Here is a 131,254-nt window from a genome sequence, read left to right on the forward strand (position 1 = left end):
ATCACACATACACCAAACGTTAACAACGTCAACACACATACTAGACAACGCGTGTTAACAAACTGCATCACACAGACACCAACGTTAATAACGTAACCGCTCGTAACACCAGCGTCTGCACGGTCCAACACACTACTTAGACCAAGGTTAACAATACATCACACATACACCAACGTGTAGACGCTTTACAACGTCAACACACATACAGGCCAACGTTAGGCAATCTTGTCAAACTGATACCACAATAAACGGTGTGAAATAACGTTCATAACACAGTGAGACAACACCAAACGTTTGAACAAATGCAACACACCCTCCATACACACTACACCCAAACGTTAAAGAACAACGTCAACACACTACCAGCGTAACTTTAACGGAACGTCAACAAACACATACACTACTATAACTTGAACAAATTCCAGCACATACAGGTCAACACACAGTTACCAAGCGTCACAACAGCACATACAACCAAACGTTTAACACGTCAACCACATTACACAACCGTAACAACGGTCAGGAACCACGATACACCAACGTACGTAACAACGTCAACCAACACATTACACATTCACACATAACGTTAACTACATGACAGTATACATACACCAACGTTAAACAACGTCAACAACCATACATCCGCAAGCAAGTACACCAACGTTACAACAACGTACGCACACAACCGTTACCAAACGTTCAACAACACACATACACCATAAACGTGTTAAACAGCGTCAAACACTAATACACACGTTACGACGTAAACATCAACAACACCAGGAGAACGTTGAACACATCACAGCTATTACCACAACGTGTTTAACACGTCAAGCCACAGTACACCCAACGTTTACCGTAGAGAAACGTCACGACATCGACACAACCAACGGTGATTAACAACGTCAACACACACACAACGAGCATAAGACAACGTTAACACGATCATACACCCGTTTCAGACTGGTTAAACCACAAGGTCAACACAATACACCAACGTTCGAAACAAAATCACACATTGGCACAAGCGTTCATACAATCAACACACACACAAAAGCTCAACGTTAAACACACATAACCACCGATACGTGTACATATCACCCTATACACCGACACAATTACAACGCTGAAACACACAACATACACCAAACGTTAACATCACACATACACCAGACGTTAACAAACGTTCAACACAACCATGAACATCAATCAAAACACCAACGTTAACAACATCAACATCACATACACCAACGTTTACAACGTCAACACACATACCACCAACGTTACACAACATCACACATACACCAACGTTAACAACGTCAACACCACATACGCAGCACCAACGTTAACAACCTCAACAGCTCTGACTCACCAACGAAAGCAACATCACACATACACCAACGTTAAACAACGTCAACACACATACACAATGCGTTAACAACACAAACACACAACATCCCGAGCGACGTTACACTATACACCTACATACACCAACGTTAACAACGTCAACACACATACACAACGTTAACACTCAAACACACATACACCAACGTTAACAACATCACAACATACACCAACGTTTACAACGGGTGTCAACACTAGACACCACACCACTATGTACGTATAACAACAGATCACACACATACACCAACGTTAACAAACGTCAACCACATACACCAACGTTAACAACCGTCAACACACATACACCAACGTTAACACGTACTCACACATACACCAACGTTAACAACGTCAACACAACCGTGAACAAACCAACACACTACACCAACGTTACAAACGTCAACACACATACACGCAACGGTTAACATAACGATCACACTACCAACACCAACGAACAACCCGTCAACACGCGCAATACAGCCATCAGCCCAACGTTTAACAACGTCAACAACCACATACCACCAGACGTACACTCCAACACACAAACACCAACCAAACGTTAACTGAAACGCAAACACACATACACCAACCGTAACAGCTACGTCATCACACCATACGCAACGTTGAACCAACTGGAACGTCAACCACTTTATTACATACACAAACGAGATAACAGCATACACACTCACACCGACGTTTCACACATGACACCAAAGTTACACCAACACGGTTAACAACGATAACACAGCAACAACCAACACACAATAAACAATCACACGTATAACAACACAATCACACACAATATTATTTCAACGTTAACACGTCAATCACACAAATACACAAACAGTTAACAACGTCACATACATAACACAACATAACCAACGTTTAACACGTCACATACACAGAACGTACAACATACACATACAACGTTTAACAAACAACACACATACACACAACGTTAACAACGTCATAGCACCACCACGACGTACACACACCAACACATGACAATAACACGTAATATCATCATACACCAACGTTAACAACAACACACATACCACACCAACGTTAACAACGTCAACACACATACACCAACGTTCAAACGTCACACAATACGTTAACCAACAACGTTCACACATACACCAACGTTAACAACACACACTAACGTTAACAACATCAATCACATACACCAACGTTAACAACGTCAACACACAGTACACCTTAAACGTCAAAACAACGTAAACACACATACACCACACAGTTACACCAACATCAACGTTAACAACGTCATACACAACGTACACACAACGTTTAACAACGTAACACACATACATCCACAAACACACCGTTACGTTTAACAGCGTCACAACACACCAACGTTAACAACGTCATTCACATCAACTTACATCCCGGAACGTTGACAACATCACACACAGCATACACCAACAACGTTAACAACGTCAACACACTAGACTTACCCACACCAACGCATAGCCACGTTAAAAGAACAACGTAACAACACATCACACACGTAGATCACACATCAACACCAACGTTAACAACGTCAACCACACATACACCAACGTTACCCAAACGCTTAACGTCAACACACATACACCAACGTTCGACACATAACACACATTTAACAAGCGTCACATACACCACAACGTTAACAACGTCAATCACACATATAACCACAACATCACCGTTAACACGTTACAACACCACGTAATCACACTAACAACGTCACACACATACACACCAACGTCTAACAACCAACACACATACACCAACGTTAACAACGTCAACACACATACACCACACAACGTCAATACCACACCAACGCAACCACGTTAACATACACCAACGTTAACAAGTCAACACACATACACCAACGTTAACAACGTCAACACACATACACCAACGTTAAACAACGTCACCATACACCAACGTTAACAACGTCAACACACATACACCAACGTCAACACCGTCACCACATAACACCAACCGTTAAACGTTCAACACACATATACACCAACGTTTAACAACGTTCAAATACACACATACACCAACTAACAACGTCAACACACACTACACCAACGTTAACAACGTCAACACACACCAACGTTAACACGTCAAACACACTCACATTTTTACGTTAAACAACGTCACAACAACACACATACCACATAACAACGTTTAACAACGTATCAATTCATAAAGTTAATTCACACATACACCACGTTACAACGTCACACACACATTACACCAACGTCAAACACGTCCATTGTCCACGTTAACACATCGTAACAACGTACACAAGTTAACAACTCGACACCAACGTTACACAACGTCAAACACACCAACGTTAACAACGTGTCAACACACAACACCAACGTTCCACATACACACGTTTACTTACGTTCAACGGTCACACATACACCAACGTTACACAACACACACATACACCAACGTTAACAAGTACAACACATACACAAACCAACGCCAACACTTACCATCCAACGTTCAAGACACACATACACAACGTTACCAACTCAACACACATACACCTAACGTTAACAAGTCACACATAGGCACCAACGTTATACACATCACACACTACACTGTTAAACGTTACGGTGCACCAACGTAACACACATACACACGTAACGACAATACACTCAACACAACGCTCACATACTACAACCAAAGTTAACAACAACACACAATTCTTACAACTACTAACCAACGTTAATAACACACAAGCATCAATACTCAAGCCACACATATGTTAACAATGCTACCGTACGTAAGGGAATACATAGTTGAGGATCATTTGAATCTCTGTCTTATTCATGTACTGTTCATGTGAAAAAGGTTGAAGTTTATAGTAGAATGTTGCGTTTAAGAAGAGAAATTACACGGACTCTTTCGTTGCTTGACGGAACTCTCGTTCTCGGTCACGTGACCTTATGACGTTTCAGTAGGATTGTTTACATGTGAGACCGACCATGCCTGCACCGATTGCCACGAAAAAAATGGGAAAAAGATTCGACATTGTCATCATTTTCCGAAAGACAGATCGAGCCTCTTACAAAAAGAGTTGTGTCATACAATAAAAGGCTCGGAATGCCACACGTTGGTAGCCCAGAGAGTGGGGAGGTGTTGTGCAAGCATTTTGTTGACGATCAGTGCTTTACTAGCCGGACTCGAAATGTCCCGAACAGTTAGATTGGGCCTTCAAGGCACAGCTTCTGCAGATGCAATTCCGACATTTTTCAACACAATGAAATTTCTCGAAAAAGAATGAAGGATCTATCTGACAGACGAGTTTCACTTGCCAAACGACTACAGCATAAACAGGTCAGTGTCAGTTGCTATGTACTGTTACCTGTGTTTACAAAATGCACTTTTCATTATTGCAGATAACATTACAATATACATATATCAAAGACTTGTACATATTCTATAAAACAATAAACGTGTTATGTGGTTACTTATAATAAGCGGGTTTCAATAGGTAAAAATTCATAGTACATGCATAATAAATGAAAAATGTCAGCATCAAACTGAAAGTGTAAAAGAAATGATTGTTGAAATCTGCCACTTGTTACATTATTTTTTTTAAAAATCATTGTTTGCTTTATTAAATGAAATATTTTTAAATTCATATTTTGAAAAAGACAGCCTATTGTTTATGAAAATCTAAAAAGAAATAAAATTCATGTGAAAGGTATTTCCTACATAAATGAGCTTATCAACAATGTAGTGAAATCTATGTGCAGTACACTGCGGAAGTTAGACTTGATATTTCAACATTTGAAAATTAGAGTAATATAAATGATTGTGTTTTATGTTGGATACTGTAAAGAATTAAAAATAATAATAGCTTGATCACATGGTATAATCATACATGTTTTATTATTGTTTTAATGTTTGTGGAATGATTACTTTATAAAACTTTAATGTTCAGACTATAACAGTCAGTCACAACAAACAGTTCAACTGTGCTTAAATAAAAGGTCCAGACCCAGATCTCAGCTCCAATCCTGAAAAGATAATGGGCCACTTTTTAGTTTCTTTTCTCTATTACACATCTCTTTATCTAAAATTGGCATGAATTCCAAACTGCATGCCAGATATTTTCTTCTTATAAGGATATTCAAGGCCAAAATATGTGCAGTTTTAAACACTTAGATAAAAAATAATTTTATATGGCTTTGTAAAATTTTTATGTGGATAAATTTTTTTCATAATGAAATGAAAAGAAGGAAATTGTGTCTATAAATGTCTGCTAGGTGTGATCCTGATATTGATATGGGAGTCAGAAAATGAAAATGACACTCAGAGTGGAATAATTCAGCAGTCGAGGAGCACCAGTAAACAAAATTTATATTGCAGTTACTAACAAACAGTCAGTTACTTGATATTATATCAGAGAACATGCTAGCACAAGAATTTAAAGCTGATATTTAGCTATAAAATGATTTATTGGCTTTAACTATGATTTTAGTCTCGATATTTGTCTCTAGGTTCTCAGAAAGATGAACTGGCACAATCCCTCCTGGAAAGAAAATTTATCCATTCACGAAAAGAAGTTAGAGCTGCTGGAGTGTCTGCAGGCAGTGTAGCAACCCTCTATCACAACTATATATGAGAGTCACATAGAAGTCAAATTTTATAACCATATCCAGATGGCTCCTGTGGCCATCATTACTCTGGACATCACAGCCACACTCTTTTAGGCTTCCTATAATGTTAACCTTTTGACAAGTACACAAACACACATGTGTCTCAAATTGTCCACTTGGTTTATTGGAATCCATAACTGTGCAAGAATTAAGAAAATTATGACAAAATACATTGTTAAACTGTTTTAAATGCTTACAGAGCAATCAAATGAAAAATTCACATGAGTGGAACTTGAGGAAATAAAAAGATTAAGCCAGAGAAGTGTCTGTATATTATGTGAAAGAAAGAAATCAGTGGTCTCAACAGTTTTCCTTGCATTATTATTAGTTTGTAAGAAAATTAAAGAATGAAAGGTAAATTCAGCACCAAGTATTTCAGAAATGATGTTTGTAAAATAAAAATGCCAGATGCATGCAAGATTTGTTTTGGACATAAAGATAAAGTGTGTCCCATACCTGAGTTTGAACAAATAAAGAAATAAATGTTAACAAAGGGAAGATTTTATTTACAATTCATGTCAGATACATGAAGTATTTTATGCATCTGATATGAAATGTGTCCAATAACTGGATTTGGATAAATGTAACAATTTTCATGATGTATATGGGAAATTTTCTCCAATTCACTTTAAAGCTTTTACTCTACATTTTTTTATGCTTCAACATTTGTTGTGGCCATTCCTCACAATGCTCACAAATGCACCAGTCTGAAACTGTGATAAATGAATCTATGTGTAAATACACATTTAAACAACAAACATATAAGTTCAAAAGCACAGGCATATAAACATATAAAGCAAACGTCTCTGCTTGAATTCTATCCCATCGTTGTTATAAAGTAATCATTAGTGTAATTATTCAAACTATATCCCCAAAAAGCTGCAAATAGTATTATATTAAAGTCTGTTTAAAATATTTAAATACCGATATTCAAACTATTAATTTTTAAACTATCCTTAGGAAGTTCACTTAAAACCCAAATTATCATATAACAATGTGAATATTCGGTGTGTGAGAGAAATAATTAGCATAACCAAATGTAATTTTATTTTTTTTAAATACACTACGAAGTGAATTCGTCAACAACAATGCCAGTGTAAAGAGTTTGAGTGAGCATTATGTTTATTTAAAGTGCTTGAAGGTAAAGCATGCGTTCACTTTCTGATTTTCCCGTGCACACAGTATGACTTACTTTCTATAGTCCTACCAGAATCTGTCCCTACAGATCTCTCGTTCTACCTGCTTTGTGCTCGACTGCTGCAACATTTTTCCTCGTCTCCGAGGTATGTGCAGTCGATTGTGAGCTGATGCAAGTGGTTCAAATTGGTAAAAAGTTGAACATTATTGATGGCCATCTCGATAGTTAATGACTTTGGAGATCACAAATCCAACTAAGAGACACCACCGATCACTATCCTAGCAATGACCACAGACACTTCCTGTCCTCTTGTGACGTCACAAAAGACTCGTCTGCTTGACTCATCTCGGGAAGCTATCGTAGTTACTCGGCGGAAGGACACAAGGGTCGATTTCACTGGATTTTTTCGATTTTTATGAACATCGGCAACCGACATAGTGCTAATAAGTGGTAATTAAGTGAGAAACGAATCCTTTATGTCTCCTGTATTGCTCTCGTGCTCTGTAATAGTAACTAAATATAGTTTTGAAACGTTTGACCGTCGCCACAGCCTTATCACTACCCTTTAGTATCCCTTTAACAACGTCAACACACATACACCAACGTTAACAACGTCAACACACATACACCAACGTTAACAACGTCAACACACATACACCAACGTTAACAACATCACACATACACCAACGTTAACAACGTCAACACACATACACCAACGTTAACAACGTCAACACACATACACCAACGTTAACAACGTCAACACACATACACCAACGTTAACAACGTCAACACACATACACCAACGTTAACAACATCACACATACACCAACGTTAACAACGTCAACACACATACACCAACGTTAACAACGTCAACACACATACACCAACGTTAACAACGTCAACACACATACACCAACGTTAACAACGTCAACACACATACACCAACGTTAACAACGTCAACACACATACACCAACGTTAACAACGTCAACACACATACACCAACGTTAACAACGTCAACACACATACACCAACGTTAACAACGTCAGCAAACATACCTACGTTAACAATCACAAAATCAACATCAAGACTATGATGTTCAAAACAATCTTTATATTCTTCACTGCAGTTGACATTGATATCCATAATTTTTGTAATACAAAACTACTTTTCAGACATTGGTATACAATGAAACATCTACAAGGGTTAGATTAGGATAACACAATAACAATGTTTAATACCGCTATAGCATTCTTGCCATAGTTTTAATGATTATGATTTTTTTCTACCATTCATCGTATACTCTCTCTCTCTCTCGCTCTCTCTCACACACACACACACACGTACTTTGCATTAATTAAACGTAGTGTAATGGATCGTCACTGATGATAACTTTACCGAACACAGGTTTTGTGAATGTGAAGTCTTTTATCTGATGCTGAGGCCTTCCTAGTCACCGCGCATGCGCTGACTTTCATAGTTTCTCGGAGAAGAAAAGAACGAGAACTCACGGTTTATCGCCGATATTCAACGTAAGCTGGCGATGCGTCGTTGCACTGACCTCTGACACCAGGGCAAGCGACTGTACAGGTGACAGCAGGCACAGGTCACCTCGTGTCCTTGTCAACCTGCTCACCTGTCTGCACTCTTGCCTCAACGTTCACTGTTGCACACCAGAGTGAGCGAAACCTTTCCACACGTGATGAATCCACACCACGGTGCTGATCTCCCTTGTCTCCCGGACGTTGACGTGAGAACTACGTTCCAGTGACGTTTCCCTTTCTGGAGGTCAGAGCGATGGCTTTGGGCAGTGACGACCACTCTGGACTTGCTGTCACTGCCAGCAGCAGTTCCAGTCCACTGTGTTCTTGCTGACGATCCTCCCTGCACCCTGGCATTGTCACTACACCAGACTGTGTACAAAGGTCAAGGTCTGCAGGTGGAAAAGATCTTGGCCTTTGTGTTGTAACCTTCCGCGCTTTGAGTTTACACAGCTTAAACTCATCCACATTCGTCCACATTTCATACTGTATGCCATTGGCTACCACACAATCTACACACATACTACCACACAATCATTCTCGCCAGAGTGACAAGAGCAAGTCCTACCCAGCAATGTTGAAGTGAACAGTATATACATATCACTCTCCTACATATTGTGTGTGTGTGTTTGTGTGTGTGTGTGTGTGTGTGTGTGTGTGTGTGTGTGTGTGTGTGTGTGTGTGTGTGTGTGTGTGTGTGTGTGTGTGTGTGTGTTTGTGTGTGTGTTTTCTGTGTATAACGGTTGGGGTTGTGGCCATAGGGCTGACCACAACTAACTGCTTGGCTAGGGAAGGGATTAAAGGATTTTCTAAGTTAAAGGGCTGTGTAAGTTAGGAGTGTTGTTTTACTGACCGTGAGAATGCTGTGTCTGTTCTCCTTCTGTCCTTCTCTCTACTTCAACAGTGTTAGAAGAGATGGATTGTGTAATATTGTTAGATGTTTCTTTGGTGTCTTGTAAATATGCGTTTATAGGACCTTTATTGGGCGTGTGATAGCTGGGTAGTTATAAACCTACAGTTCTTATTTCAGTTCTATTGTTGTTATTAGTAGTGATGGTGGTGACGAGGTGAGTAGGGATTGCTGTGGCTGTGTGTCAGTGCTCGCCCAAGCATCACTGCCCATGTTTTCTGTGCACCACCCTCTGGGCCTGACGGTGTCACGTGACAGCTGTTGCTTTAACAGGCGTCCCACGGATTTCAGTGACAGGTTCTTAAACCTTTCCCATCATCTTCTTCTATTGCGACACATTTTTCACTGTTAGTCAGGTCTGGCTGGCATGCATCTCTAGGCATGTCGATACCTGACTGAAAATTTATCAATCAGAACTGTTTGAGTCCCTGTAGCGCGACTTTGAAGAAATTACGAAATGGCGGCGTTAGACTTCGACCCTGACAACAAAATTAATAAATTACAAATGCTTGGGTCTACAAAACGTCTCTTAAAATCGTGCGCGAGAGACGGATGGGGGTAAATTTTAAAAAAAAGTGTTTTAAATTGAGCTCTGCATACGATTTCAAAGGAAAAAGACAAGAAAATTTAAAATCCTGAACAGTGTGCTTGGGTGAGTGAGTTTGGAGGAGGTGTGGGGCCGTGGTCGTTGAGCTTCCGTATTTTTCGTGACACCTGAGGGAACAGTTGTACTGACAACACCTGTAATCCCGAGCTGCTTGTGAAGTTTCTAGAGCTGCGGGTCAAAGGCGAGGATGCCGTCACGTGATCAGAAAGCTGACGGCGACCTTTGAACTCTCGTGCGTTTCTCCGCCATCGACGTCGACAGGCAGTGAGACGAAGGCTGTGAAGACATGGACTTCACTGACAATCCTAACGAGGAAGATTCCGGAAAACCAACCAGTCCGCCAGCAGAAACAGCAAAACTAGAAGCACCGGCCTCTGCAGGCAGTCCGTAAGTACAGTATAGTCAAGTGTAGTCGTGTGTAGCCATGTGTAGCCATTTAGTGAGTAAACGTTTAGAAAGCCAGTAGTCATTTTTTTTAATCCTTTCAGTGAGCTCAGAGTTCAGACATTTGATTGCCTAATAAAAAAAAGTGTACAAAGATATTTAGCTTTACTTTCAGTTGATTATTAACAAGTGCCCCGAGTCGCGACATGCGACCTGTGGGTCAGAGTACACTCTCAAGCCAGAGTCCGGTCCTTGTAATGTTAAGACCGTTAACATGTCTTCAGATCGTGCTGCGATCATGAAAATGTGAGAACTGTTTGCAAGTGTAAGACCATGTTAAAGTGCTTTAAACAGAGGTAATGTAGAAAATATGTTTTCTACTTTTTGTGTATTTAGTATATTTGGTAGGTTATTCGGTTGGGGTAATGTTTGGCTTGCGAGGACAACTTTGACCAGTCAGGAGAAAACGAGCCAGAAAGTTAAGTTGTGAAATAAGATATACCTGTAACTATTCCTTAATGTGTGTGGGCGCATGCTGGACGAGTGCATGCGAGTGAAGTGAACCATTGCGAGCAGGACCCACATGGCAGTCCATTACAGGTAACGAGTGTAATCCTCGAGAACATAGGAAAGGAGTGCAGGTTATTTATTTATTTATTTATTTATTTATTTATTTTCTACAGGTTTTTCTTGGTGAACCTGATAATATACGGGCGTCATCGCATTGTTGGTGTTGATCTTCTGTGTAAAGATGCCCTGCAGCCAAAGACAATGTCAGGGCAATTAAAGTCGGTCGTCACGTGAGGGACCTATGTACCTTTAGTTACCAGCTCTTCATTACAGAGTGAGAACTCATCACTGCTCGAGCAAGATGAGCAACCCAGGACTGCCAAGACCCGCAAGAACGTTCAAGGTTACCGCAAGCACAGAGAGGAGCTCAAGAGGAGCACAGGGAGGAGCTCAAGAGGGAGGCACAGGAGGGGCTGAGGCTCTGGTGCAGACACAAGAACCTGGCGACGGTGATGTGACAAGCGACCTGGAGCCGGCACGTCCCGTGCAATGGATTCTGTCGTGTTGGGTGCTCAGTGAATGTGATTATGCGGGTGATTGTGTTAACGTGAATGAGCCTGGAGAAGAAATGAGAGATAAGGAAGCTCGCTGGACCATCTGCAGACAACGAAGAGAGTCTGTCGACCAAGATGATGCGCCAAGAATGATCAGGCAGCCTGCAGCAGCGGAGAAGACACCAAAACAGACAGACGATGACAGGACAAAGGGGGCCACCAGCTCGCCTAGTACACCACCCAGTGCCCCACCCCAACGTTGAAAAGGACAATATGACTCTTGTTTATCTTAGTATTCACTCCTTGAAAAAGTGGAGGAGGTGCTAAGGCTCGGGTGCGTTGGGGCGAACAGCCATTCGAAGTCTGGCCAGTTGAGAAAGACATGAAAAGACATCTAGGCATGTAAAAACCAGTTTGTTTGTGCCTCTTGTGTGACAAAGTCAGTCAGTTCTCATGTCAAGATACAGTTACTTTTACTGACATTTGCCTCGGGTAGAAGCACCACATATCGCTGTTTATCTGTGTTCTAGAAAACATTAAGTTATTTGTTTACGAATTGTAGCCCGAACGTATTCTTGATTGTGCGAGATACTTCTCAACATATGGGTTCCGAGACCGAATTTAATGGCTTTAAATGTAGATAGTTAAAAGAAATAATTCAAGAAAATTTGATTTGAAGAAGTGCCTTCATTTTTTCTTGAGTAAGCGTGTGATGGTGTCAATGGGCGCGTGCGTCTCGTGTCTCGTGACCCATGGTGTCCGTTGCTGGACTGGTCATCTTGGCAGTGAGACCTCGTCATGGTCTTGATGAAGTACATGTCCTCAAAACAGTTGGAACAAACTAGTTTCAAGCTTATTACGATGCAGAACGTGTACGCAGCCACAAGCATACTTGGCAGAATCCAGTAAATACTGATTTCATGTTAATTTAAGTAAAAAGTTTAGTAAACGAATAAACTGGCTCGTTGGTAAACTTTCGTTCGGTGTAATTTAAATGTCTCAATGCCAGCTAAAAAGCAGATATCTGAAGAGTTGATCAGGTTAGTCCTTTTGTTCCCTGATGATAAATGTGTTAGAAACATCAACGAGAGGTGGCACGTCGCTAAGAGTATCAAAGCTGGGATGAAAAAACTTGTTGGATGGATGTATTACACATTTCCAAAACATCCATGACAAGTGTAACCAAGGCTCACCTTGCAGGCAATCGCTCTATATACCATCTCTAATAGTGCTGACTGATCCTGCTGCTGTCAAGCTGCTGAGCGACTTTCTACACGGCCATGTCCTGTATAAACATCCTGAGGATTACGTGCTGTCTAGGGACACATTTTATGTTGAAAGTGTTAATAATATATGTCTGATGTATCTGCCTAAGCGTGTTCATATAAAAAGCCCGATGCACTATGACATGCGCATGGGTCTCGACTGGAATGAACATGTTGATAGACTCTACTTCAAATTACAACAAAGCAAGTGTACAGCACAGCCGGAGACAACTTGGACAACGCACTTTAAAAAAGAAAACTTATAATTTAGTAGAGGATATCTGGAGATGTTTCGTTGAGCAATACAAATTTGATTCCAAACATGAGGAAAATATGTTGACTGAAACAGACAGTAGTTCTGATGAAGATTTGGAAATGAATATAATTTAAATAACAAATTCCAACCATTATTGATAAATGAGATAATAATTTACCATCAATGTTTGCACTTTCAAAACTGAAACTGTTCTAACCACTGCACATCTCCACACGGACAAATGTATGATTTCTATAGACATGTTCATTCCAGTCTAAAACTGCAAGACCCACTCGTATGTTATAACGGATTTTTATCTTGTTCACTTTACATATTTGTTTTTCTGTGATATCAACTGTAGAATAAGCAGCAGTGTTAAATTGTTGTGCTGGTGATTCTGTTTTATTATATATCAATCTGTATGACAGCGCCTCCAGCCACTACTTTTGGCAACTAACGTACAGCGGTGTATACACGTAAGTGTAGAGTGTGGTAAGAAAATGGTGTAGTAGAAAGGACACGGAATTCATGAGATGGACACGACTTTCATTTTCCAGATTCAGAGTGTAAGAAACAAAGTATACATGGCAACTGGAAAATAAAATAGCAATACTACAGTTGCGCTGTTCATTCTTCTCTCCTTTATCAGTGGCGTAGGAACCAGGGGGGCAGCGGGGGCAGCAGGAATATGCTTTTGCCCCCACAATATGAAGAAAGGTAGGGGAACGTAGAGAGGAGACGGTCATCACCGTCACAAAAGCGGGCCCTGAGGCAAGTGGAGGCTCTAACACCTCTGACGATCAGATCGGGGACAGTCCGTTATTGTTTGCCAGCTAATTGCAGGCTGTGTTGAAGCCTGAGCGAAGAAAGCAGCCGGACAGTACATCGGTACATCGAGTGTGGTCTCCCTCCCCAGTGCGGCGCCTTTTCTTTGGCGGTTTTCGTTTGACCAACATAAACATTCCCCACCCACTCGCTGTCACCCTAAAATTATCTGCTATCGCTTACAACCAAAGGGGCCGCACTGGCCATCGGGAACACACAAAAAGCCAGTAACAAATTAGTTGCATACCAATACCCCAGTGAGTCTTGCCAGGAACCCTTACACTTTGTGAAAAGCTAGCGAAGCACGAGGACTTCCATCTTACTAGACACCAACGGTTTAGTGCGAATTGACGGCTTTGACTTCACCTAAGTAAGGCAAAGACTCTGAGTCCCTATATTGGTAGTTTTCTTTAGAGACAGAAAGACTGGTATTATTGCAATCTACGACTCAGGGGGAAGTGCATAAGTAATATTTCTAAAACTACACAAGGGCACTCTTTTATCATCAACGACTGTGGCTGGTACTCAACATAAGTTATCTGTGTTATACTGTTTGGTTTGTATATATGTGTCCGTGTTTTGGTAGATGGCCATAGAACGTGTCGCACCGCTGGCTCAGCACCGTCGGGTAGCGGAGCAAGGAAGGGGTGGCCCTGCGGTCATTCCCACCCTAGTTTCGTCCCCTGGCCACGGTGGTCTGGCCAGTTTATGGCCCTTAATTATAGGGTAGCCTTGCGTCCCTTCCTCTCTGGTCTCTTTGGTTCTCTTTGGGGTGGATGGCTATTTTTCCCACGGTGTGCGGACACCGAGTTCAGGTATAGGCTGTGTCTCTTTGTAACGTGGATTATCTCGCGGACGCTGGGCCCTGTGGGTAGGGAAAGAGCCTATAGAAGAGTTTTTGCGTGGTGGAGAGACCTGTGCCCGTCTCTGGGAGTAGTCGGGGACGGGTCACGTGCTGTGTGTATTGTCGCTGGAACTGGCGTGGTGTCTAGAAGAGGGTTCCAGCAACCAGCGTATTTTCCCCGCGTTTGTTGTGAGATAGAACAAAGCGTGTCACGAGCCGTTGGGTGAGTAGGCTTAATTAATCTTTACCTTTGTTTTACCACCCGATGGCTACCCTGGCCAGTATGCAGAACGCAGTTTTTTCTGCCTTAAAACGAACAAAAACATACCTGAGAAGCTCCATGACACAAACGCGCTTGAATAACTGTCTCATTATGCATGTATTTAAAGAGGGGGTTGGTCTGCTTAATCTGGACGAGATTGCAATGGAGTTCATTAATAGAAATCACCGAAGACGCAGTTTTTTTGGCACACTGACTTGCCAACCTTGATTAATATGATTAAATGATTTATATGATTATAACGTTTATCACATTTCTTGTGAATGCGTTAGCCTGGGAGTCATTCTTTAATTTGTTTTTTCTTATTTAATGCTGCTTTGCCTTTTAACAATAAAGCAGCGTGTTGTGATGCTACCACTGTGTACGTGCGTGCGTGCAGTACCCCCCCCCCCATCCTTTTTTACGTAATGTGCGAGCGCGAACGCCGTTCACTGTCAGCAGGGAGTTTGACCCCCCAACGCCGAACATCTTCCTACGCCACTGCTTTATATATTCTAGTTTTGTTTGTGGAGTCCTAACCCTGACAGTGTGTTCAGGCAGAAGTCGTTTCGCCTCAGCGCTCAGACCCTAAGGCAAGTACAATGGTCAGGGGAGGAAGACGTTTTATGGCCAGGCTACTCGGCGGTGCATGTGGTGCCCACCCCGCCTTTTGTCCGGGTAGTAATTGGAGACGACTGGCCGATGGCAGTCCGCACCGCGTGTACTCCTACCTGTATTCATACCTTCCCTCGCACGGGCGATACCACTCACTTCACTCAGGAGGGAAGATATCGGCCTTTAATAATAAATGACAAAAATGTTGACTCATGACCCGCTGGCGACTCACGGTGTAGGTGACCAGGTGACCAGGGACACAGTCGGTCCTTCAGGGAGAAGACGCCCCGTAATAACGACAACACTGACACGGTACAGTTACACCACAGACAGTGTGCATTGGGTTGTGGTGCTGCACTAGAAAAGTGTGTTGTTGTTAAGGGACATTTATGATGTACTTGTGGTCTTGATTTGTGATTGGCTACTTTTTGATATTATGAAGAGAACTATCAAGAAGCTATCAGAATCTGCCTGAGACTAACAGAAACGTCGGAGGTTGAGAGTGATGACACACTGCAACAAAAAGGACACGGATAACTCCAATTAGATGTCGGTCTGTGTTCATTTTCTCTGCCATGTTTTAGGGATCTTTTTTGTGGACACCCTCTAATGACACAAGGCTGTCACCTTCCTGGTGATATAGTGTACTTGCAGTGATAAACAAAGTTTGTCCAATAACAATACAATGTTCTCTTAAAAAAATAAAGGTTTTAAACAACAGCGTCTAGTTTTAAATTTACTGAGCTGAATAAGTTTATTCAAATTTGACACGGGTTCACAGCCAACAGACGGTGAAGGGGAAAATGAGGCCGATGAATCAAGATGTAATGACTATTCAGCTGTGCAGAAGTTTCAACCACTATTGCCATACTCTTTGATGCCAGTAGTTGTGAGCCCTAGTGTAGCCCTAGGGTAGCAGTGTCCATTGCCATACTCTTTGCTGCCAGTTGTGAGCCCTAGGGTGTCTGAAAGTAGCAGCTGTCGGCAAAGCAGCGTTTGACCTTTGCACTCACGCCTCCAGCGCCCCTTGTCTGGTGTTCGTCCTGCCACCACAGGGACCCACAACCCCTTGGAAGGTAATTTGAAGTCATTTTGTTTATAATCATTTTAACATTTTGTTTGTTCTTTCCCTCGGTCAAGACTTTTGAACAGGGTTTTTGTGAAATACAACCAGAAGTGCACAATCCCAGGCTTCCTCCTCGAATTCAAAGATAGCGAGACGCCTTCCTCAGTCAAAATAGGGTATCAAACATACAGAGTAGAACAGTTTAATCAGACCGAACAACAATGTTACAACTGTAACGGGTTTGGACATGTCGCATTCAACTGCAAACTCAAGGCTGTCTGTGGGCGATGCGGTGAGGACATGATACTAGATCATGTACAATCCAAGACAACAAGGAATTTGCCTGTGTAAATTGTGGCACCACCGGACACAGCGCTCGGTATGGAGGCTGCCCCTGCAGGGTCATCCATAGACAAGCCAGCCAGATCAGCGCAACTGAGATGTCGTACAGAGACGCTCTGAACTCGTCCAAAGAAAGGTACTGGACCAGAAAGGCCTCAGCAGTAGTATAGGTATGTTGAATCCATGTTTTTGTAAGCAGACAGCAAGCTTTTTTTAAAAAACACTGTAATAACGGAAACAAGACACCGTACAAATCTGGGAAAAGCTAGTGAAAATAAAGCAATGTTTAAAAACAAAAATTTTTACTTGTGGTTATAACGCGTGTGCGTGTGTGTGTATGTGTGTACGTACAAGTTTAAACGTTGTTTTCAAAAAGGGCGTACCTCTCTAGCATATTTGAGAGACCAGGTAAGTGTATGCATCACAAGGTGATGGTTGACTATAAGCGCTATCGTGTTTGATTAGCCAGGCAGGTGTATCAAAAGGTGGTTGTTGAGAATAAGCGCTATCGCGTTTGCCCTTGACCATTGTTGGCTAAATGACCCCTTGACCTAACGTAGACAATGACACAAGACAATGGCGCAGACCATCTCGTGACAGGCGGTTCTTAGCAAAAATCTGATCGTGGGTCTGTACACGTTGCATTTACACACCACTCCCACCCTTTCACCTTCTTCATCCTTATACCACGTGTCCATACCCCTTCACATCTGTAAGAGCGCTATAAAGACTAGCCGCAGGCCTAGGTAGACTCACATTTCGACATTTGTACACGCAACATGACTTGTACCTTCATGGACATCCTCAGGTAAGAACTGCTAGCGCACAGGAAAAAAAAAACTGCAACGGGTGTCTCATTGATCACCCATCACAGTTGCAGCACCCAAGCCTCACCATAACCTTCGATGAAGCGGTAGAGCTGTACTTAGAGGACGTTTTAAAAGCGCAGGAACACAATTATTTGGTCGAGAATTTGCTTCCCATTGTAAAGGAAAAAACGTTGGAAGAGCCGACAACACCAACCCAAGAGCAAAACATCTCATCGCCGGTGTGGGTATCCTTTGTCTCATCTTCGGCTTCCACCTCTAAAGACGAACCTCTACCCTCGACGTCAAAGTGGGCAACTCCTGCGGACCCGTGGGTGTCGTCACCTTTTGCGTGTTCGCAGTGGTCTGACAGCGACGACGACGACACCTCCCATGATGATGAGCCTAAGCCTTTGTTAAAATGGTATCTTGAAAATGGGCTCAAAGTCACCGCCGTTTATCTCGTGGTTGAATACGAACCCAAACCTTGCTTTAAGGCTTTTGTGAACATGGTCACCAGCGCGCGACGACAAGGGGACGCTGATCCGGCCAAAAACATCTTAAGCGAAACTTTTAAGCTATTAGGCAACAGTGCGTACGGCAAGACGCTCACCAACATCGCCAGGCACTGCGACATTTACTACGCCGGTATTTCTGACTGTCAAAAACTTAAAAACGACAGACGGTTTACAAAAATGACGGAACTGACGGAAGACTTGTACGAGTTAGAGATGGCCAAAAAAGAAATCAACTGAGGCCTCCCCTTGCAAATTGGTTATTTCGTCTACCAGTACGCCAAACTGAGAATGTTTCAGTTTTACTACGACTGCGTGGACAAGTACGTGGACCGCAGCAACTTTCAGCTGTGCGAGATGGACACGGATTCGCTCTACATGGCTTTGGCTGCACCTCGCTTCGAAGACGCCGTTCGTCCAGAGTTAAAAAGAGACTTTTATGAAAAATACACTCTGTGGTTCCCAGGGCAAGCATGCGACAAACACCAACGAGACTTTCTTTACACCAAAGCAAGCGACCAGCCCTGGGATCCTTCTCTCTGTCCCGACTGTCTACAACGCATGAGCGACGACAAGCACACGCCGGGCTTGTTTAAAACAGAGACACAGGCGATGGCATCGTAGCTCTCTGCAGTAAGACTTACATTTGTTTCGGCAACACAATCAAACTTTCCACCAAAGGGCTAAACAAACATCAAAACCAACTCGATCAACACGATTTTAAAAATGTTTTGAGCACGCAACAAGCCAGCGGTGGCTACAACACCGGATTTAAAACCGATGGAAAATCCACGTTCACTTACACGCAACATCGAAATTCCTTATTGTACACCAAGCGAAAGGTCCTCGCTGATGGGGTGACAACAGTTCCCTTAGATATTTAAAAAAAAAAAAATAATAAAATTGACTGCTTATGCTCCATGTCGGACTGCGATACAGCTTTTCTTCTTTTTCGGCCGTTTTGGGTTTAAAAGTTTTCGTTTTTCTTTTTTCTTCTTTCTACACGTGCCAACCCTATTTTTGCTATTGTATTGTTGTCTTGATTTGTGATTGGCTACTTTTTGTCACCTTCCTGGTGATATAGTGTACTTGCAGTGATAAACAAAGTTTGTCCAATAACAATACAATGTTCTCTTAAAAAATAAAGGTTTTAAACAACAGCTTCTAGTTTTAAATTTACTGAGCTGAATAAGTTTATGCAAATTTATTCATTTGACACGGGTTCACAGCCAACAGACAGTGAAGGGGAAAATGAGGCCGATGAATCACAACGTGATGACTATTCAGCTGTGCAGCAGTTTCAACCACCATTGCCATACTGCCCTAGTGTAGCCCTAGTGTAGCAGTGTCCATTGCCATACTCTTTGCTGCCAGTTGTGAGCCCTAGTGTAGCAGTGTCCATTGCCATACTCTTTGCTGCCAGTGGTTGTGAGCCCCAGGGTGTCTGAAAGTAGCAACTATCGGCAAAGCAGCGTTTGACCTTTGCACTCACGCCTCCAGCGCACCTTGTCTGGTGTTCGTCCTGCCACCTAAGGGACCCACAACCCCTTGGAAGGTAATTTGAAGTCATTTTGTTTATAATCATTTTAACATTTTGTTTGTCCTTACCCTCGGTCAAGACTTTTGAACAGGGTTTTTGTGAAATATAACCAGAAGTGCACAATCCCAGGCTTCTTTTGCCATAGGGGAAAAATTGAAATAAATATGGATCACTATTTTACACGTTTCCTGCTATTGCGTTCGTTGGTTCCAGGTAAACACGATAAACTAGGGAAAGCTGTACAGCACATACAGTCTCTTGATGAAAACTGATGTGAAAGATGTAAAAAATAGGTTTGCGCGGATGGAGCGCCAAACCCAAGAAAAGGAGGTGACACGGGGGACTGCCACAGGGGCTACAGTTCCCTTAAGCCTCAGAGGATGTTGAAAGTCTCGAGCATGATTTACAGACAGACCCTGGAAAACGGGCTTGGTGTGTGTTTTGTTCTGAGTTGTTAGGAGGAGTCAAGTGTACATTGTAAAATAGTTATTTTGGTTGATACAGACCAGTGTCCAATTAAAACGAAATGCAGTATTTTGATTAAAGAAATTTTGATTTAGAAAAGACGTTTCGTTTCTTAAAACTTCTTATATATTCTTTTCCTATTTATTTGCCAAGTTTTTTAATGTAAAAGATGTACCACGTCATTGAGCTATTGGAAAATAGAAGGGAGACTAAAGCCATTGTGCCCGATGAATGGCTAATACCAGAAAGCTGAAATAAATATATCAATATAAATATAAATAGCTCCAATGCAGACTCCATGTATGTCAGAAACAGGAAGAAGCCAGACCAGAACTGGAACGTTTTTTTCATGTACCAGCGGATAATTAAACTCCTTGATTGTTAAAGTTTTAAAATTTCTTCTGTAACACCTATGACATTTAGGAAAACAAAAATGTCAATAGTCATTTACATAAGTGTATTTACATAATTATTAAGAGTTCTAGTTTTGAATGTCAACTCTCGCGGTCGCGAGAGCTTGACCTGTATAAGGGACTTCCGGTCTGGGGAAAACTTTCTTCATTCGACACTTTCGAGCCATTCGACATCTGAGATTTCAGCTAGTCGGACGTCTGATCCAGAAGCACGTGGTCGGCTCCAAGGCACAGTCGGGTGGTGGAGAAGACCGGTGAGTGACCTCTACTGTTGCCCTAGCCCTAGCATTACTATTTCTTACTTCTTATTAAAAATTATATATTATTGCATAAATAGTGAATAGGTAAATTAACAAGTAAATTTCAGAGACCAATTAACTTCTGAAAGTACAATCAAATTTCAAGCATAGTACTCCCTAAAAGGTCAGCTGGTTTTATATATATAAAACATAAAAGTACATAATGTGACCTGTCCTAAATATTAAATTTCAGAACCAAAGACAACAAAACTATCCCAAGTAAGGCGATCCTCCTCGAATTCAAAGATAGCGAGACGCCTTCCTCAGTCAAAATAGGGTATCAAACATACAGAGTAGAACAGTTTAATCAGACCGAACGACAATGTTACAACTGTAACGGGTTTGGACATGTCGCATTCAACTGCAAACTCAAGGCTGTCTGTGGGCGATGCGGTGAGGACATGATACTAGATCATGTACAATCCAAGACAACAAGGAATTTGCCTGTGTAAATTGTGGCACCACCGGACACAGCGCTCGGTATGGAGGCTGCCCCTGCAGGGTCATCCATAGACAAGCCAGACAGATCAGCGCAACTGAGATGTCGTACAGAGACGCTCTGAACTCGTCCAAAGAAAGGTACTGGACCAGAAAGGCCTCAGCAGTAGTATAGGTATGTTGAATCCATGTTTTTGTAAGCAGACAGCAAGCTTTTTTTTTTTAACGCTGTAATAACGGAAACAAGACACCGTACAAATCTGGGAAAAGCTAGTGAAAATAAAGCAATGTTTAAAAACAAAATTTTTACTTGTGGTTATAACGCGCGCGCGCGCGCGCGTGCGTGCGTGTGTGTGTGCGTGTGTGTGTGCGTGCGTGTGTTGTGTGTGTGTGTGTGTGTGTGTGTGTGTGTGTGTGTGTGTGTGTGTGTGCACGTTTAAACGTTGTTTTCAAAAAGGGCGTACCTCTCTGACATATTTGAGAGACCAGGTAAGTGTATGCATCACAAGGTGATGGTTGACTATAAGCGCTATCGTGTTTGATTAGCCAGACAGGTGTATCAAAAGGTGGTTGTTGAGAATGAGCGCTATCGCGTTTGCCCTTGACCATTGTTGGCTAAATGACCCCTTGACCTAACGTAGACAATGACACAAGACAATGGCGCAGACCATCTCGTGACAGGCGGTTCTTAGCAAAATCTGATCGTGGGTCTGAACACGTTGCATTTACACACCACTCCCACCACTTCCCACCCTTTCACCTTCGTCATCCTTATACCACGTGTCCATACCCCTTCACGCCCGTAAGAGCGCTATAAAGACTAGCCGCAGGCCTAGGTAGACTCACATTGCGACATTTGTACACGTAACATGGCTTGTACCTTCATGGACATCCTCAGGCAAGAAGTGGCAGCGCACATGAAAAAAAAACTGCAACGGGTGTCTCATTGATCACCATCACAGTCGCAGCACCCATGCCTCACCATAACTTTCGATGAAGCGGTAGAGCTGTACTTAGAGGACGTTTTAAAAGCGCCGGAACACAATTATTTCGTCGAGAATTTGCTTCCCATGGTAAAGGAAAAAATGTAGGAAGAGCCGACAACACCAACCCAAGAGCAAAACATCTCATCGCCATGCTAGTCGGCAGTGCCTGTGATGTCCACCCCACCTTTTGTCCGGGTAGTAATTGAATACGACTGGCCGATGGCAGTCCGCACCACGTGTACTCCTACCTGTATTCATACCTTCCCTCGCACGGGCGATACCAACTCACTTCACCCCGGTGGGAAAACTTCGGCCTTTAATAATATAACACTTAATACAAGTCTATTGTACTGTATATATGTGGGTAATCCTGTGCTGGAAAGTTATTATGTATATTTTTCTCGGTTGACTGTGGGAGCTCCCAGCAACAAAGGAAAATTTCTAAATCTGTTTTGACCAGACATAGACAATAAAGATGTATTGTAAAACTTCTTTTACCACATTTCCAGACTGACTTCATGAAGCAGCTTGGCTGGTCGTTTTTTTATAAAATAACGACCGAAAGCAGCATCCTGGAGTCTCCAGGAGGCCAAGCTGCTTCCTTGCAACAAAACCCAACACCACCAACACGTATCCCAAGGCCACCAAAAGGGGCGAAGGAGGAGGAAAGGGCCAACCTGCGGCGGGAGGTTCAAAACCTCTTCAATGAATTGTATTGTGAGTTTGCAGTATTACTGTATTAACTGCTTGTTTTCAGGCCAAGCCACTGGAATTATGGGAAATTTCCCATATAAAAAAAAAAAGATCAGTCCAGTGCTGGCTGTGACAGGTCTGTCTGAGGGTGTTCCTTTCAATGAACCCTTCAGCTATGGCTTGCCAGCATTGAGAGCCATAATTGCCGAAAAACATAAAATACAAATGCACCTAATTCAGGCAAGGTAATTCACTATTTGTTTTTGTTGTTATTGTTGCTAGAATATTAAATTTCCAAGATCATTACAATTTTTTTTTGCCTAACCAGAAGCCCTGAATTAATATATCCAACATTTGTTACAGTGCTAGAAAAAAATTAAAAATAACATGTTGTGCACATAGATATTCTTAGTGTATGAAGGTATTTGTTGTGAAATCTGGTAAAAAGATCTGCAGTGTCATCACAGAGGAATGGCAATGTCTCTGTTGTTGCGTATGTATTGTAGATATCACAAAACATTTCTATATTGTGACTAAGAATGCACTGAAGACTTTAGCAAAATGTTAAGTGATGAAAATGGCATTTGGATCATATGAATTACATTATAGGATTAAGAACAACTAATCTGCCTGTAACATCAAGTATCACAACTCTAGAAGATGTCTAGGAAGTGGTAAAACTGTTTGTAGGGGTGAAGGACAGCAACTGGTTGATTGTCATGCTGGCAGCACCCAGAGGTCAATGTCCAAATAAAAACTGAACCGAATGAAAATTTATTATCAGTTGTGAAGAGCTGAGATTGTTGTAGAAGTTTGGCATGTGTAGCAAACTCATTGTGTGCTGTGATCAGGCAGCTTGTCTGCTGCAATCTAGAATAATAGTGCAACTGCTTTCTGTGCAGTATCATGTTGAATTAAATGGCATGCAGCATTGCACAATGTGTGTGTGTGTTGCACAAAAACAAAATCCTTGTGCAGACCTATAAATCATCATCTATTTTATATTTCTGCTCATTGAGGTAACACACTTGGATGCTATCTCCCCAGGAACAGAAGAAAGTGTTGCACCAACCCTCCATGAGAGTACACATGCTCCTGGAAATAAATTGTTCGCGATATATTGAATATCATTACGCTGATGCACAAGGCCGGGTGCAAACACGGGTACCTAGCAAGAGTAATGTGACAAAGCGACCTGGAGTCAAGCTCGTCACTTGGAGTGTTGTTCATGTGACCTGTGACCTCATTTTAACGTTTCCGTGGAACACACGACAAAATTCGGATATTCGTCTCTGTGGCCTAGAGAAATGTTTACCTCGTGGATCCTTGTCCTCCCAGAGTGAGGACCAACCACTTCAGGTACAGCCAGCGCAAGACTCGCAAGTTCAAGGGTTACCGGAAGCACAGGGCCTGCTGCAGGCAGAGACGTCACGCGACAGTAACGTGAGTAGTATAGGTATGTTGAATAAGTTTGAAGATATTTGTAGCCACTCTGCTATGTAGATATGTATATATGTACATCTTTTCTTTGATTATATTCTTATTCATGTTGAAATCTGTATTTTGAGGAGTGTTTTGGAGTGAGCGTGTGGACGCATGCTGGACGGGTGCATGCGAGTGGAAATTAATCCTTGCGCGCAGGACCCACACGTGGCCGTCCATTACAGAGACCAGAGCTGTACTTAGAGGACGTTTTAAAAGCGCAGGAACACAATTATTTGGTCGAGAATTTGCTTCCCTTGGTAAAGGAAAAAAATGTTGGAAGAGCCGACAACACCAACCCAAGAGCAAAACATCTCATCGCCGGTGTGGGTCTCCTCTGGCTCATCTTCGGCTTCCACCTCAAAAGACGAACCTCTACCCTCGAGGTCAAAGTGGGCAACTCCTGCGGACCCGTGGGTGTCGTCACCTTTTGCGTGTTCGCAGTGGTCTGACAGCGACGACGACGACACCTCCCATGATGATGATGAGCCCAAGCCATCGATGACGACGGCGGTAGCGGCAGCGCCTACTGACCCTCTTGTGCGTCGTCGCCTTTTTGTTTTTTCGGAAGATGACGACAACACTATCGACGGGTTGGCTCGACGCGTTGGTGCACGCTCAAAATGAACGCCCCGACGCTAAATATGAGGTGGTAGCCATCATGGCCACCTCGTTTTACGTCTACCCCCTCAATGACTTTCCGACCGGTTGCTGTACGGACGAACCATTACCAGATTATCTCCAAAACAACCCGCACATCAACAAGTTGCAAAAGTTCCACGGTCACCTTTATACAGACAATCAATATGAGCTGAAAGTATCCGTATCAACGGTGCGAAGAAGCTTTCGCAGAACTCTGGATGTACTTGTGGGACTTTTGTGTTTTGTGTTACAAAAATAGGCAATATCCCAAGTACAAATTCATGTTGAGATACCTGTTGGCTCTGTTTGCAGAACATTGGGCATTTGGGAGTGTCAGGTGTCTATTGCTGTGATTGAGACGAATCTAGTTCATGTTTCATGATTCATGTTTCTTTTTAACTTTCCCTGTGGTCAGGGGAAGAGCAGTCGCGCGAGCGCTGACGTGGCTCTGCGTGACGATTCTTTTGCGTCATATAGTGAATGACGTCAATGAACTGAGCACAGCGTAACTACGGCGATGGCTGCATTCTCATTTGGTACCGTGTTCAGGATGGGTATTGTTGCGAGAGGTTTTTATTTCGCGCGTACTGTAGAACGTGCCTCCATTCGCCTTCTTCTACTTCTTTTCTCATGATTTCTTTCTGCTTTTCCCAACTTCTTTTTGGGTCCTCCACGCGAGTATTTTCCCCTGCCATTAGCGTTAACAGCGAATGCAATTCCAAGAGGATGGGTGCATTGTCATTGCAGGTACGGTTATCGGGCTGGGTACTGTTGTTTTTTAGAGCCCTCGCATTACATCGCGGCGCCAATGTACACGCGTTACAAAAACCGACGCGAGAGCTGTTAAAGCAATGGCTGCACAACAACTCAAAGACCGTCTCTGCTTCTTCTTTTTCGGACTTTCCGTGAGTAACCCTGCGAAAGCTCCCGACCTTAGAAGACACTTTTAACGTTAATATCGAGGTTTTTGAATTTGACGAGACTGAGTCCCCCAACCACCCCGTTCTTGTCCCACTACATCGCAGCGCATACAAACACCCAAAAGTTCTCTGTCTGTTACTTTACAAACAACACTTTATGCACATCATCGACATTGACAAGCTCAGACACGCCTTTTGATGTGGAAACAGCGCTGGCTTATGGAGCGACATTGGAAAACGTGTCAGGTCGATAAAGTTCAACAAAAGTATCAAGGTGGTGTGTATCAGGGTACACCGTACAAAAGTATCAAGGTGGTGTGTATCAGGGTACACCGTCCGTCATGGAAAGTTTAGCGACGTATGGATTTCCTGTCGATACGTCGTTCGTTTTTCCATACCGAGCGACTTTTGATTTCGAAGTGTACTTTGAGCACGCTAATCCACCCCAACCAAAAACACTACACAACAACAACAACAACAACACACGGTACACAGCACACCTCGTTCCATTGTCCGTGTCAATCGCGAGTAATGTACCTGACTTTAAATCCCCGGTTTGTTTTGTCACCGACGGCGACTCGCAAGACTTGGTCGATCGCATGGTCGATCACCTTAAAAAAATTTCGGACCAAAGTTATCTTGATTTAAGAGACGTGTTTAGCGACGTGTTTTCACTCTTAGACTCGACTTGACTCGACTTGCGACAACAAAATCCATGTTCACTTACACGCAACATCAAAATTCCTTATCGTACTTGTACACCAAGCAAAAGGTCCTCGCTGATGGGGTTACAACAGTTCCCTTAGATATTTAAAAAATAATAATCGTATGTGTAGCACTCTAGAAGTGTACGATGAAATTGTTTAGTGTAAGGTTCGCGTCGAGTGATGCTGTCCTATTTCCCACGCTGGCTGCGTCTGTAGGTAGCCAACCTTGAACTGTCCACCCGCGACCACCGGCCCTATTTCCCACGCTGGCTGAGTTTGACCCTGAACTACCGACCCCGGCCACTGGTCTTATTGTTACACCCGCCTGAGAACTTGGGTGGAAACAATAACCCGACAGGGCGAGTGGGGCAGGGGATGGGGGGATCGGGATTGGAGAATATTCCGAGGGTAGGGGAATAAGTAGCGTGGTGGACAGTGGCTTGGATGCTGTTGAGATTTGAGAGAGAGAGAGAGAGGGGGGGGGGCAGGCCAGCAACCGAGAATTGAATAAAGAAACTTCAACGTGAGAAATCCATCTTGTGTTTTCCTGTACAACGTAGCCCAACCCTACGTAGCCATTTGACGTATTGGTTACATATTAAAAATTAAAAAAAAACATGGCTGTGATTGACTGCTTATGCTCCATGTCAGACTGCGATACAGCTTTTCTTCTTTTTGGGCCGTTTTGGGTTTAAAAGTTTTCGTTTTTCTTTTTTCTTTACGTGCCAACCCTATTTTTGCCAGTCAAACAGAGCTCTGCCTCCTCGTGGCGACTGGTGGACAAAGTTTATTAAGGTACGACATAGACCATGGCGCTCATTTACGCGCTTTTGATCATGTTAGTACTTTTCTAAGCTTTGACGAAACGCGCTCTTTGTAATTTACATATATATAAATTAACGGTATTCTTGTTGTTGCTGTTGCAGATGATCCGAGGCACCACGTGACCGGAAGGGGTGGACCCCCCGCGTGACTGGAAGGGGCGGATCCCCACGTGACGGCACCCTCTTCTGGTGCACCCCATGAGGGATGGATTCAACATACCTATACTACTCACGTGACAAGGCGACGTCGAACCAAGCACGTCACCTGGAATGCTTCTGAAAGACCTATTATAAATTAATGCAATATTTATATTAAAAATACTTATTGAGTACGATCCTATAAAGCATATTAAAGGAAACCACGTTTCATTTTTTGTTTGTTTGTTTATTTATTTTTGACTCACTGGTTTTTTTTGTGGTCTGCAAGGTGTCACAACACACGTGGAGCACGCCGAATGTGCAGTTGTGGAAATAAGGACACACATGGTCCCAAAGGACATCAACATCAATGATTCCCCAGTTGGAAAACTATCCATGTGTAGCACTCTAGAAGTGTACTATGTAATTGTTTGTTGTCGAACGACGCTGCCCCCTTTCCCACGCTGGCTGAGTTCGTGGTAGCCGACCCTGAACTGTCCACCCCGGCCACTGGTCTATTGTTACACCCGCCTGAGAACTTGGGTGGAAACAATGGCCAGACAGGGCGAGGGGGCGGGGGATGGAGGGATCTAGAATGTAGAATGTTCGAGGGTACGCAAATAAGGGGCGGACAGTGGCGTGGGACCTGTTGAAAAGAAAATGACGACGTCAGGTTCCTTTGGGTCCCCTCCCATATTGGGATAATAGGAAACGAGGAAGTCGAGAGACTAGCCAAACTGGCAGTAAAACAAACTAGCAATTAAACAATCACCACCCTAAACGTCGCTATTTCACCAGCAGAGAGAAGAATAGCAAAAAAAAAAAAAAACAGCAATAAACATAATGTGGCAAGAGAAATACAAAAGTGAAGGTTAAGGAGCTAGGAGACTGCTAGATGAACAACCCAGTAATACTCTACTTTTCTTTGGTACAAATAGGCCCCACCAATCCAAGATAGCTAGAATGAGGCTTAGCGGAGAATATCTAACTACATATAAAGACCCTCCGAAATGCACATGTGGAGGCAGGCTTAGCACCCCACATGTGCTTTTGGAGTGTCATGAAAACAAAGAAGAAAGAGATGTCTTGTCAGGTCTTAAATAAACACAGGCTGGCCTTAAACATTACGAACTGTCTTAACCCACCAAAAGACATGACACTCCATACTGACATTAGTAGTAACAGCGGTGGTTAGCCACCCGCATACTAAACTCATATAAACAGGTAAAAAGACAAAGCCTAACCCTGCATAAGTTTCTATATACATAGTGAAATATACATAGGGAAAAAAATCATAAAAAAAGGAAAAAAAAACCAACGGGTGAATAACCACCAGTACTGGGAAAAAAAGAAAAAGCGGGCAGCATAAGCAAATGCAATACCTCAAATCAAAGCCTAGGATATAGAAATGGGGCAACAAAAAAGATGTGGCAACTGGATAGTACACCACCATCTTGTTTTGTCTCTGGTAAGACTAGCCACTGAGGCCCACCTGCGTCGTTCACAAGGTACGAACACTGGACCCAATCCACATGCAGTGCCTATGTCGGTCACCAGTGGGAATGAAAAAAACTAAACGAGAGGAATAATAACCAAGTTGCCTTTTTGTTTGTCATTTGGGTTGTTTGTGTAGAAAATCTATTTTTCTACTTTTAGTATGTTTAGTGTATTTAGTTATCCTGTTAGGGTAGAGTTTTGAGTAGGGCCGTAGGATAGGGTCAAGAAGTCATGAACGGGTCAAGCTGGCAGCACATCAGCCCGACTGGCACGTCACCCGTCTGGCTCCCCATTCAGCAACCGGTGGCCAGTCGGGGTTAACAACAACAACATCCATGTAAGCGGCCGCGAATAATGTACGGCCAGGGGAGATAACTGTGTACCGGCCACGGGAGATAACTGTGTACCCATTATCTCACAAGGGAGAACACACCAACAAAACCACGGATGCTAAACTGGTCCTAATTAACCCTTTTGATTGTACAGAACTGTACTGCCGAGCAAGATAGTTTATCAAAGAAAAGTAACTCTGGACTGTAACCTCAATAAAGGTTTCTCTAATGGAATTACACTTTGGACGAGGAAAGGAAATTATTGAAGTAATGTGGCGAACACGTGGTTCTCAAGAGAGAGAACAATGACACTTGCCTGCATTTTGTGTGATTGTCGGTCTGTCTTACTCGTGTGGGGAGAACATCAGAAGGCAAGGAATATTAATTACATAAGCTGGATAATGTGACCTGCCACTTAGTTACAGTTACAGCTATGTCACTAAGTGCTGCTAATGAAGGCAAGATGGTCACTTGCTGGGTGGTCGGTCCTGTCACTGCTGGCCTTACAATAATGGCGAGACTACAGCAACTACAGCCACGACAACAGCCACAGAGTAATACAACCACACACACACGTCACTCACTAGGTGTGGCAAATAACATGTGCATGCGAGGTATGTCTCGTGCATTCTCACAAAATGTAGCCAATGGCAAAGACAACAGCAGTGAGTGATGAAAGTAAGACATCTCGACCACCTACATTGTGGACGAACTGGTTGAGAGAAAGTGAAATTAGAAATTTACATTTTATACGAATTTATACTGTGTTTGAGGTATTTCTCATACTTTCCTGTGAAAACTAGTCTTACTGAATTACTTTCATCACTCACTGCGCTGACATTAACATTTTTACAATTCATCGCATTCACTCTCGCACCTCTCGTTACTCAAAGCGGAAGTTACCGTTGATGATGACTTCACTGCGCAGGCGCTTGATAAATGAACGTCTCTGTCTCTCTGCCATGGAGGTTGCCCCAGCCCCAGGGGAGTCGGCTGGACAGGTGTCGCCACATCGTTGTCCTCAGAGAACAAAGAAGGAATGTGTTGTCGTCGGTGGTGTCGTCCACGCTGGTGGTACACGATTTCATAAACATCTGGCTGCTGCGGGTCTTTAAGTCCAGAGAATAAATAATTTCTCACAGACCATTCCAACAATACAGGATGAAGTCCACCATGTGTTGACCTCAGTTTGCGTCGGCGTGAGCAAAGCTTTTGCAGGAAATGAGTCTGAATCTCGACTGAGAATTTCGATTTTTTTTTTTTTTCTTTTTTCTTGCACAACAAAGCGACTTTTCTGTCATACCGAGGTTATAAAAACTGTCATCACTGTCAGACTGCAGCAGCCACAGAACACTTCTGGATGTTTGGCAAACTACCGAAAAGCTCCACAGGTTTTATCACTGTCCAGGCTATCGTGGCTCCCACGTGGTGACGACGAGAGTCCAGAACATTCCGCCTGCTAGCGGCAGTGAGGTGGCCGTCGGAAATGAAACTTCTCACTGACCTCCTGACCTTTTATCTTGGTCAGCCATCACAGACACTCACATGACCGTGTGCCATTGGCTAATTGCTTCCGCACCAATAGAATTCACTTTAGCTGAGTTGAGCTGCCATGTAAGTGGGATAAGCCCCGCCTCCACTCATGACGTCAGGTGTCGTCCACCTTGTGGCGGTTGCTGACGACTGGAAACCCCTCCAGCACTAATTACATGAGTAGAGGATCAGTACCTGTAGCTATTGCGTAGTAGCACTTAGCCACATGCCACCAGACTACACACCTGGCTAGCCTCCCCTCGGGGGTCAGCTTGCGTAACGAGCTTGACCCCGTGGTCAGTGAGCCACTGGTCTCCGCTGGAGTCATTACGTGGTCATTACGTGGTCGGACTGTCCTCAGTCTTATCTTACGTACTAGCAATGGTGGCCGGAGTGGCTCGGGATGAATAATCCCATACACTTCATAATCTGTGAGTTGTCAGCTCTGCCTCGACCTCTTTAGTCGAGTGGTAAAGTGTGACGTGACTACCTGGACGTGAGGAGTGCTTTGAACATCGACATCTGTGCAAGATTCCACCTAAGGGCTGTTTGGCCCTGTAGGGTGGAGGATGAGATCTGCGATGGGGATTACGATGTATTGATGTCGTTTGTCTGGAGACCTTACGTCACACACAGCGCCACAACTGAGGTTCCAGTACTAATAGGCTCCTCCCTGTCCCTGACACTAATCCTAAATAAATGAGGCTCAGAACAACCGAGACAATGTCAAACTGAAAGTAGGTTACATTAGGTTACATGGCCGGCAACGTGTCTGTGTAGTGGTTACCAACAAACTCTAGTTCACATGTGGTGCGCACCCAACTTTAGCCGAGAGCAATGATGTCATCTAGCTGTGTAGTCTCATCCACAGACACCCAATCTTTACTATATTTACACTTGTAACTTCCCCCAATCTTTCCACAACAACCAAACACAACATGTTCGTGGGTTCTCATCTCTTTACTCCAATGTCAGTCGATGCTGGCTGTGGCGAAACTACACAAGACACTCGACACTCGCGATCTGAGGAATGTGCTCCCCCCTCTGCCTGTCTCCTCACCTTCTCACCACTGACCTCTTCACCCGACCTTCACGCTCCACTCCCCCAAACACACCCGCGCACCTCATCCTGTCGCTAGTCGTCCCCCTCCCGCTCTCCTCCGGTCACGGGGTCGTCACCCGGCCAGTGATTACCCCCCATTCCCACCCTGTACCTCCCTGTATGTGTGCCATCTTCCCTCCTACTGCTATCCGATGTCCCACGCTACCCACACGACCATACACTGATATCGAAATGTACATAGTCTAGACTCACAGATGTTTACCATTGTGTCAGTACAGTAATAATAATTATTGCTTTTGAAAGATCACACTTTGATTTTGATGTGTATTCTGTCCTCAGTACCACCCACCCCCAGCCACAGCGAGAGTACGTGGCTTTACACACCTTACTGAAGTCATCTGTGTCCTGAGTCATTCCAAACGATCGAGCTTGTATCAGCGAGGGGCATAGGTCAAGTGGTCGGGTTAGATAAGAAGAGAAAAGACCGTGGGGGCACTATATTGCAGTCGTGAATTTGTAAAAGTTCAAACATTGCACTCAAACCGAGGTGTACTTTAGGTCAGTCATCAGGAGGAATGAATGAAAATATTAAATATTATTATCCCCTCTTATGAGTAAAGAAAGATGTAAGGAAAGACAGTATGTTCAGACAGAAGCCGTTTCGCCTCACTTTTTCTTAGACCCTACAGCAAGTACTAGTCGGCTGAGAAAGGCGTTTTATTGCTAAATATAGTTTGCAACTGAAACTCGTTTAATTTATTTGCACAGTTTCAAACACCTTCGATCCCCCTTCATCTCATGATTTATGTAACATTCAGAATCCACTGAATGTCACTGAGCTGTGGGCGTCACGTCTTGCCGAGGTTCGCTTTTCTACCTTGCACCAGTTTTTTTTTATCCCAACTTTTATACTTTTAGCAACGTGCCACCTCTCGATGATGTTTCTTACAACTCTAGTTCTCACTAACTTATTAATTGCCAGGTTATGGTCGAGAACTTCCTCTTGAATGATGGCATCTGAGGCATTCAGACTTTCATACATCCTCTCGCACCTACCACCAAGTGCCGCTGGGTGCACACGTCATCCTTTGGTGATGTGCTGAAGGTTTAGAACCTTGTGGGTCGATACTACCAGAGTAACATCATCAGTGTGATGTGAATTTTTTCGACATGCGTGCCTTGCATCTGTCATGACACTGATCCCGTCGGTCAGAGAAAACTGTTTTGTTTGAAGTGAAACTGTGACAGACTGGCGCTTCTACAAGTCAACGGCTGCAGATCCGTGGCAGCTGTTTTGACAAATGAATCATTGACATGTCCCACATTGGCACACTAAGCATGTTTTAAATATTGAATGGGGATAATCCCCGATGTACTGCAAGGTACATTCTTTCACTTACAGAACTGTGACCTAGCGGAGACTAGTTACAAAATACAAACGATATTATGTCCGTTAAGACAACCAAAGATGATCAGCACGTGTTCACCCATTTTTGAAATGTTCACTTGTAGCCAAGAGGTGCACGAGACTGAATGTGCATGAACGTGACCTACAATTTTATTCACCTTGTACTCACCAACAGACAAACATGGACCGCGGGGTCGCTAGTGTAAATTGTGGATGGACTCGGTATTACAGGTGTTACAGGTGTTACAAGTGTGAATTGTTCCCCATTTGTAAAAGTACTTGCACATTGCACCCAAACAGATGTACTTTATGTCAGTCACCAGGGGAATAAACTGAAAATATTGAAATATTATCATTCCTTATGAGTGAAGAAAGATATAGAGAGGTAAAAACAGATAGACCAAAGCATTAAAAATAAAGTTTTAAAATTCAGTTGTCGTTGTGTTTGTGTCATTTCCGCTGTTCATCTCTTTTCCCTTATTTTTCTTTTTATTTGATGGAGAATACATTCAATTGTCGGTCCTAACCCTGACAGTATGTTCAGCTGCAAACCGTTTCACTTCAGTTTTCTAACCGCCAACACCAAGTACTCGGCTGAGAAAGACTGTTTATTGCTCGGTTTGTTGCCTGTGATCTCCACCCTCCTCGGGGCCAGGGTAGCAATTAGGGAAAACTGACCGCTGGTACACCTCGCGAGCGAAACCATTTGAAAACACGCCCATTTCGACTTCGGCCTTTAAAACATAGCAAAACTAAAACAAGGAGATCACAAAAGTTTTTGTTCCACCCTGGCTTTTATTCTAAAACCATATTGAAACATGTACAATCAAAGTTCAAAGTCCGAACCCTCAGAGGGCATATTGTCCACAGAGCTGGGAGTCGGGGACTTTATCCGGGTACTACTCTGTCCTTCCCCATCCCTCTCACCCATAGTGCGAAATCGCTGCAAGGTTGAAGACTTTTCTACTGAATAAACCAACAACCCTGCACCCCACCACACACACAAAGTGTACTCACTGACCTCTCACCCCATAGCTGCCCGAAACCATGGAAACACGTAGAGGGAAGGGCTAGACTGCTGACGAAAAGAAAAAAGAAACCAAACGAACAAAATGTAGAAACAGCTGGCAGCTACAGCGTGTCGTATGTTCAGCTGCCATCAGCACCATCCCCCACACGCTTCTACACGCACACGCACGATTGCCTCCATTATAGACGGAGGATGCTCACTGACGTCATTTCCGCCTCTGCTGCTGTCCCTAGGGTGTCCCGGGGTCACTCCAGGCACAATTACATCAATCCACTGTCGACAGACGAGGCTCTGTGTTGCTGAGTGTCCTCAGTGACCCTGGCACTACATCACTATTTACTTTACACTAGGCGAGGTTTGTTTTTAATCACAGCAGAAGTGAACTATGATGGAGAGATTGATTGTGACGGTTGTGACCCACTGCTCCACCTGGCACCTCACCAAAAGGACAGATGATAACTAGGTCAGATGTTGTTGATATATATAGGTCGGTATCTAAAGTTTCTTGGAAATGAGGGAAGCGATGATTCTTTGCAAAGGAGGTTCGTTCCGCCCCTGAGAGGTGAGTAGTGGCTGCAGACTCCACACTCCGGCTGACGGTGTAGTAGCGACTGGCACCGACGGACTGTTTCCCAAAGTAGCCTCCACGAGCTGCGCTTCCCTCCCACCGCCATCAGCTGCTCGCGTGGCGGCCGTAAGACGGAGGCAGACGCGCTGCAGGAGCCGCAGCACCGCTGTGCCGTGCCGTGGTGTGGGTGCTGTGCTGTGCTGCCCACTGCTGCAGCCTGCTGCCGCTCGCTGGTGCCGCCACTTCGGACAAAACGTGGGTGTTGTCGCCAGGGTGGACTTCGTCTCAAGACTTGCACAGTGCAGGGAGACTATTCGTGTTCTGTGTTACAAGAGTTGCTCGCCCCGCCACTGCTGCTGCCATGCAAGACAATCAGAAGGTGAGGCTTGTGGTGTGCACCTCCTTGTGGGGGAGTCGGGGGGATGGTGGGGAACCCATGATGAGACAAACTCTGGTTGTGGCCTAGAAACTGCTGCACGGCCTGCCCCATCCTCCAGCTGCTGCTGCTGTGTAGGTCACGTGTGGCATGTTTATAGTCACGCTGATGATGTTGTTGCTGTCTATAGTCACGCTGATGATGCTGTTGCTGTCTATAGTCACGCTGATGATGTTGTTGCTGTCTATAGTCACACTGATGATGTTGCTGTCTATACTCACGCTGATGATGTTGTTGCTGTCTATAGTCACACTGATGATGTTGCTGCTGTCTATAGTCATGCGGATGTTGTTGTTGCTGTGTAAGTCACGTGTGGCATGTCTATAGTCACGCTGATGTCGCTGTGTAGGTCACGTGCTGCTTGTCTATAGTGACACTGATGTTGTTGTTGCTGCTGTGTAGGTCACGTGTGGCTTGTCTACAATCACGTTGCTTGCTGTCGGTGTGTCACGAACGTGTAGCCGACGTCACATGCAGGGCCGTTATTTCCTCTTCTTTTTCCTTCCTGCATTCTGTTGACCGAGAAACGTGCTCAGCCGGAAGTGAGCCTCTGTGTGAGCACAGCTGACGTAGTACTACTCACCGTGTGAAGTCATTGCCGACATCGCCATCATCCTTTCCCGCCATCATCTCTCCATTGTGTGCGCGCCGTCTCAGTGCGCATGTGCATTTATTGCATAATAGTGTGTGATACTGTGTATGTGTGCGCGTCCTGCGTTGTGTGTGTGTGAGATGATGGGAGACATGAGTAGGATTTGCACAGACACTGAGACTGAGTGCAGAAGACCAGAGGCTCGGGTGGGCAATTGAGCGCGTTTCCACCCTGACCTGCAGATGTCCAGGTGATCAGAGACCAGACTGACAGAACCTCAGCAGATGGAGATTATTACAGACTGATGACAAGGGACACATTTGAAGTCCTTGCCCACAGAAAAAAAAAATGTTTGACTAGTCTCACTGACCTGCAGACATATAAACACATGCCTGTTTATACAACTGTTTATACACTGTTTATAACTGTTTATACAACCTGTTTATACAACAACAAAATAAACATCATCATAAGAAGAAGAAGAAGAAGAAAACGTGTTTAAAGAGATTTCTGTTCGTTTCCCCAAGACGCCGTTAAAACACATCTGAGTAAATCATTAAGAATGTGGCTGATAGAAGACTGGAGGATGGAATCAACGAAATAAAATACATCCGCAGCTTCACAAAGTCAGTTTTCTCTCTCACAGTCAAGTGAATGAACCTTGACCTTTGTGTCGGTAGGTGGACAAGATGGCAGTCAGGCAAACCACAGACGACGAGACAGTCCGACACAAGGATGAAGATACCAACACCAAGTGTAGAACAACAAGTGGCATTAATATATATACACACATAAAACGATGAATGCGGGGGAAACGAAGTCAGAGCTACCCTCCCCCTCCTACTGAAGTCAGTTCGGCGAAAGAACATGTCTATTAAATTATTACACTTCACACCTGGTTTATGTTTATAAACAGGCTGTAACAGTTTTGTATCTGCTGGTTGACAGGTTTATACTAGTCTTAAACTACTCTTCAGATGCTCATGAGGGAACATCAATGAACATCAATGAACACCCAATATCTTCATATCGATAATAAAGTATTTATCGCAAAATAAATTGTAAACTCGCCCCCGTGGTCCTGAGGTGTCTGGTTGCAGACAAAGACTGGAGGGTGGCTGTGGCTTCCTGCTGCTGGAAGCTGGCACGAAGGATGTAGAAACTGTTCTAGAATATTCTACTAAACTTGCTGCAGACAGACAAAATAAATGTCTCTAGAGAATGACCTGTGTACTAACGAGGTAAGAAAAGGACTAAGTGAACTGTTTAATTTGCTGGACATCCATGGAGAGAAACCATCTTCCCATCTGCAATCATGCTACGACTGTTTGGACTGACACAGCAGTCCCTGTGTGCGTGTGTGTGTGCGTGCGTGTGTGTGCGTGTGTGTGTTTACCAAGTTTACACCATCTTTCCACATGACCTGAGCACACCCGGAGGTCAGAGTGTTTCAAGTGGATCAAACAAATCTCCACGCGCGAGAGATGACAGGACATTAATGGCGGTACACGAGGCTTGTCCAGGGCTTAGAGATCGCACGATCACGTGACTACTTTGCCCGTTGGCCGTCCTTCGACTGTGGCGTTCCCCTAACGACCGTTGAAACATTTTGTGTGGGCTGTAAGAACTGAGTAATGCTTATCATCACTTTGATGTCCAGCAATCAAACTAGAAGACGGAGACAAAGTATCTGTTGATTGATCTTCCCAGGCCTGCAACTTGGCGGCGGTAGGACGAGGAGCTTCTGGCAGGAGTCACGTGACTAGATGACTAGATGCCGAGCACAAGTTACTGGCCGTTCAATAGCTTTGTTCCTCTAATATAACTGCACTAAGTGTACTTACAAGACAATTAGTGAAGAACCGTAGAATGAGACCTTGCGAGAAGATGGTTGTGTGAGATATCCACTGAAAGGGCAAAGTTCGCCAGACCAAGGAGACTCAGAAACCACGTGACACTGAAAACATTATTTCCATTCACACCCAGCCTCACATCTACCATCTTCCTCTCCTAACCCAGTTCACCCCTTTCACTCCTGTGTCCACCATCACCATTTCATCTGCTAACACTTGTCACGCACTGAAGACAATCTTCATCTTTAGCAATCAGTCTTTGAATCGGTTGAGTGAGTAGCAGCTTGTAACGAGCGGAGTTATACTCGGCGAGGTTTGAAAGTTGCATGTAACGACGTCAGGTCACGGCGGGGTCAGTGTACATCGCCCTCTGTCTCTTCACACAGGACATCAGTGGCAGCATCCAGCGGGCGTGGTCCTGTGCGCCTAGTGCTGGCTGTCACCCCAGTCAGGAGCTTGATGGGCAATGTCACGATCGAGTGGCTGTATGCGCCCCGGAGGGTGGATTGTTGTCGTGACGTATCGAATATTCCCCTGCCCTTCACACGCTAAAAGCACGCTGCGACCTCTTTATTTAACTCGTGTTCGCGATCATTAATCAACGCACGCGCTCACGCTTGCACGCGCCACAAAACGAGCACACGCTTGCCGTCACGCCTCCATGGTTATTGCCCAGCAGGCCCTGCGCCCAAGTCAGGGTGTGGAAGGGGAGGGGAGGGAAGGGGAGGGCTTGAGGTAAGATCTACCCAACTGCAGCACTGAACGTGCGTCGGTTTAATTTTCCACCTGCATGCTACGTCACAGCCCGCATGTATTGTTACAGTCTGCGTGCTACGTCACAGCGTGCATGTTATGTTACAGTCTGCGTGCTACGTCACAGCGTGCATGCTACGTCACAGCCTGACGAGTGACTAGTGTTCAGTGCGGCCTACACAAGAATTAACTTCTTTAATCTCGTCGTCCGCAACATCGCTTGTGATGGCTGCCACAAGTCCTCGCGGGTTTTCTTCTCTTTTTGTTGCGTAACCCACTGTCCGTGTCTGCAAGTGCAACCACGTGACTGCCAGACACATACGTCACTCTAACGCTTTAACCTTGAAACGTCACAGCGAAGCTTTAGCAAGGGAGGCTATGCAATCAGCTCAGTTAATGTGGGGGAGGGTAACGTGTGGGGAGGGGGACAGCTGATCACTCAGCGGAAACATTTCGAGCCAACTGCGCATGTCATGGATCTGAAAATGAGTCCAACGGTGAAATCAGTCAAAACATGAGGCGTGGTTGTGATTGGCTGCTCTGCTAGTGACAGATGACTATAGGGCACGTCACACTGTGGTGGAAGCATAGAGTTACGTACCTTGCGGCCAGCTTTGCTCTGTCTATTTATAGCCTTGTATCCCGGGTAGCGTGGTAACCCTGTGTGGCGGACCGTGACACCGATTCTGCTTCCATTTTGCACACCAGCGAGCACATTCACCCGGTCACCGCCCCGCCATGCAACCTGCGTGTGTCAAGGGAGGTAAGCTGTCCCCTGCTGGATTGCCTCCCCTGCCCAGCGGCTGTGTAATTAGGCGAGTGATTTATCTGATGGAAGTGATTCGGATTAAGAGGAGAAGTGACCCGGAGACTGAGAGACTAGAGCTCGCACGATGAGGGCAGGGGAAGCTCTCATCACTGGAGGCCGAGTTCTAGAAGCTTCCAGCCAGTCTGTGACCGTGGAAAATGATTTACACAGAGGGAGGTAGATACGTGTGTGTGTGTGAGAGAGAGAGACAGTGTATGGACGGACAGATGGATGTAGAGGCTGTCTTAGATAACACGACAGTTTTCAGTTTGTTGCTGTACCGTTCGGCAAGGTGTCGGTGAGTGTAATTAGTCATCAGGGTCAAAGGTATTCACACTCACACAGACGAGGACAGGTTCACATCATGGAGTGGTTCATTGCTATTATTACTTTAATTTCTGTAGCTCTTGGAGGCTTCATGTTGAAATTAGTATCAATTTGTGAAGGTTCAATTCTCTTTTTATTTATCGAAACGCTCCTTCTTTCACCTCGGAGGTTGACCAAACTGTTGCTTTTAAAGGTTTTATACTTTCGGAATTATTTGTTGACGCAAAATGCATGATTGATATAAAAATAATTTACAGTATTCACTACATCTACATCAAGAGGTTTCTTTAATCAGCAGATTTTAAATGGCAACTGTTCCCATACATGAAATTGTTTCTCTTGGCTGCAGACAATTAAAACAAGAGAACAAATCTGTCAGCTTGAGTGTTACGAGGGTGGAGGGCCCAGCACGTGACAGGACTCACAAAGCAGGATGCTCCCCCCCCCCCTTGTCCTGGCACCGAGTTCCAGCATTGCCAGTAGAAGCGACTAGCAAGGAGCATTCTGGAAGTTTGTGTTTTAAGTCTGAGCCCCACTGCACGTGCTCCCCGCCCACCCACCACGGAGGTCGTGGCTCGTGGCTCAAGCGCTGGTCCGGATGCTGAGCGGTTAGGCGTGACAGTAGGTGTAGATGACGTGGTCGTTGCTATGGTAACGAGGTCTTGCACGGGTCAGCCACCGTCCCCTCCCATACTAAGGGGGACACGTGATGGATTGCCAGACATGGAGCCTTGCTTGTTCATCAGTCCTCGGGGATTTGTGGCGACATGGGTAAGTGTTGAGGAAGGTCGAGATGACCGGCGATCAGTCGCCCACGTTCAGCCGAGAGTCGATTCATCGATGTGACAATATTATGACAATATTATAATATTACAATTTTACAATATTACAAAACATCCACGTCTTGGCAACATCACAATGACCACCTAATTTTACACGAAATTCTCCATTTAGCAAAGTAAGAGAGTTTATCGCTAAAGTTGCAGAAAAATGAGGGTAATGTGTGCACACTGACCCCAGGAGGGTATTTCCTCAATTAGTGAGTGCATGCGCAGTACACAGACCGTGAGCAGGGATCAGTTTGTTAACCACTTAGTCGCCTTGGTCGCAACATACGAAGGAAGAAGAAAAGTTCCTTGCTCTGTTATCAGCTGTAGTAACGGTTAATTTGTAATTTCTCAAGTTAGTGTCAGGTGTGGTCCTGATGTAACTCGCCTAAAACCTCGAATATTGTTTCAAGCTTAGCATGAGGTTGACATTTTGTATCGGGATTTTCAGATAACACCCGAGTTTAATCAGCTCGATTCCAATATCACATCGTGAGTATGAACATCAGTGAACACATCAAGCATCTCTGTCGGACTGAGAACTTGTCTGTGATCATTCCCATTTCTCTTTATCCTGTCAGTGAAGCTGAAACGATGGAGCTCGTAAAAGTGAACTATGACCCGCACCTCCCCATCACCCCAGCTTGTGATTTGCACACGGCACTCAGAGGACTGCTCGATGGTGAGGAGATGTTGACCTCATTATTGTGACCTCAATAATCGGAAGCATTTCTCGTCCTGGCGACCGCAAACCCTGCCATGCATTATTGAACTCGTTGTCCATGGCAGTGTGTTCACATGCGTGACAGACAGACAGACAGGCAGGCAGGCAGGCGGACGGACGGACGGACGGACGGACGGACGGACGGACGGACGGACTGGTACTTAGAAATTTATTTTTCATTTCATGGCCTTTCAAAAACTCATTGAGACTGAAGATGGTGAATTTATTGACTTACGCTGCACCAACCAGACTTATTACAAGACATAGCAGCAAATAAGTAACACAGAATAAGGTGTCCACATGTTGTTTGACCCTGAGGTCGTGGCGGTGGTGAAGGGGTCACAGGAAAAGGAAACATGAAGTCTAGTCCGTCTTGTATCGTTCTCACACTTTCCCCCTTGGTTCCCCATTTGGCCCTCGCTGAGAAGGTCTTCATCACTACAGCCCCGGAGGTGTGGGGAGAGGAGGAGGACTAATGACCAGACAATGGCTGACCACCCAGCCTTCCAGTCCAGTCCAGTCCAGTCCAGTCTAGTCTAGTCTCAGTCCAGTCTAGTCTCAGTCTAGTCTCAGTCCAGTCTAGTCCAGTCCAGTCTAGTCTAGTCCAGTCCAGTCTAGTCTAGTTACAGTAGCAGAAGTGGTGACGAGGAGGCTGATACGATGTCGGATTTACAGTTGGAAATAATGTCCGACTACAGCCGGTCACGGGACTGCCGTGTGTTCGCTGTCCCCCGGAGTCACGTGGCCCCCTACCTGTGATACCTGTCTGACCTTTGGTGCCAGCCACCTGTGGACGTCGGACTATTCTTCCTCTGACATGGAAAAACCTGGATTGTCGGGATTTTTTCTTTCTTTCTGTCTGTCTATCTTTCCATCTTTGTATGTTTTCACTCTCTAAAACAAAGAACCGATGTGTGTCAATAACTAATCGAGTTTTGGCTTCGTGTTACTGCTCCTGCCACAATGGACACTAGAGGGCGCTGCTGTTAGATAAGGTGTAAAAGTTGTTTGTCATCAGACGGTGATGCTGGTTTTGTTTACGTGAACATCACGAATGAAATGTAAAGTGTCGCCAGTTGAGCGTGCTCTCAGATCCTGTTAATGATGTTGTCATGATGTTGTCATGGTGCTGTCATGATGTTGTCATGATGTTGTCATGGTGTTGTCATGATGCTGTCATGATGTTGTCATGGTGTTGTCATGGTGTTGTCATGATGTTGTCATGATGTCGTTAAGTGGCGGTTACGATGCTAGGCCTCTAAAAGCTGCTCCTTTGATGGTGATCACGTGTTCGACGAACAACTGAGCTTTGCATGCATGGCAACTGCAGAAAGTGGGTTTAACCTGTTGTCATGACCACCAGCAGGCCACACCCTCTCACTGATGGACCCTGAGTGAAGATGTGTTGCCATGGAAACGCTATTCTTTTAGCACCGGCCTCCACTTCCCTTGGTCTGATCACAAGGCCAAGATATTTCAGAGTTTCAGAGAAAATGTTGATCGCTTCGACATCATCGGGTGTCTGTACACAGGACAGACTGGCGGACACGCTAGCAACACGCACCAAGCAAACTCACAATCACGCAAATGCGCGCGCACAAACACACGCACACACCCCTACACGCACAAGCACGCACGCACGCGCTCGAGAGAAAGCCAATTTTCTGTGGATTGAATTGTCGCATGACTGATGTCTGACGACGACGACGACGACATGACCGTCCTTGCTGTCCCCACTTCCTGGATTCTGTGGCATCCTCATCATGTCTGACACTGAGATGAAGCCTCCCGACTCTCTGTCTCTCTGGACTGTGCGACTGTGATGTGCTTGAACTCTGCAATTAGAGATGGAGGCACATGCAGTCACGTGGGTGGCCGTGAGGAGAGAGAGAGGTCTGGCGACTTCACTTAGAAGGTCAGAGGTCAGCGTCAGGCAGGGCTGACCCTCACCCCGCGTGCTGGCGTGCTGTCCGTCAGACGACGAGTGGTCGTAGTTGTGTGCTGACGTTGCCTGCGGTGTGTTTAGCTACTAGTGTTCCATCTTTCTTGACACAATTTATCTGTAAGGTATTGTCTGAGGCAAGTGCAGCACTAACACACATGCACGCGCACACATGCCACCTCCCCCACCACACACACAGAGAAACATCACACATCTCTGTGTCTGTCCACAATACCTCCCTCTCTCTCTCAGTAATGACAACTGACTGTAACTGTAACATTGTATTCTTATCTCATCTCTTGTGGTGTTTCTTACTTGACGTCTTAACCCTTTGTAATATCAATCATCTGACGTCATAACTCTTTGTAATGTCAATCATCTGACGTCATAACCCTTTGTAATGTCAATAATCTGACGTCATAACCCTTTGTAATGTCAATCATCTGACTATTAACCCTTTGTAATGTCAATAATATTCCGTGTGAACCCTGTGACTAACGCTACTAACGCTGTTTTTTCTTTTGTCTTGTTTTGCACGCCGCAGGCCTCCTACACCAGGGGGGCCACTGACGAGGAGGAGCACGAGGTGAGACTTGTGACATTTGTATTTCTGTGTATCACGTGTAGCTGACGTTTTGGTGGTTTGTTTCACGGCTTTGACGAGTGAACAGCTACGTCAGCCAGTCAGAGGGAGAGACAGAGACCACGTCCCTGAGGGCAACTCGCCCTGTGGCGACTCTGAAAGTCTCGGAAAGTCTCGGCAAGTCTCGGCAGGTCTCGGCTTGTCTCAGACTTTTCAGTCCCAGCTTCTGCTGGTTGGCCGTTCACTTGACGTAGTGCTAGTGTCGTTGTCGCTGTCTGTGGTGGTACTACAAGCAAGTAACGGGTATCTAGCGACGGCTGTTGAAGTGGGAGTAGCGCTGACCTCACCTTGGTGAGACTGTAGTCCGATGAGCCATCACCTGGAATGTATGTGAAGTACGAGCCGTTGGCAGTGTGCTAGTCCTACACGTCAGCCTTGTGGCGACACTGCAGTACTGTCTGACCACCCGTATGAAAACACACCCGGTGAAAACATGACCAGGAGTTTGCGACTACCCTGGTGGTAAACCTCGCTACCACATGGAGCCTCGCTGTCGCAGTCACATCCCGCCCGTCAGCTGATAAATAATGTCTATGACAGAATGATTGCTCGTGCGGCCGCCATGTCTCTGTGGAATGGGAGGGAAACAGGAGACGAAAGAAAATGAGGGAACAAATGACGGTTATTTCAGGTCTGCTGACAGGTGGAGTTATTGCCCTGCAATGGCACCCGATCCTTTCCGATAAAACTGCAGTTGTCGTTATATAGACACATAGATCATAGACATGGGGATGTTTAGTGTCTACACGCATGCGCGACCTCTTGGCTCGTCTGATACAAAGCGTGTTCGAGTCCCGCGAGGATGCAGACTATGGACACAGGTCTGTCTCCTGCCGAACCTCATCAACTTGGAACGGACTGCCCATCAGCCTTCATCGCTCTCATTCTTTTATCACATCTTTTCCGAACGACATCCCTGTGACCCTGTCGTGACCCCCAGCGTGCATGACGTCAGTGTGTATTTACTTTGTGAGTGAGTGAGTGAGTATTGTAGAGGTGAGCGTCTGTTATGTGCGATGATGCATGCTTGTTGGTCATTCAGTTTATTCTGTACATCATGTCTGTAAAGCGCTCTCACCACATCTTTGGAAAAGTGCTACATAAATCTCCACTATTATGATGATGATGATGAGGAGGAGGAGGAGGAGGAGGAGGAGGATTAAAAACATACGGAAACAAAGAATAAATAGCATGGAAGTAGCGTGGGGCGTGACTGTAGACTATTGTTATGCTTACTGAGAGATAATAGATGTTAATTAACAATTGACTGACTGCGCACTGACTGAGGCTGACACACACTCGGTCACTGGTGTTGTTATTGCGGGGAGGGGCAGCGTGCACGGACCTTAGTAATGGATTGATGACATTAGCTACACTGGTTAGCAGGCCACACATTCTGATTTCCTGAGTACTCAGTCACCACCCTGCTCCAGTCATCCCGCCCTCACCTCCAGCCCTCACCCTCCACCAGCCCTCCCATCCTCACCTCCCCTTTACCTCCCACCCTCACCTCCCCCAGTGAATGTGTGGAGGAGAGGGCGCCAAGATGTATCACCCTGCCAATGAAAAGAAGATTAAATATCGATTAACAGAAGAGTAACGTAGAGCGGAAGAAGTTTCGAGCAGAGACCACGAAAGGAAAGAAGTAAACAAACAAGAAGTTGCTGAAGACGAGGAAATGAATCTTCGTGCCTCCGACAGGACGCCTCTTGCAGGAAAGTTCGCCGTGACAGGGGTCAACCCTGTGACCTCCGCTCACCTGCGTGTGTGAACTGCACCGTGGACAGAAGGATGCTGGGGAGGGGACAGGGCCCACGTGACAGGCCAGGTCTCGTCCATCCAAACATTTTATTTGCATTTTTACTTTCAGTGTTACTGACTGTAATGGTGTAATGGTGACTGAGTACAAATATGTAAGCATGGCAGTAATGACAGTGGGTCAGTAATTTATTGATGACAGTGGTGTAGAGTAGTCACTGATCACATTTAGTGATCTCACTGATCACATTTAGTGATGTCACTGATCACATTTAGTGATGTCACAGATCACATGTCGGGATGTCACAGATCACATGTAGTGATGTCACTGATCACATTTAGTGATGTCACAGATCACATGTAGTGATGTCACTGATCACGATGGTGTGGGCGAATCACCGATGACAAGTGTTTAGCCAAGTTGAAATAAATTTTGCTCAGACGTGCGAGACAACTGTTGCTCTGTCCATCTCTTCACGCCGAACCCATGAAACTAATAAAGTTTTTTGAAATTTCTTTTTCCCTGCAAGAACATTTTTATTGCAAGAGACAGAAGAGCATCTGGTGCTTCTGTTGTGGCCTCCTTCCATGAAGTCAAAAGCCACCTCGAAAAGAATTCTTACTTAGAAAGTTTGTGAAAACAATCGGAGTTTCATGAGTGTGGCTGCTGCTCCTGTATCCTACCATCGTCATCTCCAACATTTTCACTTTTCCTTCCTGCTGGTCTCTGCCTCCTTCTCCTGATTGTTTGTACCTGAGGCTTGGGAACACGAGCTGGCCTGGGTCTGGGTACACCTGGGGGAGGCCTGTTTATGTAGCTGGGATGCCAATAGCATTTATTTATTGAATGAGCTGACAGGTTATGAAGAGAGCTGGCACAGGTCCACCCGTGTACCCCGATGTCGTGAGAACGTTTGCTGCTCACCTGGAGGAAGCACCTACAGACCTGTGAGCATCCAACGGGACCTGCATTACTGCTATTTTTAGATTCACACGAAAACCAGGGTACATTGAGTTAGTGATAACGGTTATTTCCTGTCGTCTGTTTCTATGGCAACCATCATACTACGTATTTTAACCGTCTTTAAAACTGTCAAGGTTTGAGATTTTCTCCAAAACAATTTTTAACATTTCATTTTTTTTTTAAAGCAAAAGAGCGGGTAGCTCGGAACTTGGGTATGTGAGAGAAATAGAGGAGTGACCTTTCACCTGGAGTTCAGCCATGCACACACATTGCCCTCGCTGACCTCTGTCAGACGCCCTCTGTAAGCCGGTGTCAGCAGCAGGTGGGGTGGGAGCTAACCAGCAGCAGATACAGTGGGGTGGAGCCTGCAGCCTCCTGCTGTTCGTTTGAAGAAAGTCTGGAATTGGGTGACCCACCCTGTGAGCAGCCCTTGTCTAAACCCGTTGTCCTTCCTGTGCGCGACAACAACATGTTGGAGTGGGGAGGGAGGCTAGTCACACCCGAGTAGAAACCAGCCTTGCCAATATAATAATGTGAGTTTAAATATCGTGTAATATTTTGATAGAGTTTATTCACACGAGCAGACACACACACACACTCTCTCTCTCTGCCATTTGTTGTGGAAACGAAGACACGCTGGATTAATATTTGTATCAAAAGATGTAGAATTCTCAGACTAGGAGACAACAGGAGACACCTCTCAGGAGTTAGGATCTGATGAGAGACAAAAGGCATGGTAACCCGGCTTGTGCTGGTGAACCACTCACTGTCATGGCCGACAGCCAAGCTCCTCCGTCACTCACACGCTTCTGTTTGATAACAATTCTCGTGCATTTCATGTTTTGCAGTTCATTTAATGTGTGACAATGCTGTTAGATGATTAGAGAACGAAGGTAATGAGACGCCAGTGTCCAGAAATTGTAAAAATAAAGTAACAAAGAAAATTACCCGGAAATTAAAATATTAAAATATTCATAACTCGGAAGTCATTTAAACTATAAAAAGTTTGGTGTCATTGATGTATGAAGGGAGAAAACTAATTGGTCTGTAATTTCCTTCTTGCTAATTGTTAATTTACAAATAAGTTTGGAGTATGTAATACAAGCAAACCTTTACACAAGTGTGGCGGATCAGTGTACAGAACATCACCTGTTCACTTAACATCAACAGTTCACTTCACATAAGTTCACTTGTCCCGGGTTCTTTCTCTGTTCACAGGACCGGTTGCTTGGCAACCATTTTCCTCTGGTTGCTGATTCGAGGTAAAACACCAGTACCCACCCTCCTGTCTTTCACAAAGAACTGATGGCGGTCATCTGTCTGTGTACTAACCACAACATCCTCCCCCACAGCTGCTGGAAACTTTACTAATTGCAGGATTTTGTGGGGATTTAACTGTGGAAGCAATCGGGGTGGGCACTGGTAAAGTTCGCGGTTTATTGAGTGCAAGTGCGGGATGAAAGGAAAAAGCTTTTAGGCGGGAGAGACGAGTGTGAGATCAGTTTGCGGCCATCTTGTATCACATCGACACATCGAGAAATATCGAGCGCCGGACATAAACAAACACAGCGACTGGAAACAACAGGTCTGTTGATGGCGGGGCTAACAGAGGTATGACTGACACAACACTGACACAGCACTGACACAGTACTGACACAAGACTGACACAACACTGACACAGCACTGACAAGACTGACACAATAGATACAACACTGACACAATACTGACACAGGACTGACACAAGAATGACACAAGACCGACACAGTACTGACACAACACTGACACAGGACTGACACAAGACTGACTCAATAATGACACAATACTGACACAACACTGACACAATACTGACACAGTACGGACACAACACTGACACAATAATGACACAAGACTGACACACACGGTGGTGGTTGTCACCAAGTCCCGTTAGTCGTAGCACCAAGGGCCTGAGGTTCGATACCAGCCCGCCGGTAACAACAGCCAATCACTTCATGGCTTCATCTACCCGGAATTTGACATCAGTGTCATTATCGAAACCCATGCTGACTGTCAGCTGCTGCTTTAGTGAGATGTTGTTGACAGACACGTGATGTCGGAGTTCTCCTCTGATGTGACGTAACATTGGTCAGTCACCTGCCTGCTGAAGAGATGCACGTGATGTTGACTAAGATACCTTGACCACACGCCCACGGCTACCAGACAGTCGTTACATGGCAAACCTGAACTTGTGTTCCACTATCGTCTGTGTGTGTGAGAGAGACAGAGACAGAGAGACAGACAGAGAGACAGACAGAGAGAGAGAGATGAAGCCAATCGCTGTGGATGATGAGGTCGTGAGCTCCACCCTCCGCAGTGCTGCTATCATCAAGACACCAGCAATGTTTCTAATAAAACAGGCGACGGATTTTTTAGTTTGTGGGAGAGGGTGTGTGTGTGTGGGGGGGACTCCGTTAGACCCTCAGTAACTTTGTGCAGGGTGACCTTCTGTTGGCAGGATAGTTTACACACAAAATACTCTGCTGGTCCTGCAGTCTGTCAGTACATTGGGACACCGACACTCTCCTCGAGCTCCTCCATCATGAACTGTGTAAACAACTGAGAGTGTGAGTGGCATGTCGGACCAAACTGAAGCTGCGAACAATAGAGTGAAGGCCCCTGAAAGTAATGAGCCTCTCATTAGCGGGGCCCGTGTTGATGTTGACAGACTGTGCCAATGGCTGCTTGTACAAACAATAAACAGCGAAGGTTCCTGCAGACATCTTTGGAGGGCGAGGAGAGATTCAAAGATAATTTTCTGTTGACTCGGTGCCGGTGCCAGTAATTATCAGATTTTAACTTTTCAAAGTTTGGATTAAAATGCGCCTGAAAGGGAACTCGGGCTGATAGACTGACTGACAGACCAACGGACAGACTGGTGAAGAGACAGTTGTTGTCGTAGGATGTGATAAACGGTCCCGTTAACGGTCGTTCGCTCTGTTGATGACGTCATAATGGTGCTCAGCCAGGGGCGTTAACTCCAGCATGTTAACGGTGGTGCTACCCGCTTTGTCTCTCACAAGCGGGTACCAACGGCAGTGACCGCCAGGCGCGACTGATGATGCCTAGCCCCGGTGTCGTCATCAAGCGAACGGCCAGACAGGTGTAGCGTCCTTCACACCCGCCCGGTGTACCCGATGCTCCCAAGGTCAAGGTAGACCTGTAACCTTCATCGGAGGGTGGTGAAGTGTTACAGCCCTCACCCAGCTGTAGCTTCTCAGTCTCACCCGTATCCTCCTCAATCCGCTACACAGTCAGGTACTCACACCACAGCCGGGTAAACTCGGGGTAAGTGTGCTGCGCCACACGGGTATCGAACCGTTAGTTCGTGTAGCATTGGGTCTGGTGATACTGGGACAGTGAGCTGCTGAGTCATTACCGTGTGGTACTGGGGTACACACTGTGACCTACCACCCGGTTCCCAATCTGCGTTTTAACTCAGGTGGAGTGGCAGCAGCTGTGTCTGGTGTCGGTGGTAAAGGTCAGCAGATATCCGGGTACAGTTGTACTTTCACTGGATGTCAGTTTTAGTGTCTAGGATACGGCAAGATGCAGCACAAAGCTGTTGTACCACCCTTACCTACTCACATATATCAATCCCGAGTTCTCCTGGGTGGGCAGTGTGTGTGTGAGTGAGTGAGATACCGTTTCTCAGTGCAACTGCCTGCTGAAGAGATGCACGTGATGTTTATTAAGATACCCGGATTATAGGCTCACAGCTCACAGACATTCGTTATGCGCAAAATCTAAATTTGTTCCACTATCGTCTGTGTGTGTGTGTGTGTGTCTGTGTGTCTGTGGTGTGTCTGTGTGTGTATCTGTGTGTCTGTGTGCGTATGTATCTGTGTGTGTATCTGTGTGTCTCTGTGTGTGTGTGTGTGTGTGTCTGTGTGTGTATGTGTGTGTGTCTGTGACAATAAGCGAAAACATCTGCAGCTCATCAACAGTGCTTGGCCTTATGGTCATTAGTCTGGTCACTGCAGTGAAGTAGGGGCGAGGAACCTTGTAAGTTATTTTGTAAACAGTGATGAGGTCACGTGCTGGGGAGGACGAAGGACCAGGACGCCACCTTCCGGAATGACATCACAACGCTTGGACATTGGTGGACTCAGTGCACTGATGTCAATGGCGGACTTACAGAAAAATGGAGAAAACTGTCTTGTTTCTGTCACTCCCTGTGCGTGAGGCTGAGAACTTGTTCACGACCCTCGTACACTGATGTTGCTTGGAAACAACACAGTATAGACTGACTGCACTTCGTGGCTGCCTGGGCCACCAGGATCCATACACGTCACTGGACGTTGCATACCCTGGGTAAGCCATCCACGTGACAAGGAAATAGATTCTTTGTTTTGTGACACTGACATCAAGAATCGGACAGAATTAGGCAGAAGTGTCTGAAATAATTAGTCACAGGAGTCTCACATAATTAGGCACAAAAATCTGACAGAAGTAGGCACCGATAGGCACAGGTATGTGACACAGGTATGTGACAGAAGTAGGCACAGGTATGTGACACAGGCATGTGACAGAAGTAGGCTATTTGAGGGTTTGTTTGTTTTCTTTTTTATTTTGTACAGGGCAGCAGATGCTTCCTCCTTGTAATGGAATTTCCTTTCATTTCAAGCAACTCTTCATTCCTACTTTTCTTGAGCCTACCAACTGTTAGCCTCCTTCACCAGACAAACCGTCAGTCCATTCCAGGTCTGGCCGCCTGACATTTATCTCCCTTAGCAAGGTCTTCATTCACAAGACTCTAGAGGTCCGCAATTTCTGTCACAAGCACAGTCTGCTGAGGGCTGTGAACAGAATGATGGATGAAAATGTTGATGTGCTCTTCTGTTCACTTGTACTGCAAGTATTGAGTGTACTCCTTGAGTGTACTCCTTGGGTGTACTCCTTGGGTGTACTGACTACTGCAAGTATTGACTGTACTCCAAGTATTGAGTGTACTGACTGTACTGCAAGTATTGACTGTACTGACTGTTCTCCAAGTATCGAGCGCCAAAGAAAATCTGACAAGGGACTTAAGTCAGGCCACGAGCAGGTAATTAACTTCATTGTTAGCTACTGGAAAGAGGAAAGAAAGGGAGAGAAGTCAGGGCTAAGGGGAACAGATACAATTAGAAATAACGAGTTGGAGCGACAAAAAAAAAAGACGATGAATCGAAGAAAGGAACAAAAACCTCAAATGACGAGCGACCTGTGTGACAGGAGGCCAGGAGGTTGTTTTTGTTGTGATACTTTGATAAGTGTGTTTACTGCCGACAGAGCAGACAACTGAGACTCTCCTCCTGTCTGTCAGCAGCTGCTGCCTGTCTCACGAGGACAGAGTTGTGTGATGTTGTGTGATGTTGTGTGATGTTGTGTGATGATGTGTGATGTTGTGTGATGTTGTGTGATGATGTGTGATGATGTGTGATGTTGTGTGATGTTGTGTGATGATGTGTGATGATGTGTGATGTTGTGTGATGTTGTGTGATGATGTGTGATGTTGTGTGATGTTGTGTGATGATGTGTGATGTTGTGTGATGTTGTGTGATGACGTCAGACAGGTAGATTGTGTATTAACGTATCTTACCTGCGCCATGTTTCGTGTGCATCAAACCCTCTTTCACAGTCTAGTAGCAGCCACAGGTGACCCCCCGCTAGCTTCCTCGACTGTTATCATCTCTTTGATGTGAGTGAATGAGACACAAACATTACTGCACTCAGCCAGGCTCATTACCTCGGGCACTGACGTCACAGCTGGCGCCGTTACTGGTCTAGCATTCAAATTTAACGAACTTTTTGTTGAATCTCTCAGCGAGCAGCAAGAAGAATGGCGGATACTACGCCGGGGGGGGACACCACCCGGTCTTACCCCCTGACCCGGAGATAGTTCAGGGCCTAACACGACAGTAAAGTCAGGGACTACCTCACCTTTAACCTCTTGTCCTTGTGTCTCGAGTGAGGGTTGTGTCCGAGTCCACTGACCCTCGTTACGTCACTGCACGTTCATCCTTCGGTTCGTTGCGGATTCCGCGAGTCGGACACCGGGAATATCTTTGAGAGCTGAGCAGCCTTCCCTACAACTCTGAAACTAATTACCTTATTTATCTCTTCATTTCTTCATTACCTTTGACATTTCCGTCTGCAGTTGAACGTTAGGAGCTGACGTGGCTGGCGGTGATTGGCTGGTGAGCCGCGTGCAGTGTTGGCAGTAATGGCGGCCGTCACGTGACATCTCAACCCGCCATTACCCTCAACACAAGGGATGGAGTTCGGGACTCGCTGCCACAAAACCTTTACCATCAACCACTTCTTTCTTACCCTCGTTTTTAGGGGGGAGAGGTTATGGGCGGGGGAAGGGGGCAATTTAAGCAGAGATTGTGGAGCGCGTGATTTCTTTTTGACCGAAAGGATGTAAATATTACATAAGTGTTGAGGCCAGGTGACTACGAGGGTCTTACTGGCGTTGTGACAGAGCTGAGGTCACGTGTTTCCCTGGTAGCTCGCCTCCACTTGTTGTTATTATTAGTTGTAGTAGTAGCAGTACAGCACATTCTGGATTACGTGGTGGGTAGATGTAGTCGTAAGGAGGGTGTGTCTTGTGGTCCTGGTCTCCACACAAGTGTGTGTGTGTCTTGAGGCGTGTGTGTTGTTGTTGTTGTTGTTGTTGTGGTGGTGGTGGTGGTGGTGTGGTGGTGGTGGTGGTGGTGGTGGTGGTCACGAGACAGGTGTGAGTGTAGGTAAGTACCAGCCGCCAGGTAGTCGGGGGGATGTCGGGCGTGGTGCTAGACAGGCGAGATTACGAGGTACGTCATACCTGCAGCTTTTGTCCCGACAGCAGCAGCAAACAGGTGTGGGGTCGTCTGCTTATCATGGCTGCTCCGGAGCAGCGCTTTTTCCTGCCTCGGCAGTTGGCACTCCTTCCAAAGTGGATGACGTCATGGCCGGATTGGGGAGGGGGATAATGGGCGTCACCCTCCGACAGGTGCTCCAAACACCTTTCTTCTCGGCTTTTTAACACAGCACAGACCTGCTGTCCTAACTGCTTTTTTTGCTCTTTTGTCTGTCTGTCTGTCTGTCCTTCGTTCATTCTTCTATCTGCTGTCTATGTTCTACGAGGTTTGTAACAGAGGAACTTGTTAACACTGGACCAAAGGGGAAATAAAAACAACTGTTGGTGTTGCTTGTTACAACTGTCAGAATAGGATGGTACACACAAACACATCTTCAAGTACCGAGATAGACCTGTGTGACGTCACATCGAGTGTAGGTGATACATCATGTGACATCATGAGAGATTAAGCCGGTGCTGTACGTCACTGCCTCTATGTCAGTTGTAACCGCAATATGTCCAGAGCCTTTGCCAAGACCAGCGCCCTGCTCCTGACCTGACTCAAGATGTTTCTTTCCTCTCATACAGCTGCCCCCCTCCATCTCTCCCCTCGCCCCCCTACCCCCCTGTGGTGCCATTAGAGTAGATTGGACTGAGGGGTCTGCCCAAAATAAATACAAATACCCGCAGCACGCGGCACCACCAAAAGGTCAAAGATGATTTCCGTGAAGGTATCGCCCTCCCTTACCTTCTACCCCCATCCTCTCCCCCCCTGACTCTGGTCTGCGGCTGTTACTCGCTGGAGACTGTGTAACGTGCTTCACCTCCACCTTTGACTGCTGAGTGTCTCTACTCCTTGTGGTCGACTTTTGGTTGTCTAACCTCGATGACAACTGCGGGTGTCTGGCCTGCACCCTGACCCTGACCCTGACCCTGACGACAGCCTCACCCGCCATGAGGACACCCGCTCCTACTCCTCCCTGTCCTCAAACCACTTTCACCTACAAACCCGCATACAGGAGTTGTGAGGTGGTTTGTTATTGTTCTACTACTATTCTAATTTTAACCTGTCGTCATGTCGGTGTTGTGTGAACATTCCAGACTATTCTACAGGCTGGGGGGGGGGGCAGTCTAGTGGGGGGGGGGCTAGTCTGCTGTCACGTGATCGTGCTGTGATGTTGTAGTGTTGTTGTGTAGTGTTGTTGTGTGGTGTAGTGTGTTGTGTAGTGTTGTTGTGCAGTGTTGTTGTGTAGTGTTGTTGTGTGATGTTGTGTAGTGTTGTTGTGTAGTGTTGTTGTGCAGTGTTGTTGTGTAGTGTTGTTTGCAGTGTGTTCAGTGTAGAGAAGAGAATTCTCTTTCTTCCTGTCTTTCAAACATTGTTTGTCAAATGGAGTAGTGACGTGATCACGTGCTGTCCTTGTCCTACCCCCCGCTGACAGACGAGAGACGGTTACAGATGTTTCAAGTCTGCAAAACCCGACAATGCGTTGTGCAGGGGAATGCTGAGATGATGATGACGACGATGACGAGGCGGCACATTTTACCCTGTGACCTCTGACCTGTGGCTCTCTGTGGCCCCATGCACGTGGCGATGCGCATGCGTCGATCGATGAGCAGCGCTTGTCTCTTACTCAGCCTGCATCATCTCCCTTTGTTTATCTAACCCGGATGTGAGGGCATCTCCTGGTGGGACCGGAGGCACGGAATGTGAAAGGGAAAAAAAACAACACTAAGCAGTTTGCATTTCTGCCGTCGTTTGCACCACCACCCCCACCCTACCACCACCACCACCACCACCACCACTTCTTTCACACAGGCCTGCCAACCGTAGACCAAGAGAACAGTTCGCAAGAGCGTGTCTGTCTGTCTGTCTGTCTGTCTGTCTGTCTGAGGTCCTTGTGGGAGGCGGGAGGGCCTGGTGTCTGTCCACTAGTTGCTGTCGTTAGCGTGCAGGTGGTGGAGGTAGGGCGCCGTGGATGTTGTCAGACACAAGCTGGTGTCGGCGGGCTGCCGGTCGTGAAGCGGCCGTTCACTTTAATAACTGCCAATCGTTCACGCTCGCTTTCTCCTTTAGAGTGCACGTGATACAAGGGAGCTCAGTGCAGTCTAATTTCTGGCTTCACTTCAGGACGCAAAGCAGCTTTACTGTTGATTGTTATTGAGTGTGTTACTACATGGCACGTGGCTTTGTGTCGCTGACTGTCAACACTTCTGTCAACTTGTTCAGCCAGGGTTATTCATGAGGGACAGTGTAGCGAACGCATAAACACTGGTAGTCGTGATGGCCCTTCGTAACTTGACAGGTGGACAGCTCGTGTTGGGCAACAGGGGGCAAGGGTCACAATGAAGATACAAGATGTACAGTTACACACTCAGATACAACATACTTTATTCTACACTCTCATGGGTCCTGAGATATTCGCGTCATTTATCAACATAGCATACAACACATTAATGATGTCGAATACTTAAACAAACATATAATTATCAATATAGATATATCTATAAATAGACGTGTATATCTGTGTACACACACCGACATCATCACACCATGAATAGGTTAAAAATAAACCTTCTCCTAGCTCGGATTGTCAGTCAAGGTTTTGTTCTTTGTCAACACTTTTTCCCGACGCAAGACGAATTGAATCTTTATTTACTTGTTTTGTTTACTGTGTTTGTGGCCAGTGCATGCACTACAGAGTTGTCCTCCAACTGAATGCATGCACCCAGTCCAGAAAGTTATTTCCCCTTTCTCTTCAACGTTCTTCGCATCCGACTCTCATTAATTCTCCAGTACGTCACTCTACACTTCCTGCCCCAGCTCTGGCTATGTGACGTCACTCTACACTCCCTGTCCCAGGTGTGGATGTGTGACGTCATGATACACTCCCTGTGTCAGCGCTGGCTGTGTCACGTGACGCTACACTCCCTGTCCCAAGTCTGGCTGTGTGACGTCGTGCTACGCTCCCTAACTCAGCTCTGACTGTATGACGTCACTGTCCCTGCCCCAGCTCTGGCTGTGTGACGTCATGCTGCACTCCCTGCCCCAGGTGTGCTTGCAGCGGTTGTCTCGTCGAATGACCTCTGAAGAGTGAAGCTTGAGGCGGCAATTGAGTGACTTTACGATGGCAAGTGAACAGGCTGTCACGTGTCCTGTGACGTACGCAGGTGTTTCCAGAGGCTGATTGCTGTCCCTGTGCGCAGTGCCACGTTTGCCAGACGACGTAGTGACAGTCGATGCGTTGTGTTCACGTCACTGCGACTAGAGTCGAGAAAGTCCGACTGGAGGCCTGGAGTGACGAGGGAAAGGTGTTTGTACAACAGGTGGAGACATGTTTGTCACACAAACGTCACACCCCGGTATTGTGTACTTGTAGCTTTGCTTTAGCACTCACTTGTAAACAAATTAATGAAAAGAAGTCAGTTACAGAGCCTGATGAGCAGGTAGCCAGCCGGCAAACTCTCGCTTATTCTCGCAAACCATCACGTGACTTGATGTCGTACATTATTGGTACTGTATCCTCATCAGTATCGTATCATCATCGATATTGTATCCTCATCAGTATCGTATCATCATCGGTATCGTATCATCATCAGGATTGTATCCTCACCGTACTGTATCCTGTTCACGTTTCCATGGCGAGTCGTTGTCTCCGTGTTTTATTCTGACTTTCATTGGTTGCCACTGGCGACATGAGAACTCGCACAGAACACAAATAAAAAATAAACAAGCCTAGTAGCGAGAGATCGTAGTTTACAACCCTCCCATACACGACAATAATTATCTTGGTGATATTGGTAATGACAGGATAAACTGTGACTGTTTACAAACTTACCCTACATCACACACATCACACACATCACACACATCACACTTACCCACACAGACACCTCACACGTGTCACACTTTGTTTATTTACAAGATGAGCGATGTAGGTCATTAGTGAAACCGTTTTCTCTCTGTTTGTGTGTCTGTTGACATGTTTATTACAGTTCACTGTGTGAAACACACGTTGTTTGTGGTGACCCCTGACCCCTGGTCCAGTGTGCACCTCGGTGTGGCGGCCACAGTGGCGTTCTCTCCATCACTCGCAGTCCTCCTCTGTCTTCACATCTGTTTGTCCTGGAGGTCTTTAACATTCTTTGGCAGGATCAGTGTGACAGGTGGCTGAGGGCGCCCCCATCGACTTCAGCAAGCACGGGATAACTCTTGTCGCTGACGTTCAAATATTGTCAGGTCTGCTCTCCCCTCCTCAGGGGCTGTTTAAATTTGAGGAAGATGGGAAGGGGGAGTTGACACTCTCCTCACTCCGTCATCTGAACTTTGACCTGACAAACAAACTTGTAAGGAAATCGCTAAAATCCGTTGACATCTTACAGGCCGCAGTCTGCTCCTCCCATCCGTCACCCCCCACATCCACTGGCCCGCCTCCCCCCCCCCCATCTTCAGTTCCCCTCAAAAAAAAAACACAACTTAGGCTGTCGGAAGGTGGGGGCGATGGGGGAAGATGCTGGACACTAAGTGCACCTGTTGGAATGTTTTGATTCTTTGTCGAGCAGATACACAGGTGCGCGCACAGATGAATGGGCATGAGGTTCACTGTATGTATGTTCACGTTCATTGTATGTACACGTTCACTGTCTGTATGTACACCTTCACTGTATGTACACGTTCACTGTCTGTATGTACACGTTCACTGTCTGTATGTACACATTCACTTATGTATGTACACACACACCATTCTTAAACTTCAGCTACTATATTTATATTATTTTGCGATTTCCTTCTCCTAGGTGTTTTCGTTAAAAGATCACAACCAGACACAGGTAACGGACCACGTGACTGTGGTTGGCAAATGCTTTGTATGATGGAGGAGGGGGGGGGGAGAGATAACCGTTATCTTCACTTTTGTTATCTTATCGCCGAAATTCTTTGCCCCTCGTGACGAGGTGTCGTCACAAATGTCGTTAGTCCAGTTAGCGACATCAAGAGATACCTTCCTGCAGCATTCCTTGTCTACCTGATGGCACTACTGTCGTGTTTACCTGTGTGATAGTGTGATAGCTACTATGTCCGAGATGTAGATAGTGTGATAGCTACTATGTCCCGAGATGTAGATAGTGTGATAGCTACTATGTCCCGAGATGTAATAGTGTGATAGCTACTATGTCCCGAGATGTAGATAGTGTGATAGCTACTATTCCCGAGATGTAGATAGTGTGATAGCTACTATGTCCCGAGATGTATATAGTGTGATAGCTATTGTCACGGCTGCGGCGTCTCTACTCTGACGACTGCCTCATGGGCGTGACACCGTCACGAGATGTTTGTAATGTTTTTCTTTGTTTTGTTTTACTGCGCTCGGTGCGCGGCCTGTCTACACGCACGTGGCTCAGGCCTCGCAAAATCTCGTTAAAGTCCGGAGGCAGGCGGGCAGACAGCTCCTCATATCGCAGCAGCAAAATATTTTGATGGCTGAATCTTTAGCGGTTGGCTCCCACACACTTCTCGCCCCTCCTCCGACGTTGTGAGCTCAGCCGCTACCCCACCCCCCAGCCATCCCACCCCCCTCATCCTACATCCTCCTGTTTCTTTTTGCGCCCGGAGTTCGAGCCTTACTACAGTTGGCCTGGAGGCTCATGGGAGGGAGAGAGAGAGACGGGGAGAGGGGAGGGACAAGGGGCTGCTAACAGTTCTTGAAGACATTTTTTAACACAGCTTCTAGTTTTGTCTCCAGATGCTGTGGCGCGTCTTTGTCCTTCCTTCCCTCCCACCCCTCCCGCCAACTCCAAACTTGGAAGACATATTTCTCCCAAGACATTTTCTCGTTTGTCGCCGGCTGCTGTGCGGAGGTTTGCTACATGGCGCAGACAATACACAGTGACGTGCAATGCTCCCCCCTTCGTGCTGCGAGCTTTGTACCGGAAGTGGGCGAAATTTCATCGCCAAAGCGAGGCTGGAGGGACTTTCATCGGTGGTGCATTGAAAGAGGGGGCTGGGGGAGCGCGTGTGTGGACTCCAAGACGTGGATGTCGCTGTGTGTTTAGACCCTCGGTGTGGAGGCTGCTTGCAGTTCAGCCTGGGGTCGGCTGACGGCGTCACACGACAGGCTTTTCTCGTCCACAGCTTTCCCAGTGAACCACACGCGAGTGAGGAGAAAGCCTCACCCTCGCTAGTCCCTCATCACAGTCGCGCCTTTCGCTCACTTCCACGACTACGACGACCGCCACCACCACCACCACGCTTGACTGGCAACAACAGTTGCTTCGCCCCACAACCTGAGCCCGAGAGGAAGGTAGGAGGTCGGTGATGATTGTTTCCACTACCTTGGTGATAACGGCAATCTCCGGGGCGCGCGGGGTGTTGTTTGTGTGACACCAAAGTCGTGGTGGAGCAGCTGCTGGAGAAGGCGTAGCACCTGAGACTCTGGCACCTGCGTGGCGGTGCTTTGAAGCTGGCAGGAAGCGAGTTTTGCTCAGGTGAGTGCGTACGGGGGAGCTTGCGCATGCCAGGTAGGCAAGAGGTCAGGGAGCAGCAGGCATCGTGCAGAAAGATGATGTAGACACAAGCACCACTCGGGTCCCTGGCCAGCCCCGTGCAGTCCTGGGGATATTCTCACATTCCAAACACTCAGAGACAGTTGGGGGGAGCAGGCGGCTGTAGTCGCTACTCGATCTCACAGACAGACAAACACTACAAACATTATTCTTACAATATTCAGTCTGCTTGCTTCAGTGAGGCAGCTGCTGCTGATGTCTTTTTACGACATTAAAACTTGGGGCGCGAGAGGTTGGCACGAGGTAGGCGATGATTTACGACAGTTTGAGTCGTTAGAGGGAGGAGATCATGATGTTTCCTCCTATGATGGAGGAGATGATAGCGATGGTAGTCCACAGCCAGTAGATGTCGCCGTGCTGTCAAAGCCTCAAAGCTGATCGCAGCTGTTTACCGTTAATAAATGATGGCAAAATCCGCCACAAGCTTCTCTAGGGTCAGATGTTTGTCATCATCTTTCTGCACCGCGGGAATGTGATAATGTCATCAGTGTAGTCGTCTAGCAGCTTTGAGGATAGTTTGTACTGCAGTCTTGATGATAATACATAGCTGTCGCCGTCTAATGTAGACTAGAATATAGTGTACAGCTGTCTGATATAGACTAGAATATAGTGTACAGCTGTCTGATATACACTTCAATATAAGGTACAGCTGTCTGATATAGACTGGAATATAGTTACAGTGTACAGCTGTCGGACATAGACTTGATTATAATGTACAGCTGTGTAATATAGAGGAATATAAAGCTGTCTAACATACACGAGGATTATATATAACTGTCTAACGGGTGTTCATTCTTCATTTTCTGTCTCGTGTTCCTTGCTGGTTACTGAGGACAACAATGATAATGTCGATAATGTTTCCTCTTCTCTCTCTCAAACACACGCGTGTGGTACACGTAGTAGTAATGGTAGCGGCATAAGTAGTAGTAGTAATGGTAGCGGCACACGTAGTAGAACTGGTAGCTCTGCAAGCAGTAGTCCCCCACTATTGTGTTCATGCTGTACAGTGTACATCCACCTGCTACTTTACTCCATGTTTACTGTGCTGTAGGTAAAATCCCCTTTCACCTTTCCTACCGGCTGTTTACCTGCACACCGCACTCTACAGGTGACACGATGTCCTCACACAAACTATTTTAGGAAAGAGTCGGTCAGAAGTTTCACAAAGCGTCTGTTGGGCAGCAGCCGCTGTAGTCTGGCACCATGGGAAATGGCAAAGTCAAGCGGCAGGTCAGAGGTCACGGCATCTGTCCCCTGCCCTTTGTCTGACGGTGGTAAGCTGCGAGAGGCTGTAGGGGTGGGGGAGGCCTGTACACCCACTACCCACGCACCCCCTTCTCCCCACGTGGTAGGAATGGTAAGGCGCTGCTGCACGTGAAAGCTTCTAAAAATAGACGTGAATGGCCAGGAATTCCACAGCAAGGAAACCTACCCGGAGAGGGCAGAGAGGCTGGGGTGTGATGTAACGGGTGCAGGGCCGGTGGGGTAGGTTACATCACTCACTGTCACGTGACATGACGTCAATGACGAGCAATTGATGCCACGTGGCTTTTAATGGTGAGTGTGTCGTGTGTAGCATGTAGCATGTAACATGTAGCATGTAGCATGTAACGTGTAACGTGTAGTGTGTAGTGTGCTGCAGCACGATCTATCTGAAGCATCCGCACACACACTAACACACATGCGCATGCGCACTAACACAGTAGCTAACGCACCACTACTCTCACGGATTCCCGAAGGAGGAATAAGGATGAAGAAAGACTAGCGATGAAGTGCTCTCTACATTTAACCGCCTGTAATCGTCTGAGGGTGGTTTTAATTAGTCGAAAGCTTTGCAGCAGGAACTTTCTTTGGGGAACACGGCACAGATGAGTTCATGCACGCACGTGGGCTCTTTCTCTCTCTCTTTCTCTCTCTCTTTCTCTCTCTCTTTCTCTCCCCAAACACACACAAGGGCCACAAAGAGATCGAGACACAACGCGCAAACCTTTAAGAACTAGTACTCCCCACCAGCAACCCTCTGTCGCCTGCCCACAGCCCCAAGTCCCCATCTTTATACATCCACCTTCCCGATGAAGGAGAACGCGGTGGACGAGGCCTGGAGACGGCACCGAGTCTTTTGGCTGCAGAATATTGCACGACAGCGAGATGGCAGGAACAATTATGACCTTGTAATTACGAATGAAAGACAAATCGGGGATTGCAATAAAGGATAGTTCCTCCCGTCTCGCATTACAATGGGAATCAAGACCGGAAGCAGGTGGATGCCCACCTGCTGATTAACGACACACGTAGGAGTGACTGAGGGATGGATGTCCACAGAGCAGTTCGTTCCCAGTCTCCCTCGCTACATCAACATTCTCCACTTGTGGGTTAATGGTATTTTTTCTTATCAAAACTTACATTATAGACTTTTAAAATGTTTAATTGCCGTCAAAATATGAAGTGGAGGCCACGAGAGGTCGCTGCACGAGCTGTACTCATCCACGACATCCAGGTGAGAAGCCAGCACCGCCGCCATTAACATTCCCCGCGATGCCGACGATGGAACTGCTTTCTGCTGTATCTCTTCGCCATCGTAAGGCCCGGATGTTGTCGACAGAACGTGTGTACACAAATATATCCGATAAAAGTCGCCGACGGTAATCTTTCCAGTTTCAGTTTTTTAATCTCGCGCGTGACGTCAGCAGCACGTACCTTTTTAACGTCTTTTAACGTCGACTCTAAACTCAGCGACACAACAAAATGCAGCTCAAACCAGTCTGGGCGGGAAGTTGGGGAGAAATAAAGCCAGCCGTGTCAAAAATTCGATGCAGGTATTAGCTGGGGAAAGGAGAAGTTCCGTCGACATTTTTACCTGCAGCACCTGGCAGCGACTGCCGCCTCCACTTCACAGACACACACACCTTCATTCGCCGGCAGGTGGGGAGAAGAGCAGAGCTCTGATGGAGGCGGCAGGGGAGCTACAAAGGAGCACTTGGCAAGAAGTCAACGACAGCGCACGTTATTTAACAAAATTCCTTTCGCTACGTTGTTGTCACGTTGCTGTCACGTTGTTGTCACGTTGCTGTTACGTTGCTGTTACGTGGCTGTTACGTTGTTGTTACGTGGCTGTTACGTTGCTGTTACGTGGCTGTTACGTGGCTGTTACGTTGTTGTTACGTTGTTGCGCCTGATGTCGTTACGTCCAGACTGGGACGTGCAACAGACGCGGTTTGATTGGCTGCACAATTTATTTCATTCCAGCAGATAATATTCCACTCAAGATATGAGCTAAGGTGTTAGGAAGGAGAAGGTTTTGTAATACAAGATGGAGGATTGTGTATCATCAGGTGATTGTTGCCATACAACATAGAGATGTCCTGTCAGATTGGCATAGAATGATGTGATAGTGGATTGTTTACTACCACACAGTTCAGTTTGCAATGCAATGAACGAGATTTTGCTGTTCTCGAGATGTGACTGTTCAGTCCTGGACGTTTTCTGTTGTAATACCATTGCCATCAGGCCAGTTCTTAGCCCCCGCGGGGCCCGAGGCAAAGGGCATGTGCGGAGCCCTCACGCCACGATCACACGGTTTTAGTTGGGATCTAAAGTCACTTCTTTCCTCAGGGATATCTCGTCTTTTATCATTGACAGCACGCTGCATACACATTACAACATAAGCCTACGATTAATTTATTTGTAACGTTCGTCAATAGGTTACAATCAAAAGCGCGGGGCCCCTTGAAGCGCAGGGCCCTAGGCAGATGCCTCGTCCGCCTGCCCCTAAGCACGGCCCTGATTGCCATTATTTGTGTTTAGCTTTTTTATTTTTATTTATTAATGATGAATGAATGCATTCTATCAGGAAGTAATCTGTTGCTAGGCAACACTTTGTGTGATCAGTGTTTTCTGCACCATTATATCGACAGTAGGACCTGTCGCCAACGTTTAACAACTTTAGTGTCAGGTGTGTGTACTCTTCGCTGTACGAGGAGAAGAAGGTGTTACGATCTTACAGCGACTCTGAGGTGTATGTGTGTATGTGTGTATGTGTGTGTGTGCACGCACGCACATTTATTTATCTGTGGAGCAGGAATGAGAAATCCTGCATTTTGACTACATTTCACTCGTCCTGCCCTCCGCCACTCGCAGCGCACACTACTCACTACTCAGTGTCTACATCGTGTCCGAGCCCGTGCTCATAGTCCGAGGGTTAGTTAAGTCCCGGGTTAGTCCACAGCAAGCGTTTTACCTCCGTAGTTATGCTTCGGTTGCCCGTAGAACCCCGGCTGTAAAGTAGGGGCAAAGATTCCCTAGGGGTAAAGTAGTAAACAACAATATCCGTGGAAGCTAGACAGTCCCATGTAACTATGGAGACGAGAAGCTGTTCCTTCGTGTCTACAGTTTCCACAGGGTGACGACCGACCTTCACTTGGTGAATACAGTCCCTCGCCTCCATCCGCTGGGCAGTAGTTTATCCACTCCACTCCGTCTGATGCAGCCATCGGACTCCCTGTGGAAGATGTCGTCTGCCCTACTCCAAAGCAAACCAGATAAAATCTTTTATTGAAAACTCCACTCTGGGTTCGGCGGGTCTTCTGTGGGTTTATTTATCTCTTCCCAAGTACATCAGCCATTCAGAAAGATTGCGTTTCCTTTTCATTTGCTAAACACTTGCTGAGTTGGTTTTTTTCGGGGAAGGGGTGGTCTTTGGGGGGAGGACAAATTACTGGATGAAAGCGTCAGCCTGGTTGTGCTTGACCTCCATAAAACCCTTCTTCTTCCTCTCCCATCCAGCTGTCTCCCTCCCTTCATCCTCAGTCTTCTCTCTCCGTGAGGAAGAGCAGACTACAATCGACATGCATTCTGGGCTTGGAACTTCTCTTGTTGCCAGCCGCTGTTACAGGGCTACTGGCATTTGACCTCACGACCTCCGAGTTCCGCTTTGTAAGCGAGTGCTTATTAATGATCATCAACAGCGAGGTCAGTGAGTGCTTATCGACTGTCAATGTGAGGCTTACAGGTGTTGAAGATGAGGAGAGGGGGAGAGAGAGAGAAGGAGAGAATGAAGGGAAGATAAGAGAGAAGGCTCTACAGTCACTGTAAGGATAAATCCCTCACACTGACCAGTGGGTTGATCAGTCTTTACCGGTGCCCCAGTTACCATCGAGGTGCCCCAGTTAGCCATCAAGGTGCCCTAGTTAGCCATCAAGGTGCCCCAGTTACCCATCAAGGTGCCCTAGTTAGCCATCAAGGTGCCCCAGTTAGCCACAAGATGCGAGTTGAGTGACGTCAGCAGAGTACCAGCTCCGACATGCGCACTGCTCAGCTACATTTCTAGACCTAGACACTTCCGCTTTACAAAAATCACTCCCATGATCCTCCCTTGTTGTTCAATACAGCACGTTAGCTGTGACGTGTGAGTGAGGGACAGATTTCAAGGCGAGAGACAGAGACAGGAAGTGACGGCCATTTTCCGGCTGTGAAGGAGCAGACTGATGGGAGTTGCCGGCCCTGACTGGGGGAAATGCAAGCCGGTGTCAGCAGCTCACGTTACTCCAGGCCTGAGCCGCGAGACAAACACAGTTCAAGCTGAGGACGACAGAAAATGTGTCAAGGTCTTGGAAACAAGTGCAGCAGTCTCTCTCTCGCAGACAGGAACAGAGAACACGGTGGCTTAGAGGTTATGCAAGGAATGCCAAAGGAAGTTTTCTGTTTTGTGCTTTAAGGGTAGAATGTGGCGACCTCTAACAGGAAATGGAAAATAAAAGTGTCTAGCGACCTTCCCCACCACCGCCCCACTAGAGCCTCGCACTTTTCTCTTCTGTCTTTTGTTGAATTGCGAGGCTCACTGGAGGAGGTTTGCACGTGACTCCAATCTTGTGAACGCGTGAAGCCAGTTGTTGCTTTACACACAACTGCATTAGTGCAGCCACAAACCCATCCACCCGTAAACATCCTCTAGGGTGGATTTGCGACTTTGTTATTGCCGTACTTGTTGTCATGCATCTATTCATCGCCGTCATCAGCTGAATTCACTTTCACGGCGTTGTTTACACTTGTCTGCCCTTTAGCTGCTGACAAATAATAATTATTTATTATTTATTTTAATAAATAATTTCCCTCATGTCCACTGTTTGTGTTGCAGACCTACAAGATGGGGCTCACACGCTGCGGCAACTTCCTGAAGTACTCCATGTTCTTGTTCAACGCCGTCATACTGGTGAGTAGCGCCCCCTGTCGCCATGCTGACAGAAGTACACATTGAAGTCGTCTTGTTTACTGACACTTGTGTCTCTGTTGTATCAAACAAACATAAACAACCATCACCACTATCACAGCAGGGATGTTATTGCCCTCGTCACATCAGTGACAAGCGGAGATAATGTCGCGCACATCGTCTGTCTCCTCAGCTGATGAAACCTAAAGACAGACGCTGTAAGGCAAACAGGATAAACATCAGTCTAACAAACAAAAACAATCTGACTAAAATATAGTAAACAGTCTACCAAACAATCAGAAAGCAGTCGAACTAAAAGATGTGATCAGCAATGTAATAAACATAAAAACAATGTCACTAAAATACAATAACTAGTCTCACAAACATGGAGAGCAGTGTGAGTAAACAAGCAGCCTCACAAGCAAACACAAACATGTAAAACTCAAACAAAAATATAATCAGCTGTATCAGTGTGACTTTTCGCAGATCGCCGGCTGTGGGTTGCTGGGGTTTGGTGTCTACACCCGCACCAACGACTCCCGGGTGGCTCGCTTTTCCTCCATCGTGGGTAGCTACCTGTACTCCACCCTCTCGCTTCTCCTCATCATTCGGCGGCGGGGTGGTCATCCTCTTGTCCTTCCTCGGCTGCTGCGGGGCCATCAAAGAAGTCCGGTGCATGCTGGGATCGGTAAGAAATGTTTTATTTGTTACCTGTGACGTATACACGCAGGTGGTAAACAATGTTCTCCTCAGGGATGGTTGACAGACAATCACTGTTGTTGCCGTGTGGCTGACAGACAATCAATATTCTTTAAATGTTATTTTAATTCTGGGACTGACAGACGTGGCATTGAGTGTGATTTTTTCAATCTTCGTCTTTTTTGTCAACACCTCATTGAGTTACAATTGTCTCCCTTGTTCACGTGACTTGGTTGCCACGTGTTACAGTTCTTCTTCTTGCTGCTGCTCATGCTGATTGGCTTCTTGGTAGGCGGGATCCTCATCTATGCTTACCGGAATCAGGTGAGTGTGTCCTTCTCTACATTAGTCAGCAAATTCTGGCTCACTCCTGAGTTACCTGCCCCTCGCTGGTGAGGACGCCGTGAGTCACGTGTACACGCACACGGCAAGGTGAAGGTCGAAGGAGAACGAGGCTTTATTAAGCTTTCTACTTGACATTAGACAAAACGTTTGTTGTATTTAGACATAAGATGTGGACTGTGTGTACATTAAATACACGATTTTATTTTGATGTGTTCGTCGTGGATACAAATATTTGTCTGTGCCGCCATAACACACTTGAAGTATCAAACTGTATTTTCGTCTTCACTGTTCATGGATTGGTTGACTGAGACGAGAGTGGCTCTCTGTATGGTAGATGTGTGATTGTGATTGAATGGGAATTACATAGGCGAGTACAGAGTGTTGTTTGTAACAAGTGACGTGCTGCGTGTTTGGCAGACGTGTGACGTGCTGCTTGTTTGGCAGACATGTGACGTGTTGTTTGTTTGACAGACACGTGAGGTGTTGTTTGTTTGACAGACATGTGACGTGCTGCTTGTTTGCCAGACATGTGACGTGTTGTTTGTTTGACAGACATGTGACGTGCTCCTTGTTTGGCAGACATGTGACGTGTTGTTTGTTTGACAGACACGGTACGTGCTGTTTCCTATTGTTTGTTAGATAGGTGATTATGTCATGAAAGAGCTGTACACGTCTCTCAACTCTTCGTACGGACGGGCGGACAGGAAGGAAGTGACGGAAACCTGGGACTTCATGCAGAAAGTTGTGAGCATCAAACTTTGGTTTCCACAGAACTCTGGCACTGAAGCCTTTCACTGTACATGTGTCAGTCGTGTCAGCTCTGTTAGTATTGTAGACAATGTAATATACAATGTACAGTGGTATCGGCGTTACATGTACACTTGCTGGATGTACAGCCTGACCTGACACAATAGACTAACTACTCTATTGACTGTACACGTGACATGCTGACTAACCACTCTATCGACTGTACACGTGACATGATGACTAACCACTCTATTGACTGTACACGTGACATGCTGACTAACCACTCTATCGACTGTACACGTGACATGATGACTAACCACTCTATTGACTGTACAGTTTAGCTGTTGCGGCGTGTACGGGGATGTCAACTCCTCCACATCCTGGGCTTTCTACAGAACAACCTTGTGGTTCCTCAACCAGACAGGTGACTAGCGCCGGCTGAGTGCACTCTTCTTTTTGAGTTTAAAACAATCGAAAATTATTTTAATCGTCGTCAGTATTTCGAGCAAACCTCTTGTAGTAACCTGAGTTTAGCTTTGGTCCTGTGTGGGCCGTTGCTGTGTGTGTGTGTTGTCAATGAGAGAGAGAGAGTTGTATTATTTGACACCTTTCTCTATCAATGGCATTCTGTATGTGCGGCCTGGTAATGTGAAGAGCCTAGCCACATGCTAAGACACCGCGCTATAAATCATTTTCATCGTAATCGTCGTCGTCGTCATTAACACCTCTCTCTTTGTCTTCAGAAACGTCTATGAAGAAGTATGTGCCCGACAGCTGCTGTTTGAGCATGATGGGAGATAACCTGACCCGGTGTGTGGGGGGCATGGGCTACGAACACATTGCACCCGCTCGTGGGCCACCCGTGTACCCGGCCATAGAAAACGGCATCATGTTTACCGAGGTAGGCAGCACAAGCAGCATCACCACACTGCAGACAGTGAAATGCTTGTGCCCTGTGCCCCTGTCAGCCCATGTAGTAGACTCGAACATACGCAACATACAACAAAGAAAGCAAGATTTTCAGGAGTGAAGAATATTGAGTTGTGCTCTCGCAATTATCAGAACAAAATCTTCCATCGTAGTTACTTCTATGTCACCTGCAAAAAACACTGTCCATGAAGCAATTTTATTGACTGTAATTGTCACGTGGTGTCGAAGGGATGGATGGTCTGACAATGACAGGAGTGTTTTCTCTCTGTACCAGGGCTGCTACTCGGCGTTCATCGCCTTCCTGTCGGACAACATCAAAGTGGTTGGAGGCGTGTGTGTCGGGGTGGCGGTGTTGATGGTAAGCTCCATGGTATCGCCCCATCACCCATGCCTAGCATCGCAGCTTTAAAGCACGTTGTTCAGTTATCGTCGCGATCCCCAAAGTTCGAATCCGCATCCACACCTTCGTACATCCATCGCCGCCAAACCAATTCTCTGCTTGTCACTAAATCATTTCTGTAATCTTGTAGTGGTATCTGTTCCATTCCATCCCCCTCCCTAGAATAAAATATGAAAATGACAAATGTGTCATGAGCACAAAGCAGAATCAACACCATTTCCACAGCTTCAAAAATAAAAGGCAGGAAAGATAACTCTGACGTTCTCTGTGTTCTCCACTACCTGGCTTTGCTCCCTTGAGTACTCTGACCGCATTCATATACTTTTTTGTATCGATCATTTCTTTATTTCGTGTCGTCTCCTCTTCATCGCTTTCATTCTTTTTCTTTCTCTTTTCCTTCTCCATCAATATTTTACAAGGTTTACTGCCAAACCGTGATAATTGCTGATAATAGGGTAATTCCCCCTTTCTCAACCTCTCCACCCCTCCTTTCTTATTTCCCTTTCCTTTGACCTGAGGTATATGTGAAGTGTTTTGACTTTTTTCTGAAAACACCTTTCATGATCGTGTTTCAGGTTCTAGCTATGACCTTTGCCCTCTGCCTGTGTCGACGAATTAAAGATGACTATCTCTTCGACTGAACTTGAGGAGATCATCATCACACCTGAACACGCCAAGTGCTAAGGACTCCGCTGTCCTGTGATGTTTCTTTGAAGAATTCTGTTGACAAGATTATGTAAACTGAACTAAGAGGGAATTCGTGAATGTTTCATCCTGTGAACTGTACATACATGTACATATGTGTACATCGATAGCCGCGCACCTTGTTGCTTTGTCATTTGTTCTCCCGTCCACTGTCCACCCCTCTACGTGTTCACTTGTGGTTAGCGACAGTGAACTGGGCCGGCCAGGTAAATGTACAGGTATGTCATCGTCAAGAATGAAGTGGATACCTGTAGGAAGTTCACCTTTTCTAAGTGTTTGAACCTTCAGTAGTGTAGGTGACGTGGCTCATGTGTCTTAACCATCAGCATTCGGCGGACTTGGAGTCTGTTTGAATAATTATAGTTAATTAATGTTAACATATCTGTCTGTGTGCGCGCTCACGTGTGTGTGTGAGGGGAAGGGTGCGTGAACTTGTAATATAAGAAATTAGTATTGTGTGTGTGAAGACGATTGTGTATCCTTGTGTTGATGTATGTAGAGGAGAACACGAGGGAGAGAGAGAGAAGTGAAGTAACGAAGTAAGAAGTGATGTTAGTCATCGATCATTGCCAGACTTGTATTGAAATGTTTGCTGACAACTTGACGAAGCACGTAGCTGTGCTGTCTGCCTTTATCAACTGTTCTTCCCATCATTTCCCTGAAAAGCCGAGCCTGCCTCCATGGGTGTGACATCATCTTGTGAGTGTGTGAGTCTCGTGTCTGTCTGTCTGTCTGTCTGTCTGCCTGCCTGCCTGCCTGCCTGTCTGCCTGCCTGCCTGTCTGTCTGTCTGTCTGTCTGTCTGTCTGTCTGTCTGTCTGCCTGTCTTGTTAAATGGTTGGAGGTTTGGTGTGTGCATGTGTCTGTATGATGTCCAGCAGTCTTCCTCGTCGTGGCCATTCTGCTGGGTTGTAGACTGCTTCAACAAGTAAACTACACTTGTGTACTTATTAACCCCGCCTCTAAAACAAAACTCAGAAGCAAATGAGGTTTTTGTGGAGTTTATTTCCACACCATCAGTTCTCCTTGATGGATGCCACCATCCTTACAGTAATAGTATCTTCCCGACTTGTATTTCATTTTAAACACAGATTTTACACAAGTTAAAATTCAGATGTAAACGTTTTTCAGTTGCTGTGGCGGGTTTAGAGACAAGACAGGTGGTGTAGTGTCGGGTGTAACAATTGTGTAACGAGAGGCAGTTGTGATCCTCATGAAAGATTCACAGATGTCACGTGCATTGTCATATTCACTCAAATTGCACAATCATGTTTAAATTGAATTAAGTGAGCTTATTTTCCACATGAAATGCAGACAAGTATTATTTTTGTTTTGAAAGGATTTCTGTGTAAAACTGTGGTTGTAACTGCCGTCATAGTAACAGCCACAACTGACTGACAGCAGCGACATGAGATGTTGTGTTCACCTTCACACAAACATTACACAACCAACATTTTGTACAGAATAAAGATTGTTGTGTACAGAGTCAAGATTGTTGTCTTGTTGTTGTTTACTGTGCTCATGTTCAGCGTGAGTGTGGGCGGGACCGTGTATTAGCAGTGAGAATGTTTCACACGTGTGTGTTTTTGTGTGAAATCCCGGGAGGACATGCCTGTGAAGAAATCACAAAAAAAGGAAAAAAGGTTCTGATGAAATCATTTCCCTGACATACAGCTGAACGACTCTCAATCGTTGTCATAGCGACGGCATGCATCACAGCTTCTGGAGGACTGCAGCCTCGGTCATTGCATGTGTGTGAGAATGTTTACAACTAAGACAGGGTTGTATTGACTCTTACAGGGTGTATCGAATGTCAGTGGTGACTGATATACAAGCTGTGTCTGTGTGTGTGTGTGTGTGTCTGTGTGTGTCTGTGTCTGTATGTGTGTGTCTGTGTGTGTGTGTGTGAAAGTGAGGCGCCTACCTCACTGGTGCCAGTTGCGTTCATGTCCTACAAAGCATTTCTCTAAAAGCACGTCGGAAGTCCGAGCTTGAGAAGTTGTAGAGAATTGGGTTGATTGCCGAGTTCACGTAGGTCAGCCAAAAGGTCACCGAGTACACCACATCCGGCACCAGCTCCGGACGAACGGCGGTGAGATCAAAGACCAGGTGAAAAGGCAGCCAGCAGACCACGAAGCCGGCCACAATGTGGGTGAGGATTATGAACGCTCGTGTCTCTCTCCCCCTGGAACCTTTCTGGGGTCCGCTGGAGGGCGCTGTGACAGGAGAGCAGGCACGTGTCATGGGAAACAACTCTGTGGCAAAGTACGAGAGCTTATCCTCAGATAAAAGTAAAGACAAAAGACGAAGCGTAAAAAATTGTAACACAAACTACACTTAAATATAAACACAAATTACATTAAATATAAACACAAACAAAATTTAAATATAAACACAAATTCATTCAAATATTATAATTTGTAATGAACTGTCTACTCAAACCCTTCATTAAGTGTATCAGAACAGTCTTTTCAAATGAGTGAAATGTTAATGAAACTTGAGAAGTGAAGTACATGAAGCCTGACACACAAAACACAGACTAAGCAGATTGAAACCCTGAGTTTAATGTATAAATCTGCCAGCTAATATGCAAATTATTCAAAACCTACAATTAACAGTCTTCAAAATTGCAGGGAGGCTCCAAGCGACGAAACAGCCCGGTAACAAACGATAGATTAAGACACCATGAAGACAGATGAAAAAGTAGAGAATAGATAATAGATGTCCTCTGGTACCTGAGGTCTCATTTGCTGAAAGATCTTGATGGTCGGGTGGGATGTTTGTAGAATCATCGCAAAGTCTGTTTCCAACCGTTGCTGTTGGTGGCTGTGATGACGTGGCCGTAAAATGGCGGCTGTGAAGAGTTACCTCCCTGCGACCAAGCAAACCAAAGGCGGAGAAAGGGAGAGAATTAGGTGCGAGTTGTTCCCCATCTCTGGTTCCAGGGTGGCCCACTCCAGCTTCTCTCTGTCTGGGTGGCAGGTCGCTACCCCGCGACTGCAAGTGGTCATCGCTCGGGAGGTCGTCTGCAGGTAATTCTGCGGTCATTGACCCAGACTCGGTGACCTGCTCAGAAAGCCTTGACCTTTCTACGTCGCCAACCCTTGTGTCACAGACGTTGATGGAGACGGATCTGACCCCGGGTGGACAGGCAGACTGACGTGGAGCGAACTGTGAAGTGTCGGCCGACACTCTGTCTTGGGATGTCTCCGCTCTTCTCGGTAACTTGTTCTACACTTGAACAAAATTGTACTTGTATACCTCGTCGGACATGACAAACAAGACAGAAAACAATAAACAACTTTTAAAATATCAATTTGTCTGCAATGTGATGATGTGCACATCAAACCTTTGTGAGAGAGAGAAGGAGTAGGGGGAGATAAAGAGAGGAAACAGATGGTAAACATGGAAGAAGTGACAAGTCTTCGACTTTCATTAAATTTTGTCTGGTGTCTGATGTCATGTCTGATCCGCTCATCTGAAAGATTGTTATCTGTGAGTCAGAGACCATTCTGGCACCTGGCTGCCAGTCTCCGTGCCTCTCTGCATGATTGTTATCAGTATCTTTCATCACTCTCACAACATCTTACGACCCGATGGTTGGCCTTGAAGGCTTCACTCTGACCTGAGATGTTGTCACGTGACTAGGCCTGGGGGCGTGTCTGGATGGCAGGATGGAGCGAGTCCGTGCCCTCAGCACCAGGAAGACAGCGAAGTAGCAGGTGAGGATGACGACGCACGACCCGTGGTGACCCACCACAGCGATGACCACCACGAACTCCCTGTTGTCCGCGGGGACCACATGCACTCCCCCGGGCGGCTGTGCCTCACACGATCCACGATGCAGGGCGGTAACCATAGGAACAGGACCACCAGCCTGCACACACAAGAGTTCACTCAGTGACCTGTGATGGAAGGTAGAAGGTGGAAGGGGAGAGAGCTAACGCCAGAAGATCGCTTGGCCACCCACTGACCTACTGACCATGGTCGTACTGACGGACACTATGGGAGTACTCACTGACCATGGCCACACTGATGCACTCACCAGATGCCAGCGATGGTGATGGCGGTTGTTTTCTTGGTCCTGTGCACGTGGTAGTGCACGCTCCACATCACTGACCACAGTCTGTCCACGGAGATGACGAGGAGGTTGAAGACGGAGGCGAAGGTCATGCCGTAGTCGAAGAAGATCCAGACGCCGCACATGAACTCGCCGAAGGGCCAGTAACCCAGGGTAGTCTCTGTGCTGTAAAAGGTCATTGCGGTCAAGGCCACCATGATGTCGGTCAAGGCCAGGTTGACGATGTACATGTTGAAGATCGTCTGGAGGCGCTTGGTGCGAGCCACCGCTATCAGAACCTACAGGAAGATAGAATAACCACGTACAGGAACAGAAGGACAAAAAAAAAAAAAAAACAAATTACAAACACAGAAAGAACTGGGAGATGATTTCCAAAAGAAAAAAAGAAAGAAATAAATCAAAAAAAATCGGAAACAGATATAAACAAGAAACGGGAGAAAGGGATGCGGCTAGAAATTATACAGAGGAGGACATGAACCTGCTTCTGAGACTTGCAGGAGAACCAAACCATCTCTTACCAGCATGTTGCCAGTGACTGTCAGGATGACAACCATGAACTGGATGACACCAAGTGTGACAGTGCGCCACAGTGGTTGCGACATCATGTCTCCTGGCTCCTCTGCCTCCATCAAGCCCCATGAGTCATTCTTCACGGGTGGGATACCCGGCTCCACCGTTGAAGTCTGCTGGTCCATCCTTCTGTGTCAACCTCTACGTCAGCAGCAGCACGGAGGAAGCAAAGGCCCTCTCGCGCCAGACCTTATAAAAGCTGTCGGGGTCACGTGATATCAAGAGTCTGACGCTGATTGGATGGACGTGACGTGTCCTCGTGCCGCGCGTCCCGCCTGCTCCTCACAGACTGCAGCTCCTCCTCCCCCGCCAACCTCAGGCGGTTGTCAAGGTTTAGGATGTTAAACAAAATCTTCTCAAATATAGTCGTTAACAATTAAAGACCGTCACACTTCCCATAATATCCGCGACATTCCTGAAGCACAGTGGTCTCAAAGCAAATTCTACAAGTTGAAGAAATGAACTTTACTCTCAGCTACTCAACCGTGAAATGAATGTTTACCATCGCGTGTTCAATGTAATAGTTTGGTCGTGCGATGTATGTATGTTGTATGTAGTCCGGACTTGTCAGTCCACTAAAGTATGTTGTAGACACTTGTTGTCAAGCCACTGGTGTCTGTAGTACACACTTGTCATGGCGCTGAGACAGAGGAGTGAGCGAGTGGAGTAGAAGGGTGGAGAGACAGAGGTGTGGTCAGCACAGCTGTTGGTGTTCGTCAATAAGTCCAAACTATCTTTGATTCAATTGTTTACATTTTTCAGTAGATTTTTTTTCTAAGATAATAGAAAAGCTTCATATTAAGATATTGCTTAATTAGGTTTAATGAGGGGACCAGCAGAGGGCGCATTCGGCCCACACGGGGTTAACGGCATCAATGCCATGACGTTAGCATTACGAAAGTCACGTGATGTTTCCATCCAATAGTGTAGAGGAGGGGGGACATGTACTACAAAGTCGTCTGCTAATTCGGAACAAGACCAACGCAGACGATCGACAGTTGTTCCCTGGAAGGCGAATCCGTCATCCATGTCAGTCCGTGCTTGAACAGCGATATCGGGTTCGATCCCATTGAGCAGAGGGGTGTGGTGGAGCTGAACAGACTGAACAGAGTGGAGTCGGGTGTGGAGTTCTGTCTTTTAATGAACCGGAGGATAGGAATGTTTTTTCAGGGTTAAAATGAGCCCCGGGGCTTGCAGTCACGTTCACACGGAGTTCAATGGAGTGTCGACCGCTGCCCCGGATACCAGGTGTGTACTAATTACTTGTTACCTTGTTGTGCAGGTACAAATGTAGGTAGAAACAAGGTCCAGACAAAGGTCACAATGTACATCAGACAGCATCAGACCAGACAAGGGGAGACCACCCGAGATGTCTTCCTCGGAGGACGTCAGCGGAGGAACGTCAGCCCCGTAAAACTACGTCCGCTTGTTATGTGAGGTCAGAGGTCGATTCCTTGGTGACAACAGCAGGACTTGCTGACTTACAGGTCGGCCATCAGGGATCTCAGTTTGCTCCCCTTGAGTTACTTCCCTTGTGTGCGTGCTGAGGGACGTAGTCACGGAGAATATTTCACAGCACGAGCCACTGTGGCTTCAAGACAAAGGAGATTCATTCGAAGTTGACAGACTTGTTGCAATGTATTGCACTGCAGTGTATGTCGAGTACAGTTTTATTTATGACAGCTGGACTCTACTCAAGATGACTGCCAGCACCTGTCATCGCGAGTCGGAGGTCGTCAGGCAATGTCGCAGTCAGTCCTTCACTCCACTGTAGAAATCTGTCTCCTCACTGCTTCAATCTTTCTGAATTAAAATAAATAACTACAGGCCAGAGAGTTGAGTCACAGCAGCAAAGAAGGACAGTTTAGTTGGTTTATTAAACATTCATGTTGCTCGATTATTAGTAGACCCCGACTTCATATCTTAAAAGAAATATAATCAGAAATAGGATTTTGATTCTGCTTCGAGGACAACACTGTTCTGTCAGACTTTCCTGCCATTAGCCAGTCAGGAGATTATCTCTCTTTTGAACGTGGGCTTTACAAATGTTCAGACCTTCATTCATTCCATTTCCAGACGACGATGCTCGGCAAACCTCCAAAGAATTTTGCAGAGGATTTGATGTACCTGATGGTCTTTGAAGCGAAGAAAAGAATATTGCTTTCCACGATGCTGGTGGACTTGCTCGTGGACATCTCCTGGTCCATCTCCTGGTCCATCTCCATTCACTTCTGCAGACAACAAACATGGAGCAAGAGCCTTGCGGTTAATTTTGGTTTTAATGGATTATTTTGTTAGAGACTTCAACTTGTTCCGTGCGTGTTTCATACTTGCACAACGCAAGCTCCAACAGTCCAGAAATGTTTTCTGTAAACAAGTATTGAGCTAGGGGAAGATGTAATTAAATTGTTTTCAACACGAAAGTTTCGCAAGTTCGCAGTGCAAAGACAGGAAGGGTGAGTGGGTGGCTGTCCTCCAGCCTGGTGGAACGTGTTTGTCCTTTCTTCTTCCTTTTTAATCAGTAATTTTTTTTTTTTCTCTTTTTTTTTTTTTTTTTTTTTTGCTTGACGGTTGTTTTTTAGGGGTTGATGCGAAGGTGTTGTTTTTGACAGGATAAACAGAAGAAATGTATTACAATCACGAAAGGATTTCATGTATCATTTGAAAATAAAAGAGTGAAGGTAGAAAAGGTTATCACCATGATGACTGCAAACTACAGTCGGGTGATGAAAGCTCGCGACACCGCAGTCAGCTTCGCCAACAATGAGAATAACTGACACGAAATGAGACAAACATTACAAAGATAATGCCAAGATAAGCAAAACAACGTGAGACATTGTTTTGATGAAGACGACGAAAGTAAATGATGAAAACACATTCCAGTGACGTGTTAACAGTGAGTGAGTGAGTGAGTGAGTGAGTGAGTGAGTGAGTGAGTGAGTGAGTGAGTGAGTGAGTGAGTGAGTGAGTGAGTGAGTGAGTGAGTGAGTGACAACCTGCAGACACACAACAGTAATGCCAAGATGTCAACGTGTTTATATTTAATTTATTCAGATGTTTGTTTATTTATTCAACAGATCATGATGGTGTAACAAACGTTTGTATGACAGCAGTTGGCTGACTCAGTGACGTCACAGACACCAGGCTCCCAGAATTCTCCTCTGTGGGTGGCCGATCCTGTTCACACCACCCGGAAGCTGGGGGCGGGTGCGGCGACCGTTAGCGCCGGCGGTAGGAGCACCGTGTCGATGACATGCACCACCCCGTTAGTGACGGTGACGTCCCGTGACGTCACAGTGGCGCCGCCTATCGTGAAGGTGCTGGCTGAAAGAAAGAGACTGGCTTGAGACTTGCAACCAAATAAGTCTTGTCCTTCTACACGAGACTTTCATGTCAGACTGTGCTGAACACATGCTGTGACGTACAGGACAGATGTGCTGCTGAGATGTGACGTGTAGGACATGTTGTAGCGCTGTGTGCTGTAATGTAAGTCAAATGGAGCTCTGTGTGTGGTGACGTGTAGGACAGTTATGTAGCTCTGTGTGTTGTTACGTGTATGACAGTGACTGCTGTGGTGACGTGCAGGCTACGACAGCTACTGCGCTAGGAGGTAACGTAACCCATTGACATGGATGAACAAGGAGTAACGATACATCAATGAAAACCTTGGGTGGGCTGCACTAAATGCCAGTCGATGGAAGATTTTCTGTCACTCAGGATGCAAGCAATCCGCTCGAGTGGCCGTCACGGTCGCTTGTTTTCTTTTCTTAAGCACCTGAGGCTGTGCAGGTAAGCTGCCTGGCTACCGAGCATTAAATAAACGGTTCCGCCCGACTGCTCTAATCGACAGACATTACTGCCAGCTCTAGTTTGAACCACGTGACTAGTCTCCCCAACCCGCCCAGGAGAAAACAAAGTGATGCAATTTTAAAGAAATAAAAAGAGAGAAACATCAGACAGAGTGTCGTCCCATCTCCTGGTCAATGCCGCGAGCAGCACTGAGGGCAAAAACAATTTTGAATACAAACCTGTGTGAAAGGTGAATACCCTGGCACAATTCACAAGAACGCGGGACCCGGGGTGGTTCAGTCTTGGTACCGAGTGGACATGTTGACAGGGAGACACATGCCCAAACACGGGTATGGGAGGTTTGGGGGATGAGGTTTTTGTGTGCGTTGAGACCATGGTGAACACATCCACAAGACCCCGGCACGTGCAGGCAATGGTGTGTACATATTGTGGTGTACATATTGTGGTGTGTACATATTGTGGTGTACATATCGTGGTGTACATATTGTGGTGTACATATTGGTGTGTACATATCGTGGTGTACATATTGTGGTGTACATATCGTGGTGTACATATTGTGGTGTACATATTGTGGTGTACATATTGTGGTGTACATATTGTGGTGTACATATCGTGGTGTACATATTGTGGTGTACATATTGGTGTGTACATATCGTGGTGTACATATTGTGGTGTACATATTGTGGTGTACATATTGTGGTGTACATATTGTGGTGTACATATCGTGGTGTACATATTGTGGTGTACATATCGTGGTGTACATATTGTGGTGTACATATTGTGGTGTACATATCGTGGTGTACATATTGTGGTGTACATATCGTGGTGTACATATTGTGGTGTACATATTGTGGTGTACATATTGTGGTGTACATATTGTGGTGTACATATTGTGGTGTACATATTGTGGTGTACATATTGTGGTGTACATATTGTGGTGTACATATTGTGGTGTACATATTGTGGTGTACATATTGTGGTGTACATATTGTGGTGTACATATCGTGGTGTACATATTGTGGTGTACATACTGTGGTGTACATATTGTGGTGTACATATTGTGGTGTACATATTGTGGTGTACATAATGTTGAAACTAAAATCGCATTAATTACCCTCACCATAATAATATCATATTCAGGGTTAGGGCCATTGTCTACAACAACCTCTTTCAAAAGCAGCTTTTCTCGAAATATGTATGAGGCTCTGGGTGTGGGTGTGGGTCTGGGTGTGGGTCTGGGTGTGGGTATGGGTCCAGCAGAAGACAACAGAAAGAGAAGACCCGCCCAATGGCGAGCCTCCACAATGGAGGTTTTAACAATCTTGTGTGTCTCTCAGGGAAACCTTTCTCTCGTTTCAGCTTCCATTTAGAACTGAAGGGAAATGCAAGTAAGAGGCCATTTTGTAACGATTCAAGTTTTAAAAATAGACTAGCAGAGCGGAAACTAGTTAGAGAAATCGAAACTTTTTATAGAAATTATATTGAAAAATCTGGTAACTACTGAAACTACCTGGTAACTGATTCGAGGATTGACATTTTCTAAAGATTTAAAATAATGAACGGAAATTGTGGAACAAGAAAACTAATTCAGGAAAATGAGGCTTAATGTAGATATAGTCAGTTATAAAGACAGCTGAAAGAGAACATTGTGACAGATACAGCAAAGGTTTTGTTGGCTGGTCGCAAGGTCTACACGCACACACGCACGCATACAGAGAGACAAAGATAATTGTCTGTACTTATCTACAAGCACGTGCACGTTATCGTATATCGGCATCTATATATGTATGTATAGTGAATTACTGGTGGGGGTTGGGGGTGGCGATAAGAATGGTAGGGGAAACAAAGTACATGAGTGACGTCACCTGATAGGCCGATAACGAGGCTCTGGTCAGTTTCTGACGTCAGGGTCGCGCCATCTTGGAGTCCAGCGGAAAACCACACTCCGGTGATCATGTGATTGAGTAGAACGGCTGCCACAGAGTTCAGTAACCTGGTGAGTACAACTCATTCTACAGGTAAACCTCACCTGGCCCTCTGTGTCTGTCACGTCACGTGACGTGCTATGCAACGCTGTGTTGTGGTCTGGTGTGCTGTGTTGTGTGTGAACTACATTCAACTTTTTGAAATTGCTTTTTAATTGAAAATAATTTATTTTTCAATTTGTTCTCATTGTGTACCATTACCAGCAAATAACGACATCGCAAACAACAGCGATGCGAGCATTTTATCCAACACAAATGATAAGCATGATGATAATTATCTTTAATTGTCTTTATAGACGAGAGAGACAGTTGTTATCGCTGTCTTTTTGTCGGCAACCTACTTGTTAACTGTGGAATGTTGTTCAGGAGATCGGCGTACACACCGGGTGCAAGCTTCTGGAAGGCCGCGTCACTGGGAGCCAGAAACGTCATGCCTTCCACTAGGAGAAACAAAACACGAACGTCACATCACAGGGTGAAGTAGGAGAATGAATTCTTGTCGCTATAGCAACAACCGAGACACTCACTGGTCACTTCATTGTGTGCGGGGTACGTCCCCCACACACAGAATATAGAATAAGACACGACACAAAATGTAAAATAAGACAAGACACAAAACAGACAAAACAAACAAGACACAAAACAGACAAAACAAACAAGACACAAAACAAACAAAACAAACAAGACACAAAACAGACAAAACAAACAAGACACAAAACAGACAAAACAAACAAGACACAAAACAAACAAAACAAACAAGACACAAAACAAACAAAACAAACAAGACACAAAACAGACAAAACAAACAAGACACAAAACAGACAAAACAAACAAGACACAAAACAAACAAGACACAAAACAAACAAGACACAAAACAAACAAGACACAAAACAGACAAAACAAACAAGACACAAAACAAACAAAACAAACAAGACACAGTACACAGAACACAAGTGACAGAGTGTCATGTCTGTGCAGGTACCGTTCAGTAGCGCCGACGCATCTGCCCGGGTGAGCGCCAGCAGCAGCATGCTGAACGTGTCCCCGTTGACCAGAGACAGGGCGGTGCCCGTGGGAACCGGGTACATCACTTTGGTTACGATGACCACCTGGCCGTTTGTGGCGGGTATGTCCCACAGCAGGAAAGCAGACCCGGCGATGGTGATCACCTGTAGGGGGAGACAGCATCTCGTGTGACTGACCAACGGACAGTCTAGTGGAAGTGACAACGAATAAGTGTCCTCAAATAATACAGTCGAGACTAAAGCCACTGTGGACACAGCGGTTATGAAAAACACACCACGTGACCCGGAACACGAAACATGGAGCTGTCTGCTGGAAACCTGCCGAGAGGACAGGAAGGTGTGAGCGGGATGTCCAGCCTAAACCGTGACCTCACCTTGACTAGACATGTTCTCACCTGGACTAGCTGCAATTTCCCTTTTACTTGTCTTCTCGCCTGGAGCAGCCACGTTCTCACGCCACTCTGGACTAAGCTAGATGTATTCTCACCATCACTAGTTTATTGCACGCACGCACGCACACATTCATTATCATTATTTCCTGAAGTCATGGCCACACCGCTAGTCCTTGACCTTACACTAGGAGTCGTGTAGACGTTCACACGTGCAGAAGCCCCGCCTAAGGTCGCCAGCAAGGCGTTGTCCGTGAACTCGGGCAGACCTGCAACCACGTGGTAGTTGATCACCGAGGTCAGCAGCGTCTGGTCGGTGTCCAGGGCGTTCTTCACATCGGCCGGAAGTTCGTCAAAGGCGCGGTTAGTGGGAGCGAAGACTGTCAGACTTTCTGTGAACAGAGCAGATGTTGACTGACACTTTCTGTGTTTCTGTGAACAGAGTGCAGGAGGAATCAGACAAAACGAGACATGAATGAGTCTGTTGGCGGAGGACAAGGTAGACGAGGGTGCGACTCACCACTGGCGTCCTTCAGTCTGGTGTCGAGCTCGGGCAGCCTCGCCGTGTATTCCAGGAACTTGGTGGCGCCGTAGAAAGCGATGGTGTTGTACACGGTGTCGGGCTCCGGCTGACAGAGGGAGCCACCCACCCAAACACTGACCACAAAGCACACTGTGAGTGGAGTGAACATCGTAGTGACACCCGATAGGGACCGTCAAGTTCTGAAAACAAATTTCAAATATTGGTTAAAACATTGACGAGTTATCCTTTACACCCACACGAGTTATCCTTTTCATGCGCCAAAATTTGTGGTCATTTGGAAAACAAGTATGAACATGTAAGTATAACTCAGACTCCTGGACTCACTCAATAAAGCACCTAAGAGAGAATCCACAAATCATGTGCAGTTAAATGTGAAATAATTTTGTGAAAGTCGGGTTAAAAACGCAGTTTACTGAGATGTCGATGCAGGGAGGAGTCGATCAGAATCACAGGCGATGTTCACTGCAGGTGTTCACACACGTTCTCGGCTACAACTGTCATCAGACTGAACGCCGTGTTCACAGTCGTGGTAATGGCTCCGCCTGTGTTCTGAGCTGTCGCAATGTGTCGGTATTATCAAGCACAGGTAAGCACAGGTAAGCAGCTTGCGATCCAAAAGGTAATTCTCAACTGCTTTGTTGTGCTATCGAAGCTGCTTTTATCAGCATGTGATGACAAATGTCACGGGGACAGAGATACAGGTGTCAAGTGAACTGCAGTGTCCCGGACTACTCGTGGTGTGTATATACTCAAAGATGCTGCAGTCTTTACTTGTTGTCATTCTATACAACCTAACAGGTACAGAAGAAATAAAATGTTTACTTTTCTCAGATTACTCACACCCGATGTGAAGATGGAAATGAACTGTCACAGGCTGTCAGCAAAGCCAAGGTTTGACCCACTGCCTCGGATGGGTATCTTAGAGGCGTTTGTGGGTACACAGTTCATTTGTAGCAAGAATTGTGAACAGAAATGATTTAGAATCGTTAAAAATAAGTATAACTGTTGTCGTCGTCGTTGTAATCTTCATCATCATCATCATCATCATCATCATCATCATCATCATCATCATCATCATCATCATCACCTTTGTCTTCTCTGCCATCATAATATTCAATGCTGAGTTAGACTACATCTACTACTTTTGATGTTTGATTATTTTACATCAAAGGATTTGGCAGCAAATAAACAACAACTACTGTATCAACAATTTCTCACCTGTAGAATGAGAAGCCTTCAGGTGAGGTACTCACGCTGCTGCAGACGTCACCGACAATGTGGCGGAGTGTTGGTGATAACCCGGGTGACGTCACATCAGTTACTGTTAGTCACCTTTTTTACATCTCACCTTATCTACTTGACCTTATCTACCGCTGGCTCTGTACACAGTAGATATGTGACCTTTAGCTGTATACACATTGTGTCTAGGGGGCATCACGTTCACTTCATGTTCACATGTCCGTTTAATGGAACCAGTGAGTGCATTCCTCAAGTCTCTGATTTGGACTTTCGGTTTATTTCATCCTAATTTCCTTTTCAATCTTGGATGCTTGATGTACATCGACCACAACTGCTTGTGCAGCGTGTCGGCTCAGGTCGTGCGCACGAGCACACGTGTATACATATGATTTATACATATAATTACACATATATACATCCTATGTCCACACATATACATATAATTATACATACATACATCCTATGTGCACACGCTAACTAGCGCACGTGCATCTCACACACGGACTTCATTGCAGTATGCAAAGTAAGAACGAGGGCTTGTTGAGCTGTGAAGTAGTTGATGTAGAGGATGTAGTGGATGTACCCACACACCACAGATAGCATCGGACCTCATTCAGGACAGAGTGTCATCCACGGTCTCTGCAGCCTCTTATGTCACGTGACCACGTGACCACGCTGAGTCATGAGCAGTGTGTGGTCTCCCCATCTCGTGTTGTCGCTCTATCTCCTAACCTGTATTCTCATCTTCTCGGCTTTGGGCTTTTGTGGGCTTGTGGTGTTTGTTTTCCCTCTACTCAGTCTACTGGCTTAGTTTACTGTCTTCTTTCCCGGTCACCGCCTCGTCTTTCTTCGCGATTAGTATGTTTATTTTCTTTTTGCCAGTCTGTGTACAGTTTGTGAGGATTCCTCTAGTCTAGCATGATGGATGCCTTCGACTACCTCAGAAAAATACACCAACGTCTGCCTTTGTCTATTTTCATGTCTGGAGTCGTGGTCAACCCGCGTTTGTCTCAAAGTGACGATGTCCATCATCAGCCCCGACTTCTGTCGTCACTTTCCACATCTTTAGCTGTGTGACACAAAGTCAGAATGAACTGCCTTTCCCCTTCCTTTCACCCGACTGTGCAGCTGTACCTGGGGCTGATGTGATGTAACATGATGTAACGTGATGTGACGTGATGTAACATGATGTAACGTGATGTAACATGATATAGCGTGATGTCACGTGATGTGACGTGATATAACGTGATGTAACATGATATAACGTGATGTAACATGATGTAACGTGATGTGACGTGATGTAACATGATGTAACGTGATGTAACATGATATAACGTGATGTCACGTGATGTGACGTGATATAACGTGATGTGACGTGGCTGGCATCGGAGAAGGAGGAAGGAAGTCGGAGACAGAGTTTGGGTCTAATGAACCTCCGCCAGCCATTGCCAGCATTCGATACACACGTGACTAGTGAAGGAGAAATGTGTCGTCTGCAAACCTCTTCATTAGAGTCTCATTAGAGCAGACAAGACCCTTTGCTGCCCAGTCCCCAATGATTGATTGACATCAAACCACCAGAATTGCTTTTTATCTCGGGGTTTGATTGTGGGTCGTGTGCCTCCCTTTCTCTCTGTGAATCAAATAATTATCCAAGGTTCGAAACACTTTGTCAGACATTATGAGGAGGTGAGAAAGTATTTCCTTTCTAACTAGAACTTCATCTCGCCCGGGTAATTATTCCCGCAAACTGTCAAACTGCTATTTGATTGTCAGTTGGGAGCTGCAGTCAATATATGAGAACGGAGAACATCCAGTTGAAAATAAAGTTGCTGGCGGCATACATCAGACAAACACAGCTCACGATTTCCATACATAAACAAATAATCCTAAACAATTGTGTGAACTGAAATAGCAACAGGTCTTCGCAACCAGAAACACGTTATTGTCATTTTCACAAAAATAAGTAGCATGTCAGCAGCACGTCACTAATATGTCAGTAGCCTGTCGGTAGCACGTCACTAACATGTCAGTAGTATGTCAGCAGCACGTCACTAACATGTCAGTAGCCTGTCCGCAGCACGTCACTAACATGTCAGTAGCACGTCACTAACATGTCAGTAGCCTGTCAGTAGCACGTCACTAACATGTCAGTAGCCTGTCAGTAGCACGTCACTAACATGTCAGTAACCTGTCAGTAGCACGTCACTAACATGTCAGTAACCAGAAGCAGCGCGAGAGTAAGACAACAGAAGGACAAAGACTCGCCCTGTCAATCTTCCTCTTCACAGTTGTCAGGCTGAGGGAGGAGCAGATGATGGCGCACGACGGTTGTGAGCGTCAGTAAGGAGGACGAGTCGTTGCGCAGTTGCTGTTCTCATCCTGTCCTTCACCTTGACTGGAGAGCTCATGCGACAGATGGTTTCCCAGAATCCACTCCGGACAAAGTTCTCCTCTTGTCAGACATCGTCAGTCTGCACTGGCGACAAATTAAAGGCGTGCACAGTAAGATCGTGATTACTTTAAAGGTCTCATTGCTGTTTACCTTCAAAACAACCTGTAAAGACTATTTTCCCAAATCTCGCTGAATTCTCATCTTCGGCTGTTGAGATGCACGTCTGCAAACTTCAGCATGCATAAAAGTCCTCAAAATAGCAACATGGCGATATGCTAAGTATTGTAGATTGTCAGCTCTCCCATTGGCTGAAATGTGTTCATGTACAATGCTGACGTCTGTCTTGCCGCCATCTTTCTGTGCTCGTGCTGATGTTTGTAAGGAGGTATGTCGAGCTTCTTTTGAAACGTCCCAGCGACTGTTTATCTGTTTAGAAGAAGTCCTTGTAAGCTGGAGTCTGAAGTCCACTCCTTCTGTCAGACTTACGTCCGTTGCCGAGGTGATGTGCAAATCTCTGTGGACACAAAATGTCGAGAGTTGTTACCGGCTACAAATGTCGTTAGACCTTTATATCCCAGGTGGCTGTAGCAAGCTGTCCGCTGGTTGAACTCCGTTTCCGTGCATGCCCGACTGTGTTCATTGTGAAACCTTAATTACTGAGCACATCAAGCGCTGCGGAAACGACACGTACACAACAACTGCTGTAACGGTCAACCACAGGTAAACATGACACTAGGTTCAGGTGTCCTCACCAATTAGTGTTTGAGTATAGTTTGTTACAAACATGGAAGTTTCTTTCATCCATTTATTTATTTTTTATGATCTCAATTTTAACTGCTGAAGCCACTGAAGGTCGCCCCAACACGAGAGCTTCCACCTCATGATAGTGGAGTTGCCCAATCAACAAACCTTGTTTGTAACGTCACATGCTAATGTAGATGCCCAGTCAACAAACCTTGTTTGTTAATGTAACTGTAAATGTAACTGTAACTCATGCTAATGTAGATGCCCAGTCAACAAACCTTGTTTATTAACGTCACAACCTAGACGTCCACTACTATCTAGCATGCTATTTTAAGGTTAAGTTTAATTCACGTTTGATGTAATCTTGCTTTTATCGCAGTACACTGTATATCGTAGACTGCAGCATTTTATTTCAGTCCCAATGTTTTGCGTAATTTTACTTTATTTTGGATGCGAACATGGCCAATATCAATCGCCAACAGCTGACGGTGGCCAGGCTGCACGCTAAGGGAGACTAACGCTGCAGATCTCCTCGGACTTCGTATGCAGTTATCTTTCTTGAATTGTGCGACTTGAATGTCGCATGTTAAAGAGATCCTTTTTTTCATGTTATAACATTGACAGCAGTGGGTCAAAGGTTAAAGGTTAAAGTGTAGACAATGGTTTCGTGAGCAAGAATCACACAATTTTACGACAGATAACAACTGTGAGAGACATTATCATTGGAAAAGACAAGCTTCCTGGCTACTGTGTCGGCTGTGGGTACCCGGATGTTATTCGTCGCCTAAAGAAAACAATGAAAAGCTCGTCTTTTATCAGACACTTGTGACATGTCATGAAGTCTGAACCTCTTGTGTGCAGTCATGTCACGTAGCAGGTAGACAGGTATGACGACAGTAGAAGTGAGACCTGTCTGGCTGCACGCATGTCTCTGTTTTTTCTTGAAGATCGTTGCTTGTGACAGGTAGCGACTGTTGTGTGTCTGGCGTGGCGCGCATGATGAGTGCGTGTCTATGTTTCTACAAGAAAACGGATATTCCGAAAGAAGGAACAATGTGTTTTCCCACAAGCAGTCGTGACCTCCTTCCTGCTAAAAACAAAGGTACCTGACCCTATTTATACCTTCTATGAACTCAACTCCGACTGTTGTCGACGCCCTGTCACACTTACCTGCACGGATTACAAACCACACCTGCACATCATGGACACTTCATTCCACGTCCTTTCAACAAATATAACAAGAAAAACAAGAATATTGAAATTAATTTTACCCCCATGACCCGTTCTAGGGGTCACAGTGTCCGTTACATTGCCTGTGTTACTGACAGTGACGTCCCTTTGCCCAGGTGGTGTGAGGGACGTGACCTGTCATTGCCATCGTCTCCTGTCTCGTCCAAGAAGCTTATGCGTATCGACCACTTCTTCCACTAACCGCAGAATATTCGCCTTATCGGCCATCTTGTCTCACGTGTTCGCTTTTGATGGAGAATTGTCTGCTCTTGCCTGCCGACATCACTTTTCCTGAGACCTCTAGTCAGACAAAACCTCAGAGGTCGCGCTCTTAGAACTTAGTTTTCTCCTGTAAGTGTACAGCGCACACTGTAACACCTTCTCCTGTAAGTGTACAGCCCGCACTGTAACACCTTCTCCTGTAAGTATACAGCCCACACTGTAACACCTTCTGTACATGTACCAGCCCACACTGTAACACCTTCTCCTGTAAGTGTACAGCCCACACTGTAACACCTTCTCCTGTAAGTATACAGCCCACACTGTAACACCTTCTCCTGTAAGTATACAGCCCACACTGTAACACCTTCTCCTGTAAGTATACAGCCCACACTGTAACACCTCCTGTAAGTGTACAGCCCACACTGTAACACCTTTTCCTGTAAGTGTACAGCCCACACTGTAACACCTCCTGTAAGTGTACAGCCCACACTGTAACACCTTCTCCTGTAAGTATACAGCCCACACTGTAACACCTTCTCCTGTAAGTATACAGCCCACACTGTAACAACTTCTCCTGTAAATACAAATACCAAATCAGGGAAGGAAAACATGTCTATTCACACACATTTTCAAGTAGGTATAGGGTATCCAGACTACGATGAGACATAAGGGATACATGATTATTTACAGATACATAGCAATATATGTATACATAACTAACAAGCAATATTTTACAATACACCAACATCAAAAACAAACAAATACACATAAATTAACAAACATTTTAAGAATACATACATCTGCCCCGAGAAGCCACACAAATAAAGCAATCATCATAGAATGCACCTTGGAGCCCATGTGTCATAGGATGACAGCACAATATTAATGTATATCAAGACATATGTAGTTTTTGATAATCAAGATCGGATAAATGTATCTAATCAGTATTTAGTTTAGTTAACAAGTTGTTCGCAGGATAGCCAGTGTTTAGCAAACTTTTCTTTGGTTAATTCTAAACATGCATTAATTTTTTCAATTCAATATCTGTGTTTCAATATTTGGATATAGGGTTCTAACTGGGGGATAACTTTTTTAAATATACAAGAATATATATGTATGCTTTTGCCAGCAATAAAATTAAATCAAGTGGAACATCTGTCTCAAAGTTATTATTGCATCCAAATAAAATCAAATGTTCACTAAAAGTTATCTTAGGCGCATTTGTACATTTGTCTAATATACAATTTTGTAAGTTTTTCAAAAAAAAAATTAACAAATTTACACTTCCAAAAAAATATGCTGAATATTTTCTTTATCATCTCTGCAAAGGCTGCAGACATAATCCTCTTCTAGTCCCATGTGGAATAATATTACTCTTGTCGCCAGGATTCTATGTAACACTCTGATTTGAAGCCGTTTTAATTTAATATCTTTTTAATAGCCATTGCTTTAAATATAACATGCCAATCAACATTTCTATTTATCCTTTTATCCCAGTGAAAGCAACAGTTTAGTATACATGCGTTAGATAATATTTTATCATAATGTGGTCTTGCTCCTTTCTGTATTGTTTGAATTATTCTTAGAGTTTTGTTTGTATCATATGTAGAAGGAGATAAATCTGTTTTATTCCTTCTATTTAAGTTTATGTATGTTTTTATGGCCTTTATGCAACCATTAAAAGAGACAAAGTCAATGTTAACATCATATTTATTTTTAACAGCTTGATATGATAGAAAGTTTCCTCTTTCATCTGTCAAGAGTTTAATTGAGTATACATCTTTCTCCACCCATCTTCTATATAGAATTGGCTTATTCTCAATTGTTATTCTATCATTACGAAAGATAGATTCTGACAAAATTTCATGTTTATCACACTCTATATTCTCTCCAAAAATTCTGTATGCTTTTAGTATATCCATCCAGAAGCTTTTTGCATTAATATACATGTAGTGGCAAACTGCAGGGCCCAGTTTGTCCAAATAACCTATTATTTTATGTGTAGACAGAAGATTTTTTTCCAGTTGTGGTTACTTTTCTTTATTTTCTGCAGCCATGATAATTTTAACGCATTCATATAAGTTTTAACATCAGGTATGCCCATGCCTCCAGCCTGGATATTTTTCTATTAATTATATCATTTTTTTCCATTCCATACAAACCTAAAGATAGATTTCTGTATGTCATTTATAACAAAGTCTGGAGGGTTAGGTAGTAGTAACCAAAGGTGTACTAGTTTTGATAAAATTAAGGACTTATAAGTATTGCTACTCTCCCTAATGGAGTTAATTAACTGTCTCTTTAATCATATTTTGTACAACATTCTTATTTTAGCAAGCTTGCTATCGTAGTTTAATTTTATACAGTCTTTTACGTACGGTCTTTTCTTTTTTTTTTTTTTGATAATTGTTTCCATTTTTTCAGGCAAATACCTCAATCTCAAAAGATAGTATCGTGGTTGAAAAGACTGAACAAGACCAAACATAAAAGCGTAACACACGAACAAAGCGATTGTTGATTGGCTGTTTGTCTATAAATAGCCAGTGACGCGAGAGAATCCCCCGGCAATTCCGAAAAGGACGAGAGGTCACTGTCTTGACCCATTTCTTAACTAAGCAAGCAGCTGAGTCCGCTCATGCACACCGACTTGGATTCTCGCCAACGACGAACTCAGCTGAGTCAAGCTGAAATTTAAGTTCGCTTGTGCACATCAGCCCAGAGTTTATGGCGAGAGCTAACTCGACCTCTCTTTCAATCTCGTCGACACTCGTTGGTCCACCGGCAAACTACTGAAAGCGGAATAACTAGTATGCTCGTAGAACTTCGTGATTTGCTGTCAGCTTCCATTTCTTGTCTTATACCTCCTTCCTTGTCTTATACCTCCTTCCTTGTCTTCTACATTCTTCCTTGTCCGTGGCCGTCCAACTGAAATAATGACATTGAAGATTATTTCCTCCTGTGTGCAGTAGTCACGGGATTACAGAGGACTGGCGGTGAACATACTCCTCCTCCCTCAACAGGAACATTCTGTCTCGGGACAGCCATCTAATTAATATCCGTGTGTGATATTGTGTCGTTAGTGTTGGTGTTTATCTCCCCTTGCCTGTAACAGTCGTGCTGTGGCGCCACTGAACACAGCCCCACACCGCCCGCGGTCCCCGTGTCTTTATCTACCTGCCACAGGTGTGTCGTGACCCCGCGTTCGTAACTCGTGCAGACCTCGCAACTGCCGCACCTTCCACTCATCACACGTCAACTTCCCTCAACATATCTTACTCCTGGGTTTGTGGCAGATGACTGAGGAAGTGTACAACCAATGAGACTCCCGTTGCCGGGACTGTCGACGACACAAGAGATCGATGATTGGGAAAGGAGAGATTGCGTGACAAAAGCTCAGAGCAAGTCAAGTGAGGCGATTGGAGGGGCGCTACGACCCACATTCTCCGCCTCCCGTCCTCGGGCCTGTACCTGGCGGTGACTCATAAAACAAAATCGCGGGGATAGGGAGTCTGGCCCAATGTGAACAGCCCCACCCCAGCCACCGTGGATTATACACAAGTCAACAGTGTTGTGGTCTGTCATCAGTTGACGCCGACAACCTCAGCCTCCCTATCGACCATTGTTGTTGGCGCAACACCACAACCACACGACAGCCATGTTTACAGGGAGAACGCCCACAGACAGCGAGCAGGCAGGTCAGTAATTCCTGTTGTCTTGAGTAAGTGTACAAATATGTTTTTGTGTGTGTCTGCTGTCACCTGTCACTTGCCGGACTGACTGACACTAGCCCTATAGTCTGTGTGTGTGTGATGGATGTTTACACAGCCTGGTGACACAGGGAGGTCGCAGGAATTCGCTGCTTTGGTGGCTTGAATGTCAATAAACAGACTGCGTACAGTGTACACTTGGAGAAAAGCTTTGGTTGTGGTGTAAGTGTTAATAATTACAGTGTGTCTAGCATTAATTTCAATAATTACACAGCCAGCAATCATGTGCGTGGACACACCCACAAAATATCGTCTGATTCGTAGCATGTTGGTGTGTGTTTATGTGTGTTTATGTGTGTTTATGTGTCTGTGTATGTGTACGTTTGCTGGCTGCGTAGTCGCTTATTTCTTACAGTCCTTATCGGAACCATTAGTCTGTGGGGTTTAAAAAGACATTTACTTGGCTCAGAATATGAGACATTGTAGGTACAGAGCCATAAAATGTCCCCAGTTGCTCTACTTGTCCGACAGGTCCATGATAGCATTACATCCGCCATGTCCCCACCACTGTACCCGTAATGACATCTCTGCTGCGCCAATAAACAGTTTCAAAAGTCATTAAACCACGATCAAGCATTTAAACCAAACCTCAAAGACCACCGAGGGTTTACAGCCAGTGGGACGAGTGGTTGCGTGCTTGTCGTCACTCAGGGACTGGAGCTGCCCTCCACACCACGGTCGCTGCCGCCACAGGTAGACGGCGTGGGTGAGAGACAGATGACTCCACACCTCAATCACATCTCCTCTCGCCTCTCAGGTGTTTGATGAGCATTTGGCGGACACGTTGCCTGCAAAGTTAGTTGAGGACAATGAGTCGTCAGAAACACAGCCTCGTCAATCTTGTTATTTCTTGTAAACAGTTCTTTATAAGGTAGATTGTCAGCTGTTATTCTATTCCAGTCTTCATTTTATGTAGACATCCTTGTTTTCTGTATCATTTATCATACTTAGTACCTTTACTTGTCACTACAGTTGTTTTCAGTTTCTTCCTGGCTAACAACAAACATTTATTGTAATGCGTGAAATTCTGGTCAATCTCCACGATCTCTCCTACAGTAACTTCACAATCCATCTCTCAATCGGTTTTGTCAGTGGCCTTAACTTGATGTCAAGTGTTGTGGACTTATTTGATGTTAAGTGCTGTGGACTTATTTGATGTTAAGTGTTGTGGACTTATTTGATGTCAAGTGTTGTGGACTTATTTGATGTGAAGTGTTGTGGACTTATTTGATGTCAAGTGTTGTGGACTTATTTGATGTCAAGTGTTGTGGACTTATTTGATGTGAAGTGTTGTGGACTTATTTGATGTCAAGTGTTGTGGACTTATTTGATGTTAAGTGCTGTGGACTTATTTGATGTTAAGTGTTGTGGACTTATTTGATGTCAAGTGTTGTGGACTTATTTGATGTGAAGTGTTGTGGACTTATTTGATGTCAAGTGTTGTGGACTTATTTGATGTGAAGTGTTGTGGACTTATTTGATGTTAAGTGTTGTGGACTTATTTGATGTCAAGTGTTGTGGACTTATTTGATGTGAAGTGTTGTGGACTTATTTGATGTCAAGTGTTGTGGACTTATTTGATGTTAAGTGCTGTGGACTTATTTGATGTTAAGTGTTGTGGACTTATTTGATGTTAAGTGTTGTGGACTTATTTGATGTTAAGTGTTGTGGACTATTGTTATACCTTCTCAGTGCCTGCCAGTCCCAGACTTTGATGACACTGTGCTCCTGTCTCCAGGGCTTTGCATTCTCAACAGCACCGTCCGCCTCCCCATCAGTTCTTGGTTGATGCAGTTTGCTTGTGTTTGTTGCTTCTTTTTTTTTTTTCTTTTTGGTGTATTTTTTTTATAGTGTCATCTGTCTGCTGACGCTTATGTTTCTTGTCTGGTTGGTGATCGTGTCGTTTGTACAGTGTGCATCCATTCCTGGAATATAAACTTCACAATGTCTACCACGTCCAGCGGGGATTCCTACCACGGCGATGAATGAAGTTGTTCTCGTTGTCTCGCTCCTCGCCCGATTACACTGGCATTGTTTTCCCTCGTTTTTGATCATTTTGATGCGATGTCCTCTGTGTTTCATCCTCAGCAGTTCCTTCGATCATTAAACAAATAATACAGACATGTCGGGTGTAGAAATAATTCTACGCTTGCGCTGGGAGGGGTAGGGGTGCATTGTTTATCTTTCACAAACCAGTATTGATTGATCCTTGTTATCTTTTTGTATTTGAAATTGGTATTTCCCCTCTCTCTCTCCTCCCATAGTTTCAGTAGCAAGTGTACACTCATTGTTTACTGGCTTTGCTTTCTGTGCAGCAACACACCCGACTGATGTGGAAAGACTGACTATGATGTCATCAAATTCTTCTAGAATGAGACATGGGGAGGAGAGAAGGTAACGAGCTTGTGGAGATACAAAACATCGCGGGAAGGAAATAATCTTCTAGAGTTTTCTCATCTTTCTTTCGCCAGCATCGTGCATGTGCAAGACTCCGCTTCCGTCCTCATCCGACAGTCGTGGTGCAGGGCGCCTTCAGACCCTGACACTAGCAAGTGCCTTCTGTCTGTCCATGGTCACTGAGGCAATGAGTCATCTGGGGTGTGTGAGTGGCTTGCTGGTACTAGTGGTTGCTGTCCTCAGTGCCCCTGGGCTGGTGGGGGGCCAGGAGGTGTGTTCATCACGAGGCCTGGAGTGGAAGCCAGCGGCGCGAGTCCGCTTTGGTCTCATCGTCAGCCTGCGCAAGGCGGACCGCATGGGCTGCGGCATCATCTCCGAGGAGGCCCTCCAGCTGTACATCGCCACACAGTGGGTGCTGGAGAAACTCAACAAAGACAACGGAAGTTACATCCCCGGGGTGCAGTTTGGTGAGTAAATGAGCGTGTGACGACACGTGAATGATGATTGTTGACAAGTGCACTTTGCCAGTGTTTGTGAAGTTAAAAATAAGTGAACGTTGGTCGCAACATTTCTAAGACATTCGTTCTGCCCTCCCCCTACCCCTATCCCCGTCACCTGACCTCTTGACCTATGCCCTGGGAAATCCCCGAGACACAAAGTGCTGACCCTGAGTTTCCCTGTCAACAAAACTGACGTCAGTAACCACCGGAAGCATGGTGACGTCAGCAGGTCGGGCCACGTAGGGGTCACGAGGGTCAGTTTACAGCTAACTCTCACAACTCATTGGTCTGTAGAAAACGTCCTTGACACCAAACAGGTACACAAGAAAGAACTCCCCTCACCTCACCTCACCTCACCTCACCTCACTAGTGGCCCCACAGTGAGGTACAGAGATTTGTCTCCCCTTGTCATACAAACTACATTCCTTCTGTGTTGCTCACAGTGTGAGCACAACTCAACATTCCTCGATGATATGCCATGCATGCATATACACCATACAACAACCAGCATACAACATATTACATACATACTACAACTTACATACAACATATTATAGCATACATAAAACACAACATAAACGTATTACAGCATACAGCATATTACATACATAATACAACTTACATACAACATATTACAGCATACATAAAACACAACATAATACACCATAAACGTATTACAGCATACAACATATATTACAAAAATACTACAACACAATGTATTGCAGCATACAATATATATATAATGTTAGAAACATAATACAACATAATGCCACCTATTACAGCATGCACACAGAAAACATTGCAACATACAGTGTACAGACAACATACTGCATAATACACCATGCACACGTAATGCAACACACATGTAATGTACCGAGAACATACTATATAGTACAATGTAAATGCATACACATAAATACAAACATTATGCAACATACATAACAACAGGTATAATACAACAGACATACAGCAAACACACGTGTGTATTCAACAGCCTTCCTCCAGAAGGATATGGTGTGATATATACAAGGATAATATGGTGTGGTATTTACAAGGATGACATGGCGTGGTATCTATAAAGGTGATATGGTGTGGTATATACAAGGATGATGTGGTGATATATACAAGGATGATATGGTGTGGTATCTATAAAGGTGATATGGTGTGGTACTTACAAGGGTGGTGTGGTATGGTATTAACAAGTTTATACATGTAAGTAAAAAGCCACAGATAAAGACCTAACTGTTTGGAGCATGTTTGGAGCACCATTGTAGTGTGGTGTGATAATTTCACTACAGTGTGACTACAAGCTGATGTGTGATCACCTCTAGGCAGACTCAAAGCAGAAGCTGATGATATAAATACAGTGGTACCTCGACATACGAGTTTAATTCGTTCCGTAACCTTGCTCGTATGTCAAATTGCTCGTATCTCAAAACAATTTTCCCCATTGAAATTCATTGAAATGCCATTAATCCGTTCCAGCTCCCAAAACACCACCTCAGTTGTTTTTGTTAAGTGTTTTTGAATAAGAAAAAGTGTATTTACAAGAAGAAACATTTATTTATGAATAACGAATACATATTCTATAAAAACATATTAAATTCTTCGTTTGTGGAAGTGTGTGGGATCTGCTTCAGCAAATCACCGTAAATCGCTCGTGCCTTCTCACACATGATGCTTTGTGTTAAGGTTCCTCCTTGAAGCTGCTTCTCTGTCACCCACACAGTCAATAGTTTCTCCATCTTTTCATGGAGAGAAGTCCGGAGCTTAGAAATTATTGTAACGCCCTTAGCTGGCGTTGTACCCTTTATCAACTCCTGTTTAAGCTCAGAACATATCATTGATGTGCTACACCCGTACATCCTCGCCAAGTCAATTACTCGCACACCTTGCTCGTGTTTTTCTACGATTTCGCGATTTAATTCAATAGACATCATCTTAATTCTTCTTCGGACTCATGGTTACAAAAATAAATGTGATAATGTTTTGTAAATGTACAAAAAGCAAAAAACGCGAACCCAACTTATCAAAAATGCTTCGAAAACGAGGGAAACAAGCACACAACACAGACTGAGGTCTAGTCTGAGGTGGGAGAAACTGTTAGACGCTGCACACGACCCCAACATCCGCCCCGCATGTTGGGGTCGTGTGCAGCGGTGTAGTGTGCGATTCCTCGTATCTCAAATCTTGCTCTTATCTCGAAGCAAAATATCGCTCGCTCGGCGGCTCGTATCTCAAAACACTCGTATGTCAGGGCACTCGTATGTCGAGGTACCACTGTAATACAAAACACATTTCACAGAGAAGAATGTGCGATTATCCAAAGTATTTTAATGAGAAAAATATTAGTTGTAATAATAAAACGCATTGTTGCAATACTCCTAAGTCTGACCATGCCTTAGCAGCAACAGAAGAAAATTAATGTTAATGGCAATAGTTGTTGAGGCTGTTATCATGTTATGTTACATTCTGCTGTGGTAATGGCGATATGGAGGTGTCATGCTACATTCTGTCTGTATAATTCGTGGTAATGGCAATATGGAGGTGTCGTGCTACATTCTGTCTGTATAATTTGTGGTAATGGCAATATGGAGGTGTCGTGCTACATTCTGTCTGTATAATTCGTGGTAATGGCGATATGGAGGTGTCATGCTACATTCTGTCTGTATAATTTGTGGTAATGGCAATATGGAGGTGTCGTGCTACATTCTGTCTGTATAATTTGTGGTAATGGCAATATGGAGGTGTCGTGCTACATTCTGTCTGTATAATTTGTGGTAATGGCAATATGGAGGTGTCGTGCTACATTCTGTCTGTATAATTCGTGGTAATGGCGATATGGAGGTGTCATGCTACATTCTGTCTGTATAATTTGTGGTAATGGCAATATGGAGGTGTCGTGCTACATTCTGTCTGTATAAATCGGGGTAATGGCGATATTGAGTTGTTATCATGTTATATTACATTCTGTCTGTACAATATTCGGGGGCCCAATGTATGAAGCGTGACAAGGGTGCAGGTCCGGAACTGTCAAACACCATGGTGTATCGCTGATGGCAGATCGCAGGGTCTGAAATGTTTTCTCTCTTCTCCACCTTGAGTAACAGGGAAAGTGCTGCCCACCCGTTTCTGTGTCTGACGGGCTGTAGCCAGTGAGGCGGCACGTTTTGCCAGAACCCGGATGTTTCTCTTTGTCCTGCTGTAGGTCACAAGCGTCTCTCGACATTATGTTCACGGACTTGGCAGGTTATGACATTTTCCACATAGCAATCCGAGAACGAAAGGTCTAAAGTCAATGTAGTGTCATGTCACGATCATAGCAAAACAAGTTTACGCCACATGCTGGGGGCTGACAGTGTGACAGGGAGACTGAAACAGGACACAGCCTTCATACAGGTCCCACAGTGACCCTACATGTATTACAGGAGGGCCCCACAATCAAGACACGAAGATGAGACCATGGAGACACAGAGAGGGGAGATCACACTGCGGGTGTACATTCTGAAACACCGCCAGGGCGTCTTGTTACAGGGCCACTGGGCCACATCCTCCCTCTCATCCGCTTTTCTTATTTTAGCAGCTACCCAAGGCACTCCCCCACACCCACCCCACTACTACGCAACTGTAATGTCAGTGCCCGCCGTCACCTGTGGTGTCTTGTGTCATGTGTCACATGCGCTGAGTCTTGTGTTGACGTGCAGCGGTGCGTGAAGGCGAGAGTTGCTGGCTTTCTTACAGTCAGCCAAGCGTGGTATCCTTGGCAACCCCTTTACAATTTCCCTTTCACCTGCCCTTCCTTGCACCTGTGAAAACTTTGCATCTCATTTACAGACTAATACGTTATTTATTACCTGTCCTCAGTGACCTGAGCAGGTCCTGGGTAGACCTTCACCTATAACCTTTTACGTGACGTATACACCTGGGTGGGATAGGTGAGATATATCTGTCACAACTCGTTTGTGATGTGTACATCTGACATCAGCCGTCGCCTCCATGGTGTGTAGCAGTCCTATCAGCCCTCTAGACAGTGTTCCTACCACCACCTCGACCACACAGCAGCTTGTAGCCGCGAGTGTCGGTGTCGGTGTACATGAGGCATCATGTCTCTGGGTGGATGGCAGAGGAGTAGTCGTCAGGAAAACTGCTTACATTCTAGGAGTGTTTTCAAAGCTGTTCGCTGGCTGTGCACGTGACCTCAGGGCGCGAGTGTAACACGTGGAACAGCTGACAACTTCATTCACAATGGATGCCGTCCACCCGAGGTGTCGCCAGCGTCCTGCCTCGCGCAGTCAATCAATAGGTGTTCACGTGCAGTGGCGCCCCCCTTGTTGCACACCAAGTGCACTCACCGCAGCTCCACCTGGTGTCGCCATGAACTGTGTGTACGTGCAAACAAGGGGCAATAACTTGTGAAACACGTACTGCGTGTGTTCAGCAACCACGAACGGTAACTCGCTAATGGCGACCTCGGACATTCTCTCCCCTGACTCAGTCTTCACATGTAGGGCGACCTCTGGAGTCGCGTTACTACCGGTCATGATCCACAATCGTTTGTCTTCAAATAGAATCCAATCCTTGGGGGGGGGGTGTTTGTTGTTTTCTTGTGTTTTTTTTATTTTCGTTTTTGTTTTGTTTTTTATATCAGAGTGGTAACAGTACACGCTAGCCAGAAACTGTAGATAATATTTAATAATTCTCAGAGAGCAGCAGATGAAGACAAACAACAAACAGTCTGCTGTCCTCCTGCTGTAAACAGTGAGGTTGATGTAGGTGTATTGATGACACAGACCACGTGACCAAGTGTGTGCTGGCCCTGACTGTCAGCTGATGTGTTGTACTTCGCCGACTGTGGCTGCAGCTTGTCTGACGAGTGTGGGAACGAGTCCGGCGATGACAGATGGTTGATGCTTGATTATCTGAGTTTAGTGTAAACAGCCTCCAGGCTACAGGCGGCTGATTGCGCTGTGAGATGTGGATCCGGGTAACATTACGGGTGTTAGTGGTCTTTCCTTTTCTACTGTTTGTGATGTGGAGGGTGGGTGCTCTTCCTGTCAAACCCGAGACTCAGTTCACAGCATGAGTCGTGTTCATCTCACACAGGTCACAGTGCTTCACTTGTCTGATGCCATTCACAGCGATATGACTGTGGCTTATGTCCCACTCCACTCACATTAATAATGTCAGAAACGTGAACCTGACCTTTGACCTCTGCAGTCTCTTTCTCGGGTACAGTGCAGCTGGCTGTAGATCTGTGAAACAATAATACTCAGTTTGACAGTAATACTTGTACACAACTGTAGCTCTGTGTAGTTGTTATTTCGATGCTAGTATTCATACGATTGTAGTTCTGTTGGCGTGTATCTGCCGTGTATACTTGTATAGATCATGTTTTCTTTGTCTGAGCGGTTGTAACTGTGTTTGCTATGAGGTATGTATGTATGTGCTTTTGTTTATTGAATTATTATTATTATTTGCAAGTGAGTTTGTGTTCTAAGTGTAAGTCGTAAAGGGTTGCAGTTTGAAACATACTCTAGTCTGTAGATATGACAGTATCTACCACAGTTGTTGGCTGCTTGCGGGATTTCTTTGACCTTTTGACCTGTTAGTGACCAGAACGTGTGATGTTATTTGACCTGTTGGTTGTCTGCAGCCACTTGCCATATGTTTGACAACGGACTATGTGTTGTCGTGGTTTAGAGAGCATTTAGTGGTTAGGTCTGAAAAGTTTTGACCAACCCTGTGAAAGTTTTAACTCCTTGGGTTGCAAGCTGCCGGCTGCTTGTGTGACTGATGACATCACAGGTTTTAAACTGTTGTCTTGCTGTCTGAAGTTTTGAGCCTGTGAGGTGGATGTCATTAAAGATAGGCGAGAAAAGATTTTAACCTGTGATTTCAACAATGGATGGTGTCTGTCACAGGCTTTGATTTGCTGGACGACTGCAGGTCCCCCACGCGCGCCATGCAATACGCCCTCGACTACATGGACATCTACAACCGCTGCGGCGACAACCAGTACAACACCACGCTGCGACTAGGTACGTCAGGTGCTTGGGCAAGTGAACACACGTGCACAACTCACATAGTGCACGTGTATAAACTACATGTAAACTGCATAACCCTGACCTCTGTACACGTCGCCTATAATCAAGACAAAAATACCAACCCGTATACAAGATCCACCCGTTTAAAACTCGCAGAACCTATGTATACACTCATGCTTACAGATGGACAAACATACAGACAGACAGACAGACAGACATACAAGGTGGATGTCAAGGGCTGCATACGACTATGTCCACGGTCCCGAATGTAAGATGTAGCTGAGCCTCAGATCTCGTGCAGGTCTCGTGGGTCCATCACGGAGCTCGACGGCGGAGGAAGTTGCAGATGCCATGCGGGGGTTTTCCGCCCCCATCATCAGTCCCGCCGCCACAGTCGCCACACTGACCACCGGGGACATCAGCCACCCCAACTTCTTCCGCACTGTGCCCTCCGACAGGCTGCAGCTGGCCGTGAGTACAGAGTGGTGTCCCTTTCTTCACGATACTGCGATACAGCTGTCATCAGAGCTGTAGCTGTCTAGTGCTTTTAGTCCAGCTGCAAACGAAATTCCACTAAAACTACGACATTGTGTCCTTTATCGTTATTTTCATCATGTCCACTATTTTACAGAGCTAGTGATGTTTGCCGTTTGGTAAGACGGTATGGCCATCACACGGGGAGCTTCTATCTACATGCTAAACTATTAGGACAAGACAGGTAGCCACAGGTGGACGGACGGATGGAGGTCACTTAGTACAGCGCAGTAGCAATCACACACTAAAGGGCAGTCACTTTCGTGGGCAGGCCATCATCCAGATCCTCAAGCAACTGAGCTGGAGCTTCGTTGCGCTGGTGTACACCGATGACGTGTACGGGACGACCGGAAGCCGCATGCTGCAGGAAATGGCGGTCCGCGAGCGCATCTGCATCAACACCAGCATCGTCATCACCAGCGACCCCGCCGTGATGACGTCCGTCGTCAGCCAGCTCATCGGCGTCCGGGCGCGAGCCAAGGACCAGTCGCTGGCGGTGGTGTACATCGGCGCCAAGGACAAGGCCGAGAACCTCGTCTTCAACCTCAAGAGTCAGAGGGTCGGTGAGATAGCTACTCTACTCAAGTCAAATCATTGGTCGCAACTAAATGATAATGGAGATCATTTATGTACATACTTGTGTATATATTTATGTTGGTTTGAACAAGTCATGACAGAAGGTGATTTGATAAAAGTTTTAGAGTAAGAGGATTACAAAAATCTCGTCTGCGAAACATCTGAAAGACGTCTGCAAACATGCCACGCCCGAGGACGAGCCGAGGGAAGAGACGACAGAATCTGTTGATCTTACTGTTTAGCTATACTCTATTTATCTTTTTATGTATCTTTGTCTCTCTCTCTCTCCTTGTGTCTCTTTCCTTCTGTGTGTCTGTGTGTGAGTGAAGGACAACTGTAGCTGTCGGCACATACACTGTACGCCAAGTGTTGTTGACATTAAATCTTGTTAAGAACGTTAACTCTTGACCAACTGGCTCACAAACTGTCCGCAGGCTCTTGGCTTCCACTTCATCTTCTCCGACAGCGTCAGCACCAACCTCGACGTCTTCAAGAGCGGACAGTTGCCCAACACCAACATGAACCTGGCAGTTGGCAGCCTGACACTTGCTCCCTCTAGCGTCACTCTCAGGGACTTTGAAGACTACCTCAACCGGAAATACACCAGCGTTCATAACGGGAGCGACAACGACACCATCATTGCATCCTACTTAAAGGTGGGCGCTGTACATATGAATCGCTATATCTATACACGGCTATATCTATATATACTGGGCTATATAAAACAAACGCCGGCGTTTGTTTTATATAGCCCAGTATATATAGATATATATAGATATAGATATACACGGCTATATATATGTATGTGGATATACAGCCGCAAGGATGATGTTCGACGATAAGCGATTGTCAAGCACCTGCAGCAAACCTACCTGTGCTACCTGTGCAGGTGTCTGGGTGGACGTGGCCGCTGCAGTCAGTGTCTCAGGTGTCGTTCGTGCCGCTGGCTGTGGGAGCTATCTACGCCCTGGCGGAAGCCACGCGCCTGACGCACCAGGAGGTCTGTGGCAACGACCGCGGCGTCTGCGCCGCCATGGTAACCGCTGTGGCAGAGGGCGCTGTGCTGCGCTACATGAAGAACCTCTCAGTAAGTCGCGTCTCGCCTCAGTGATCATCTCACCTCAGTGAGTCTTCTATCATCTCACTATCCATCATCTCACCTCAGTGAGTCGCTGTGTCTGTGCCATGTTTACCGTACCGCAGACGATCATTACTGATGATGATGATGTTGTTGTGGGGGGAGAAAGGGACGCAACCAGTCTCTATCATAGTGACGTTATGTCCCTTGGTCTGATCTGGTCGTTAGAGAAACGTTGTGAACATCATGATGTAATATTTATTTTTCGTCGGATTATTTTTGTCAAAATTAATATTATAGTTTTTATTACTTAGATACTGGTAAGTCTGAGCGCGCAAAGCCTTATCAGTGAAGGGAAGATGCCTTTGACTATCCTTCTATAACTCCCGAAGACAGTGTTCATCAGGGATACCTGGCGATGTGTGCAGGTGAATTTTAGTGCCATGAATGCTGACGTGGCTCCCCAAGAGTTCCGGAGAATCGGTTACATCCTCGAGTTTGATGAAAATGGCGATGTCGTTCCCAGCGGAGAATTTCCTGATTATGTTGTGTATTCCTACAACAACGAGCTCCCCCAGCCAGTAAGTTTGACATTACATTATTACAGCACGCACCCCGGTAATGTACTCTTATACAACATGCACTCCAGTACTTATACAACATGTACTACAGTACAACATGCACTCCTATACATGCACCCCGGTAATGTACTCTTATACAACATGTACTCATGTACTTATACAACATGCACTCAAGTACAACATGCACTCCTATACATGCACGCGGTAAGCATGCACTCCAGCATCAACTGTTATACACACTCCAGTCCCAGCATGCACTAGCGCAACATGAACGTTGGGCAAACGGGGCTTTGTGCCTTCTGTACACTGACACTGACAGGCTGGTGACACCTTGTTTGTACACGTGACAGTAGATTGGCAGAGAGGATGTCATAGACGAGAAAGAAAGTCACGTGACTTACAAGAAGGGAAGATCTATGTATAACATGAGTGGAATTGTAATCATGTTGCCATGGACGCTGCTGACGTGAACTCCACTTGTCCTGCAGTTACTCAAGGTGGGCAACTACACAGGTGGCAAGCTGTCGCTGGACACGTCTCAGGTGAAAATGCTGACCACCTACAGCCAGGTAGTTCAGCGGGTGCAAACGTCAGTCTGTGCGGGGGAGTGTGTTGAGTGTGCCGACAACGGAAAGATACCTGTGGCTCACCTCAACGGGTCAGCAGTCATCGTCGGCGTCTTCTCCGTCCACGTGCGCCAGGGAGACTCGCCCTTCAAGGTAAACTGTCTTCTATCTGTCAGTCTGTGTGTCAGTGAGTTCACTGTGTCTGTCAGTCTGTGTGTCAGTGTGTTCACTGTGTCTGTCAGTCTGTGTCAGTGAGTTCACTGTCTGTCAGTCTGTGTGTCAGTGAGTTCACTGTGTCTGTCAGTCTGTGTGTCAGTGAGTTCACTGTGTCTGTCAGTCTGTGTGTCAGTGAGTTCACTGTGTCTGTCAGTCTGTGTGTCAGTGAGTTCACTGTCTGTCAGTCTGTGTGTAGCAGTGAAGTGTCCCGCCTTTTGATGTGTGTGTACCTGCGAGATGTCCTATGTTGGTGTGTGTGGTACGTACACCTGTAAACTCATAAGCTGTCCATATTGTCGTATGTAAACATGAACAGAAAAAACAGCTTGTTAACTCTCGGTGTGTTGTGTTGTTTTGTGTTGTCCTGTGGTCCGTTGTGATGCTGTGTGATGTGTGATGCTGTGCTGTGCTCCATTGTGATGTCGTGTGATGTGTGATGCTGTGCTGTGCTCCGTTGTGATGCTGTGTGATGTGTGATGTGTGATGCTGTGCTGTGCAGTGCGGCCACTACAGGAACGTGTCCATCGACCCCATCGTGCTGCAGGCCTTCCTACACAGCGTGCAGCAGCTGCGGGCCTCCACTGGAGTCGACTTTGGAGCCGTGGCCTTTGACGACTGCTACAGCCCACTGCGCATCAACACCATCCTCTCCACCTACCTCTCCCAGCACGTGACTGAAGAGCAGGTGAGAATCGAGGGATCTCTCTGCCAGCAGATCCCAGGGCGAGACTTTCTTTCATTTTAGTCGGTTGTTCCAGAACACTGCCTCACATGCGCTGCCTCGCATATTTCTTTCAGAACATTGCCCAACATCCTTGTTCCAGAATGCTTTCATACACACGTTTCTTTCACCTTTCTTTCAGAAGACTTCAAGAACAATTGTCTTTTTCACAATATTTAGTAATAAACTTGGAGACTAACCTTTTTCTCAGAAGAAGTAAAAAGCAATACATTTCACTACTTCCAAAACATCCCCCCTCCCTAAATATGCTATTAGCCACTCGCTGAACACCGTTCACCAAACTTCGTCAATAATCTCTTCAAGAACACTTCTCAGAAAACATCATTAAACAGTTCTAGAACAGACCAACCTCTTCCATAACCTCTCTCAGAGCTTTCCCCGCAAGCTTTGTTAATGAAGTGTGTGGTTGTCTCCATCCTCCATCTTGTCCTCTTGTCAGTGCGGCTTCAGTGTCTGCGTGGATCCAGACCAGGTGGTCGGCGTCATCGGCAGTCTGTCCAGCGGCTCCACCATGGCCGTGGCCGACTTCTTCACACCTTTGCGGGTCCCTGTCATCTCCTACGCCGCCTCCTCGCCCGACTTCGACGACAAAGTCAACTTCCCCTTCTTCCTGCGGACTGTGCCCAGTGATGATGAGCAGGCCAAGGCCATGGCAGCGGTCAGTAGTGTGTAGCATGTGTCACAGTCCGGGAGTCTGATGATTGATGACGACTGGATGATTGGTTGTTCACCTCCTCTGTATCACGTGATCATAACCCCTGTCATTCTACCTTAGTATAGTCGTTGTGCTGTCTGTGGATGTCTATCTATGGCGGAATCGTGTCTGTAGGTTATTGAGGAGATGGGCTGGAGCTACGTGGGCCTGCTGTATGTCAACAACAACTACGGCACCAAGGGGGCCTTGGCCTTCCAGCGGACGGCCGCCGCGCGCGGCATCTGTGTGGCTGACCCTGTCATCATCTCGGAAAACCCCAGCAGCGTGGATGAGAAGGACCTGTACGACGCCTTCATTGCACTCATCGAGAAAAATGTCAAGGTACGAACTCACTGAGGAAACAACACCGAGGGTCAATCAGTCATTGAGAACATTTTCCAGGCTCAGCCTGTCATGATGACAAGAATGTAGATGTAGAAATAATGAAATGAACCGTCAGGATATCAATAATCATGGAGAGTGTGTGCAGGTTGTCGTCTTTTTCGGCATCGACACGCGCATGGCGGACTTCCTGCGGCTGGTGGAGTCACGTGGTGAGTTTGGTCGTCTGCTGTTCCTGGCCAGCGAGGAGTGGGCCAGCAAAGACGACGTCCTCAACGCCGGACCCAAGGCAGCGAGAGGATCCATCACCATCAAGGTCAGTGACAACAGCAGTTAGTTGCCATGGGAGCAGACTTTCTTCTGGTGAAACCTGAAAATATGCACCGCTCTCTTCTTCCTGTATTCCCATGTGTAATGTCTCTTGTAATTTAATGTAATGGTGTAATCTGTGAATGACACAAAGCAGTCTGAGCAAAAGTTTGTGGAAATGTTCTATATTAACTATTATTAGTAGTAGTAGTATTAAATGTCTAAATGATTTCATGTCTAATTTCAAATACATTCTCTCCACCGCCTTGCTTGCTACTTTCATGTATAGTTCGTACACGGTCTTCATGATGTCGTTAGAGTTTGGTTTTGACACGGCTGGTGCTTCATATTGCTGTCAGAATGTTCGATATTAATATTCCTACAAAATCGTTTGTCTGGGTACTCTCCGTGAAGTCATGCTGAACGCTCTTTACATTTTTGCATTTTTTCAAGTGAATCTGAATTACTGGTGAAACTCAAGAATTATTTTGCTGTTTTTACTGACCTCGAGTGAGCTTCCAGAAACGAAAGGCAAAAGACATTAGTAGTGTCAGTTCTATGACCTGAAACTCGTCATCTCCTCGGCTAAACCTGACCTGAAACTAATCGTACACCTAGCTTTGCACTGTGAAGTATATCATCTCCTCAGTTTCTCACTAAGAAAGTCGTAATCTCTTCACAGGTCAACAATGTCGACACCAACCCTCAGGATGAGGACTTGCTCCGGAAGGAGCTGCTGCAGAAGGTTCCCAGTAGGGACGACCCCAACCCCTGGTTTTCCGAGTTCTGGCAAAACTTCTTCGACTGCAACATCCCAGGCGGCTTCAACAATGTCTTCTCCAAGGACTGCAACCCGACAACCAGACTGTCGAGTACAGAGGTGCGCTCCCCTATACAGCGGCGGCGTTAGGGGGTGGCAAATGGGGCGGCCGCCCCAGGCCCCGCTCTCAAAGGGGCCCCGCGCTTTAGCCCCGAGGTCATCTTTATGACATATTGCCAGCTGTGTTAAACAAGTTGTGACAAAAACATTGACGCTCAGAAAACACTTCTAAGTTTTAATTAAGCAAATTATTGAACCCATATCTTCACGTTAACCCCGACAATAACAACAAGCAGTTTATTAAGTTATCGTCACCATATTATTTCGCTTTAAGAAAAAACCGCTACAGCCAAAAACGGTGGGAAAGGTTACCAACAATTAAAACACTAAATTCATTCGTTACTTCGCGAAATATATCCAGCCTATCTAACTGTATATAAATCAGTGCTTCCGGCATCACATTAATAGGGATGTTGATACACGTACTCCATTACCCCGGCCCCGCGCGGATGGTCGGCCCCAGGCCCCGCGTGTTCCTAACGGTTCCTAACGCCGCCTCTGGCCCTATAGATATAGACAGGGTGAACCACTCACGTTCTCTGCCCACAAGGCAGTGGGACTCGTTGACTATTTACTCGTCATGTTAAAAAGTTGTTTATTTTATTTAATTCACAGTGACAGTGCTTTTATTGATCCTTGCGGAAATTAAATACTTACAGTGCTCGTCGTTAATAAAATACATAAACATCTCCAAATCATTCTAAAAGCAACAAAGGATAACACTGACAAGTAACGATAAATGACAATGCTGACAAACCAGTAACAGCTGATGACAATACTCACAAACCAGAAACAACGGATGACAATACAAACCAGTAACAACAAACATCAAACCGTTATATCAGGGGTCACACGTCCACTCCTCAGAGAGCTGTTAAAGGTGTTAAAGGCAATAACAAGACAGGGGAACATAAGGTAATCATCGGAATACAGCGTACATCCGGGACACATCATTATCATCATCATCATCGGTGGAGAGCGTGACGTCACTGACGTGTGACGTGTTGCAGGTCGCGAGACTCCTGTCGGACCAGCGCGTGAAGCACGTGATGAACGCCGTCAGTGCCCTGGGCTGGGGGCTGCACGCTGCCAAGGACGAGTTCTGTGAGGACAAGTTCCCTTGCTCCTTCCTCAGGAACGCCAAGTATGCAACAAAGGTAGGCAACTCTGTGTGTGAGCGAGAGAGCGAGACAACTCCGCTGTCTAGTACTTATTTTATTTTAAAGAAGACTCGGATGGTGAAACCCAGGCTGGTCGAATCATTTTCAGATGTGTTCGCCCCTCTGTTTGCAGGTGTTGGACAGCATCAAGTCGCAGGTGGTCACAGTTCACTCCCTTAAAGAAAGTGTCTTTGACGACCGTGGCAACGGTGACATCGGCTTCAGCCTCTTCAACATCCAGAAGGATGACTTAGGCTACACCTACAAACTAGTGAGCCACTTTCTTTTGTACCTTTTAACACAGTGCAAAGTCATCCGTGCCAGGTCACGTGACAGGACTAAATACACAGAATACACAGAAGGATTTCTTTCGCTGGAAGATTTTTTTTTTTAAAATTTAATTTGAAAAGCATCAGAAGTGATCGACAAGGCAAGTGAACTGAGAATTAACTTTGCTTTAATGACTCCATCTCATCACAGCTAGAACAAGTGAGCCACACCCAACAGTGTAGCAGTTGTATCACGGGTGGGCTCCGACATTCTGCAACTTGACAGTTGTGTCACAGGTGAGCTCCTATACTTTGCCACAACGATTATGTCACAGGTGGGCTCCTATATTCCGAAGCAAGGGCTGCAGCTGCAGAAGGAGGACTTGCGGTTCTACACGGAAACCGGAAGAGAGACGAGTCAGGTGGATGCGCAGTGCTCGGGTACATTGTGCGATCATTGCCCTCAGCAGCTCACCGCCTCCTCCCCCGCACCCCAGGACCAGACAGACAAGGGAGAGCACATGCAGATGGCCATTCTCGTCATCCTCGCTCTGCTGCTCGTCGTCTGCCTCCTTCTCGTCTGCGGCCTCGCTTTGAGCTGCGCGTACTTCCGGCGGAAAGTGCAGGGTAAGATCAAAAGACAGATTTTATCATCTCGCTTCTCATTTTCCTCTTCCCTCTCCTCACACATTTCAACCACGTGGTTACCTTTATTGGCCAGAGAAAGTGAACGAGAGACGGTGGAACCTCTCCAGTTTGATGCACTTGACTATGAGAAAACCGACCTGACCGAGCGACCTGACCTCCAGGCTGGTGGTGCCACACAGACTCACACTGGTAACTGAAGAATAAAACCCACAGCAACGGTCATCTCAGGTGTTCACTTCTACTTTCGCTCAGCGATGCTCTTTCAGTAGTGACTAGTGCCATGCTCAGGACTGACCCATCATGTTCATGGTTGACTTTTGACCCTATTCAGCCTAGGTCATGTGACGTTTGTAGTGAACCTCTGACCCTGTTCCACCTTGTTCTTTGGTGTCACGTGATCTGCAGGCCTCACCAAGCAGCTGCAGGAGCAGAAGAGCGAGCCGGTGTACCACGCGGTGCAGGAGCGACAGGTGTACGGCAACGTGATGGGGGACATGACCAGCGTGCCGCTGCCACAACCACAACCACAGTACCGCCACGACGACATCCGCTTCGTCAACAGCCGCTCCAACAGCCCGGCAGACACGCTGGACGGTCGTTACAACCCGGCCTTCACCCCGGACGGTTATCATCGCGTGAGTAACTTTGAACGGGTTGGTGATGTCCATCCTGTGTGTGTGTAAGAGTGTGTGTGTGTGAGGGAGAGAGTGTGTGTGAGTGTGTGTGTTTGCTTGCTTGTCTATATGCGAAGAATCAGCGCCAGTTGACTCTTGACGTCACTGCTCAGTCTTCACAGGCACTGATGACGCAGAGGTCAGTCGCGCCCAGCGACCACAACGCCACGACGACGACACCCGCACCTGGCACCGCACCCGAGCTGCCCGTCCGACAGAGCAGCATGGCATCGGTCACGCGGGTCAAGGGCCCCACCGCCAGTGAGTCCGAGATGTCACAGCATCCCTACGATGAGATGAACTCCACGGCCTCGGAAAACGCCTTTCAGTCTGGAGTAGCCTCCCCTGCGAGAACCACCCGAGTCCCAACGTTCCCGATGACCTTTCAGAACCTAGAAGCCATCCCCCTGCAAGTTATGGGCCCTGCCAACACCCCGGATTATCGCCAGACTACCCCTCCGGACTATCGCCAGCAGCTAGAGAGCCCGCAGTATCACCATCAGCAGGTCCTCATTGGAAATCACAGAAGCCCACCCCGTCAGGGTTCAGAGGTCAACTCTATCCAGTATTTCCAGATGACGCCGACTGGGCAGCTGGAGGAGATGGAGGGAGATGAAGGCGGAGAGATTATGGTAGACACCTACATGCTGCCATCCCAACCAGGGATGCAACCTGGGCAAGGGACACAACATCTACAGGTCTTCCGCAGGCAGAGTTTGTCCCCCGTGTCGTACAGCGAATCATCTAGAAGCCTTCTCCTGAACCCAGACGCTCGAGACTTGCTGCTTCAGCAGCTGTTAGTGGAGAAGCTGGCACAGTTGCAGCAACAGCAGAACGGAACGCCTGGAGCATCAGGCACCCCCTCCTCCAGCAACGATGCCGCCCACCCCGGGTGCCCCACACAGCGCCCTCCTCAGCACCAGTTCCCGCCCTCACGCAGCGAGCTACAGCAGCAGGAGAGTGTGGGGGCCAGCACGCTGTACCCCTCCTCCAGCTCCTGCAGCAGCGACAGACCGCAGCATCAGCAGCAACCTAACGCCCTCTACACGTCGTCCTCCAACAGTCGATCGTTCTCTGAAGCCTCGAGTGACAGCACTCCTGGCCACCAGGTGGCGTCATCGTCACCCAAAGAATCGCCCTACACCATTCTACCCGACGTGCACTTCGCGCGCCTCCAGGACCAGCAGTCGGTCGCGCGGCCGAGCGCTTGGCCAGCGAGTGGTGGCTCCGACAGCGGTAGAAGCAGTGGTAGAAGCAGAAGCAGCGGCTTGACCTTTGCCATCTCGGAGCCAGCCACACCGCACTGGACGCTGGGATCCGCGGACTCGCTGTCAGACAACACAGACCAGCCATGGGAAGGTCTGCAGAAACCACCGCCTCAGGCCGTGGAGAACCTTCCGCAAAACCAACTCCAGCAGCAGCAGCAGCAGCAGCAGCAGGATCACGAGCTGCAGCGACAACGCACGCAGACAGAGCTCCACAAGCCGGAGGAGCAGACGCCAGTGTCCGAATATCTGGGACTCCACGTCTCCACAGTCTGACGAGGGTCGTGGTGTTCTTGTATGCCACAGTGTCCGGCTCCAGGACAACTTGCTGACGACGCCAACAATGTCTGATACACACGTTCCTTGTAGCACACAGCTGTGATGACAATCAGTAACTTGGCTAACACTCGTCACAACACTTCACTCGTCACTTGTCACTTGGGAAACACGTTTTCAACAAACGGAGAACTACGTGACAAGCTGTCGTCCTCAACATCTGGCAGGAGTATGTAGAGTGAGCTATTGTGCTCGCAAGCTCGTGCAGACTGTGACGTCAGCAATGTACACCAGTGCTCGGCTATACATCTGCTGTTAGCGTGCTGACAAACGAGACAAGCTTGTTCTGAGTGTCACAAATACTTAGAGACGTGCGGAGGATGTATCTACTATTAGAGACCTACACAAATGTTATAATACTCTGCGTTGGAGGAGGGAATCTCAGGTTTTGCAACTGAATTTTGTCGTCTGGCCCTGTGACTGTGGACAAGACATAACCATGGCCAGGCTGTGGGACTGTTTGAATGGTTGTGCTGCTGGGGCAGCAATCTGCACACGGCCCAAACAGAGGTCAAAGGTGTTTGCACGATGCACACATGACTGACCTTTGGTCAACATGCAAATATCCGAGTGCTTTCAAGTTTTCTTGTTACTAGAGACAATGAACATTAGTGAAATAGTTCATGGCGCCAGGCAAGTAACCTCTTGCAGTCTTTCTCAGAGGTCACATGACTGTTGTTCTACACGTGTATGCTGCACACGTGACATATCTACACAGTTCCATCCACGAGAACATTCCAGAAGCACAAGAGTTCTGTCCACGAGACTGGGATGCGGTCCTTCTGCTCGCACCTACAAGATAAAAACTCCGCCTGTCGGTGTTTCCTGTGTTCGTTGTTATGTTTGCTTTAGTTTGTCGTTTGTTGACATGTTTATAGCCTGGTGATAAACACGACAAAGCTGTTTCTACGATCACATGTCACATGTCACTCAAATAATTATGAATGTTAATGTTTTCACCTTTGTGGAGCATTGATCTCCGCTCAAGAGGAAGCTTGGAGGATATTCCCATGTGTATCTGTGTTCTTTCTTTCTCTCTGTGTTTCATGCATGGTCAGTTCTGGTTTAACTGTCCACAAAAGATGCAAAGTCGTGGCCATGGAATCGCAGATGAAGTTGGTAATTCAAGCCGAACTTTTTGTCTCGGCAAAATCATTGTCTTTGACTTTTATTATCAGTGCCTACCTTGACAGCTTCAGAGGCTGGAACTTTCTGTCCATCTATGATGCAAACATGAATCAATAGCATTATGACAAAAGTATGATGAACTCCAAAGAAATGTTAGTTCATCGGCACCTGCCATGGACCTTACCTTACAGTCTACTATATTTATGCAATAAAAGCCAAGCTATATTGTAACTGCTACATTTTACAGTTCTAACGGACATTGTATGCATCATTGGCCTGCGTAGGTTGTCCTCCAGGTAGCGGTGGTTGTGGGGGGATGCCTTATGGGAAGACTATGGCGTCAGTCCATGTCTGTACAGCCGTCCAAGATGTTTGATGAGAGATTTCCACCTGTGTTTTCCCAGCCATGACCACTGCATGACGAGTGCCCTTAACTTTAGAGAAAACTTTGATATATGCATTTGAAATGATTGACCGTGTGGCTGTCTGCTACACAAAGCGAGCTTGGCGCAGAGATTTTGTTCCGAGTGGACTACAGAACTTTTTTGTCTGTTTGTTCAGTTGCCTGGAGGGACAGAAATCCGACTCAATATCGCAAACTTGCTCCTGTGTCCGAGCTACCTATGGCCCGAATGTAACAAACACTTGACAGTCACAAACCCTCGGCTGATAAACGTCCTTTATTTAAAAATTACAATAAGGTGAACTTCAAGAAATAGTGAATGACAGAGGTCACTGGAGTCGCTAATGTTCACTGCTGAGTGTGACAGTTAGTGTAAAGTGTAGGCGGTAAAACAAAGAGGATGGCCGGCTGTAGGTGTTTTGTAGCGGCATCACTTTGATCCTTCGTTGACGAAGATGGTGCACCCGCATCTCAATTACCATCCACAGCAAATAAAGTCTTCGTCATGTCCTAAGTGCATCATTCCTCGCCCTCGTTAAACGTGCAGAGCTACTCGAGCTGAAATCACGAAAGCTTGCAGCCGTCTGCTTTCTCTTGGGAAACCTAGAACATTTCGCTAGAAATATTTCTCCTGCATCCGACTCCTTGCAAATAGTAAGAGGCAGGCAGACCCGGGGGTTGTGGGATGGGGGACAACTCTGTGACGCCACAGACCTCAACCTTGCCAACCAGTTCCATTAGTTCTCTACTTCCCGCCTTTCCGCTTGTTTTCTCGGAGTTTCCCGTGGTATCTCGGAGTTTCTCGTGGGATCTCGGAGTTTCCCGTGGTATCTCAGACTGGAGTCGTAGTTCTGTCTCCCTCCACGCGACGGATTTAACAGTTTATGCAAATGTTGTCATAGCTTTTTCTCCGTCCGCAAGGGTGAACTGTCTAGTTTTCTACACTTCAATATTTTTCTAGTTTTCCGTCTTCAGAAAGCACAAATAACAGCGTAGAGAATTGTGGGAAGTGCAGTTACATGAAATGTGCAGGACACCCGACATCTGCTTTTTATCCTTGTTGTTTCATTATCATTATTGTAATTATTGTGATAATCGCAGTAGTGTTGTTGTTTTCACTTTAATGTTTATTTTTCTGTTGTATCCAGTAACCGAGATGTCTGTAAAGGTTTGACAATAGTTTGCTTTGACATGTCGGCCATGGATCTCACTGCACTGGATCTCACTGCACTGGATCTCTGCTTTCTGTAACAGGATATACTGTATGTTACAAATGTTTTGCAATTGGAAACCCATGCAATTAGAGCCACAATAATGTCAACACACAGTCAGTATGTAATGTAGACTTGTGTAAAGATAAACCAAAGTTAGACGAGAGATCATTGACCATGACATGTCACGTGACAGGCGAGAGACTGAGAACAAATCTCTGTCTCTCAATTTAATGTCGCACACATTGACAGAGCAGTTCGCTTCTTTTTAAAATGTCTATTTTAGGAAGTAAATGTCAAGTTGTTGAAGAAAATGTGTTGGGTAATCTGTAAAACTATTTTGCTACCAGTGCGAAGGAGTTAGGATGCAGAGCACGAGCTTCATGTTGTTGTGTAGGTGGCTTCACTTTATCAATCACCGTCCACGACGACTGCGGCCTTCCACGTGATGAACTGTCAGACACTTCTGGACAAGCTAGCGGCCATTTTGTACACGCCTTCACTACTTGGGGCAAAATGTGTATGCATTCTTCTTCCTGCCATCCTTGACATCCACAGTCGTCACTGTCGTTGGTGTTACTTTGTTGTGCATGTCTAATGAAAACATTGAAATATTTTGTGATGTTGTAGTGATGACACTGAGCATCAGACAACGGATGTTGTAGAGGTGTGTGACATGTTGGTTTGTATTTTACACTCGGTTCCTGTCTGGTTCACGTGTGGTTCACTCATTCTCTCAATTTGATGTTCGCCGTGTGTTGTGCCATAATCGCACACACTCTCTAGACGGACTGCGCAGCTGCGGAAGTGCTCAATAAATCTCTAGAATAAGAAAGCAAACTCCTCCAATAGTCCGCAGTTTTACTGCGTTGCCATGGCGACTGGGCAGCGGGTAAGTGAGGGCTGAGTAAGAACTAATATCACGTCAATTGGTTCCGTGAAACAGCTTAAGGGTGGGGAACGGGTGGGGAACGGGTGGGGAACGGGTGGGGAGGAAGGCAGACTAGAAATGTCTTCACCAATCAGTGGCAAGAGAGAACACACCAACAGACAAAGATAGATTGAGGGAAATACAGATGAAGCTGGCACTGCCACCAGAAGACCTGCAAGTCAGCTAAGAAGTAGAAATCATTATTTTAACAAGAGCGCAGACATCTTGGCAACACGTCAGCAGTGATGTCTACTAGCAATCACGGAAGAAAGAACGGAGGGAGACACATAGAACGAAAGAAAAACAAAGGAAAGGAGAAAGGAATAAACGAAAGAGAGAAAGTAATAATACTTCTGTGAAGACGTTTTAAGACAAGGAGGTGCCAGAGTTGCCAGGAAGAGATGGCTGCTGGTCCTCCAGTCAGTCTGTTGCCCACGCGCATGGCAATGGCGGTCGCAGCTGTTTGTTTGCTCAGCCATAACGATCGTGGCCTGCCATCACTTGATTCTCTCACACTGCTCCCAGCATGCTTTGCGCATTGACGTCTGCTTGGTGCCGGTGCACCCAGTCAAGCGGTGTGACGACGGTCTACGACAACTACCACCAGGCCTGCATCACCACCGCCCTCTAAACAACTTCTTCTCTTTGTTACTTACTCTTACTAGACAAACACATTGTGGAGTGTGTGTGTGTGACCTATGACCTGGTGTTTCTGATGAAGACAGACATGACGCACGTGTAGCTACAGTCACACCATGTGAATAACTCGGGCTAACCCAGTGTCTGTCATGACACAATAGTCCACACTGTGTATGTTGGACATGACTATCATCGTAAACCACCCTGTCAGACTTGTCCTTCTGTCTGCAGGGTGTATACAAGTCGTTGTGTGCAGCAGGCAGGTCTCTCCACACCTGAGTGCACACCTCTCCACACCTGAGTGCACACCTGACCCTCCACACACGTGACCATGAAGTGTGCATCACATACACAAACATCATCGCCTTCACCAGCTGCAGAGCATAATCAGTCCTTCTTTCCTTTCAATCCTGACTTTAAGGTCAATATTGAGAGACTTCACCTGATTATTGTCTGATTAATTAACTTTCATAATATTCTGCTGTGTCAGACAGCTTCAGTGTTCTCGTGCGCGCTTCTCTTGGTGTGACTTGAATCACAGGTGCGCAGGTGTATACACAGCGTTTGTGTGTGTGAGAGAGAGACAGACAGAGAGAGAGAGAGACAGAGAGGTGAAGACAATATATTACGACAGTTGAGCAATGCACATAATATTTACATGATGCACATAATATTTACATGATGCACATAATATTTTCAACAAAACTACTTGACCTTGTGTATAAAGATGAATATTTTGCCTTTAAGAAATATTACTTATACTTTTCAGAAAGTCTTTTTGAACACTGGCCTGAATGATGAATGTGTGTGTGCGTGTGTGTGTGTGCGTGTGTGTGTGTGTGTTCATTACCGTGTGAGCAGCTTGACGTGTCCTACAAGTACTTACCTTTGTTGAGTATGCTCACAGGTGTGTCGTCACGTGATGTTTGTACAGTTGTACAGGTCCCTAACCTCTGTTCATGTCCATGCTCACCTTTACCCAAATAACTAATTGCTGTAATTACATGTTACTGTTGGACAGTTAATCGGAAGTGATTGATTTTTTGATTAACGGAAAGTTAATTAAAACTGTTTTGTTTAATGATTAATATCTGACACAGTGACATATCACGTGTACAACTGATTGTAGTAATAAACTGAGCTTAAACACTCGTCTCGTCTCGTGTGACTGTTTGATGGCAGTCTGTCTTACCTGGAGACATTGTCTTTGATGCTAGACTACTATTGTGTGTGTGTGTGTCTGTGTGTGTGTCTGTGTGTGTGTGTGTGTCTGTGTGTCTGTGTGTGTGTCTGTGTGTCTGTGTGTGTGTGTGTGTGTCTGTGTGTGTGTGTCTGTGTGTGTGTCTGTGTGTCTGTGTGTGTGGTCACATTTCTACAGGCTTTCTACTAATGTAATATTTTAATTGACTAATTAACATTACTTTAGAAATCGATTCTTTAGATAGGAACTCCATCAGCTGCAATGTTTCAACTTGTTCATTATCATCAAGCTTTACTCAATCGTCAGAAAGAAAAATGTTGCACCCATTAGTCCCTGAAGCATGGTGTTAACGAGACTAATTAATACACGAGGCCAGAACTTCACATTACAGACATTCTCACTGCCATGATGTCATCTCTACAAGGAGCCGCTCATCCAAACTTGTAGATGCGGTTTACAGCAGGGAGGAGACGGGTTTAGAACCCTGACCTTTGGCTTACAAGCCTACAGAGGCTGTGTACGGGGTGTGGGCTCTGTGACAGCACCGGACACGGGAATCGATGGTCAGGGTACCCCGGGTACAAGATGGAGTTTCTCAACAGCAGTCGTCACGTGTGTTGTTTCATGTGGGTTCATGTGGCGCTGAGGGCGAGAGGTCATTGAAATCACGAGAGATTAGCTGTCGGGGGAGACTTCACGTGCCATGCCGCTGTTCCACCCAAGCCCTCGGCCCAACAGTTGTGCAACACGAGATGCTCGTCTCGATCATCGCCGCGATAACATCGACTACATTTACTCCACAAACCTTTTCTTGATTGCTAAAGTAGTCACATGACCGTGGTCAGAGAGCTTCACTTGCCACTTGAGCCACTTACATCAGCCGCCACAGACAAACGTGCGACCAGCAGCCAAACGCCGATGACCTGGTCAACCTCCTTGACCCCAGGACCTTGACCTTCTCCTGCTTCAAGCTTGTTAGTTGAATTCGTCATGGAGGACGAGCCTCTGAGGTCTGTCGTGTGAACAGTCAAGTTCCAGTAGGACCAACACACTTGTTCTCATGCAATACACTGTCTTCCGAGTCTGGGTGTTGGGGTGTCTACCCTTCTTGCTCTACACCTACACGGCTGTAGAGGCATATCGTATAGAACAGGTCATAATCGTGACCCCACGACTGTTCACACTTACAGATACTTAGTAATTAGTCCCAGCCTCTCTGAGGCCTTCACAGCATTAACACATCCAATCGTGATGTCTGTGTTCTCCAACTTTTTTTGTTCACCCAGATTTGGGGAAATAGCAACTTTCACTGAACTTTGGCCTGTCTAAAAATAATGTTCTCCCTACTACACCCTTAAAAGGTCAATGAGAGTGAAATATTTCTCTCTGGAATCGGGTTTAGTTTATTTTAAAACACTGATTCCCCAAACACGAGTACATAATGAAGCTTAATTTACGAGATATAAACCTTCGGACATCGGCAGTCTCACCTGCTGCTCGCAAAGCAAGAGAAGACTACTACCAAGATGTCGTCTTCACTTTCCGTTCCTACAATGCTATGTTCCTCGTCCTGGGAACTATTCCTCCCCCTAAATAATTCCTGAGAAACTCCTGTGTACCAATTCTCTATACACACCTTCCTTCTCTTCCAGGCTACACGTGACTGCCTCCATCTCACGCACCAGTTCACAGTCAACTGTTTGTGACCGAGAGCAGATTTCTCCACACATTAAACCCTCGACAACAGAAAAACTAAAACATCGGAGTAAAATAAATAATGAATGTTACCTGAGGTAGGCAAGGAATTACTGTTTAATTGCTGACTTCTGAACTTCTGTATCCACAGCTTCCTTCAACTGTCATGGCAGCCAGTGTCGTCTGCGTTTTAATTATCTAGAGTGAACTCCCCTTGGCCGTTTGTTTCTACTTAAAGGCTTTTTACTTTAACAACACACTCACATACACACCTGAACTGCATTCCTGACAAACTTCGACTCACTTTAGTGAAGAAATGGTTTCTACCATTGAAATGTTTACACAGTTGTGACTAACTCTGTATTTTGTGTGTATTAATAACATTTCACTTGTACTCAGCAACTCTGTCCACGTCTCTGCACATTCTGAGCAACAACAGTCGTCAGCATCAGGCCCAGCATCACCTGAGCTCACTGGCGCCTGATGAAAGACTAAATACCAAAAGCAAAAAAATAATAACAAAATAAAAGACAATTATCCGTTGGTTATGATGTTTTAATTCTAATTCATACAAGTATTTAGAAATGTATCCTGCACATCTCCGTGGAGAACACTCATTACCCCTAGCCACTAACACTGACACTGACACTAACACTGACACTAACACTCACACTAACACTCACACTAACACTAACTCATTAAATTGCATGTAGGAGGTGAATTACTGGCCATGATGGCGCCCACTGTCTGACTAAGAGAGTTCTCTCAGAGTGTCGACATGCGTGGACAATGAGTAGACAGTTGTTGTGTCTAGTGTCACCCAGGAAATGGCGGTCAGACCAACACTAAAAACATCAACTTCCAAGTCTGTCGCAAGGCCGACTGATTATCTAAGATTGTCAATAGTATTCAAGAATTGTTACCCAGTCCCTCCCAGCGTGTGATGTTGACGATCGTCTGTAGACAGTTCTCAATATTGTTTTGACAAAGATTGTCTTCTGTCTGTGTCAGGTAAGCAGCTCGCGATTGACTCCTGACCTCTGGCCCATGACCCGTCATCTCCACTTCCAGTAGTAGTAGCGAGGGTTTTGTTTAACTGTTACCGGAATATCGAACTTTCGATCGGATATTGTTCTTAACAGGTCAACAATCATTGAGTAAAGTAATGTTTGTCATTCTCTGTAGATACGCTGACTTTAGAGAATGGGTTTAGTGGCACTTTAGCACCAGTCTATGTACACCCGGAATGGCACCAGCCTCTGCACACCCGGAATGGTTCCCAACACCAGCCTCTGTACACCCGGAATGGTTCCTAACACCAGCCTCTGTACACCCGGAATGGTTCCCAACACCAGCCTCTGTACACCCGGAATGGTTCCCAACACCAGCCTCTGTACACCCGGAGTGTCCGAGTTGTTTCACACTCTCTGCTCTTCTATTGCAGTTCTGCTTCATGAAACCAGTCAGTCGTCGCTGGGTGCTGATGAGTGCAGCTCAGCGCGATCTGTTTCACACCTGTTCTTACCTGTAAGTCCGCTTGTCCATAACGTGTGCGTGTCGCTGATGCTTGGCTGGCGGCTGGCGGCTGGCTGAACATCAGTCGAGTGTCTGAACTTTGACCTAGAGGACAGACGGCAGCAGTTGACCTCCTGTGGCTGCAGTCATCGGGCCTCCCAGGGGATCTGCGACATTGACGAGGGTTGGACTGTCCTTGTGGCGCTGGCTTTGGGCTGTTGGTCACCGTCCTACCCTGGGTAGCCGTGTGTAGAGACTGGCAAGGACCGTTGATGTACAGTGGTATGATGGTGGATGACCTCCCTTGCAGTCTGGTAAGGCTCTGTGCTGTGTTCAAATCTCGGCTCGCGATACACGCCCTTATCTCTGAAATCCGGTTTGACAAGTCAGAATACCGAGGCTTTCCTTGTCCTTCGTTCCCTCACAGTGTGAAATCACCAAGAGAGACATCTCCAGCCACTGCGCGAGGTTAAGACGAGGGGGTGGGGAGGGCCAGAAGCTATATTATGGGACAGCCAGCCCTGTAAACAGATGCCACATACAGAGAAAGAACAGCGTGCCCGAGACCAGGGCCGCCGAGAGCCAGCCCGGGCCCCGGGACAGACGACCTCTCCGGGCCCCTTGTACTTGTAATTGTAAATTATTTTCCCAGTAAAAGAAAAGGAGAAGAAGAAAAAAAAAATCCACTGACCAAGGCCGGGCCCCCTTGACAGCCGCGGGCCCGGGTACACCAGACCCCCCTGTCCCCCCCTCTCGTCAGGCCTGCCCGAGACGAGAGTTGAACCCAGAACATCCAACCCTCACTGGACTAGTGACAGGCGCTAACCGCTACTCAACTGGGCCGCCGCCAGGGTCCGAGGGAGGATGTGTAGAGGACATGATGGCCTCCCATTTCTTCCACCCGGGGTAACTCGCAAAGCTAAGTTCGTTTCTAGGTTTGCGCTTCTCGTCTCCAGTGTCCACGGCGAGGGTCCTGCTGAGGTCAGCCTTTGTCACTGTCGTCAGACGAAACATCTTGTCCGGAAACGACGAGACACTGGCGACAAAGTGACGACGACTGACGACGACTGACGACCTTTGTGCTGTTGGCTGTTTCCAGCGGCGGTTCGATGCGCAGTCAGGTAAACTTGGATTTAGTCGAGAACTGACTGGCTGTAGTTTGTCATCTTTATTGTTATCTTTGTTTCCACTCTCATGGACAACTCTCAGTGCCTCGTAGGAACACAAGGTACTGCAGGCATCCAGCGGTTTCTTGATGTAAGCAAAACACGCGGCCATTGATCACGTGTGCAAACGCCTGCAGGTGTAAATTCAAAGCCACAGAGCTGAAGTGCGATGCCCGACCCCCTGCTGCTTTTTTTTTACACCGTGAGAACCGGTCTCGAGCTCTTACCTGTTGGCCCATGCTGATCAGCGCCCACTGGAGGGACGGGTGGATGGAAGGATGGAGGGATCATCGATCTCTAAAGCTGAAGTGGTGCCGTGGGTGCGGAGGGACTGCTTACCACCAACACTGAGGGCGAGGGAGGTGTTGTGATCAACGGTTCGTTGCTGGCAAATACAGAATACTACACAAACACTCGGCCACAATGAGCAGTTCGTCTGTCTGTCTGTCTGTCTGTCTGTCTGTCTGTCTGTCTGTCTGTCTGTCTGTCTGTCTGTCTGTCTGTTTGTCTGTCTGCATGATGGAAGCAAACTATTTCTGGCACTAAATTCCTAATGCATTCATGCTTCTTAAATCATTTTTTTCAACTGGAATGCTCAGTTTATTGCTGTGAACAATGATCACATATTCTTATTTGATTAAAGTGTTCGCACACGTTCAGTCTTGTTGTTTTCCTTAGACAATCCTTCAAACAATCCCACAAACAATCCTTCAAGCAATCCTTCAAACAATCCTTCAAATAAGCCTTCAAACAAACCTTCAAACAATCCTTCAAACCAAACTTCAAACAATCCTTCAAACAATCTTTCAAACAATCCTTCAAACAATCCTTCAAACAATCCTTCAAACAATCCTTCAAACAATCTTTCAAACAATCCTTCAAACAATCTTTCAAACAATCCTTCAAACCTTTAAACAATCCTTCAAACAATCCTTCTAACAAACCTTCAAGCAATCCTACAAACAATCCTTCAAGCAATCCTTCAAGCAATTCTTCAAACAATCCTTCTAACAATCCTTCAAACAATCCTTCAAACAATCCCTCTATTGGTCCTACAAAGTTGACCATCGGGAGGAGTCTGACCTGTGACCCACAAGGCAGACGACATACAGGTGTCGCCATTTGAAGGCGAATAGAGTGAGCAGAATACACTCGTCCTCCCCCACCGAGTACTGACAGTGAGTAGCGTCCCTTGAAGTCCGGGTGGCGGCGCCACACGTTGGTGTCGCTGCAGACATTCACACTCTCCTTCCATCACAGGCTGGGACGCAGGCTGGCTTCTTCCTCTCACAGGTGTGTTGACTACTGGATGCCAGTCAAACTCGCAGGTGAGTTAGTGTTCTACCTCACAATGTGTTCATGATGACTTTTACCTTTGTTTATTAGAGAAATGTTTACTTCTGCCCGATGTGATGTCGCGAGGTCAAAATAATGGTTGTTGTTTTTGTGGTTTTAAAACCGAAATACACAGAAATGTTTGTGAGATGTTGATAGCATTGTTTGTTTTGTACCTGTGGAGGACTCGTGTTCTGGACAGGTAGCATTGAGGTGTGTAGTTACACATGCTGTTAACACACACACACACACACACACACACACACACACACACACACACACACACACACACAAGCACAGACAAATACAGAAAAGCGTGAAGATTTGTGTTTCTGTTGTTGTCTCTTTTCTTACTCATTTTTCTATCTCTTTTCTCTTTCTCTTTTCCTCTACTCTCTCTCTCTTCGCAATCTTTTCTTCCGTGTGCCTAGACTGTCCCCCCTTCTGAAAATCCCGCAAAGTTTATTTTCTGTAAAGTGAATACACTGTGGCTGCCACTGGAAATGTTGTGATTTACCATCTTTTCTTGGAAATATTTGTTCCTTTTTTTTTTTCTCTTCCGTTCTTTGTGTGTTGTGTGTTGGTTTGGACTGTGCTTTGTTTCTGATGTGAAAATCCTGTTTCATCACTGAGGTGTGTGTCTCGCTTGTGTGGCTGCTGACTAAAGATTTGATTTTCTCTGTAAAACCGAGTTTTGTTGTGGACGAAGCTGAAGTGTTGTCGTCTGTCTTGCTGAGACCTTGGGACGATCCACAAACTTCAGCTTCCACCCTGTCTCGTGATAAGTCTGTGATGTTACATAACAGCAGTGTCCTACAAGGTTGTTTTCAATACACAAATTACGAGGCTTGTCGTTTCGCTAAAATCATGGAAGCTGCAAACTGCTGTACAGGACGAGGCTCACTTTTGAGTTGTCAAGGAGATGAAGCAGGGTGCAGCATCACAACCCGTGAAAGAAGGTCCGGTACACAGACGACTATCAAAGCCAGGTTTGGTCCACTTGCATTCAACCGAGTTGTTTGCTGTCAGCTGCAGGTCATCAAAAACATTTTACACTTCAGTGTGAATGTCCAGGCAATCTCTAGTCGTAGTCATTCTGTCGATTATTTCTTATGAGCAAAGCGTCGATTGCCGCCATTTGCTGTTAAAGAGACCGTTGGTATTACTTTCAATACGGGTATCAATGGGTCCACAAACAACAACACCTTCTATGTCATTGTGCTGGCCTCGTGCTCTAATGAGAGCAAGTGCATCAAAAGAGAGAAAGGTTAAAGGGTAAAGACCGTCAGGTCCAGCGTCAAAACAGGAAGTGACGTCAGTAAGAAAGGCATTGACTGTGGAGGATAGAGTACAGTCCTCTCTCTCAGTCGAGTGCATCTACCCACAGACTTGTAATCATAGAAATCTGGGCACCCGCGCTCGTCAATCAGGTTTTTCTCCACTGACCTGAGTAGGCAAGGGGAGATTACCACACAGACCCGAGCAGGTCTCGAACCAGCTGTCTTCTGCTTCACGGATGGACCACTCACCGACAAGGTTACTGCACCTGCCCTGTCCACAGGGTTAGGTTAGGGTTAGTTACCCACAGGTTCATTCCAGCTGCTGTGCGTCTGAGCATAAACCCAAGCTGGTTCACTCACCCACCCACCCACTCACTCACTCACTCACTGACTCACTCACTTTCACTCAATCTACCCGTTTACCCTGAAGTGCAGTGAAGTTAGAAAGGGAATGTGGAGCAAAGTGTCGCCAGACAGGGTCTGTGTTGGCACGGAAAGGGAAACTAACTCTCGTGGTCTGCGCTCTTGTTTCAAAGAGGAAAGAAAGACATTTTGAAGTCGCTAGCGCCCCCACAGTGTTTGTACCAAAGCGTGCAACTCTTCAAGTGCTGCTTGTGTCGCCATGGAGACCAAACTCCGCCAGTCTGTCACACCACCCGTTACACGTCTGCTAAACCTCGGGCCGTCACCAACAGCCTCGGCTTCGTCAAGACTGTAACAGAGTGTAACACTGTAACACATGTGACAGACTGTAACAGTGTGTGGCAGAAAATCGAAGGCACTTCCACTGCTAGATTTTTTAAGTATTTTAACTTTCAGATAGAAATTTCTATTTTTTGACAAAAGGGTGAGGGTCTTGTGTAATGGTAACAATAATATGTAATGTTAGTATGTAATGGTAAGAATAATATGCAGTGGTAACATGTAATGGTAACATGTAATGGTAGTAGCAATCTCTATTTACGTGCTCCACACTGCTGATATTGAATGTGATAACACTGTGGCGCACAACATAAACTAATAAAAAGCTTGTGTAGAATTTCTGACAACAATCTGTAAACAAACAAACACCTGACTCCACAACAAGAGGCTGGAGGCTGACGGCAGCTTTGTTACAGGCGACACACAAAAGCAAACACTGGGGAGACAACTCAATAAACAAAAGGCTGAGCACAGGGTGGACAGCAGGACAGGTGATGAAGACAACAAGATAAATAATGCAGGTGGAGGCGAGCACACAGTGAAGTCTTATTAAAATGCTGGTAATGCTCTCTGGTCTGCCATCTTGTCACACCTCACAGCTTTCATCTTTCAGCTTTCTGTCACGCTCAGATAATCTGGATGTTTATCTGTGAAAGATTTATCAGCAGAGATTTTATCTTCTCACAGCTTAACGGCCTTTCGCTAGGAAGCAGCTGAAGGATGACGAGAGTAAGTCACGTGATCGAAATCTTCCGGCCTCACTAGTTTATTCAGTGTAACGACGGTAGCGACGTCACCAAGTACAGGTACAGCTGTACAGTACGTTAGTAGTAGTGACGTCATCAATGAACAGGTGAAGATAATCTCAAAGGATGAGGAATCGATCCTCCCATCTACTAACGACTTTCTCCAGTTCTTACTCTCCAACATGGCGACGTGCGCAAGACGTTTAAACTAAAAACTCTGACGTCAGGAATATAAATAGATCCACTTCCGTTATCGAAGATACAGCCAATGGGAGAGCAGGAAACCTTTATTAATTACTTGTGTCCTTAGACATGTGTGACCTCTTGCTTGTGACCTCTTCCTGCTCACTGAGGTTGACAGGGAGGCTGACGGTTACAAGGGAGTTGTTTTGATGAAAAGCTTGATGTGAGCTGAGCTGTGTGCTGATGACCGATGACAAAGCTGATGTGAACTGAGCTGTGTGCTGATGACCGATGACAAAGCTGATGTGAACTGAGCTGTGTGCTGATGACCGATGACAACCTGATGTGAGCTGAGCTGTGTGCTGATGACCGATGACAAAGCTGATGATTGAAATCGTGTAAAGTTAACAGATCGTCAGTCAGTCTGCTGAATGTTGTGTCGCCGGCACCCCGACCTGTGAGGTGTTTGAGGAGTGAAGTGCTCTCACTCGCCGAGGTTTACCCAAGTGTCGTGCACTCCACGTTAATGTGGAAGATGACTGAGCAGTTTGATATGGCGCCGCACTTAGCTTTGTCGTCTGTCTACACATGGCGACTGAAGACCGCCATGCACCAGATGCCTTTGTCAAAATTGCAGAGCAAACATGGAGGATAAACAGAATAAACAGAATAAACAGTGCCTTGACTTGCCGACAGTTTGTTGAGTCAGACCTGACTTCTCGTGACAAGAGTCAATGAACAATTTGTCTTCACAGCGTAAGAAATCGAGCGACTGGGGCCACAGAAAATAGTGCGCGGGCGACGGACTTGTTTCCCACTGAATATTTCAGGCTTTTGGAAGAAATGTCTGTCTGTCTGTCTGTCTGTCTGTCTGTCTGTCTGTCTGTCTGTCTGTCTGTCTGTCTGTCTCAGGGATTGTAGATGGACAGATTGTGTCTCAAGAGAACGAGTGAGGTTGAATTTCAAGGAGTTACCTCCAGTTACCACAGGTCAGTGCGGTTTCTTGACTTTTGCCGCAGGACATCTGCTGATGGAGGTGAGGGTTCAAGTAAGGTCAACAGGGGTCAACAAGGCAACCCTTGTGGTAAAATGAAGCGATGGTGTACATGAGAAAGGAATTCATCGGCGTGAAACGTTTGAGCTTTGTAATAACTGGAACACGTGACCTGACGACTTACCAGCTCGCCAACAACTCTCCGCCATCTCCACCTGCATTTCCTCCTCACCCCAGAAGTCTTCTGTATTCCTTAGCACCTCCTCTCCTTGCACGATCTCTTTAATTTTTTTTTCTTCAGATCGTCTGTGAAGTGTTCTCAGCAAAGGAGCCACAGGCCGCTGAGTTCGATTCCAATCACACGTTGTTGTCCTCTGCTCGCGGAGATCGATCTTCCTCAGCCAGTCACTCCGTCTTCCTTCTGTCCCTCCCTTGCAGTGTCGCCTTCATAATGTCGACAAGATATCATGGAAATTTGCTCGGTTTTATTTGTATTTTTATTTTGTGGTTCTCTGTATTTTTTCTTGACTTTGTTGCAATGAAGTCCCTTCCAGCGAGACACCTTTGTCTGACATCTTGGCTTTCTGGTGACCTTTACAAGATTGGCGATAATAAGGTCAGTGACCTGGGGAAGAGAATGCTGGGTAGTGCATGTCACAGGTGTACAATACACGGTATCATCCTCTTCAATCGTGTACGTGTCTTAACTCTTTATCAAGTGTATAAATAATAATAATAATAATAATAATAATAATAATAATAATAATAATAATAATAATAATAATAATAATAATAATAATAATAATAATAAAGTATTTTAAATGGTTCGTGCTGGCATTACCAGTGATGTGCTCAACCCTTCCCAGCTTCTAATGAACTCATTAACCCCTGTACTTAAGTAGTTTTAACAAAGATACATGTAGCAACCTTCGCCACGTCATGTTTCATTAGAAGCCATCTTTTTATTCATTAGTCTGGTTGTCATAGCAATGCTTTTACAAGTGTGAAGCTCGTCAGCTCTAATCCTACGAACGACAGGATTTCGTCTGATTGTAGAGGACATCTTGTCTGCCAGTAAGATGACTGCTTCACGTTTCTCATCTTTCATCAACGTCTGCTCTCTCTCTCTATCGCTCTTCTCTCTCTCGCTCTCTTTCTCTGTCGCTCCTCTCTCTATATTTCTCCTCTCTCTCTCTCTATTGCTCCTCTCTCTCTACTTTTGGTTTCCTTTGACCTCCCACGACAAGATGACCTTTCAGCACAAAAGCCCGGGTCACAAAGATGTCTAATTTGAGAGCACAAAGACGGGATCGATCTGTAAGTCAATCAGTTATTTGAACAAACCTTGATGTCGTAAGATTACTGCTCACTCATGGATGATGAATACGTCTTGAATACGTATTGAATACGTCTTGAATACGTCTTGAATACGTTTTGACTACGTCTTGAATGGTGAAAGTGCACGAGGCAAGTCCTTGGTCACGTGGACACACCAGAAGCCCTCGACAAGTGTTTTGGTGTAGCACGACTCTCGCCGTTGAGTAAGATATTGGTAGAAATTCTTTCTACATTTTAACTTTTTGTCGAGAGGTATTCAGTTACCAAAATGTGTTTGTGTCTCACGCCTTTGACAAAATGGCGGCCAGAAAACACAAACAAAACCAAATTCCAAACGATCCTGTGATTATGTTTGCTTTACCTTTGTCTGCAGGATCTACTTGGAGGTTTCCTCCAATTCATTTTTGGTTAGACATCTACAGAAAACATTTTCATTCTTTTGGCTTTGAAAATCACTTTGTCTGCTTGTTCATTGTCCATTAGTCGCACAGCTGATTAATAGTCGCATCTTGTTTACTAATGAAGCTTTTACAATTGTTATTTGTAAACACAGATACGACTCCTCCTAATCGTGTTTATCTACAGAACATAGGTATTAGTATTCTTGACAAGGTTTGAAATAATAGAGTATTTGTAGACTCCGTGGCTAAATACATCACCTGTCACAAATACCTTGGATGAAAACATTGTGACATCAGTGTGTTTACATGTCCACTCTCACGGAGGAAATGAAAAGTTCGACTTATGCAAAGTGTAAGCAAGGACTCCCAGAATATTGATGCCGTGCGAACAAACAAAAGTAAAGAGATTATTTCAATCAACATGTTGTGTAAACAAACAAAAGTAAAGAGATTATTTCAGTCAACATGTTGTGTAAACAAACACAAGTAAAGAGAGTCATCGAGCGTTTAAAACATAAAACACAGTATTTCAACATGCTTCAAAACAAAGCAGATAAATTCATCAAAGCTCATAAAACCCAAAATATCTCTCAGGTATCGTGATTTACTCCTCAAACATCTCCTCCCAAGTAGTCATGACAACAACATTATAAGAAACTGTTGTATCAGCTCAAGTAATTTCGAAAGATTTTCCCAGCTGTGGTTCATGCACAGTAACAAGAGATGTTGTGACAGAGACAGTCTGACAGCTTCTCACAAGAAGGAGATGACGATCAAAGATGATTTACCTGAAAGCCTTGACGATGACAGACATGACAGTGTGTCCATTATCTCATTCCGCCCTCGGCGAGGTCTGGCCGTTGTGATGCTCTCAGGCGGATGTTGCTGTCAGATGATGTAAACATGAGGGTCCATCACCTCATCAGTCGAGTCGTTAAGGACAACGATGATGGACAAGTGAAGTGAAGTGCGGACACAACACGTGACCCTCGTCATAGACTGTAGCAACTGTCAGACTGAACTGACGAGTGTTCTGTGTGTGTGTGTGTGTGTGTGTGTGTGTGTGTGTGTGTGTGTGTGTGTGTGTGTGTGTGTGTGTGTGTGTGTGTGTGTGTGTGTGCGTGTGTGAATGTGAGTGTGTGAATGTGTGTGTGAATGTGTGTGAATGTGTGTGAGTGTGTGTACGTCGTTTATATTCGCATCGTCAAGTAGCGTCTCTCTCACACATTCACACGTGCACGGATACAAACACACACAAGAGCACGCGCACGTGCACAGATAGACACATACGTTTACATAAGTTTATTTACTCTCTGTTACTAACATTTACTGTCATTATCATTATTTTCTTCTTACCTTTTGCTATCTATTCTTTCCAACAAATGAAAGTTTACTGAATACTCTGTCAGACAAGATGTCTGAAACACTTTAGGATTTAGTTTTCCATGAAAGACACGAAGCTGTACTTCAGAATGTTTAGTTTTCAAACTTGCACCCGACTGACCTGAGTGACACTAACTAGCTGAGTAGGTTTTCTGCTGAAAGTGCAGGTGAAAATTCCTGGTCTTCGCCACACGACGGTGACACAAGCCGCCAGTAGGTCGACTTGAATGGAAGTCATGGGTGGCCGTCAGGTCCCGGATATTGTCCGTTAATATCCGACATTTGCCTCCAGACACACCCATTATGTCTTGTTACTGCTGGTAGTTGGAGTAAAGGTCACACCCGCAATTATCTGCTGAACCTAAAGATCATCTATGAAGACGATTCACCTGCAAATCATTCCAGCGACACTGTCTGCCCTGTGGATGACAGCAACTCACCTGAGTCAGGTGTAGCTTCTCCTCTACACATGTCGCGACAACACAGAGTTCCTGCGAACAGTTAAAATACATCTGTTATTATTGTTTCTTGACATCGAAGTATCATCTTGACAGTTAGTCTGGACTGTGGACTGTTTCTGTGAGATACAGTATTTGTCACTGAGAAGTCGAAAGGTGAACCT

The 131,254-nt window shown here is 45.7% G+C and overlaps 5 protein-coding genes across 10 annotated transcripts in view; 3 read left to right on the forward strand and 2 right to left on the reverse strand.

Moving 5' to 3' along the window:
• Positions 1-35,572: 35,572 nt before the first annotated feature.
• LOC112572547 (tetraspanin-11-like) lies at positions 35,573-72,059 on the forward strand. 3 transcript variants are annotated; one of them, XM_025252277.1, is made up of 10 exons: positions 35,573-35,878; positions 44,306-44,347; positions 66,674-66,748; positions 67,232-67,433; positions 67,694-67,768; positions 68,429-68,533; positions 68,873-68,960; positions 69,280-69,437; positions 69,741-69,824; positions 70,442-72,059. In XM_025252277.1, the coding sequence occupies exons 4-10, from the start codon at positions 67,422-67,424 to the stop codon at positions 70,505-70,507; spliced, it is 588 nt and encodes a 195-aa protein (XP_025108062.1). In that variant the 5' UTR covers positions 35,573-35,878; positions 44,306-44,347; positions 66,674-66,748; positions 67,232-67,421; the 3' UTR covers positions 70,508-72,059. The 3 variants fall into 3 exon arrangements, with proteins under 3 accessions (XP_025108062.1, XP_025108061.1, XP_025108064.1); XM_025252276.1 differs by lacking the exon at positions 44,306-44,347; XM_025252279.1 differs by lacking the exons at positions 35,573-35,878; positions 44,306-44,347 and adding an exon at positions 59,777-60,462.
• Positions 72,060-72,437: 378 nt separating this feature from the next.
• On the reverse strand, positions 72,438-75,613 carry LOC112572997 (alpha-2A adrenergic receptor-like). The gene is given in 6 exon segments (XM_025253029.1): positions 72,438-72,824; positions 73,305-73,800; positions 74,195-74,358; positions 74,361-74,446; positions 74,615-74,928; positions 75,169-75,613. Coding segments are annotated over 6 exon segments (1,548 nt in total). The 5' UTR covers positions 75,346-75,613; the 3' UTR covers positions 72,438-72,513.
• Positions 75,614-78,251: 2,638 nt separating this feature from the next.
• Positions 78,252-84,333, reverse strand: LOC112572737 (transforming growth factor-beta-induced protein ig-h3-like). Of its 3 annotated transcripts, XM_025252571.1 has the most exons (8): positions 84,192-84,211; positions 83,814-83,891; positions 82,950-83,152; positions 82,616-82,821; positions 81,998-82,184; positions 81,357-81,455; positions 80,896-81,003; positions 78,252-78,544 (listed from the first exon to the last, which is right to left on the reverse strand). In XM_025252571.1, the coding sequence occupies exons 3-8, from the start codon at positions 83,119-83,121 to the stop codon at positions 78,402-78,404; spliced, it is 915 nt and encodes a 304-aa protein (XP_025108356.1). In that variant the 5' UTR covers positions 83,122-83,152; positions 83,814-83,891; positions 84,192-84,211; the 3' UTR covers positions 78,252-78,401. The 3 variants fall into 3 exon arrangements, with proteins under 3 accessions (XP_025108356.1, XP_025108355.1, XP_025108354.1); XM_025252570.1 differs by lacking the exon at positions 83,814-83,891 and having other exon boundaries at positions 84,192-84,333; XM_025252569.1 differs by lacking the exons at positions 83,814-83,891; positions 84,192-84,211 and adding an exon at positions 83,387-83,721.
• Positions 84,334-91,764: 7,431 nt separating this feature from the next.
• On the forward strand, positions 91,765-117,844 carry LOC112571791. Its single transcript, XM_025251079.1, has 19 exons — positions 91,765-92,498; positions 94,886-95,434; positions 101,389-101,505; positions 101,813-101,982; positions 102,317-102,604; positions 103,056-103,277; positions 103,511-103,708; positions 104,128-104,280; positions 104,769-104,999; positions 105,562-105,747; positions 106,244-106,462; positions 106,634-106,840; positions 106,989-107,156; positions 107,832-108,029; positions 109,040-109,186; positions 109,323-109,460; positions 109,794-110,085; positions 110,512-110,741; positions 110,894-117,844. The coding sequence occupies exons 2-19, from the start codon at positions 95,050-95,052 to the stop codon at positions 112,319-112,321; spliced, it is 4,977 nt and encodes a 1,658-aa protein (XP_025106864.1). The 5' UTR covers positions 91,765-92,498; positions 94,886-95,049; the 3' UTR covers positions 112,322-117,844.
• Positions 117,845-123,525: 5,681 nt separating this feature from the next.
• Positions 123,526-131,254, forward strand: part of LOC112572798 (guanylate cyclase soluble subunit beta-2-like) — a 30,371-nt gene continuing 22,642 nt past the window's right edge. For both annotated transcript variants that reach the window (XM_025252686.1, XM_025252687.1), the window contains exon 1: positions 123,526-123,598. The gene's annotated coding sequence lies outside the window, so the exon portion shown is untranslated. The remainder of the gene's footprint in view (positions 123,599-131,254) is intronic.

The sequence above is a fragment of the Pomacea canaliculata genome, linkage group LG9, assembly GCF_003073045.1.
Source record: "Pomacea canaliculata isolate SZHN2017 linkage group LG9, ASM307304v1, whole genome shotgun sequence".
In the NCBI taxonomy this organism is placed as follows: domain Eukaryota; kingdom Metazoa; phylum Mollusca; class Gastropoda; order Architaenioglossa; family Ampullariidae; genus Pomacea; species Pomacea canaliculata.

What these genes read in the sequence shown, in the direction of transcription:
- LOC112572547 (XM_025252277.1), top strand. An exon ending in TCTATGCTTACCGGAATCAG is followed by an intron (nt 67,769 to 68,428) that starts GTGAGTGTGTCC and finishes ATTGTTTGTTAG; the next exon opens with ATAGGTGATTATGTCATGAA. An exon ending in GGGACTTCATGCAGAAAGTT is followed by an intron (nt 68,534 to 68,872) that starts GTGAGCATCAAA and finishes TTGACTGTACAG; the next exon opens with TTTAGCTGTTGCGGCGTGTA.
- LOC112572737 (XM_025252570.1), bottom strand. Translation starts at nt 83,121, where the DNA reads ATGTTCACTCCACTCACAGTGTGCTTTGTGGTCAGTGTTTGGGTGGGT. An exon ending in ACGTCTACACGACTCCTAGT is followed by an intron (nt 82,185 to 82,615) that starts GTAAGGTCAAGG and finishes CTCCCCCTACAG; the next exon opens with GTGATCACCATCGCCGGGTC. An exon ending in TGCGTCGGCGCTACTGAACG is followed by an intron (nt 81,456 to 81,997) that starts GTACCTGCACAG and finishes TGTTTCTCCTAG; the next exon opens with TGGAAGGCATGACGTTTCTG.
- LOC112571791 (XM_025251079.1), top strand. Translation starts at nt 95,050, where the DNA reads ATGTGCAAGACTCCGCTTCCGTCCTCATCCGACAGTCGTGGTGCAGGG. An exon ending in CATCCCCGGGGTGCAGTTTG is followed by an intron (nt 95,435 to 101,388) that starts GTGAGTAAATGA and finishes TGTCTGTCACAG; the next exon opens with GCTTTGATTTGCTGGACGAC. An exon ending in CCAGACTGTCGAGTACAGAG is followed by an intron (nt 108,030 to 109,039) that starts GTGCGCTCCCCT and finishes GACGTGTTGCAG; the next exon opens with GTCGCGAGACTCCTGTCGGA.